Source organism: Gymnogyps californianus, chromosome 4 (assembly GCF_018139145.2).
Source record: "Gymnogyps californianus isolate 813 chromosome 4, ASM1813914v2, whole genome shotgun sequence".
Classification (NCBI taxonomy): domain Eukaryota; kingdom Metazoa; phylum Chordata; class Aves; order Accipitriformes; family Cathartidae; genus Gymnogyps; species Gymnogyps californianus.
The window spans coordinates 66,030,597-66,172,038 of NC_059474.1; the positions used below are offsets into that span (position 1 = coordinate 66,030,597).

The 141,442-nt window shown below is 42.8% G+C and overlaps 7 protein-coding genes across 16 annotated transcripts; 3 read left to right on the plus strand and 4 right to left on the minus strand.

Moving 5' to 3' along the window:
* Positions 1-9,391: 9,391 nt before the first annotated feature.
* On the minus strand, positions 9,392-19,411 carry COQ2 (coenzyme Q2, polyprenyltransferase). Its single transcript, XM_050896547.1, has 7 exons — positions 19,201-19,411; positions 18,657-18,823; positions 15,911-16,032; positions 15,596-15,681; positions 14,586-14,719; positions 12,976-13,164; positions 9,392-10,224 (listed from the first exon to the last, which is right to left on the minus strand). The coding sequence occupies exons 1-7, from the start codon at positions 19,409-19,411 to the stop codon at positions 10,069-10,071; spliced, it is 1,065 nt and encodes a 354-aa protein (XP_050752504.1). The 3' UTR covers positions 9,392-10,068.
* Positions 19,412-22,306: 2,895 nt separating this feature from the next.
* HPSE (heparanase) lies at positions 22,307-37,381 on the minus strand. Its single transcript, XM_050896606.1, has 12 exons — positions 37,212-37,381; positions 35,313-35,458; positions 33,802-33,927; positions 33,246-33,419; positions 32,602-32,773; positions 31,934-31,981; positions 29,811-29,904; positions 29,090-29,196; positions 28,021-28,135; positions 25,468-25,586; positions 25,167-25,313; positions 22,307-24,445 (listed from the first exon to the last, which is right to left on the minus strand). Exons 1-12 carry the CDS (start codon positions 37,379-37,381, stop codon positions 24,286-24,288), a joined length of 1,578 nt encoding a protein of 525 aa, XP_050752563.1. The 3' UTR covers positions 22,307-24,285.
* A 4,500-nt stretch (positions 37,382-41,881) lies between these two features.
* On the minus strand, positions 41,882-61,200 carry HELQ (helicase, POLQ like). Of its 3 annotated transcripts, none has more exons than XM_050896047.1 (18): positions 60,868-61,200; positions 59,721-60,459; positions 59,194-59,372; positions 57,813-58,013; positions 56,680-56,752; positions 56,107-56,204; positions 55,421-55,519; positions 54,558-54,703; positions 53,901-54,140; positions 52,873-53,014; positions 52,484-52,588; positions 51,746-51,965; positions 50,777-50,934; positions 49,764-49,862; positions 49,304-49,477; positions 48,531-48,644; positions 46,184-46,318; positions 41,882-43,813 (listed from the first exon to the last, which is right to left on the minus strand). In XM_050896047.1, exons 1-18 carry the CDS (start codon positions 61,006-61,008, stop codon positions 43,727-43,729), a joined length of 3,150 nt encoding a protein of 1,049 aa, XP_050752004.1. In that variant the 5' UTR covers positions 61,009-61,200; the 3' UTR covers positions 41,882-43,726. The 3 variants fall into 3 exon arrangements, with proteins under 3 accessions (XP_050752004.1, XP_050752002.1, XP_050752003.1); XM_050896045.1 differs by having other exon boundaries at positions 60,856-61,200; XM_050896046.1 differs by having other exon boundaries at positions 57,813-58,008; positions 59,183-59,372; positions 60,856-61,200.
* Positions 61,201-61,350: 150 nt separating this feature from the next.
* Positions 61,351-63,465, plus strand: MRPS18C (mitochondrial ribosomal protein S18C). The gene is made up of 6 exons (XM_050896093.1): positions 61,351-61,451; positions 61,598-61,659; positions 62,271-62,354; positions 62,799-62,856; positions 63,187-63,246; positions 63,328-63,465. Exons 1-6 carry the CDS (start codon positions 61,400-61,402, stop codon positions 63,402-63,404), a joined length of 393 nt encoding a protein of 130 aa, XP_050752050.1. The 5' UTR covers positions 61,351-61,399; the 3' UTR covers positions 63,405-63,465.
* ABRAXAS1 (abraxas 1, BRCA1 A complex subunit) lies at positions 63,450-69,464 on the minus strand. The gene is made up of 9 exons (XM_050896092.1): positions 69,378-69,464; positions 68,522-68,612; positions 68,295-68,331; positions 67,378-67,444; positions 66,505-66,698; positions 65,728-65,847; positions 65,322-65,406; positions 64,707-64,815; positions 63,450-64,560 (listed from the first exon to the last, which is right to left on the minus strand). The coding sequence occupies exons 1-9, from the start codon at positions 69,462-69,464 to the stop codon at positions 64,136-64,138; spliced, it is 1,215 nt and encodes a 404-aa protein (XP_050752049.1). The 3' UTR covers positions 63,450-64,135.
* A 324-nt stretch (positions 69,465-69,788) lies between these two features.
* On the plus strand, positions 69,789-98,505 carry LOC127015638 (glycerol-3-phosphate acyltransferase 3-like). Of its 8 annotated transcripts, none has more exons than XM_050895695.1 (13): positions 77,418-77,673; positions 84,147-84,219; positions 85,866-86,136; positions 87,304-87,378; positions 88,055-88,144; positions 89,070-89,163; positions 89,448-89,563; positions 90,976-91,031; positions 91,379-91,464; positions 92,851-92,979; positions 94,117-94,196; positions 94,648-94,765; positions 98,435-98,505. In XM_050895695.1, exons 1-12 carry the CDS (start codon positions 77,506-77,508, stop codon positions 94,760-94,762), a joined length of 1,353 nt encoding a protein of 450 aa, XP_050751652.1. In that variant the 5' UTR covers positions 77,418-77,505; the 3' UTR covers positions 94,763-94,765; positions 98,435-98,505. The 8 variants fall into 8 exon arrangements, with proteins under 8 accessions (XP_050751657.1, XP_050751658.1, XP_050751652.1 ...); XM_050895694.1 differs by lacking the exon at positions 98,435-98,505 and adding an exon at positions 95,108-95,523; XM_050895697.1 differs by lacking the exon at positions 98,435-98,505 and having other exon boundaries at positions 85,848-86,136; positions 94,648-95,523.
* Positions 98,506-106,862: 8,357 nt separating this feature from the next.
* LOC127015871 (glycerol-3-phosphate acyltransferase 3-like) lies at positions 106,863-129,732 on the plus strand. The gene is given in 13 exon segments (XM_050896070.1): positions 106,863-107,006; positions 116,745-116,817; positions 122,085-122,355; positions 122,890-122,964; positions 123,473-123,562; positions 123,765-123,858; positions 124,273-124,388; positions 125,867-125,922; positions 126,407-126,492; positions 127,039-127,078; positions 127,081-127,166; positions 127,635-127,714; positions 128,532-129,732. Coding segments are annotated over 13 exon segments (1,338 nt in total). The 3' UTR covers positions 128,659-129,732.
* The last annotated feature ends 11,710 nt before the right edge of the window (positions 129,733-141,442 follow it).

The following is a 141,442-nucleotide window of genomic DNA, read 5'->3' on the forward strand; positions in this document are numbered from 1 at the left end:
AGTTGAAATGCACAGACAGTATGGGAAATAGCACATTAAAAAAAAAGCTCATCAGCAACATTTTAAGCATTTTAACAGTCTGTCCTCTATTCAGAGCTGGGGTGACACTGACTGAGCAACCAGGCCCTGCAAGTGCTTTTCTTCTACAGAAAAGTAGCCCACTTCTACCTGCAATCCTGGTGCATTCAAGTGTAACTGCCCTTTGTCACTCTGAGAGAACACCAGCATAAACACCTACCTCAGCTCATTCCCTTCACCTGGCATTTAAGTCGAACAAAAAACCCCTGCAAAAATCTCACCAGTGAAATCAAAACACAAACTCCTGAAACTCGCAGCAAGGGCATCACCCTTGCCCGGCGCCGGCCAGGAGCGGCCGTTGCCTCCCGTCGCAGCTGCCATGGTTTCTGGCTGGAGCTCACCACAGGGCCTGCGGTCCCCTTCATGTGTGGCTTCTCCAGGTCCGTGAAGTGGCACTGCGGGAAGACAGGCAGTCGGCTGCAAAGCACGCCTCTCTTAGCCACAGCAAGACAACAGAGAGCAAAACATCTCAATAGCTAGGAAGAAAGGAAACATGCTAACAAAACCAAACCTGTAATGCCTTTTTCCACGTGGTAAGAATAAAAGATTATTTCCAAGAAGACAATGGAAAAATTCAGCTGAAATCAGTATTCACCAATTTAACGTGTATTACAGTAAATGCAATTTCGATAAAGATTCAGGAGTACAGATTAAAAAAACCTCCCTGAACACATTTTTGCTTTCTCTGCAAAGAACAAAAGGTAAGTTACACGGTCTACCATTGTATTTTACAGAGAAGTGGCAACCAGAAACTAGTTTATTCCATTTTACGCCAACGCCATCCACATGCAAACATTCCCACTTGTTCTCCATACCATTTGAAACAACTCCATCAAGCAACTTAAAACACTACCACAAATGAGCAAAGCCACCTTCCCGTGTATGCTGCTTCATGCTCCTAGTTACACAAACTCTGGTGTCTTGAGTGGCGAGAAGTGGGTTTGTTTACAGAGGGTCTGCTGTAAGCCCACTGGTGTGCAGGTCAGGGGGGCTGCCTGGCGGAGGAGGGTGCCTGGGGGCCTCTCTCCAAAGCTCTGGTCTCACCAGCCCTTTCAAGAGGCAGAGTAACAACCTCAAGGTTTCAACAGGGTTTTGTTTCAGACACAGAGAAGGGCTTCTGCATCTGAAACTTTTTTTCCAGATGTCTCAGCTGGTTAAATGGAAGAGCAGCTCTCCCCCAAACCTTGCCTCCTTCCCACAACTTGGAATGACTCAGGCGAAAGGAAAATCCCTGCAACTATAAAAGCCAGAGGAGAAAGGAGCTGAGCAAGTGCTAGGGGAAATGTTCACAGCCCTTAGAAATACGGCTAAGGTATTTCATGAGATGAAATACCTCATGAGATTTCATTCATTACGAGATGTGTCAGGTTCACATCTCACCGAAACCGAAGCGACTGTAGTTGGTACAAGGGGAGAGCTGTTCCCTGCCCACGCCTGCGTGTCCCTCGTCCCTCCCATGCCAGGGACACCGCACACGGTGGAGTGGGTCCGCTCAGCTGGCTGATCAGACAGAAAATGGCGCTGGGGTTATGGCTGGGGGGGTGCATTGCCACCTGGGCAAGCTGCCTGAATCCCTCATGCCACAGACACCCAAACATGAGGTCCAGCGCACAGCGGGGAGCTCACAGCTGGGGCCAAGGGCATCAGCTGCTTTGCAGCAGCTCACAGCCACAGCACGTCAGACCCAAAGGAAAGTAGTGGGAGAAGTGGTTTCACATCCATCTGCAGTCGCATGCTGGTTTGGGCAAAGGTTTGTCACAAGATGCTTCACGCAGCCTGGCTGACCTTCTGCTTCCTCCGCTCGTCGTGTTATTTCTCACCATCCTTTCAGTGGTGCCACTCTTCCTCCGGGTCACTCAGATTTACAGGACAATGCCCTCTGGGAATCAAACTTCATCTCAGGAGCTCACGAGGTAAAAAACAACTAAGGTAAAAATCAACAATCAAATCAACCCCCTTGTAACAGACTAGTCCAATTCGTTAATTTTGTAATCTGCTACTTCATTAATTCCCTAACTCACAAATTCACTGACTTGCACCCGCACACAAGCAGAAGAGCTACAGAGGGTGCGAGCACAGGTCCTCCTGTCCCCATCCCTGTCCCCACACAGTGGTGGGAAGCAGGAGAACCTCAGCAGTCCGGCTGCTCTTGGACCAGCTCCGGAGGCTTTTTTGGGTAAGCTGACCTGTGTCTACTTTCCAGCTTGGACGTGTGCTCTGTGTCATTTCTAAGGCCTCCCAAGAGTTTTATCCCAAGCTGCCAGCTGCTGCCACCACGCTGCAGGGGACGATGGACCTTACCTTCTCCTGTCCCTTCTGTCCGGCATACATGATGCCCTTGCTTTAACCTGACAGCGCTGCTCCCAGCGTACATGAGGAGAGGCGTGTTAGCCCAACATCTGAGCAGGAGCTGAGTGATTGTCGTGGTTTAACCCCAGTCAGCAACTAAGCACCACGCAGCCGCTTCCCCCTCCCCCCTCCCAGTGGGGTGAGGAGGAGGAAAGGGAAAAAAAAAAAGTAAAACTCGTGGGTTGAGATAAGAACAGTTTAATAACTAAAGAAAAATATAATACTAACGATTGTAATAATGAAATATAATAATAATAGTAATGAAAAGGAATACAACAAAAAAAAAGGAAGGGAGGGGAAGAAAAAAAAAAACAGTGATGCACAATGCAATTGCTCACCACCCGCTGACCGATGCCCAGTTAGTTCCCGAGCCACGATCCGTGCTCCCGGCCAACTCCCCCCTGTTTATATACTGGGCATGACGTTCCATGGTATGGAATATCCCTTTGGCTAGTTCAGGTCAGCTGCCCCGGCTATGCTCCCTCCCAGCTTCTTGCACACCTGCTTGCTGGCAGAGCATGGGAAACTGAAAAGTCCTTGGCTTAAGAGAAGCGCTACTTAGCAACAACTAAAACATCAGAGTGTTATCAACATCATTCTCACACTAAATCCAAAACACAGCACTGTACCAGCTACTAAGAAGAGAGTTAACTCTGTCCCAGCTGAAACCAGGACAGTGATGCATCACAAAGTTAATCCAACATTAACCAAGGTATTGGCAGAATGACATCCAACACACTTTGCAACAGAATTTGACATGCAACAAGTACTTTTTAAATGTGTTGATGTTACTTAGTAGAATAAGTTGTACTGTTGATTAAAAAGGGCCTTTACTACTTAATAACAAAGATGCTTTTTAAGACAGATGGGAGGAGGCAATCTGAGAGAGAGTTGGCAGTCTCGTTTCTCCCCTCTGCGTGCATGTGTACATGTGTACAACGGGATTTCTTCTGTGTGACTTCATCCACCCGGCACCCAACACGCTCACCCCGATAGCCTCTCATGGTAGATCCCTATGTGTAACCTCCAGTTTTCTGAAGGACCTTCTGACTTACCTTGGCCTAAAGGAATCAGCACTGAGCAGCTCGAACTCTTGAAGGCAACTTTTTGGTCCGCCCCTGCATTGCCACTGATTTCTTGAGCAAGGCCTGAAGACAGCAGATACAACAGCTGCCGCCTTTGCACCCGCTCCATAGCGGATGGCTTCCTTGTACAGATGTCCCAAGATCTCAGAGGACCCTTGACAGCACAGCAGCTCATGACTGGGTTGAGGGACACAGGAAGGAGTGAGAGGACACTCTCCCCATCCTACCCAGCATATGAGAAAAACCAGGCAACTGGTCCACTGTGCAGTGCATTACTGCATCCACTGTGCGGTGTCATGCATGCAGAAGTGGGGGGGAAAAAAAGCATCATGCCAACACTAAGCAAATAAATTCTTCAAGGTCCCTTCCAACCAATGCTTAAATAAAGCACAATGGTAACGCAGGTATTGCCAAAAAATACATCATGGTGTACATAAAGTCTGTGCTTTCCCTCATTTTTCTCTCAAGTACGTTTATTTCCATTTATATATTTCCTGAAAAAGTGGTTAATAGCATGACAGCATTTGGGGGAAAATAAGAGCTCTGATGAAGCTGGAAAATCTGTTTGACAAATATTTGGCCATCTTACAGCATGACAGCCAACACAAAATGCACACAGGTCTTTCTATCAAGCAGCCACGTAACACTGTTGAAGTTTCTCCTCAAAACAGTCCCCTCATGCTATGCATGTGCTGTTGCTTGCAGGGTTAACTTGGAGATAAAACTGTTTCCCTTCAATATGCTTTTCATTCAGAGCTGAACAACACTTTAACAACAGTCCAGGAAAAGAAACAAGGTACTGTGGAAGGGGCATGCAGTTGCTTCCCCCACCCCGCCCTCATAGCTTGTTACAGGCTTGGTTCTGTTATTTATGCAGTTAAAGCAACATATTTTATATTAGATATTTCTCCTTGCTACTCTACCTGTCATAGCCAAGAAGCTCTGCAATTTGGAGGAATGGAGGAATTGTGTTCTGCTGGTGTAAACATTCAGGAGTGGGTTTTGTTTGTTTGTTTTTTTCATTAGGGCAGGGATTTCCGCTCACTCTTCCAGAAATTAAAGCTGTATTTCTAAAAGTTTTGAGCTTGGCATTTGAACAGTTTTTGTCATTGGTTTTGTTTTGGTTTAATTGTATTAGACCTCTTCCTGTTTAGCTCAGACAAAACCATGTGTGCACAGCTGCCTTGCTGGGGGTAGAGGGGTGGTGTTTTTTAACCACCATCATCCAGGAAAAGAAAAGTGCTGTAAAACCAATGAGATTTTTTGCAATTTCTTTTGTCATTCTGGTACTGTTTCTAGCACGCACTGTGTTAAAATTTGCTCTGCGCTTTTGCCTCCATCACAAACTACAAGGAAGCATTGCAGGAAACTCACCTCTCCAGTATGCCAGGAGCCTTCAGCTAGTACCAGAAGTTCACATTATGCATGGCCCATTAACATCCACATTTTTTCTTGTCAGCTTTGTTTTGAAGCTTAAATGGATCTTCTCTCGCCAGTATTTGCACTGTGATGCATTTAGAAACAAATTAATGGCCCTTTCCCTGCTTTTGCCAAAAGGAAAAAACAAAGAAACGCCCACAAAATACATTCTCCAGCGTCTGTTTACCACACCAGTCCTTCACCACAACGGTTGTGCTTTCAGTGTCTTCGCTGAATACTAGCTAACCACAATGCTGATGCCTGTAAATGTGGAATTTTCCACTTACTAGAATTGTTGTGGCTGGACCAAATTGGATTTTTACTGTTTTGGGGAAGTCAGGAAGGCTCTAAGATAAGAGGCTCCTAAATAATGTCACTAGGACAGTTCGACCTTAGAGAAAATAGTTACGCAGAACCGTAAAGCAATTTTAAAACAAGCGCCTCAACCAAAACAGACTGCCCTTGAACGACATGATATACATGATCCCAGAACTGAGTATGCACAAAAGCAGAGGTCAGCCAGCGGACACAGTGAGGAAGAGTATATCCTTCATCTAGAGACCCCTGACGACCACCCGGAGACATAAACAGACATGCGCAACAGACATTTGCATATGATAATGAGTTCCTGGAAATCTGATGAATATGTATGTAGAGCTTGCATATAAACTATGCAATTAACCTGACTGGACACACACAATAGGAGGAGATATCCCCTGTGTGTCCAGCGCTGCAATAAAGAATACCTACTTAATAGTCCCTAGACTATTGAGTCTTTGATTTCAGCCTTTCACGGCAACAATGCCATGCTGGTACACGTGATGGGTTACCTTAATTTTCAGCCAGCTTTTTAGTGACTTCAGCACACAGGATGCTTTGATCTTTCCACATGCCGACACACCTTTCTGACTTTGAGTCGTGCCACCTTTTCATTCCCATGTTATGCTACCAGTGGCTGGTGCTACGCCTGACCTACTGACCTGGTGACCCCCCGCGGCCGGACTGCCTTCCAGCCACGCTGGCTGGCCCATGTCCTCCCACCCATGCTGTTTGCACACCACAGTTCTGAGCTAGGTGCCTGCAGCACATACTTTCCCGAAATTAGAGGGAGGGAAAAATCTGACCCCCTTGCATTAACGATACCATATTTACCAGGAAATACACGAATAGCAAAATCCAGGCACAATTCGCTTTGGATGACCCTATGGCGAGTCCCTCCCCCTGGTGTCACCGAAATCGGGAATAAACCTCTTAACACGGATGTAGCATTAAGAAGCAGGCATTCTTTTATTATAGCGCTGGATGCACAGGGGATCATTCCACCTAACGTGCATACCTGGTTAACACACAGTAAAGCATTTTATACCTTTCGAGCAACAGTTATCAATATTTTTACAGTTTTGCTTAGTTATCCTCGTTCCTATTGGTTCTCGCAAGCCTCATCTCCACTTAAAGTTGCAGTGTCCTCAATGAGTGATCCGCATGCGCAGTTGACTCTTGAGGTGGTCTCTGGGGGTCCTCTGGTGGTCTTCGATAGTCTTCCTCACGATGTCCCTTGTTTGAACTCTGCTTCTGCGCAGGCTCAGTTAACTTCTGCATACTTTGCATTTCTTGTGAATACCCAAAACTGATAAAGACCTACTGAAGCCTACCTACTTTCTAATTACAAGGACATCCTGACCATATATCCTTTCTCTTATCTACTGAATAGGAAAATGCATGCCATAATTGGCAGCTAATTGGTAGCCTAGCCTAATATTTAGCAGCTAACACTTAATTACTAAATAGTTTTATTATGGTATCAATCCCTCCTTTTCTTTTGAGGGTTGTAGCTCTTTGGAGCTCAAACCTCAGTTATATATTTAAATTAACTCTGCTTCTCCGGGTTTGGCTCATTTTGTAACTCAGTCAGCAGAGCCAGGGGGTACAATACCGACGTCGAGGAACATCTGACCCTCTTATCACATACTGTTACTTGCTAATCTTTGGTATGTAGGCCTACTTGTCCTTGGTATGCAGACTTGCTCATCTCTGGTACGCAAGCCTGCTTGTTTTATCTGTACAAAATTTACACAAAGGGGCTCTTCATCAAATTGTCTTAAGTCTTTGGTAACACTGGCAAAAGTGAGTGTGAAAGCCCCCATGTGCCACTGTCCCAAGCGGGCTTCGGAGTCACGGATCCAGCCCCACCAAGAAGGGCTGCCGATGCCTTGGCAACCCCTCCCCGTATCCCCGCAGGAACTAGCACCCCTACGTTCATACGGCTACTCCTGCACAAAGAGCTGGTGTTCCTCTGATACACCTTTCTACAAAGTACAATGGAAGCGCACAAAGGCAAGCGTTCTGTTGGTTACAGAGTTTTCTGTTTCGCTGGGCAACGGCCAGCGTTTCACATTTGCCTTTGCAAGGCACACTTGACCTTCCTGCTGTCTCCAAAAGCATTGTTATCTCAACGTCCTGTGGAGGAACATTTGGAAAAGGAAGGGGAGGAGAAATGCAACTTTCGAAACTGGAGGAGAAACTTCCAGAGGACACTGTTTATTTGTGCAAAAGCACACTAGCTAATAATGAAGCTGCTGCTTAGGGATAGGTATATTTGACAATTTTGTAACAGACTGTATCTAAATACAGCGGAGAGTGTCTTTGGAGAGATTCGGAAAGGAATAGCTTGGGAATGGAAGGAGAAGATAAGATATGCACATATACGTGCCAGCAGATACAAACAGGGTTTTAGCCAGGAAGTAGTTCAGCCTTTGCCTCTTTTGCACTTAAAAAGTTATTTCTTATTTCTGTGTATTAATCATAAAATGCTCACGCAAATAACACTCTCAGTATTATAGCCTAGAACCTAAACCTTTCTTCATTTTTCAGGCAATGAACCTAAAATACAGCTATGGCTTATCCTTGTAAAATGCATTTTGAGATGAATTTGGAAAACCCCCACAGAAAACATGCAATAATTTTCAAGTTTAGGACATGAGGACTGTTTTGAAACTTGAATTTTTACTCTATCTAGCTACCCCTTCTTCCTCCTCTCATTACAAGACAAACACTTGCTTGTGACAAGTTGTCATCGGACAAAGGACACCAGTAGGTTCAAAGGCACTACAAAATGTGAGCTCTTCCCAAATCTAAGCTACTTAAAGACACTTTAATATGTTAAAAACAGATGAATAACTTTTGCCACAATCTCTAAGGTAATATTACAAGTATGAAGAAACTGATCGATACTAATTACATCACAAGACTTTTTTATTACTAGTAAATGCCTTATAACCAAAGTTCAACATAAAGTTGGATGCGTCCAATTCTCCCTCTACAAAATGCAACTTTGTCACGTAATTGTTCAGAAACTTACTACTCTTCATTTTTAAACTGCTTTTCTTCAACTTAATACTTCCTCCACCCCAAAATTATAAACCCTATTTAAGAACAATTTCTGTGTAAGGACCAAGGAGGCCCTAAAAGCAGTTACGCTTCCTAACATTTTCACATATTTCTATCGTATATGCAGTCAGGCTGAAAAATTTACTCTTTCTAATTTGCTCAAAATATATTTGACATCCCTTGTTTAAATAGTAAAAGAAAAAACAACTTTACAAGGTGTACATTAAAAACAAGTGTTCAGAACCCAGAGAAGTCTGTTCCAGCCCCAAAAAGGATCTTCCGTAACCAAAGCCACTGACTTATTATATGCTTTCTCATTTCCCTGCAACAGGAACTTCTTTGCCTGTTCACCATCATCGGTAATGCAAAACCACAGTTAGTAAACCCTGAACGCATGGCTCTGGACTGCAATGTCTCTTAGACATATCAGTTCCAATAACCTTAAAATATGATACCTATCTTCACAGCTAGAGCAGTACGCACCCTTATTTTTGGTGCGACTGCACGCACAGTTGTGCCCCACGACTCAAGGAGCAGAGCAGGCATCAGGAAACGTTGGAATACCGCAATGAGCTTGGCAACCAAACGCTCTGCATCACCCAACCACAGCCCTGCAGGCAGGCATATGCAAAGCGTCCTGTGGAGAAAAGCTTGCTTGCATTGCCTACCAGTATGTAAACTGAGGTAAACTCCACCCTATCATTTTCCTAGAACAGGCGTGTCCGTTGCTCCTTCCACAGAAATTAATTCCAGAATGCGCCATACAAGCTCTTTAACACCATGAGCTGAAGAAAAGATTAACTACCATGCAAATCATGTAGCTGAGAGAGCATAAACCAGTTGAGAACATAAATGGTTTGGAGCAATGTAATTGTTAGCCAGCAGTTGCTGGTTTTATTGTTTATGGGCAACCTCCTATAAACAAGTTCTTCCTGTAAGACTACAAATAAAACCAGAAGGCATAAGTCAAAATGAATAGAATTAAAAAATAAAAAAAAAAGAGGATCACTTTGCATGATGAATTCATAGCTCAGGGTCAATGACCAGTCACACACACTTGCAAATAGCTCTGGGCTGCTCTGTTTTTATTTTAAGTCAGTAGTCTGTGTTCAAATCATTCTTGATAAACGAGCTCAGCTCACTCTGTGCAGGCAACTTTGCAGAAGCCTGTTCTTTTCATGTGAAAAGGAACCACTGCCAGCAATCACAGCAAGAGCAAAAGGTAATTTTAATTACTTCTCTATTGACTTCTTATTCTGGACCTCACACACTCACTGCTTCCAGACATCTCAGGATAAAAATTGTTACTGCAATTCTTTCACGCCACAAGCTCCAACTCAAACTGAAAATTAGTCATGTAATAAATCAGAACACCAAACATGTACAGCCAGATTTTATTTACATCCTGAAATCACTTTGCATTTTCCCACGTGCTGTCACTAAGAGACATCTGTTTCGTATAAAATCTTGGGCTCACAGTCTTGAGAGCTTGACAGAAGTTTGCTTGTACTACACAGGACCAGCAGAGCTTCACTTGTTGAAGCTTCTATGGAGGCTGAAGTCATTTAAGGATAATCAAAACTTACATTGTAGGACAGTCTCATTTGCACGTTTTTAGAAACAAGAATGTTTTCACCAGCTTTTATACATAAACAGTATAAAGCCTCTATAGTTATGTTAAAAGTGTTTTCCTTCTTATAGTACTTACATTTTAGCTGGACTAAAATATCAGTATTTACAGTAATTTCAACTACCTGTTTGCTACAGGCTCTTCTACATTTTTTAAGTCTTTTCGTTTCCACAAATTTCCAAGCACAATCCCTATGAAGAGCAGAACTCCTACAGTGCGATTTGAAGCAAATTTCTTCCAACAGTCTTCAGGTTTGTCTATGTCCAAAGTGTAAATCTGCAAAAGCACAGTGTAACATTCTAGTATTATTATTCTACAGACTCATAAATATTTGACACATCACAAAAAGACACAAAAAGGTCTGTAACTTCAAAACCTGAATCTCAAATTCTAAAGTCTACACATACCTCCACAAGAAACACGAACACTCTGTGCTTACAAAGGATTTTTTGCATAACTGGCATCTATGTTTACTTGACAGATTCATTCAACATACAGCAGAAAAGTCAAGGATCACATATGAACACGATTCCTGGACCCTCTCAATGAAGGATCATACAAACAGCCTGCATACTGGTGTGTCTGGTTTGATATTTAAAAATGTAAAAATATCTGGGCATGTAAGTAAGTCTTTTTGAGATTTTCCTCAGTAGGTAGCCACCTAATTCTTCAATGGGAACTTTAAATAAAAATAAAACCCCCCAAACCTGCCTGCACCTTTAAATCTCTGCTGCAAGGTGTTGCTCCTTGTTTCAGTAGAGATAAGGCACTGGAGAGCCAGCAGTGAACCAGGCTAACTGGAATGCACAGGAAGGTGCCCAGCCCTGCCTGGCCACACAGGGCTGGTTTAGTCCACTCGCTCTTAGCCACGTTCGTTCAACTCTCTTGCAAAAAAGAACCAGGACACCTGTAACAACAGCTAGAAGCAAGCCTTGCCCAGCTTGGCAGCTGTCTGCTGTGAGTCACAACTAAAGGTGAAAAAACCCACGCAGTGCAACAAGAGCAAAGTTACTGAAAAATATTCCCGGAAACAAAACTTGGTGCAAAAGTCTTGAGAAGGATGACAAGAGGAATGTTAAGCAACACAAGTGAAAGGATTAATAGAAAAGTACCCCCCAAAACCTCAAACCTTGCAATTCAGCCTCTGAAGAAGTCAAAACAGAACGTATCTGACTAAAAGAAGTGAAACCTTCCCTGGGAAACCTGTTCCTCTGCCATTTGCAGTCGTACAGAGGCGACAGGGCTGGGTTCTGATCAAATAATCTGAAACGCTGTTCACAGGCTTCTAAGACACGATGTTATCCACACCCTTGAAAACCTGTCAGGCCCTCAAGCACAGGGAACTGAAAACACTGAACTGACAAATAAAACCCAACAGCAGCCAAGCCATGAGATACACCTTCAGAAATGCAAAGCAAATAAAAGATGTTATTTTTCTATCAGTGAACTTCTTGAGTGGGATAGAAATTTGACACCTTCATGACCCAAATTCCTCTGTCTCGGGCACAAATTCAATGAATTGCGGAAAACCTACCCCTCATGCGTCTTACTCAGCTTTCTAAACTCAGTTAGTTAAGCACACGTTCAGAAATCTTGAACAAGAAGATAAGCATGAGAATGTTTAGGCAGAACTAATATTAAAATAATCACTCAAAAAGAAGCTACTCTGTGGTACACAGAACAATGCTGCTCTTGTGACTTTGGCAACTTACACAATTGTTGTGCACTCTTCACCACTTACATTCAATAGGTCTGAATTCTCATTTATAAAAACCCTCCCTGCAGGAAAGTAATTTCCATTTGTGCCAAAACTACAATGTAAGGCCTCTCTGACAATTCAAACTGTAAATGATTATGCAGCAGAACGTAGTATTCTTTCCCTCATAGATTTCCAAGCACAATTGCTATGAAAAGCAGTGGCTGACAAGTACCAGACTACATCATCCCAAGAATTCTCTTACTCAGAGGTATGTTTAATATCCATCACCTGCATGAGCTCCCCTCATTAAAGTGTAACGTAAGTCTAATGTGCTTTAAAAAGTTTCATGTTAATCACAGACTTAACTTCTCAGACTGTCGACAATTTTACCACTTGCAACGCACAAACCTCTTTGCTATCACTCACCTATCAAGACCAGCAATTAATTTTCATATAAACTGATTTGTCACTACAAGACTGGGCAACACAGTTGTTAGGATTCAGAAAGAACAGGGTAACAAGGTCCTATCTGCTTCCTTGACTGACAAAGCTAATTTCTTTCTTTCTGTTACTCATTAAAATTTCTAAACTAATACAACTACAAGACTGAACTAGCTTGTTCTCTGTTATAAAAAGAACTGAATTAGAACTGTCAATTACCGTAAAATTATAATATTAACATCTGCTACAGGTGAACAAGCCACAGAAAATTTTGTTATACTGTCAGATCCCAGACTGAAGCTCCAGACCACAGTACAGAATAATTATTTAGATGTAAAATTGACCATCTCTGAGAGACAGAACACGCATCATTCATTTTCATATAGCTACTGTACAGCATGTTATTAAAAAAAAAGCCTGCATGTGTCCTTGATACTGTAGACCATATAATCTTTTAAAGAAAGTGAATGATCATAATATACATCAATTGCAGTCTCAGATCATATTTGCCAGACATAGCAAGAGCTGTATCAGAACAGTAAAAGCTGCACAATCTTGCAGGATATTGAGGTGGATCTAGCTGCAGCTGCTACTGGAAGCAAGAAGAAAACCATTCCCTTGAGATCACAGCTTCATGCGAGGCAGTTATTTTGGTTAGGAACAGACTGAAAACCAGTGCTCTACAGTCTGTGGACCACTGGATGTCTCTTCAAACAAAAGGCCTGCAAAAGGTACTTAAGAGAAGCAACCTTATTGTGAGAAGACTTCAGATCTCTTTACAGGAAGTGGGTTTTTTAGGTAGTTGGCGAATTGATGGGGGTTGAAAAGCACTCTGATTTCTTATCAAGAACTTCCACGTGGAAAAAATATAAATAAATCCATCAAACCTGGTGCGCTAGGTGAGCCCCTATGGCAGCCACAGCTGAGTAATACGGGAATGTCTGGTTACAATTCATTCCTGCCATGCACAAACTCAGGAGCATTGCAAGGCTGAAGCCACTGAGCCACTGCTTTGTATCCTCCTTGAACTGTAATGCTGTTGACTTCACACCGATAATGATGTCGTCCCTCTTATCCTAGAATGAAAGGATGAATTAGTAAAAAATCCACAATCCAACTGCCACTTCACTAAGGAAAATAAGAAGGAGGGCCTTGCTTAAGATTCCAACGCTTCTTATTAGGAACCCAATTTAAGTGCATTTGTAGGTCTCCACATTAAAATTTAAATTAGAAGGTTGGTCCTTAGAGCTGCTTTAGCAGCGTGTTGGGTTTGTGTAGCGGGGGAGGGGCTACCGGGGTGGCTCCTGTGAGAAGCTGCTAGAAGCTTCCCCGGCTCCAAACTCGGACCCGCCTCTGGCAGAGGCCGAGCCCATCAGCAATGGTGGTAGCGCCTCTGTGACAGCATATTTAAGAAGGTGAAAAAACCAAAAGACTGGAGAGAGAGTAAGATGGAGGAGGAAGAAGAAGAAGAGCAAGAAGAAGAAGAGCTACAGTAAAAAAAGAGGAGAGGAAAAAGAAGATGGGAGAAGAAGAGGAGCTACAGTGAGGAGAGGAGTGGGATGTGAGAGAAACAACCACGCAGACACCGAGGTCAGTGAAGAAGGAGAGGGAGGAGGTGTGCCGGAGCAGAGATTCCCCTGCAGCCTGTGGAGGACCCCATGGTGGAGCAGGTGGCTGGGCCCAGAAAAGGCCGCCACTCTGTAGGAAAGCCCACACTGGAGCAGTTCATGGAGGACTGCACCCCGTGGAAAGGACTTGAGTTGGAAAAACTCATGGAGGGCTGACCCCCGTGGGAGGGACCCCATGCTGGAGCAGGGGAAGAGTGTGAGGAGTCCTCCTCCTGAGGAGGAAGAAGCGGCAGAGACAACGTGTGATGAACTGACCGCAACCCCCATTCCCGCCCCCTGTGCTGCTGGGGGGAGGAGGTAGAGGTATCAGGAGCAAAGCTGAGCCCGGGAAGAAAGGAGGGGCAGGGGGAAGGTGTGTTTTTAAGATACGGTTCTATTTCTCATCATCCTACTCTGATTTGGTTAACAAATTAAATTGGTTTATTTTTCCCCAAAATTGAGTCTGTTTTGCCTGTGACCATAAGTGGTGAGTGATCCGTCCCTGTCCTTGTCTCAACCCACGAGCTTTTTGTTGTATTTTCTCTTCCCCATCCCGCTGGGGGGAGGACTGAGCGAGCAGCTGCGTGGTGCTTTGTGGCTGGCTGGGCTTAAACCACGACAAGCAGCCAAGAGCTAATACCAACGTCAAAGTTACTTACACAATGCAAATGCGTAAGCACACAAAGTGCATTATACTTCCAGCTTTCTACCTGATATGTAAAACATTGGCAAACAGCAATAAAAGGTGCAAGGGCTGGGGTTTCTTTGGTGCTGTTTTAGCTCAGCTGAGGGTGAAGAACTGCAACATGTTAGTACTGCTGTTTGACAACAAAGTTGTAAATTAAACACACAAACATACAGATACCTAAAATTTCCCACTGTTACTTTACCTGATGTGCGTAAATGGTATCGTATACCAGCGTCCACATTACTCCAGCGAAGTACAAAGGCAAACACACAGACCACTCACATGACCCTTTGATGGCAGACCAGCCAAGAAGGGCTCCCCAATTAAATGTAAGCCCTAAAAACAGAGTGGAAAAAAAAGAAAAAAGTTAAAAGGTTGCAAGGAGCAACCTAAATTACATGTATAAAATTAAATATTATTTGTTCAAGCGTATATCATATCAGCAGCTTTTTGTACAATACTGGCATCTCTCTTTTTCTACCACTTATTTTCAGGCAGGTAATAAATACAAGTAATTTGACATTAAATACTCTGGACATACAAGGAGAAATACATGTAGCCATGCATTTTTCCCCAATTTAAATTTGACTTTATTAGCATAGGGAAACATTTGCAGAGAACCATTCCATTGTACTCAAACAATGGGTCTCAAGTTAAAATGCTTAGATGTCAGTATAACAAAAGATGTCAGTATAACTGACTGCAAAAGAGTGCACAGCAGCCAACTACGGCACTTCAAGGCTGAAAATGACAATTTTGGTTGAAATGCTGAAGGCAGCTGGAATGTGAAGGCTGAGATACAAAGATATGTTTTAGTAGCTCAGCCTGAAATACAAGCACCATCAGTTTCTGCACAGGAGTTATTTTAGAGGCTAAAGACTGAAACACAGGACAAACGCATGTTTAAGAAAGGTTTCAAGATAACCCCGAAACTAAAGCTGATTCTCAAATGACAAATATTTATTTTCTCTCTCCCGTCACTCTGTCAAAACAAGGAACTGATTTTAACAAAAGAACTCCAAACCCAAACATCAACTCTTATATGTGTTATAAATTGTTTAAGAAGCTTCTGGCACAACAGAACTTTGTCAATAAGGTATTTTTAATATAAAGTTATAAAAAATCAGATTGCTGAAGTTCAATTACTAATTTGTAAAACACCTCAAAAACTACATCTGAAGAAAAAAAATAGTAAAAATATTTCCAGCTCACCCAAAACTAACTGTGGCCAATATGTTATTCTCTTCATCAGAGGGTAGGTTATCACAAGAGACAAAGAGGCTGCTCCCAGAACGATACTGTAAAAGTACTAAGAGATTTATTGTTTGCCAGTCTAAAGATCGCAAGATATAGTGCAGCATTACAGGAGCTGTACATAGTACTCAACTAATTCTTTTACTTCCAAATACAATTCCACAACTAATAACCTCCTCCCTCCGTCTCAACCTTTTCTGCTGAAAATCTCTGTGCTTAACTCTGGACCCAGAATCAAATTTAAAAAACCCCAAAAGATAACTTATACGTCACCTATAGTAATTCAGACACAGAAGCACACAAAGCGCCAAGCTAAGCTGTCCCCCAAGAAAAATGAAGGACTGAAAAGTGGAAATATCTCCAGCTGCCAGAGGCCTACTTGCTGTCCTCACAACCTAAACATGGAAAGAATAATGTTAATACCAGATCCAACATAACACATTCCAATGTATCTTAAAACTAAAAGTCACACCATTGGCATATAAGTGGAAAAATAAACAGAAACAGGTCACAGAAGATATGAGACGGGGTTCCTTCAATGATAAAAACCTAGCATATCATCACGGACATGAGCTGTATTTCTAAGCAGCAGCACTTATAATAGAAGCATGCAGGCTTTAAAAACTAGAGCAGAAATAAAGTGCAACTTGTGTGTAAGGAGGCTGATTAGAAACACTGTAGACATCTTGTATATGAATTTTATTACCTTAGAAAAAAAAAATCAGACTTAAAAAGTTGTGAGCTAACTATCACAATTTCGAGCAGCACTTCTGTGCTTAAACGCTTTAAAGTGATTACCATGTAAAATATCGCAAAGATGCAGGGCTCCTCTAGCACACATAACCATTGTTAGTAACTGTGAAAGAGCAATGAATTTAATCCTAGTCAGGATACAATGGAGTTTAGAAACTATGTCTGCAACAAGAAATCATACAAGGCAAACTGAAGGAAGAAACAAATATCAGAAAAAAGTTAAACTGAAATCTATGGTGAGTTACTTGCCGAAGGTGACCATTGCCAAAAGAAAAAAAAAAAGACAAAAGTTTTGCATGTTGATGAAAATGGTGTAACGTCTATTCAAAGAGGTTCGAAAGCCAACTTTTTACAGAATACTATATATGTATAAAGTGTTCTGCATATGCTCTAATAATGTGAATTTAAATAAACTCTTTTAGTTTGTTCTCCCCCACCCAATCAGGTTACGTTAAACGTCAGATAATGCTTTTGCAGTTTAAACATGCACTGAACATGTGAATTTGTGACCAATTCCACTGCACATTGTAACCAAACATGGGATGTTGCATTTAAAGAAAAGAACAGAAAACATTTACCAAATAATCAGTAACAGAAAATCTAAAACCCCAAACCACCACCCACAAGCCAACATCCTGCTATTGACCCGGCCTCTATCGCACTTGTTTTGAAGATATCCTTTTAAGGGATATGAGAAAGAGCTGCGATGGGAATTCTTAAAACTTTACATCTAACCACATCACATTAATGCATAAAAGAATTCATTATATTGAAAATTCCATCTTACTAATCACACACCCCACCTTGTCAAATATTTTTAGCATACATAGTTGTTAATAACCTCTGAACCCTAAACCATCCAAAGCTGCCACAAAACCTGTACTGATTCATTGCCTTCCCAACAGCACAAATACAACAATGCTGTAAGAAGAACTTCACCTATCGGATTGGCTCACTATCCTGTCTCTTGCCAGTGCCGAAACCCAAAACCCAAAACCAGAGGAACAATAAAGGGACAGAAAATAGCTGTGACACATCACCAGGATACTCCCCTCCAGCCTGTACCTGTGCACATTTCAACATCTGACACTGGGCACTGCCTTTTGCTTACTTCCCTCTTCTGAACAAAAGGGAGATGAAAAAGACAATATAATAGAAGAGGATTAGCTCAGGGTTGGGCATGTGTCCTGGTTTCGGCTGGGACAGAGTTAACTTTCTTTTTAGTAGCTGGTACAGTGCTGTGTTTTGGATTTAGTGTGAGAATGATGTTGATAACACTCTGATGTTTTAGTTGTTGCTAAGTAGCGCTTCTCTTAAGCCAAGGACTTTTCAGTTTCCCATGCTCTGCCAGCAAGCAGGTGTGCAAGAAGCTGGGAGGGAGCAGAGCCGGGGCAGCTGACCCGAACCAGCCAAAGGGGTATTCCATACCATGGAACGTCATGCCCAGTATATAAACAGGGGGGAGTTGGCCGGGAGGCGCGGATCGCGGCTTGGGAACTAACTGGGCATCGGTCAGCGGGTGGTGAGCAATTGCATTGTGCATCACTGGTTTTTTTTCCTTCCCCCCCTTCCTTTTTTTGTTGTATTCCTTTTCATTACTATTATTATATTTCATTATTACTATTGTTAGTATTATATTTTACTTCAGTTATTAAACTGTTCTTATCTCAACCCATGAGTTTTACTTGTTTTCCTTTCCTTTCCTCCTCCTTACCCCACTGGGAGGGGGAGGGGGAAGCGACTGCGTGGTGCTTAGTTGCTGACTGGGGTTAAACCACGACAGCATGATACTCTTAACAGCCATTCTCATGAAGAAATTAACAACATCAAGGAAACCCTGCTTCTGAAAATTAAAAAAAAAAAAAAAAAAAGTGGTTCTTGGGTAGATCGTAACTAGCAAGTGTAGCAAAAAAGTGTTATTTATTTTGTTGTCGTGCAAAACAAAGTTGAAAAATAAACTTGTTCAAGTACTACCTACAGCTGACAACAACATATATTTTATCTTACAGAGGTAAGTACTCTAGAAGACTTACTACAGTCCTAGTCAGAGAAGTGTTATACAAAATAGAATGATTACTACTATTCTAGGAGGAAACGAAGACAAATTAATTGCACGCATCTCAGATAGAAACAGAGGAATTTCTGAACCTGGAGCCCTATGCCTGCACTCAGCAAGGCAATGTTGGAGATGAGCGGACATGTACGTGATTAATTAACCAGCAATTCACTTCCCTAGGTCTTTGCAAGCCCACGGGGGTTTCTCTACCTTTTTGTCAAAGTCGCTATCCCACATGTCATTGATCGTGCAGCCGGCTCCGCGCATGAGCACCGCTCCGATGCCGAAGAGGGACAGCATGTGCCAGTCCGGGAGGCAGCCCGGCTCGGCCGCCAAGCCGATGCTCCAGGTGCACGGCAGGTACAGCAGCCACGTCCCTGAGGGAAGGCAAAATCCGCGGGTGGGGTGAGGAGGGAAACGGGGAGCCGGGGGCCGCGGGGCAGGACGGCAGCTCGCTGCCGAGTAACGGCACGGCCGAGCAGACGCGCGCTTCTTTGGCAAAACCCTCCGCCCGACGCGAGGGCGCCTGTGGCCGGGGAGGGGTGCTACGGCCACCGGCACAGGACCCGCCACACCGCCGCTCCCCGGCCGCCCGTCGGGGCCGGCATCAGCGGCGCGCCCCGACCCGCCGCAGCCCCACGCGTCGCCATGGTTACCGCGTCACTATGGGTGCGGCGTCACCATGGCTACCGCGCCCCCAAGGCTGCCGCGTCGCCATGGCTACGGCGCCGCCCGCCCCCCCCGCCCCGCTCACCGGTGGGCTGGTGCAGCCGCATGAGGCGCAGGTAGGGCCGCAGCGGGCCCGGCGCGGCGCGCACCAGCTCGGCCGCCGAAAAGCTGAGCGGCCGCGGGGGTGCCGGCGGCGCGGAGGGGCGGCGCAGCGGCGGGCCGGCGGCGGCGAGGGGCAGGCGGGCGGCGCGGACGCCCGGGGCGCCCCGACAGAGGCGCGCCAGGAGCGCCGCCATCTTGCCGCCGCGCCGCCGCCGCGCTTCCGGTGTCACGCGGCGCCGCGCATACGCAGCGCCCCCGTCCTCCCCGTCCGGGGGAGCGGGGCCGGGGCCGGGCGTCCCCGGGAATCGGAACTGCGGGTCAGGCCGGGCGGAGCCCGCCCCGGCGGCACTGAAGCAGCCGTTACCCGTAGGCCGCGAGGCCCGGCAGGTGTCAGCAGGAATCGGTCTGCCGTGGTCCTGGTACGGGGGACGGCAGCCAGGTCTCCTGGCACGGGGTGTGAGGGAGGCTGGAGCTTCGCCTGCCGTCGGCTTCGAGCAGCAAATACTGACAGAGCGCCCGAGGGGGACCGATGGCAAAACGAGAGGATGCACAGATGTAATAAGTTCTGTAATCTTTAGTTACTGTACCTCAGCACCTCACTAAAAGCATGTGTGCTGTTTTTACTACTAAATTTCTTCAAAGTCTTCCATGGTATTTTTTGAAATCCCATAGGTGGCTGTATATCATCAAACATATCAAGACACACATGTTCATGCATCAGCGTATGTCTCATCTCCCAAACCTTTCCAGACTGTAGTTAATAAAAATTTCTGATTTCATACATGGCTTTTGGATCTCTGTCCTTCATTCACTCAGTTCTCTCACCATCTTACGTGAGTTATTGCATAAACCGGGGAGGCAGGGGAGCTTTCGACAGAGCCATAAAAACTTTGTCTTGCATAGCGTGGTTTCAGTGAGAAAATGTCCCCAGATTTGCTGCTGAAAGATTTCTTGGAGAATTCAGTGTCCCTGTAGTGTATAACTTCTGTCTCATTCCACACTTCCTTCAGCTTGAACGACTGACATATACTGACAAAAACCAAGGGAAACCATTTTGAACTTGTAATTTCCCAAAATCTTGACTACCAGGAGGAAATAAAAAACCAATATGATGGAGAAATGACTTTCACATTTTTCTGTTCGCTGTTTTGATGAACATTACGCCACAGCAGTAAAACGATTTGCACAGGACCATAAAAGAAACAGTTGCTCAACTCTGATGAACTGTAAATAATACTTCTTTTTGTGACCTTGGCTCTGTCTCATGCTAACGAGGTCAGTCATTGTGGGCTTTCTTCAGGTACAGAGGAGTGTCAGAGGCGTGTTTGAACGCTGCATCCTGGAGGACAACGAGCAAGTCCTGGCAATGCGTGCCCACAGCCTTTCTGCCTGCTGTGTCCATAGGAACTCCAATACTCCGATTTTCACTGGGTGGGTGTTCCTGTGCAGACACTGTGGGTGTTTTTTTTTATTCTGTGTGATGTGGTGAGCAAACCCTGGACCGTCTGCAGACAATTTTTAAGGAGCTCATGAAAGTAAAGCAGAAAAGCAGACTTCACTGTCACTAGATTTATATTCACTATAAGGTGGCCTGGCCCCTCACTGAAAAATATCTAGGGAATAGCGTATTTCAGACTTTGAAAAATCACTAAAAGCTATTAAGGCCTGTCATGGTTTAACCCCAGCCAGCAACTAAGCACCACGCAGCCACTTCCCCCTCCCAGTGGTGTGGGGAGGAAGAAAAAAAAAGTAAAACTTGTGGGTTGAGATAAGAGCAGTTTAATAACTAAAGTAAAATAAAATACACTACTAACTAAGAATAATAATATAATAATAATAATAGTAATGAAAAGCAATATAACAAAAAAAAGAGAAATAAAATGCAAGAAAAGACAAGTGATGCACAATGCAATTGCTCACCGCCCGCTGACTGATGCCCGAGCGGCGATCTGCGCCCCCCCGGCCAACTCCCCCCTGTTTATATACTGGGCATGACGTTCCATGGTATGGAATATCCCTTTGGCTGGTTCGGGTCAGCTGTCCTGGCTGTGCTCCCTCCCAGCTTCTTGCACACCTGCTTGCTGGCAGAGCATGGGAAACTGAAAAATCCTTAACTTAAGAGAAGCGCTACTTAGCAACAACTAAAACATCAGAGTGTTATCAACATCATTCTCACACTAAATCCAAAACACAGCACTGTACCAGCTACTAAGAAAAAAAATTAACTCTGTCCCAGCCGAAACCAGGACAAGGCCCCATTGTCTTGTTTGACTCAAATCTGAGTTGATGGTCAAATTGCCCCTGATTCTAAGATTATCAGTTTCCTTATTTTCACATACATTAAATGATCCCCTATACAAAGGCCTCATGACACAACTTACTCCACCTTCCAGGAACTGATTTACAGTAAATCCAAGGTGAGTAATCCAAGCTCCAGAGTCAAAAATGCAAAAGTAAATTGGAACTTGTGCGAGATACAATCGTTGTTCCTGGTCTTAGATAAGCGTGTGTGTATATAAATATATATATTGACATTCAAGGCCCAGACCCCAAGGTTTACAACATACACAGAGAAAAAAAAGCCCTTGAGATAAGGTGCCCATGGGGCAGGCGTTGCTGCTGCAGACGGGTCCTGCGAGGGTGATGTTCGCCTCCAGTTCTGACCGTACCTGTCTTGGTGTGCTGGGATCCAGCGTCTCGTTCCCTATGCTCCCCTCCCTCCTGCTTTGTTTGTACAGAGCTAAAAGTAACTATCAGCTTAATATATAACACTTTGTAAAAAGAAGTCATCTGGGTGTGTGTAGAGCTTTTTAAGTTGAAAGCGGTTATGTGAGCTGTAAATCATACCTCTCGCCACCCCGCCTTATGAAGAACCAGCTTGTGTGCTCAGAGAAGGAGACGTGGCTGGGAGGTGAAGCCAGAGCAGCTGTCATTTGCACACCCAGACATCCCTGTACCCCTCCTAGTAGTTCCTGCGTGCCGACCATCAGCCCGTGTATCGTGTCCAAGTCAGACAGCGGGGTGGAGGGCTTCTGAACTGGTGGTCAACTACAGTTGAAACACACCAACCTGGATATGGTTTCTTTCATTTTTATTTACTTGGGTACTCTTGTTGGGAATCATACAAAGCGCAGACAATGTATGACCAAAAGAAATGTAGGGAGTTTCGCGGTATCCATATGCCAAAAAGGAATCTTAAAAAAAAGGAAGATTGCCAAAAGCTGCTATAAATCACTTTAAAAATCTTCAAATATAAAAGTCACAAGCATTAGAATAAACAAAACTGTTAGAAAAGTTCTAAAAAGAAGCTACCAGGCAAACAGTAACTTTGATGTCTTAGTTGTAACTTATATTATTATAATCATAATATATTAACTTTATGTTGACTGTATGTAAGACTTTACACTCCGTTTTACACTCTTTTTACTTCTTTTATTGAACTTGGACAACGTAAACAAACTAGCCTTCCTTATTCTCATTTCTGATCTATATTACCCCGTGATACATAACCCTTCACAGAATGCATTTGTGTTGTGGATGCAAACACTCCTTTGACACACTGAACTTAAATATAACCTTTTTATTGTGCAATTTTTCATCACAGCTTCAAAAGTACATCTGTTTTTAAAGTCTCATTAAAAAAGGTCACCTCCCCCCCTGCCCTGTGTTGAAACCCCATGTAGCTGGTAGCATCCTTTTAAAGCTTAAAAGGGGAAATACAGTGGTGTGTTGCTGTTTTCCCCTGCTGTGGTTAAAATATGATAAAGCATTGACAGTGGCATGGGTTATGTATCTTCAAGAAATAAACACATGCGGGATACCACAGGTATTCTCTGAGGCATTTGGCTACCCTGCAGACCAGCATCCCACGTGCCAGAGGAAAGTGGCCAGCGGCACACTGAACCGCAGCAGGGCGTGCACGGGGAAGGCACAGCCAGGGAGAAAAGCCACCACCAGCACAGATTTCTGGCCAAAATGGCTGTTTGCCCAGCGGGAGGGATGTCAGCCTGGCCAGGCAGGTTTGTCCCCAGGATGCTCTAAGGCCACTGACGTCCCTCCGATGGTCAAGGGGTGGGTGGTTTGCTCAGTCTCTTTACTCTCCCGTTTCCTCAAGGACAGAAGAGACCTGAGCAAGTTAGGGAGTATAAAGCAGAGCTTCACCTGCAGATAGGTTCAGGGAAGTCCTTTCCAGCTGAACTACCTGCAGGGTGGTGAATGTTGAGGAGTCGCAAGCCCTCACTGTGCAGCCCACTGACCACAGAGGGTTTGCCGGGGTGCTGGTGGGCTCCTCCATTCCTCCCGGGGATGAAGTGCGTGAGGGCAGAGGTAGACCACCCTGCAGGAACAGCCTGCATTTGGTGTGTCACAAACTTGCCTTTGGAAAGCACGTGGCCACAGCTCCATCTTGTGACTGAACTCTCCTAGCTTGGGAAAAACGTGTGCTGCCGCAAACCCATGGAGGACCTGGTTTCTCGTCAAGGCGTTTTCCCCTGCAGGCACCCTGACCTCGGTTTGCTTTGTGTGTCCCCTCTTTCCACTCCGAGATGCCCTCAGCAACCACAACCCCTCCTTGGGCTTCCCCACATGGTGCAGGCAAAATCACAGCTGTACAGCTAAAATAAAAACCCTGCTCATCCTTTCTGAAGGCAAGCTTTTGAAGGAACTGCTTTAAGAGCTGTGCTCGCAGAAACGAGAGGGAGAGGGGAGGCTGCAGTTCCCGGCTGGCAGAGCCCCAAGCGCAGCGTGAGAAGCTGATGCAGCTCCGCGCGTGGTGTGGAGAAGGGACCCCTGCTCGAGCGCAGCGACCCAGGCTGGACCGAGAGCAAAACCAGCCCCTGCCTGGGCTTGCTTTATCTGGATAATTCTCCCAGGAGCTTAACGAGCATCTGTCACGTACAAATTACCCAGCGGGACCTCATGTCTTCCCCAGCCCACAGATCGTACCAGTGCCGCCACATTTGCATCCCTTGCCAGAATCAAATCTCACGGTAGAAATGTGAATTTCTAGGATTAAACTTCCCTACTAGCCAAGTGCTTTACATTTATCCTGCGTGTGTGTATTAACCATTTAAATGCAAGCAATAGCTTTGGCGTTTTTGATAACATAAAAGCCGTAAGAAAAGGCTGGAAGGCCGAGCATGCTGCCGGGACCAAGGGGTTTTTCGATAAGCTCTGGCAGCGTTTTGTCATCCACCATCCGTAGCACACGGCTGTTCAGCTCAATAGACCTGGAGAGGGACAGAGAGACTGTTTGGACAGCTGTGCTCTGTTTGCCATTGAGCACAAACAACTCTGGACCTGAGTGTAAACAAACTCAGCCCAAAGCCAAACTAAACTTCCCTTGAGGGTTTATGTGTGCACACACACAGAGCATCTGCTGCACTCCCTCTGCAAGGACTCCTTTAGAATACTAGCACAAGCAAGTTGAAAAGTACGTTTCTTACTCTTCTAGTGAGGTTAACAGCAGAATAGGCTTTGAAAAGTACAAATTTTCATTGGTTTTTCTCCTGCAAATATTAAGATATCTTTTATGCCTGCAGAGCAGATCCTTCCCGTGCCAATGCATTAGCAGTAACAACAAAAGAAACCATACAAAGCCTGAACATGTTGCTGTAAATCAGGAGCCAGCACTTGGGAAAGCAATATACCTGTGCTTGTGCAGAAGAAAAAGGACCTTAGCAGCTGGTCCAGAGCCCTGAAGCCTTTTAGGAAAAAGCTTTCCAATTAACATCAAACAGGTGTCCTTGTACCTTAGCAAGCTTTCAGCAGCCTGATTTTAGGAGACCTGATTTAACACAAGTCAGACCTTACTGAAAAAAAACACAGATGACTGAATGGTAACCTCTTCCCCCTGTCCCCTCCTTGCAAATTGAACAAGGTGAGGTTTTAGAGGCCATCTAACTCGACTCACAATCCTTTCTACAGAGACAGGAGGAATTGCACCCTTACCTGGAAAGTATATTCTCTTTGCCATGAGGCAGTAAGAGGTACTGATCCACATGCTTGCTCGATAAGTAAGTCGGTAGCTGCAAATGTTGAGTAACATTGTAGAGGTTTAAGGCAAACAGCGTCACGTCCCCTTCTTTGTACTTTGGGCTGTAAGGCAAGAGAAGATGATGGTGGGGATCAGGAGAGAAAGAGGTTTCACAGAAATAACGTGCGTCCTCGCGCTGTCCCAGGTTGCTTTTGTTGGCCTGGGAGTGGCCGTGGGCTCAGTTTCTGGGATATTTCACCCTTTTTGGAGGCTTACTGGAGGGCGTTCGTGCAGTGGAGGTAGACGCGGAGCTTCCTCTTGTCGGCTCCCGCCAGGCTGACCTGCAGCACCTTGGTACCCACCAGCTTCTTGTAGAGCAGTGAGAGCCAGTAGTCCTGGGAGGCACAAAAACACACGTAAGCACTTGTGTATGTGCCAAGTACTCCACACAGTGCTTAATGTAACGTTCATTTTGCTGGTAATTTCAGGTTTTTTTTCCCCTGTAATTTTTTGCTTTATCAAAGTTTTTCACATATCTATTCAAATTCCCACAAACGGCATAGCTAAAGAGAAAACACTGCCTCCAAGTTGCAGAGCAGCTGTGTTTACAAGGTACCTTTGAGTAATTTTCCCCTTCATATGCAAGTCTCAGAGCTCTTTCTGTGGAGGAGAGACTGTTTACATTTTGAAAACACCCTTCTGCAGGGTACAGAGCACCTCAGGGCTGAACCTGTGGGGGATGAGCTGCCCTTCCACAGGCGCAACGCCAGGAAGAAGCCCCCGACAACTTTTATGCCTTTCACTCACATAGTGCTTTTGAACAGGTCTCAGGATTAATTTCTGAACACCAGTCGAGTAAATCCTCTGACACCCCAGGACCATGCCCAAGAGCAGGGTGATGCCCAGCGCAGACTCATTTTTTTCCAGGTTTGCTTTTTCTGGCATCTGACCACTACTTTTCCCCTATGAAGTTGTCTTGGTTTTGGCTGGGATAGAGTTAATTTTCTTCTTAGTAGCTGTACAGTGTGTTTTGGATTTAGTGTAAGGATAATGTTGATAACACGCTGATGTTTTGTTGCTAAGTAGTGCTTATCTTAAGTTAAGGATTTTTCAGTTTCCCATGCTCTGCCAGCAAGCAGGCGTACAAGAAGCTGGGAGGGAGCATAGCCAGGACAGCTGACCCGAACCAGCCAAAGGGATATTCCATACCATGGAATGTCATGCCCAGTATATAACAGGGGGAGTTGGCCGGGGGGCACAGATCGCTGCTTGGGCATCGGTCAGTGGGTGGTGAGCAATTGCATTGTGCCTCACTTGTCTTTTCTTGCATTTTATTTCTCTTTTTTTTGCTATATTCCCTTTCATTACAATTATTATTATTATAATATTATTATTCTTAGTTAGTAGTGTATTTTATTTTACTTTAGTTATTAAACTGCTCTTATCTCAACCCACAAGTTTTACCTTTTTTTTTCCTGATCCTCCTCCCCACCCCACTGGGAGTGGGGAGGGGGAAGCGGCTGCATGGTGCTTAGTTGCTGGCTGGGGCTAAACCACGACAGAAGTCTGTGACCATACCAAAGAGAGCGTGTGGTTTGTGCAGATGTGTTTTGGGACTAGGAGGCCGCAGGCAGGCTGCATTTAGCAGCATTGCTTCTTTGAGCACAGCCCCAGGGGAGGATGTGCTCCAGCTGATGGATTTCAGAGAGCTTCTCCCAGCTCATCTGTCTGTCTGTCTTTGAGGTTTTCCTAGAAGGAAAACCATCGTGTTTCTCTCCTGACTCACCACGAGCCCAGGGAAGTGACTTTTCCTATCAGCCTGCATGCTCAGCCCCTCTGCAAGGAGATGCAGTCTTCTGACACTGCTGTGCTTCTTCATTTCCATGCTAACTAAAACTGATGGACCTGGGTTTGGATTTCCCTGCCTCTAAAGCATTATTAGCATTAGCATCTGTACTGCCTGTAGGTGAGGAACAAGGCACATCCTTTCAGTCCAAATTAAATCTATTTTAAGTGAAGGAATAAAAAGTCCAAAGCGACAAGCCTGACAACGCAGCCCCTGGCATAGGGACCAGCTGAACAGGCAGGACAGAAAAATCCCATATGCTGGGTTTCCTCTCAGGTGGTCTCTATGAGCCTGTAAAAATCACAACTTGGAAGCAGAAAAATGAGAGGAAAGCTAAAAAGAAAGATGCTATCCTCTCAACCCCAAGGTAAGTGCTACTAGCACAAAGAAACATGCTGTACATGCAAGAACAACATATAGTTCAAATAATGATGTTTCATCACAGCAGAATGTTATTTCCTAATAAATCCAACTCTACTAAATGAATGTTTTCATTTAATTATCCTTCAGCCACTACTGAAGGCTAAATATGCTCATGACCTAAGAAATGCTTGAGTCTTGACTTCATGTTGGTTTGGTTTTCACTTGAGATATAATTTATTATAATACCTCGTATCACTTCTGTTTAAAAGCTACTCATCATTCAGCTGAGGAGTACTCAAACCAAAACAGTCCATCCAGAAAAGCTTTGTGAACTCCAGAAGTGTCTGCATACAAATCAGAGCATCATGATCCAGAAATCAGTCTCTGCTGTGCTGAAGACTAGCTGCATCCCTGCAGTTGCAGTAAATATCATGTATCTGTATATATATAATACATGAACCCATAATGAAACATGAGCTAACTTTGGGTACAAGGATAACTGCGACTATCCTACAAAAAAAGGTGTTATTAAAATAGCTGACTTGTATCGCTAAATCCAGTCTTGCCTGTGCAGAAATACAGACAGCATTCAGATGGTGTTAGTGGGGCTGCATACATACCGGCAAAGGCTCAAAGTTGGCATCCACCAGGTGATAGGTCCCTGCCCCGAAGAAAACCTGTCTCATCACCACGTCAATCCCCTGCCTAGCTGAAAGCCCAAGTTTGTCCAACCACCTGCCAAAAAATGAGGCAAACAACATGCAGATGAAATTGCTGACCTCAACTGTACGCTGTTGCCCCTCTCCAACCAGCTCGGGAAGTAGGAAAGAAAGAATTAGGGCATGATGCTGACTTCCTTAAAATCACACAACTAATTTCAATTCAAGTCTTGCATTGATTACCTTAAAAAAATAATTTCAGACCACCTCTGGAGGTCCGAGTTGGTGGGAACGGTTGCTCCACTCCCCTGTTTGCAGGCAGTGGAAACTGGGAGCGGCAGCAGATGCTCCTGAACTGGCCAAGGGCCTGAAGGCTGAGAGAAATCATCACACCAATGACAAGGTTGCCTGCCATTACCACGCTTTGACTTGCTGACCCACCAGGCCCTGATGAAAAGATCATCATGCCTTGTAGGAGGGATAAAAAATACATTGCAACCATGGTTTTGGTTCCTTTTCAAAGTGTGAACCACACATTCCCATGCAATTCTATCTCCCTGAATCTACAAACTGATCGAAGTGCTAAGAAAAGCCTGAATTCTTTTATTTCAACAAAATGCTACAACTGGAGTCCTTGGAGAAAATTATTTTCATGACTAAATTTCCCTTTGGTTAGTTATTTCACGGTGGTCAAAAGTTGACATCAGAAAAGGACACCCACCCCATGAATGACTTTCCGTCCTCACAAAAGGATGGACTTAGCATTGCAGATTCAAGGGCAGAAACACAACTTTCTCATGCTTCTCACCCCCCATTTCCCATAGGAATCTGCTATTACCTGGGCCTACATCGAACCTCAGGCAGGGGGGGAAGCACACAGGGAGCGGTGGGAGGGTTACAATCCTCAACCCACCCATTGCCTGCGCTCCCCGGGAAGCCTGGGGGAGATGTTCCTCCCGCAGGGCATGTACGCAACCCCCTTCAGCTGGTAAAATGTGTAATTTCCCCACACCTGTGACATGGTACTCACATAAAGCCAGCAATGTAAGTGTTGGACAGCCTGGGAGCTCCCCCTCCATAGGCAGAGCTCGTCTCTCCTAGCCAGACCTTCTTGTCGGGCACGGTCCCACCAACAATCTGGCCGGTGTGGCATAGGGAAGAAGAGAAAGAGACAACAGTTAAGTTTTTTGGCTGCTGAAATAACGGGCAACCAGAATTTTGTGCTTTAGCCAAATTGCCTACATATGACGTTTGCGTTTAAGCGATAACACCAACTGAGGTGGGATGTCACAGAAATTTTGATCAAAAGGACTAGAAGCAGATTTACTTCCCACCCCTCCAAAAAATCACATCTACACATGTAGAACGAGGCAAACATCACTAAAAGCCAGGTCCTGTAAGTCTTCTCATCCTGAATAGTGGTATACTCTACATTATACTGTTCTCAGGATCTCAAAAGACAAAGAAATTGGGGGATATGACCGTAAATTAGATCCCTGAGTAACGACTACATCGATAAATGAGAATGTTGTAGGTTTGTGATGTATCTGGCACCATGCTTGCTGCATGGCAAACTATTGGAGCTCATTTATTATTAGTATTGTTAATTTTTTTTTTTTAATTTACAATGACAGCAGCACCCAAGCTTTGAGGATCTCTGTTTATTGCTAGTGAGAAATTGTACTTTATTCCAGGTTCTCTGCTAAACCCCTGGGAACTGAACATGGGAATGATTGAACAGGACAAGGCACCTCCAGGACTTCGCGTACAGCTGTGGCAAAGGTATCCAGCACTTCAGGGCTCAAGAAATCCTCCCTCGTTGCACTTCGTCCGTTCACGTAGTAACTGGAAATGGAAAAAAACCCATAGCCAAAATTAAGCCAAAATATCACCACTGGTACAAAACACCACCGAAAGTACTCAGTTGCTTGATACATTTATCCACAGCACTATTTTTCTGTCCAGTTCTTTTTCTTTTTTTGTTTTCCAAATGTGTAGGTATGTTGTTTGTATTTAAGGGACTATCAGGTAGGAGGCAGGATATCACAGAAATTTTGATCAACAGAATTAGTAGAGGTTTTTTGCATCTGCTCATTTAGAACAAGGAAAACATCACTGAATAAGAGGCAGCTTCTGTAAATCTTCTCTTGCTGAGGAATCTGACACTCCTATGTGATTACGTGCTTTACTGTATCAAGTTATATATTAAAAACATCAGACCCCAGCTTCTGTCCTTCTGTTGGAGTATTTTGGCCATCTGGAGGGGAACGGGATGGAGCCATCCCTATGGGATGAAGGTTGCCCTCCACCATGAGAAGAAAAGCTTTTAAGTCTGGTTTGTCCGAATAAAGAATGGGAAGTTGGGGTCCCTGTGGTTTTTGCATTTCATCACGCTATCGCTCAGTCCTACCAGAAGTAGCTGAAGTCTTCCAGCCACAAGAGGAAGCTAAAACCCGATAATCCTAAATTAGTAAAGAAAATAATGCATGCCCATTTAAAGCAAAGGCAGCCACAGGGCAAGAACAGCTCAGGAAGGGGAGAGGACATGTTTTACGCCTTGCTAGCAGCTCAAAATACATAGATAAGTCATATATGTATACATATATATAATATAAGCATGTACATCTTTTCCCACTGTTACCTGGCTGCTGCATGTCACTGTGCTGCATTCAACTCCGGAAAGAAAACCACCTTCACATGGAAATCACTTTCAAACCTGTGGAGTTCATGGCAGGTGCCCTGGGGCCAACTTACCCACTGCTCACCTGAGCACTTTAAAACTGCATCTCTAAGCCACAGCACAGGAGCCAAGGGCTGGGACTGTGCCGGTGCTGTTTGCACTGTGGGTGGGATCTGAGGGCGAGTTACCCACACACAGCCCAAACTGACGTGGAGAGCAAATGTAAGGGAGCAGGAGAAGCTGCTAGCGCTTCTCTATGGGTAAGGGTCAGCCAGACCTGCAGGGCTTTTCATTTATATGAAATAGACATAAATAGAGAAAAAAGGCAGCATGTAATACATCAGCTAACAAGGCTTCTGCTGCATTTTTTACAAGGAGTTGGGTGCATTTGCCAGCAGGGTCATCAGTGACTCCCTGAATTTGCTTTTAGGGAGCGAAGCTTTCACTCAAGCAGATTCAGCCTTTCTAATGCCAAGGAGAGCACCAATGTCAGGGGTACTGACTCCATTTCAAAGCTCAGCCACCCATGGATCGTTTAAAACCTTACGTTAAAAACCTTCTGCTCTTGCAGAAGTTCAGCAGAGGCATCTCCGCTGAGTAAGTCTGAGCTACCTTCTTTTCCTTTTATACAACATCCTCTTCTTCCCATGGGAAAGTGCATTTTATTTGCAAGGGTTGGCAACTTGGAGCTTTGAGACAACTGGGACTGCTGCTCAGATCTCACTAGCTTTTGGTACAAGATAAACATGGCATATGCAAAAAGGCTCAACCGCTGCAGAAACTCTTCTCCTGCGGGGGAGAGCCATGACCTACCCCCTCATGCTCTTCTGAAAAATAAAGCTGCCGTGCCATCTTTTTCTCCACATCCCCCTTCTGTTTTTCTCAGTGCACGTATTTAGCAAGCAAAATGACAGTCTTGCACATGTTGCATTCCCCGTTGCTGTGCCCACATTACAAACCCCCACCACTGCTTTTGGGTCTCTGCACCAAGTAGCCTCTTTGGAGACCTGCATTTCTGTAACGTGCTCCCTCAATTCCTCTCTTATTCTGAGCAGAGCAGTTTGCGGAGAGGCACCCGAGGAACTACTGAAAGGAGTATTTCACCCCCTCCTTCCTGTTGAGATGTTCAAATTGCCATTTTGTAAAGAAAACAGGCGATAAGCAGAGTGACGATGGTATCTGAGCAGTACTTACTGGTGCCATGTGACAGAGTCGATCACCTTCCCTCCCGATTTCAGGAAGCTGCAACCAGAGGGGATGCGGTGGAGAGCGGGGGGTTAGCAGGTACCGGTAATGGGTCACGGCCCCCACGAGCGAGCTGCCACGCACAGTCCTGCCCTCTTCCCTGGCTGGCAGTAGTGATGGTGAACTGCTTTGGGGCCATGCTTGCGATGGCTTTTAAGCGGGCTTTGGGCAGCCCGGCTGCCTCAGCGGGTTGCTGGGTGGATGAATTAAAGCTTGTGTAACATGCAGGGATTTCTAGGGTGAAAAGCCCTTGTTAACGCAGCGCTAGAGCCAGTGCTGAATTGAGATGTGTGAGGATCACTGAAGTACTGCTAGTATCTTAGTTTCAACTGGCTGAGTATTTAAGCCTTGAGGTCATGCATGCAGGTAAGATTTCAGTCATCCCCAGTCAAGGAAAAAAAAATTCCATGTTTCTAATTTAAGGAAAAATGCAGGAAATTAGTTCTCAAATAGACTGGATGTATCCATTTGTACATCCTTACTATTGGTTTGGAGCAGAAAATCCTTAAAACCCTGCCCAGATGCCTCCTCATGCCCCCTGCATCTGGGTGCAGATGAGACACCGCTATCGACACCTGCCCACCCCGGGGGGTGCTGCCGGGGCCCCACACCCCTACCTCCTCAGCAGTCTCTGCGTGTGCTTTCGGGGCTGCCCGACGTCAGGACCGTAGAGCTTCGCATGCTGGTAGAGGGTATAGTTACTCAGAAGCTGGCGTAAGTGAATAAAATCTTGCCCCAGCTGGAAGCCGTCGATGTAGATGCCAGATTTCTTCCTGAAGCTATTGGGCTCTGGGGAAGACACGCGCACATCGGCACCCTGCTCTAGTTCTGAGGCACAAAATAGGGCAGCTTGTTCCATGTGGGGAGTACCAACCCCCTATAGCTTCACGTGATCTGGCATGGTGCGCGTGAGATATTTGAAGGCGATGAGCATGAAATCGAAAGCCCAGGTGAGGCAGCGTGCTGCTCTCCAGCACTCTGTCCCAGCCAGTCCCCATAGGTGGCATCCTGCACCTCGTGGGGCATCATTCACCTCATCTCAGAATCTTGGTACGAGCGGCAAAATCATCTCAATTAGCTCATTCGTTGGGCCTTCTGTGAAATCCCTCCCCGCAAATTAAGACCTTAATGTTTCCCAATAAAACATCACCTTGCCTTTATGGGCCGTTATACAAAACATCCAAAATTACCAGCCCATACGCTGTGGTGGTACCTTCCCAGGTGACTGCTGGCCTGGCCCACAAGCAGGCTTCGCACTTACCGTTCCCAAGCTCCCAGGAGATGTTGTACCGCCGCGAGGCGCAGTAATCCAGCAGTGCCTGGGCATTCGAGCTGTCCCACTGCAAGCCATCTTTCCGCAGCAAGGCATTGAGCCCAAAGATCAGGTGAAACCCTGAGCAGCTTGCAAAGCTGTAGAGAATATCCAGCGTATTTCCTGCACGGAGGACAAAGGGGGGATGTTTATCTCAAGGTTACAGCATGCTAGTTGAGCTCTGGCCAAGCGACAATCTTTACTGCCTGTATTTATTTAGCCTGGTGCTGCAGATGCTCCCCCAGCCGGACAAAAGAGCCCAGACCGTGCTACACACCATCCTGCAAGGTGTTGAGATCCTCCCAACTCCTGCAACAGCGGAATACTACTAAATATGAAGTGGCAGACAGTAGAAAAAGATTTCTTTGAATATTTTTCTAAATGGGTGAAACATTTCTTTTTCAGTGCTTTCAGCTAATAACAGCCTACGACCCTTTTACTGCGGGGCAGAGATTTGCAGCCCCCTGGTTATAAACCCTAGCAGAAAAATCCATCGAAGTCTTACTTGTAATGGTGGTGTTTTTGTGCTTTTTCCAGTTATGCTCTGTAAGAATCAGCTTCTCCTGGCTGGGCCACTGGGCCAGCAGCAGCTTCTCAACAGCAGCAAACTCAGGCCTTGAGCCACAAGCCTCTGTAGGGCAGAAGAAGGTTGATAGCAATTAAGTCCTCGTCTTCACGGCCAGGGTCCAGCATGCAAAGGGCTACGTCCCTCAGGAGGAAGCACAACTCCTTGGGGCCAGGCTGAGATCCACTCACGCACTTCTGTGAAACGCACCCCTACTTTCACAATGTTAACCACATAGAAAAAAAGGACTGGCTTGATGCATAAATATATATAAATATATAATGTATATATCCCAGTTTAAGGTGATGGAGATGGAGGGGTGGGGAAGACTGAGCTGTACTTCTGGAGGCTGGTATTGTGCCAGTCACACTCCAATAAACTATTTTAGCTGGAGCACCATCCGGAAACCCTCGTTCCAGCAAGCTGACAAAGCGCAGGCTGCGGGGCCCGAGGAGCAGATAAGCCACCCCGGTGTGCAGCGGTACAGCAGGGTTCGTGGCCTGCCTTGCTGTGGGCAGATATGGGGCAATGCTTCCTGCGCTGCTCATCTCATGCAGGGGAAAGCGCCAACTGCCCTGCGCAGCTCCAACAGCAACATAGGCAGGAGTCATAAGACGCTTTTTCTTCAAAGCTCATGTTTTTTCTTGGCATGCAAACCAGGAACAAGCCATAACCAGAGAGGAAGGCACGAGCTGGAGTCGCAGTTACCCCGAGAGGAGGTGGTCACTCAGCAAAGCGGTACGGGGGGGAAAGTACCACTTGACTTCAAAACTGAGCGTCACCGGTTGTACAGTGATGTACGATTGCACTGTTGTGCTGTGTATCACAGGAATAGATGGGAATTTTTTCATCTGAAACACCTCTAGAAGGGTTTATGTGTTTTTGCTGAGTTTAAAGAGGAAACAGACTTTAATGCAGTGGGAAACCTCGCACACCAGGACCAAGCTCAAGCAGTTGGCAGTGGTCCAGTGGGTTTGCACTTGCCCTGTCGAAGTGACAGAAGGGCAAGGCTGCACCCCCAGCCTAGCTCTGGCTTTGACCAAGAGAGAGAAAACGGACGCTCTGTTCTGATCAGATTACTTCTTCCTTCCATTACTTAATTTTCATAATGAAACCACAACTTTTGAGCTGACCTTGACTGCCTCCCAGGCAGCGAGGGAGCTCCCAAGGCTGCTGCGAGGAGCATGGGGCAGCAAAGGGAGAGTCCTGGCAGATGCCAGGGTGGACATGAGGTCCCCCGCACCCTTCCTTGCTTTCCCACAGCTAGCACAGCTCCTCCCACAGACCCTGCTGAAGGTCCATGGATCTCTTCTCCATGAAGGAGAGCAATGCTGACCCCAAGGAGGACCCCCAGCGCTGCTGCCATGCCCTTGTAGCATCCCCAGCCTGCATCAAAGCCACCTCCTAAACCCAGGATGATTTTGAGTCTAACACATTGATGCCCATTTTACCTTGCTGGGCCTGAAGTTTCCAGAGGATTTTTTCTTCCGAAGTTGAATCCTTGTTGGGATCAAAGATGAGAAAATCTGTCTCAGTGCCGCCAAACCTCAGGAAGCCTGGAGACAGGGCCGTCGCCAGGGCACGCAGTTTAGGATTGCTGAAGAAGGGATGTCAGGAAACAGAAGAAACACTATATTCATGCAGACTATGGCTTCGGTGTAGAGGCTAAACATGGCAAGTGCTTGGAGGGACGCACTGCAGTAGGTGACCTGAGGCCACCCAGTAGTCTCAGGACACTCCTGACCCATTGCTGGACCTGCGCCCCAGCTCTCTGCACTGTGTAACAGAGAAGCTGCTGGCCGAGTGGGCCAGGAGAGCATCAGTGAGGGGGAGACGTGCCCCAGGGAACACACTCACGGACAGGGAGTCAAATCCTGGGGGCAAAGTAAGGCAATACTTTAAAACAGGTATTTTTTTGTCCTAAGCATCCTTCTCCCCTAGATTTTTTAGGGTTTTTTTTTTATACAAAACTAACATACCAGTCCCGTGAGAAGGTGGACATAAAACTGACTTCACACCATCAATCCCAATTTCCAATCAACGACAGCCAAAGTGATCGCTTTTGTACCCAGGAGAGATTAAGAGTCCATGCTGGGACAAGCATTAGCTTTAGCGAAGCAGGTTTATAAAATAACATAAGCTCTACCTCTGCGACTTGCGCACATGCTGCACAGGATGTGCAGCACCGACACCCAGCCTTCGCTGGGGGAAACTGCAAGGCGTCGGAGGATGCCGGGCGCACAAGCACTATCTGCTCGGTGGTGACACACAGCAGATTAGAGGCCACCAAGTACTTCCCGCTCCTCGTGGTGGCAGGGCTGGCCCCAGACTGAACCCCAAGGTGTGTGGTTGGGGCTGGAGGTTGGAGACCTGAGAACTTTCCAATAAAGCTGGTGTCACCTTTCTCCCCACCTTGGTGAGGAGGAAAAGATGAAGATGGTGGGAGGAGGGAAATCAGGACTGGAGAAATACCGTGGGGCTGAAAAATGGGATCAGACAGAGGAAAAGGAAAGAATTAAGATAGCTTGCAAAAAAGGTAGAATCAAAAGGAATAGAGTACAAAAAACCAGAGCAAAAGCAGGGAAGAAAAGGCAAGAGGTCAGAGCCAAATGAACAGGCAGGGAACACCATCACTCGGCAGTCCAGAGTTGTTCAGTGTTATCCAAGGGGAAAAAAGGCTTCATTTTTAGGATCTCTCGATTCAGCTTTGATGGTGACAGACCTTCCTCACCATTTATTTGACTTTATGTTGACAGTGCCCCGGCAAATGTCTGCAAAGTTGCCCGAGGTCTCAGACGATTTTTATCTCGCAGAGTGGCAGGGCTAGCAGCCCCCAGCCCTGTCACACATAAACCCTCTGCTCGGCAGTTTCCTTCTCCCTTTCTTCTGCTCGCAAAGTAGCTGCTCTCCCAAGTTTATCCCCGTGCTGCTTCCAGCGAGTACCACCCGAGCTGCGCCTTCCCTCCATCCACCCAGCCCTGCCACTCATTCCCCGAGCGCAAGCGAAACGGTGCAGCTCGCACCCACGGCAGGTACCGCCTCGCTGCCCTGGGAGGATGAAATGAGTGAATCCCGAAGCAGAGGGGATCCAGCAGCCTCCCCCAGCCCCAGCTCCAGGGATGGGGTCTCCCCGTTCCCCCCAGCTCGCTCCCCTGCCCTGCCCCTCCGGGAGCACGCCGGGCAGCAGCGCCTTTGCCGGCTCCCCGCCGGGATGCCGGGGCTCCCCTCCCCGCGGCTGCGGACCTCTCTGCCTGCCGGGGACCTCTCCCCCCCGCTCTGAGGGACCCCTCTGCCACCCCACCCCCCAGGGCCCTTTTTCCTTTGCCTAAAAGGGGAGGGAAGCGGCTCACCTGAGCAAGGCGACATAGCGCGGGTTCCGGGCCAGGCTAGCGTCTAGGGTGAGGGAGAGAAAAGCTGGGCTCACCTCCCCGCGGGGGCTGCTCCGCAGGTCCAGCAGCAGCACGGCCACCCGCCGCCCCTCCGCCAGCGCCAGCAGCAGCGGCAGCAGCGGCAGCAGCATCCTCCGCTCCGGGCTCGCCGCGCCGCCGGCGGCACCACCCCCGCGGAAGGCGGGCCCGGCCCGGGGGCGGGGGTGCAGCCCTCCGCCACCCGCCGGGTAGGACGGGGGTGTCGTGAGCAGCCAGCGCCGAGACCCTCCTCACCCTCTGAAAGGGGCTTCGGGCTGCAATAGCGTCCTTGGAGTGCGGCCCTGCTCTTCGCGCCTCACCACTGTGCGGTTTTTGAAACCAGCGCTAAGACACCTGAAGCCCAGGGTTACTCTCCCAACAGCCTCAACCATTGCAAAACGAACCCGGGTTTCAAGCTGGTGCCTCACCTGCTCAGACCTTGCCAGCGTCGCAGCACGCTGCGGCCGACCAGCCGACTTCTACGGCTTTCCGCCTTGCCCGTGCCACCCTGGGCACCCGCGCGCAAAAACAGCGGGAAAATCGCCACACGCTGAACGCTGCTACCGCTGCTGCTCAAGGGGCAAGATGTCGGCCTGACATCCCAGCCACGGGCCTCCACTGCGCCAAACCGAGTCACAGCAGCACGCAGCGAGCCTGTGACAAGTGCCACTCGGCGAGCCTGCCGCTTCAGGCCGAAACCCACCTTCGCCGCTCTGCAACGTTGTTGCAACAAGGGTATTTCTTAATTACAGCCAACGTGCAGCTTGGAATTGCTGTTACAAAAAAGACTCCAGCACGCTCTGGGTCTGCCCCCCGGGTGCTCCCTGCAGAGTCCAGCCTGTGCTGAAACTCCTTCTTTGGCAACAGCTAGCCTTGCCAGGGAACCCTGTCGGGAAACAGCCAGCTGCAGCCACGGGGCGGGTATTGCTTAACATGCACACTATTGAAACATTTGCAGGTTTTTTGAGCAATTACACTTAACATCACCATTACATTTCCCATCTGTATCAGTTCATCCTGAAGCATCCATGCTTCTTACTAAGTTTTCAAAATGGTTGCCTGCTGGAACACATTGCAAATTGTCCAGTCCTTATCTGTTACTTTGTTTGGGTGCAGCACTTCCCACACTCCCACGCCCACCGAAGTTGGGGCATTAAGTCAGTGTGGCTCAAGCGCTCGCCTGCCTGGCCCTTCCTGTTTCTGCTTGCTCCACGTTTTTGTACTATTAAGTAACTCACCACCAGAACAAGAAGAACTAGACCAAATGAACTCTGTTTTTGATAAACATATCCATGGCTCCACGAGAAAGGAAACATCAGTGACGCTCCTGACTGTCTCAGTATCTTAGTCATTGTAATGCTTCCCATTTCAGGAGTACGCCACCAATTATACACCTACGCCCGCAGGAAGAGCTGGGGTGACTATCTGCCAGAGGAGTAATTCATCTATCAGCAGATGACTGGAGCACCACATGAACTACCCAGCCCCACGACTGAACCAAGGATTTAAGAATGCAGCTCAGTGCATGACAAATCATTGCTGCAAACCAGGCTAAGGTCATTACTACAGGTACAGGAAATGCTAATAGCTGTCAGGTGAGATGCAGCCTGCACATGATCTTTTTCTGTTGGAATTCACTACTTCTCCCTTAATTTCCTCAACGTGCTTCTTTGGAGAGAGGCGCTTTGAGTCACTTGCCACTGCGCTGTATTTCTCACGGCAGAGACACAAGGTATGTATTTCAAACCGTCAGTGCTACCTTTTGGATTCAATCGCTATGTGCAGATGTGGGTACAAAAGGTCTAACACATTATGCTTTTTAGCAGCCCGCAAAACCTTGTAGCTGGAAAATAATGCCTTCCAGCATTACTACCTAGAAGAGCTACAGGTATTAAATGGGAATTGGTAGCTTTTGCCTGGGCATTTTTCACATTGTATTATACCCATTTTTAAATATTGCAAAGTAGGGGAGATCAATACAGAGGTATTTGGACTCTCATGGAAATTAGGGCAGAATTTGAGTGATGCCCTGTGAGCTACAAGGGGAGGGTTTAAGAACCAGGACTAGGCTTAAACTCACTTGCATGTTGTTTGAAGCCAGCTCCATACCAGCACCCCATCCTGCTTCCTCACTCCTAGCCCTTGCCTTGTGGTATTCAAATGCTTTGGTCATGCAGCTCCTACCAGGCAGTTCTGCTTCTCCCACACCAGCAATGCCGTTAGCAGACACACTGTGCCAACTAGGTTTTTACAACTAGGAAGAACTAAAAATAAAACTTTCCAGGAATTTCAACCGTCCAACAGCAGCAGCACCACCATGCTTTTGCTAACAGTGACCCCACTGCTGTTCCTGGGCAAGAGCCAAGAACTGATATATATATATATATATATCTACACCTATCTTAGTGCTTTACCTGTGCATATTAGGGGAATTCAGAAGTGAAGAGCTGTCCATACAAAAGGCAAACAATTCTGACATAGCTGTGTTTGGGCAGATGAACAAAGCTGACCCGTGTCAGAGTAGCACTTAATCTATGTTTCTATATAAGAAGCCTCAGGAAGATGAAACTAAGACTAAGCTGATGCCAAGAAAGCCTGGAAACTGTAAAAACACAGAGATGCCTATCAAGGTGTTTTTGTAAGCTATCCTTACTCCCCGCCTCCAAACCCCCAGCCAGACCTTGTCCTGACACAGCACACAGCTCTCAGCACTCCCAGCTGGTTTTCTGAACGCAGCTGGTTATGAGACTCTCAGATGGCACACACTCTGTTTCTTCAGAGATGGAAATGACACTGTGGGTCTAGTTTTTAGCAGTTCTCTTTGAAGTGCATGCAGCTTTATAGATATCGCTACAAGCCTTTGTTTCCACTGAGTCTGCAGCTGACAAATTCAGGTACTGCGGGAGCTGCTGAGCTCCAGCACACCAAACAGAGCACCGCAGAATCACTCAGCCTCCCTTCTAATCAAAACAAAGCTTTTAAGTGATAATATTTGGCTCTCATTACAACTGATACTCAGTGCTGGACCACCATGCTGAAAGAGATGAAATGAAGCTTTAAAAGGAAGGACAAAGCGAGAGCTGCCTAGGCAGGACTAGCTCACGTGGAAGTGGCTTTCCAGAACACAGGAACACAATAGGTCTTGTTCACACAAAGAAAATTAACAGCTAAACGTTAACCTAAGCCTGACCCTCTTACCAGTCCTTCCAGAGAGATGGTTTTCAGTAAATTATCTACAGGGATTCCTGAAAGTACAGAATTATGGACTCAGGGGAAGGAAGGTAAGGGAATCACACAAACACAAGAACTGGTCTATGCGGGCAAGTTGGAAAGTGGAGTGAATAGGCATAAAGATTAAGAAACATGCTCCAAGGTTTTTGGTCAGAACACTTTCTCTGCACTAGTTGCAACCTGAAGAGACTTACACACACCATAGCTCTGATTCTATTCACTGTGGGTTATGAAGAAATTGGCAGGAACATCCTATAGTGCATATTTCTACGACCTACCTTAGCTTTGAAGCGTCTATCATTATTTCACATAGATAAGCTAATCATTGTTGCTTCTTTCCCTTTAACACAGGCTTTAGGATATAAACATCCCATTGAAGCAAGTGGGAAATCTTTGCCTTCCAAACATCCTGAACCCATCCTTAGCACAAGCTTTCCCATAGCACAACCACCCGTAACAGATGTTCAAACCAATGTATACCCATTCTGACACCTGCACATTACACTGCATTTTGAGCCCAGTACTGTACTTGACATGGAAGCACCTCAGCATCATCCAGCAGTGCAAAAATACTGTGACCAGCATCTGTTGTATACTTTTTTCCCCTCTCCCATCTCCACCCAGGGGAAAAGCCCAGGTAAAATAGCCTTCTGCGAAAAGCATTTAATCATACATTAATATGTACTGTAGAAAGAAAAAGCAATGTGAAAGATGTGTACTGCCTTGCTTGGTAAGTTTGATTTCAGAAGAATAAGACAAGCTACATATAGCAAAGTTTTAGTGCAAATCACTGCAGTTTCATTCATTTCACTTCTGATACCAAAGGTCACAGAGAAAGCCTTGGGGGAGTTGCACTCATCCATCTGGCAAAGCACAGCCTGTATAAACAGAGCAGCAGAGACAACAATTGTTAACCTCATTTTCTTTCCAGACCAGCTTCACGCAGACCTGAAACCACCCACTTGTTTCAAACCAGCTTTTGCTACCGTTTTCAAAGGGGCTCCAGCGTTTGTAGGTAATACTTGACTTCATTCCTAAACATGCATCTCATCAAAACCTGATCTTGCAACAGTGCTGGTTGTTACGGTGACATACAAGTGTGAGGGTGGGCAGTTAGCGACCCAACAACGGACAAATAATTTTTTCCTGCTGTTCCCCTCCACAATATTAAAAAAAGTGTACATTTTTATTAGCATACAAGTACAAATATCATGGACAGTATTGTGACAGAGGTTAATGGCTCATTAACTACTCCTGTAGTTAATGGATTTTTTTTGGATGCAATTAATGGATTATTTCCACAACATCAGTTGTTTCAATAACTCAGTACTCAGAGTGAATAATTTTACAGTAATTTGCTGTTTTCCCCCCCCCCCCCAAATCCATGCAAGACTGTTTCAAACTTTGGAGGAACACCATCAAGCACCAATAAACCTTTAGAGCACAACTGGTTAGGCCTTACAGGCATCACTAAAATTTTCCTATGTGCATGCTACATCAAGCCCTTAGACATGTACTCACATCTATGCTGGAGTGAGCATCATCTGTCTTTTGAAGATAATGCAAATAAACCAATAGAGAATTTCGTATTACCTATCATTTGGTCAAAAATATATCTCAATTAAAAGGGCAAGGCATTAAGAGACAGACTTCGATAACCTCAAGTCACGGCAAATATTGCTTCTGCACTTGAGAGCAAGTTATACCATATTGTTAGAGCCAACTTAACATGTTCTCATGTTTCCAAAACCACTTGTGCCTTAGGCATTTAAGTACCAGTAAGAGGATTCCCCTGCGGGCACTGAATCTAGCAGTGGAAATGAATCATGCTGCCTCTGAAAAGTGCTGGTTTTAAATTCTTGACCTGGTTTTAATACTGAATGCACTGAAATATTTCACTTATCCAAACTCCATACGCCACTGTGAAGTATCATAATTATGGTCTTAGAGGCATGTTTCTACTAAATGAAGGCTTATAAAGCATTTATTCGATTGCTACCTATGATTTCTCTAATGCAACAACAAAACGAGCAGTAAAATACCAGCCTTTTCATCAGTTTTTCACCATAACCCCTTTCAATCAAGTGTTAAACCTCTAACAACCCCACTAGATTTAAAAACATTCCTGTTTAGAATCCCAACACAATTAACCTAAGTTGAATAAAAAAGACAGTTTAACTAAGATTTATCTTTTCCTTTACTGAGAAGGGATACCTGATTTTACATAGAAATGCCATATTTAAGTGTGCCAGTATACTGACTACCATGATTTAACCCAGCAGTCTGTCACAGCTTTCAAGTCTTTCTTTATGTGCAGTGCTCTAACATTGTGATGTACTACTTTGAAAAGTATTATTACAGCTTTGAAAAGGAGTTTACTGTATCACAACTGAAGAAGTTTCAGGCATCTTCACAACTACTTTCATGAAGTTTAATTTTTTGCTGGAACAAATATGGTTCAGATACCTTTAAAAATCCTAACTAGCGTGACTTGACACATGCCCATGGAGTCTGAGAACTTGATATGGCTTCTCAAAAATCAGTTCTTTAAGGCTTTGTCTTTATTAGTCTTCATATTTAAGCAAGAAATTTAAAAACATTCAAAAAAAGTAAACTTTCTGTTTGGAAGACTGCTACAGAAACATCCTGAAAGAATTCTCTCTCAGGGAATTGCCAGAGGCTGAATACGAATTTGATATTCACATCTTTTAAACAAGGCTTAGACTAGGCATCATTTACAATCTTACACAACTCTGGGACAACTTTGTTATGAATTGCAACTCTATTTCTCTCCTTTCATTAGCTACACCTACAGTACAGAGATCCTGCAAGTAGGAACTTTGGAGTAGCTCACACAAGCACGTGTCCTAAAGGGAATATCCCATGTAAAGGCATTATTTAAGCCAGCTATGAACCAAAGCTCTAGGCAGAAGTACACAGCAGGCAGTTAGTCCAGTCCCCAAAGCACTCCTAGGGCTACGTCTAAAAACAGGAATGAATTAAGATCACATCTTTTGATTCTAGCCTATTGCTCAAGAGGTTCATAATCAAAACCTTCAAATGAAGTCAACTTTCCCAGAAACATTCTGAACTCAGAACTCACACAAAATTGAGGTATATAAAAGACATTAAATATTTACTATAATTACAGCAGCTTTACACAGGAAAGTTAAAAATTTAAAAATATCCCAATTTTTGGATTCATGATTTTTCTTCATGACAGTTGGTCAGTAGGTCCCTGGGATATCTGTAGGCACCTTTAAGAGTTCTTCAACTTCTTCTTGTAAAGCCTCAGCTTTTTCACTCAGCAGCATCTATAATGGAAAAAAAAAACATTAGAAAACGAATACAAGCATTAGCTATAACTGTTAGACAGGTTAAAACACCAATGTTTCTTTCCAAACTTGCATCTGGGCTGTAAAAAACTTCTGCTGCTGCTCATAGGACTGCAGTACCTTTGCCTCAAAGGACTAACATTTTCACAAGTACTACTATCAACATTTTTTACTGTTTAGTGTATACCCATATGAAAAACACTAACACAAAAATTCATACAGTACACAGCTGGTTTTCTCAGTTCTGCCATCACATAATACACAAAATTTAACAGAACATAAACAATTTTGTCTAGAACTGTTAACAAGAGCATTTTTAACCTTAAACATTTATTTTCCATGTTGGAATAAACATTTGTAAGTTGTGCCTGCCAAGTTGCCAATTTCTTGCTTTATACAAAATTTCTTACTACAGCATTTTACATCAGACATATAGGACCCCTGACATTAGCAACTGCTTAAGCTACTGCCCTGAACTGTTTGTTGCTGGCAGTTGGAGTATAACAGTCCCCCAGTAGCATGTGTAGCGTAACACATGCAAGCACTCTCCTAACTTCCCAGTTAGAGAAAATTCCATCAGTTTAATATCTGAGCATGAGAGTAAGCTAGGTTGCTGGATTTGGCACTGATGTAGATGAGGAATCTGCATATATCCCTTTCTTTTGGCTCACACAGCAGCAAAAAAGGCAGTAAGGAGCCTACAACAACACTGAATGGCCATGACCTTTTTTTAAGCGCATAAGCCCCAAAGTTAGTACTTTTACTCTGTGAGAATATACAAACCAAGACTTTGTTATTGACTGCATCATTTTTACACCTGTCATGGTTTAACCCCAGTCAGCGACTAAGCCCCACACAGCTGCTTCCCCCTCCCCCCTCCCAGTGGGGTGAGGAGGAGGAAAGGAAAAAAAACCGCGTGGGTTGAGATAAGAACAGTTTAATAACTAAAGTAAAATATAACACTAACAATAGTAATAATGAAATATTATAATAATAGTAATGAAAAGGAATATAACAAAAAAAGGAAAGGGGGAAAATAAAAAAACCAGTGATGCACAATGCAATTGCTCACCACCTGCTGACCGATGCCAGAGCCGCAATCCGCACCTTCTGGCCAACTCCCCCAGTCTATATACTGGAAATCTGGGGATCAAACCCACGACCTTTTTGCATTATTAGCACCACGCTCTAACCAACTGAGCTAACCACTGGGCATGACGTTCCCTGGTATGGAATACCCCTTTGGCTAGTTCAGGTCAGCTGCCCCGGCTATGCTCCCTCCCAGCTTCTTGCACACCTGCTTGCTGGCAGAGCATGGGAAACTGAAAAGTCCTTGGCTTAAGAGAAGCGCTACTTAGCAACAACTAAAACATCAGTGTGTTATCAACATCATTCTCACACTAAATCCAAAACACAGCACTGTACCAGCTACTAAGAAGGGAGTTCACTCTGTCCCAACCAAAACCAGGACAACACCAACCACCCATTCATTTATTCTAAGCATCCCCTTACTTTACTGAAAGCTTGCTATTTTAGCAGAATCAAACATGAAGCTGATGCGATTGCAACAGCAAATGAATAATGGAGATTGAGGAGAGAAATACTACCACTTGATAAATAAAATACTTCCTGTATTTTTTGTTTAGGCACAACTCAATGTTTGTTACAGATCCTTTCCCTTGGATTATTTGTGTGTGCCTAAGGCACTAAGTGTGCCTTAAAGGCATATATTAAGTGAAGGCCCTTGTCATGACACATATTCAAAATGGAAAACAATTAGAAAGGAAAGAATAGCAGGGCATGGCAAAAGCAACCTAAATAGGTGAGGTTAACCCCATACCTTGTTGGTTTCCATTTCTACAGTCCTGAAAATCCTGTTCTTTTATCACAACTACCACTAGAATTTCTGTAAGGTAAGTCCTGAGGTATCGGCAGAATCAAGCATTTTCAGTTATGATGACTCAAGCACAGAGATCAAGGTAGTCATTTAATTCCCACATTTCATTAGACAAGCTATCAAACATTTTTGCCCTTTGCTTCGCCTCTGAAAAAGAGCACAACTTTCCACTATCCTGTAAATAACAAATTGTTTTAAGAAAAGTTTGCCTATCATTCAGGAGCATGAAGGCCAGCAATTGCTCCATTCATTACTCTTAACCATCTTAGATAAATGATATTGTCAAGAAACTATTTCAATATATTCTTAACACATATCAGTATTTGGATTACAAATATCCACTAATACCTCTACTAGTAAACTGAGTCCTTCACTTCTAATGTCATTCAAACATCTACTTTTGACATATTGAAGTTCTGAAGCAGGTTTTTGTAACTTTGTTTCTAACTTACCTTTGCAGATGAAACAATTTGTCTGGCTTGACGTCGTGACAAGTGCTCAATCATCTTGACCAGAGTTTCTGGATTTGCATTAGCCAAGTGTGCTAAAGTTTTGTACCCCGCATTATAAAGCTGTTTTGCTCGTGCCTGCAAGTTCAAAATTGTGTTAGATTATTAGAACAGGCAATAAGAATTACCATTAAGTGTCAATCTCTGCACCAACCTCAAACATTTATTCTTTGCATACCAATTCTCTTTGATTTATCTTTCCATACCAATTCTTTGATTTATCTTTCCAAGAACATGAATATTCACTGAGAATCTTCACTCCCCAAAAACACAGCTTTACCACTAAGATTTACCTCCCCATGCAATCTTATCCAGCTCTTAGGAACCCATTCATCATTATTTTCTCCGAGCCTAGATGATACTGACTCTGCCATCCTCTCATATCTTGTTTCCTGCATTCACTGTCACTGACAGGAATGACTGTCTCGCATTCTTTGGAGGTGTCTAAGTGAAAGGAGGGCTGATTTTATCCAAATTTTTTTTTCCCCACAGAATTTCCACAGAACAGAGCTTTCACAAAATTCCAGAAAAGACTATACTTTCCTGTTTCAAGCTTATAAATTTTTCCTTTAGTATCACAGTATCTTTTTTATTTCTCTAGTTTTGTGCGTAGCTGTGAGCTCACATATATGGGAGAAATACACATCACAGGAGAGATTCTCTGGAATTTGATTATCACCAGTGTAAGGGAGTGTGCATTATCTGCTTCTCTTAACTTGGTTTGATCCTGTTGCTATGTAAGGTAGCCAAGCAGTATTTGCTTAACAGAGGGTCTCTGGGCAAACATTTATTTTGCAAAACAAATACTGCTAGAACTTTACAAAGTTTAAATTAAAATGCATTTCTATGCTAGTAGTGGAGTAATTTAGTATACCCTAGGCTTTAGTATCCTGAGTTATGAAATAATACCCATTGATGAACAAGTGTTACACCTCCAAACATTTGGTCAATTACCTTTTGGTTTTTTCCCCTCACCTCTTTTAAAGACAAGGAATAGAAAGACATTTATTTGATGGCATATGTGGGGTTTTTTAGCATCCAGCAGGTAACAGCTTACAATATATTATCTTCCTCCATGGTAACTGAGGACTATGCATGTTCATTGATGTAGGTGTCATTAATTTCACCAAAAATAACCACTAATTGCCAGCAAATATTTTCTGTGCTCTATTTGGCTGTTATATGCACAGTATGACCGATGACACAGAATCTTTCCCAACTAATGACTCAAATCTCATGAAAAGGTTTTAGATTGCTCTTTGAAAACTATGCAAGTAAATGTGCAGAAAATAATTTTCTCTTTCACTACAGTAACCTTAAGATTGATTTTTATCATTTCCTCCACAGAAATCTAAGCAAATCACATCTGTTCAAGACGACAGTCTACCTGCTACAAATATCAGCTGTTGGTATAGTTTTAACTCCAGTGCAGAAATACCCTGGTTATAGCAATAATGTTGAAGAGTCATCTTTAAAATACAACTTCAGCAGAATCATGCTGTCCAGGCTGTTTTTGCCCTTACACAGAAATGCTCCCATATGGAGTGAGCCATGAAAAAAAGACTACTTACCTTTTGCATCCAATTCAGAAAATTTGATATATACAAAAAAACCATTAGACTCTAAGTCTTCATCATAGTTTAGCTTCTCAGAATAAAACCTTACTGCCACTAAATTCAATGGTTTGCTGACAAACTGATTCTACAATAGGCTGGACAGGCAAGTTAGATCATTTTGCAAAGAGGTCCAGTGATTACTTATAACCTTGCACTGAAGCCCAAAAAGATTTTCTACTTTAATAGGAGTCTTCAATTCAGAGGCTGATTAAGTTTCTTATTTAAAATACCTACAGCGCTGCAAGTAATTGTAAAAGCCTAAGTTCCCAATAGGACTTCACATATTTCTGTGAGGATCTTAACTAAATATGTAAATTCTTATTCCTCTTTACTCCCATGAGGGAGTAAGAAGAATCCAGAATACTGAAGAATCCTTACCACAAAAGAAACTTGGACTCTGTCTTCCAACTGAGTATACAGCTAAATTATTGTCCAAATACAGCATTTTCACTCTTGCTGTGGTAGCAACCAGAAGAAAAACACTACTGGCTCCAGCTCACATTTCCTCAACAGACTACTTTTTCCCCAACCTCCAGGACTGTTGTGGGATATCTGCACTATGCCAAATACTCAATAAAAAAACTAGCTTGGTCTTCCAGATATACTTGAAAGGCACGGTAACATTTAGCATACAAGTTTACATTGAAAAATCTCACAAAGCCAGGTCTACTAACCTCTAGAACCCCTGCTACCTCCATCAGAGGGATGAGTTCTGTCTTAACACAGTATGTCAACTGCTTGGTAAGTTCTGTCAGCAAGGCTTTATAAACCCAGAATTCTTCCAATTCCTGCAGAGATAAAGATCATTAAAAATCAGATCCTAAGTTCTGTATTTGGGAGGTATGATAAGAGCTCTGCTACGGCAACAAGCATATATTTGGCTTTTAGACAGGGGAAGCACTATTATTTCTAGTTATCCTTTCAGCTAGTTGCACAGTTGTATTCAGCACTCTTAAGTTGAACATCCAAAAGTTGAGGCAGTTCTGAAGGATAAGCAATGCATTATTTCAATAGACAAAAAACAAGAGAACAAGCCAAGTCATCTGTTTTCCTGAGACAACATTCCACAACCAGGTGGTCTTATTTCCAAGAGAAAGGTAAAATTGTTAATTATTTCACCAACAGCGCTGACACTGATAAATGCCCTGTACAGTTTGTATATTTTCATATTCTCAGTGCATAAAGCTTACTTTTAATATAAGAAATATCACTGTACGAGCATGCTTTTTGGAACAGGAAAAATAGTTTTGCACAGGAAAGGTGAAAAAACACAGTTTTGCACAGGAAAGGTGAAAAAACACAGTTTTGCACAGGAAAGGTGAAAAAACACAGTTTTGCACAGGAAAGGTGAAATACAACACCTGTGTTCAGTTCTAACATAAGAGAAAACTCCAGGTTTTGCAAAACCAATCCCAAAGAATTTATTGGAATTAATTTAATACACTACCTCACAGAAATGTAGAACACAGGAGGCGAATGAGGCAGCAGAATTAAGGAGATTTTGCACATATCCTCGGGACATATTAAATTTCTCTGAAACAGTCCATATATTGGTCTCTTTCAGTAGGGTATAAAGGACAAACGACAGGTAGAGCCTGTTTACCACAGCACTGTCCACATTCTAGGAATAAAGCAAGTTAGAATTCAGAGCCAATATCACATTCAAGATATTCTGTTAGTGCTACAAGGAAATTCTTTTCATCTGTACTCCTTCACATCTCTAAAGCATGTCTATATTATACCCAAAGACATTAAACAACATTAAGAAAACCAACCAATGAGGTTAAAAGAACCTTAATAAGTAGAACAGTACTAAAGAACACTAGCAGAAAAATAATCTAGAATTTGTAAATAATCAAATGAAATGACTAAACTGTCATCTTAGGTATGAAAAATCTCCAGCCTACCTTTCTGATGGCTTGACCAGAAGCCTTTTTTGTAATAAAGCTTTCAGGTACTCCCACAATATCCACTACTTTTTGCTCTGCTGCACTTAGCTGGTTGAACTAAAATAAGATTTTATAAAGAATTTTCAGATATTTAGTTATCTTAATATTATAGAAAACACAAGTCTATTAGTCAAAATGAAACAATGTTTTTCAATATCTCTATATAGTACTTAGTCACTAAACTAGTAATATAGTCAGACAGTCAGATCTGCAGCTTCTTTGCCTACTTGTTTGAATTATCTAACTGTCCATCTCAGAATGCCTCATTTTAACAAAATTAAATAGATTTTAGTGCTACCCCTAGTATACAACACTTTACAGAAAAGGGAGTAGTTGAATTATGGGTCAGCCTTACAGAGTATGCAAGACTAAGACAAGGGCTGTGCTGGTAAGGCTGACATAAGCATAGTAGTCTGTAGGAAGGTATTGGTCACAGGGTAATAGTTGCAATCATGGCTGGAGTTAAGCATTAGACTCAGATATCAAACAAAGACTAAGACTTAACATTCTCTAGTGGATTTCAGTCCCTGAACTACAGATTAAATGAGTGAGCATCAGAAGGTAAATATAGCTCTTGATTAATTTAATAGTGGTTTTCTTGCAAGATTACAATGATGTGGTTACATACAACTAGTTTACAGGAAAGTCTTGTTTAAGATTAACCAGACCCTGGTGATGGCAAGGCTAGCACCAAGGTTAGAGTCAGGATATGGAGTACTGGCAACTCAAGAGATGTGTTTCATGCCACTGTTTCCACCAAACAGGGTCAAATATTATAGATGCAAACAAGAACTTAGGTTTTTATGCAATACAGGAAAGAACTTCTGCCCTGTGACTGGAAATAAAATAGCATATCTCAACTTTTCATCAAATTGGTACCCCACTACCTACATTTCCTATGTGTATAAACTTAAAATTTAATAAGCAGGATTACTATATGCCCCAATGCATGTTTGCTAGTAAATTCTCACCTGTCTCAAGTATATCATCCAATCTGGGCTACAGTTAGAAGTCATATCATATGGAGTTGCCAGATATAGAAGATGAAGATTGCTCTCAAGAATCAGCCCTTCCAAACCTTTCTTCAATTCTCTGTAAAGAAGATTGCAGTATGCCAAGTCTACAGATCCTATAATAAGCACACAATGTATTGCAATTTTAAACAGGCATAGAGTGAAGTGTAATAGATTTTAACATAGAGTCAATATTTCCTTTGTCTTCCACAAAAGCTTGTTATGCCATCTGAACTGAAGAGAAATAACTGTAACCTGAATAATTGTTCTAACCTAACATGAGCAGTGAAACAGAACTGAAAAAAGGCAGTCACCTATTTCCATGTATGTCCATTCTTTGTGTGGTTTTGGAGTGCTTGTGACTTGCCTTGGCTTTAATGAAATCCTGGAACAATCTTGTAGATTGAAGGAATCTTTCAGAGATTCATCCTATTCCAATTCCGTTCCATACCCTGTATCTTTACACTATGACAGGAAAACAGAACTTCCTGATATACTCTTTTCTTTATTACAATTGGTCTACATGTCATATGCTTCCTTTCCCTCTTAAGTTTCCCTCTAGGTCAGGAAAACCCCTGGTTCACAATACCTGTTCATAACAATGAATTATAAAATGAGGTCACATGAGCCACTTTGAATACAAACACTAAATCAAATCTTTAAATCATTTTTGGGGGGTACAGTTCTGGTTTTACTCCCATTGTGACCAATGTTATTACACTTCATTCTCATCATGTTCAGTCATGCACTACTTGTTCATTCCCATTTGCAGTCCAGCACATCATTTAGTAATCAAAACTATCTCTCTACAACTTATTTTTCATTGCAGTTTCAGACTGAAGATGTGAAAACATATCAAATTGAGATAAGTCTGAGATGAAAGGGTTTGTTGAAATAAAGGTTATAATAAGAATAAAAAAGTCTTACCTTTGTATGTAGCTTTACCCAATGGTGTGATTGTTAGCGTACATTTGGAATTGTGGTCCTTCTCAGATATTCTTCCTTTCAGGAGTCCTTTTTCTACTAGATTTTCTAGCCCAGCTTTAATTACCTCTGAGAGGCTCTTCTCTTTAGACAGCAGCTGCTGTTGAACACCCAGCAATGTACTGCACATAAAATTGTCGACTTCCTCATAGGTAACTGCTATCTGCATCAGTTTTGCAAGTGATTAGTATGTTTAAAGGTGTCATTTCACATAACACATTTCATAAGCTATATGAAAAAATTTACTGAATGGAGAAGCAGTTTGGTATCCTGTTAATGTGTTTCTATAGAAATACATGACAAATAGAATGACAGACAGTCTATGATAGATCTGATGGGACTGCTCTCCATCTGTTCTGTTATTCTAGCTACTGCATCATGTTAATTTGTTTCCACTGTTTCTATTTGTATTTTGAATCAAGTATCAGAAATTGAAATATTATTAATACTGTAATGTGTCATAAGGCAGATATAATTTTGACTTTTACACATAAGGAAATTGTCATGTTATGCGATTACTTGGTGAGTTAAATAAATAGACTAATCAAATCTTTGTCCTTCTTATGTGGTTAGAAGCTGTTCAGAACTTGTAAGCCAATCTGTTGAAAAAGTCTGTTTTTTCTACAGAATCAATGCATTCCCAAGCACTTAAGTTACTCACAGAGAAGAGTTAACTGATACCTTCAGCCCAACCAAAGACAACAACAGGCTCTGCATTCCCTTGGTCAACTCCAGCAGAAGATTGCTGTAACAATTCTCCAAAGGACTGTTAACTAAATCCTGAACCTAAAAAGACCAAGAAATATTCAGGGAAAATATTTGTGCATTAGTTTTACACTTTTAAAAATACTGATATGCATGATTCAGTTTATAAAGAAAGTGTAGACATCTAAAGTTTACAGTTCATGTCTGAAAACAAACCACATAAAGGTAGTTTATAGCTATTATTACATAAGTCAAATACTTGCAATGTTAAGTGAACAAAAATTAAGCTAGACAGCTCAACTCCACCTGTTATCCCACCAGCTCAATCCAACAATTTAAATTACCAAAAGCTTTGTAAAAATTACCAAGTGTTTGTCTTTTTCTTGCACTATGAGAATACTTTCTCCAGCACTGTCAATACCAGCTCGACCAGCTCTGCCAATCATTTGTTTATACTGGTTCTTCTTCAGGAAGTCATTAGCAACATAAGGAGCTCTGAGAATAACCCTGTAAAGAAGTCTTTAGTAAGTTATACTTTATATTAAAATTACTAAAGCAGCAATAAAATTTTACAAATGCACTCTTTATACATGCCCCTTGCTTAGTAACTAATAAAAATCAAATGCATTTGTTTGAACAGATGTGTAAATTAACCAGGAAAACATTTAACAATTTAAGGTTTATTGAATGATAAGCCATGTTTATTATGTTTTGCAGAATCTTGGGAACTAGTCTTTACACCTACTCAAAGGCCTGAGTTTAAGAGCGAAAATCAGTGAGATATAAAATAAACCCTACTAAAAAACATAAGCAACACCGACCACACATCAGTTATGCTAGAAAGACAACACTTGTCTGTATGAATTTTTTTTCTCCCCTCAGATGCATTATTTCAACATACATGCACACAAAACTGGATTCTTAGCAAACAGTCCTTGGTCATACAGAGTACGGCAGCCAATATCATCAGCACTTGTATAAGAAAAGATAACACATTTTTGTGTTAAAGCATATTCAAACTATATCTCCTTAGAAAAGATTTATTTAACAATTTAAACACTGTTCAACATCTAAAGAAACCACCATGAATTCCTTATTCTTCTGGATAACATTACTAAAATACTGAAGCATTTCCTCTACTTATTAAAATTTCCTTAATCCATTTAGACAAGTGCTCTTCAGCTCTGCATTCTGAGGGACTTGCTACTGATTTACATTTCCTACATAAAAACTTTGCAGTCTTGTGTCCTGACTTGAACACAAAATCCCTTACACTTCCAATTTGCTAGTAAAAGCAGAAACATACTTTAAATAGCACCAATATTTCCAATTAAAGCAATTTTTTTACAAAGCAAAAATCAATGCAACAATGAAATATGTTTCAGTTACTAACCTTCTAGCCGGCAGGTTGACTCCAGCAGCTAAAGTAGCTGTGCAAGCAAGTAGACACAGGACACCTGTAGAATATGCTTCCTCTATACTTTTTCTTTCATCATTTGTAAGGCCACTATGGTGATAGGCAATACCAAAAGGGATTGTTTGCTTCAGAACAGGACAGACACTTCCATTTCCAATATTCTTCAGGTTCTTGATGAGATCTTGTTTCTCTTTCGCCCTGTGAGCTCTAAATTCTCTTGCAGGAGGAAAACATTTCTTGAGACTTTGATCAATCATTAACTACTTAAAAAAAAAAAAAAATCAAGAGACACGCTTATTGTCTATTTCTGTTCGTTACCCATTCCTCTAACATCTAGGTTGGAGAAATAGTTATTTCCAGTAACTTTGAAATAGCAATACACAGGAGACTAAGTTGCAATAGAACTCCTTTTTTCAACTAGTTTGTTTAAAAAATAAGAATTTTTTTGGTAAAACATGTTTAATGAGCCTTCAACAGTTTGCTATCATTTATGCAGTTAGCAACTTTACATGATTCCATATTCAAAGTATTTACTTCTGATCACCAGGGAAAGTCACTTGCAAACTAGAAGATAAATCCTGTGTTCTGACCAATTATTCCATATATAATTAAAAAATCATGACAGAAACTTACTTCTTGAGGTACTTGCACACCATTGAAGAAACATTTTCACAGTTCTTTTTAGTGGGACAAAAAATTAGGCAGGAATATTTAGGAATAACTTCAGTAACCAGTGCAATGATGTGGTCAGGATCTGCTTTCTCCAGATTACTAGAATACTATCATAAACACAGATGGACAAACATTTAAACTTAGAAATTAAGTCATAAACTAAGTATTCAATATTTGTTCTCAACCTTCGCTAGTATACTCCCATTTGCTTTAACATGACATAATTGCAAGAAGTTGTAGAATAAGCTTTTCTCCCAGTCCTCACTTGAAAGAATTTATTAACACATCTAGCTTGAACTGAGGGATACACGGATGCAAGAATTAAATGCTTTGCTTTTTCCCTGTAATACTTCGATTTCTTTTAGCGACACCATAGTGATGTTACTTGTGCTACTGGCAGTCTACCGTAACACGCATTTTTCTTTAAAGGCTGAAATGAATCCCTACAAGGCAGTAATAAGCTGACAAAACCCAGAAAAGATGTTTTATTTCAGTATCGTCTAAGAGTGATCAACTGTTGAGAAAATCTACCCAAAACCATAAAGCATTGAGTATCTGGAATACTCAAACCCATTGCTCTTCACACGTCAAAATACTGAAGAAACCTCTACCTTAAAGAGTGGTAAAGAAGTGAAAATCAAGTTAAGCGTTCAGTATTTTAAAAGCCTTTTTCCTCCCCAAAGCCTACCATTTTCTTTCTCACAGGTATTACAAATGAACTATCATGGTTAAGTAATTTCTTTGGTAAAAGCTCTGTAAACAAATCAGTGTAAAATACGTTTCATAACTATAGTTCAAAGAAACTATAAGCACTTCGGTTTTACCTTGAAATTAAGGAGACGTGAAAAAGTAAAGCCATTTTCTGTTTTGCTGTCAACTGCATAAATGGTGTCTCGTATCTTTACGTATTCCTTTAATTCTACCTAGGAAGATAGAAACCATAAACAGAAACTTTAGTTAAATTACCGAGTCTTCTCTAAAGATTAAGCTATTACTGATGTACAGCTAATGTTTTTTTCTAAGCATCACATTTCATATACATACATACTTGCATGTACACAAGCACACATTCCACCCCATCAAGAATTTTTTTTAGAAGTTGTTTTAATTATCTGCCTTGAGAAAGTGTCTAATTATAACAAAGAATGACAAATTTTGTATCCCATGAACTATTCATAAACCATTGTCATGATAGCATTCAAGCACCAGTAGTACAGATTCTAGTTACATCAAATGAACTGTAATGATTTTTCACATTTAGCTGTAATTTAGAAATTTCTTTAGTTAAAATGACACAAATGGCTTAACACAACAATATAAAGGTACTTGCATTTGTACATTTACAAGTGCATAGTGCTATTTATTGTATTGGTACAATTGCAAACAGTAGCAGGCATTACATTACACTGTGAAATTAAGCACAAAAGCTGTGACATGATCCTAAACAGATTTGCTATAATTTTAAAGCCAAATATCTTCTTTACTAGTTTATGGTATCTTGTATACAGACCGGTCTAAAATTATTAGTATAGTACTCCGCTTGCAGGAACTTCTGCAGGTCTCCAACATTATTTAAAGTTGCGCTCATTCCAATGATTTGCGTGTTTTCTGTAAAACAGAAGTTGAGATGAATTTATTGCCACGTTCACAATTTTTAACACTTCTGCTCAGCATTTAATTCATAAGCCTGCTTCTTCATCGTTAGTCTTTTTAAATGCCAAAGTAGCAGGTTTGAAGGGGATAAAGCTAAGAAGTATTACCTGAGACAAACATAAAAAAGGAATCCTTCTCTATAAAAGCATTTAATTGGAATGACTAAGGGGCTCCTATGAAGAAATGGAAGACATTTGACAATACTTAGGATTTCTCAGAGAAGTATCAAAAAAGCTTCAAAAACACCCAGCCCCTCATTACACAGTCAACTGACTAACACTTAAACAAGTAAACACTGTTACTGCATGGAGTCATGCCATGTTTTTCAAAAGCAGCCAGAACACCACAAATCCAGAATGCAGAAGTATGACCTCTCTAGAGATGCCATCACTACAATAATTTAATAACATTAACTGCAGCCATGACTTACTACTAGTGTAAAGAATTTTTGCAAGAGTAATTTCCAGCGTTGCTCCACGACTTCCCTCACCGAGCATATGCAACTGTGCACAAAAGGGAAAAAGAAAATGCAAAAATATTAGTGAGTTAAGAGTATTTCTACAAAAAACAGATTATGTGGTCCTAAACAAGTATTACAGGAATCTCTTTGTTGGACTTCCTCATGATATCCCTCTGGTAAATTTTGACTGCTAAGCTCTTTCCAGAAGTATAGCCTCACTGAAACAACATTTAAGAATCATGGAAAAACAGACCCAAGAGCAAACGTAGATAACAAGATTTACCTTCCATTTAACTAGACCATAACTGACACAAACAGTTAACTCCTGACAGTAAACAGTCAATGTGGAGATCTTTGTATTCACCAGCCTAAAGCAATTTTAAACAAACTGTGTTTTAAGCAGTGAAAGTTAATATAAAAAAAACTTTCTAGCAGCCAGCTAATTCCAGAAAAAGTAAAAGTTAATTCTTAAGATGCCTTCTGTTTAGAAGCTACTGTGTTAAAGTAAGGTCAGTGAGCCTGAAGCATTCCATGAATTAAACATCCCTGTTAGATGTTATGCATGTGATTCAACCCCACAATCAAACCTTAGTAGCACATCTCAGCCACACCACTAAAAAGCAGAATAAGGGGTAATTCTCAGAGTCAAATGTTATTTGATCTTTTTCTTTTTTTTTTAATGTTTCATTTAATTATTATTAATACCAGACACAAAGTTTCATGGTTTCACATTTAGGAGTTCAGTTCTGGGATTCATAAAATACACTCCATATGATTAAAATGATTTATGTTTTTTCTAATCCATTAGAGATGTCTAATTGACAAGTAGTTACTAAGTAATTCACCATCAAGCAGTAACACCGTAGATCTCTCAAAATAGAATCTATTGTCCCGATACAGCAACAAATGCTTCAGTTAAAGAAAAATAACTTTCAGTATTACAGAATTATGTACCAATGCAGAAAAAACTTAAGTAGTAATAATTTCATGATAAACACTCAAAGCAAAACCAAGTAATCAAAAACTTGCTCTTTGCCAATAATTGCATGTTACAAATATTAAAAAATTGCATATTATAAACATGAGTAAATCTTGTAGCATACCTCATCTACTACAACCAGACCAAGGTCATCAATTCTTTCTGTTTCAATTAAGGAATTCACTAGAGCATGTCCTTTTTCTATAGTAGCAATATAAAGAGACTTTTTTATTCTCCTCTTGATTGGTGGAAATCTTCCTTTACTTCCTGCGTATTCTTCAACCAGGAAACCCAATTCTATCCCAAAACTCGATAAACCTCTAACCTGTAAAAAAAAAGATCAATTGGAGAACAAACTCATGCTCAGTTTGGATTTCAGAGCTGCCTCAAGAACTCAACATGCATATAACCAACCTACACCACAATCAACTGTTTGAACCAGTGAAAACATATTAGCTATGACTACCTTTTTCAATCGCAAAGCTGAAGAGTTTACAAATATTATCAAGCTTGGGTTATATCTGTTCTCTAAAATCAACTTTTCCTTTTGTCGTGGTTTAACCCCAGCCAGCAACTAAGCACCACACAGCCGCTTCCCCCTTCCCCCTCCCAGTGGGGTGAGGAGGAGGAAAGAGGGGAAAAAAAAAGTAAAACTCATGGGTTGAGATAAGAACAGTTTAATAACTAAAGTAAAATATAATACTAACAATAGTAATAATGAAATACAATAATAATAATAGTAATGAAAAGGAATATAACAAAAAGGAGGGGGAGGAAGGGAAAAAAACCCCAAACAAACAACAACAAAAGAAAAAAAACCACCGGTGATGCACAATGCAATTGCTCACCACCTGCTGACCGATGCCCAGTTAGCTCCCGAGCCACGATCCCCCCTCCCAGTTAACTCTCCCCAGTTTATATACTGGGCATGATGTCATATGGTATGGAATAGCTCTTTGGCCAGTTTGGGTCAGCTGTCTTGATGGTGTCCCCTCCCAGCTTCTTGTGCCCCTCCAGCCTTCTTGCTGGCTAGGCACGAGAAGCTGAGAAATCCTTGACTTAGTATAAACACTACTTAGCAACAACTAAAAACATCAGTGTGTTATCAACATTCTTTTCCTTCTAAATCCAAAACACAGCACTATACCAGCTACTAGGAAGAAAATTAACTCTGTCCTAGCCGAAACCAGGACACCTTTATATAAAAAAATATTTTTATTTCAAGACCATTTCTTTAGCAAGTTGGGCAGTACAGCTCTAAGACTGCAGAAAAGCTATTATTTCAAAATTCAGCACACTTTATAACTCAGCATCTTCAACTCATAATTTAAGTCTGTTTTATTACAAAATTACTGACCCTCAGAGCAGCATTTAGGAGAGAAGTCACTCACTTCCCACCATATATTCATGAAAATCATGTAGTCTGCTAAAACTAGTGTTAAAACCAGCCAAGTAACAAGGTATATCAGAAAAGATAAGCAGTATCAGAAACACTGTATCCAGACCTTTTCTTGGACAATAGCAACGTATGGCAGGATCATCAGAACATCTTTCTGCCTACATAGTAATTCTTGGAGAATTACTATTTCAGCTACAAGTGTTTTTCCACCACTGGTTGGCAATGAGTATATTAAATTCTTTCTTTGCTGTAGAGATTCTAACATTAAGCAATCATGCTGCCATTCTGTAAAATTAAAAAAGAATTATTAGCAACCCCCAGGAGCACAGTAACCAATATCAAAATGCCTATATTTCATATAGAATACTTTAAGCCTAGTGTTTGAGTTTTTCTTCAATAAACTGCTAAAAGCTTTCAGCAATCGAGTCTTCCAAAGTATTCTATAAACCATATCAACCTTTCCCACCCATCCAAAAACCAAAAAAACCAATTAATAAAACAAAACAACCACTTTCCAACATGGTTTACATTAAATATTATCTTAACTTAAATATTTTTACAGTGTAATGGGTAAAACAGGCAACACTTCACTAGCAATTTTTTTTTTTTTCAACAAACCATTAGTTACATTACCATAAAGTGTTTCAATCCCTCGAAATTGTCTGAATAGATCTTTAACTTTGCTAGGTAATCCATAAAAAGGGCCTATATCAACAGAAGAAGATTCAATAGTTTTCCTTGCAACACAAATCTCTTCAGATAAAACAGTTTCTTTAAGCTGCTTGGTCTTAGAGACCTGCAGAGTCTGGGCTTTGGCATTGCCAGTCATAGCACTTTTCAGATGATCTTTAAGACTCTCAGTTTTAAATAAATCACATTTAGAGTCTGAGGAAAAGTCAGTAGGTCTGTTCCTGTGTTCAGCATCAGGACAAAAAGATGACAGACTCCTGATTTTGTCCAAGGAAGAATTCACACATTTATTCCTCCTTTCTGAGATGGGAGATATTCTAGAACCAGAAGAAAGTTCATCCATTTTCTCAAAATACAAAAGTTGTGATGATGGCAAGTCATCTAAAATAGATTCAGTCAGTTCTTGATTGCTATCTACTGGGTCATTTACATTCATTTGGAAAGCATCCTCTTCGTCAGCTTTAAGGACAACCATATTTTCTGAAGTAGAAAAATTGTCTTGTTTTTTCTGGTGAATTCCTGACTGAAGATTCCCAAGTTTGATTTCTCCACCTGCTTTAATATCCATATTTTTATCCTGCAGGTATTTGTGCTCTGTATCATCAACTTGAGCTAGCAAAGAACTATTTCCATAAAAGCTGTCATAGTCGCCAAACATATCTTCTTCACTATCATTACTACACTGTAAAAACATAACAATGAGTATTAATACCCCAAAGTAACACCAAAGAAGGCAGCATAACTTGTACAGGACACACATCAGATGCAAGTCATTTAAGTCTTCCCCAACTTAACAAGAAAATTAAGTGTTTTTCTGATGTTGTTTGTGACGAAAACCTAGCTTGACTTCTAAAGAAATGCACGCTTTAACAAGTAGGCATGATGCCTGCATAGCTACCTGGTAGAGACGAATTTTTTTAAAGTTCAAGCCCAAATGCATGCCCTCTCATACAAAGCAAGGCCCTCCCCGATCAACATCACGCAGGCGCAGTCTGGGCCAAGCCACCCTCCCAGACTGAGTCCCCCCGCCTCGATACCCAGGCCCTAGAAGCCTGCCCGCACCCCGCCATCCCCGTACCGGGGTCTCCGCCGGGGGCCCCTCGCCACCGGAGCTCGGTCTCTTGCGAGCCACCGGCGAGCAGACGGCGCTAGGCTGCGCCGGGGCCCGGCCCCGCTTGCAGACAGCGCCGGGGCGGCTCTTCCTCCGCACCGCGAGACTGGGCTCAGCCATCACCGCCGCCCTGTGGAGCTGGGGGGGAATCAGCCTCCGCCCTGAGACCGGGGCTGCGAGAAAGCGGTGCGGAGACCGTCACGGCCACAGCAGGGCACGGCGGGGGACGGCCGAACCGCCGGAGGAAGATGGCACCGCCATGAGACCAACCAACGGCTTACCCCAGCCCAACCGTTACCAACATCACTTCCGTCAACGAGCTACTGAAATAAAGGGACCGTAACCTAGCAGCGACCAATCGCCTGCCTCAAGTAGGGCAGGCCGCGACCCCATTGGCCAGCGAATCGCGTTTGTACAGGCGGTAGGGTCAGGGGGACAGCTGCCGTCGGAAGACAATGACGCGCAGACGGAAGTGGCGTTGTTTGTGGGCTGGTGCGCGGTAGAGAGCAATATGGCGGTGTGGGCTGTGGCGGTGAGGAGGCCCCGGTGGAGGCTGGTGCCTGGTGCGTTCCCTCCGCTTCCTTGCTTCCCCCCTTCCGAGTGAGGTGGCTGTGCCCGAGCGGGAGCGGCTGTGGGGGTGTGTGGGGCGTTCGGGCGGCCGGCCTCTCCCGCCGTGCCGCCGCTAATCCTGTCGCTCTTTCCTTTCCAGCGGCGCTGTGGGAGCGGCCGCGCCGCCTGCAGCACGAGCGGCAGCCCGCCCAGTCCGACCAGGTGAGGCTCCCCCTGAGCGCAGCCCGTGGCGAGCTCCTCGTTTCCTGCCGGGGCTCAGGCCGCTGCCGCCCTCACCAGGAAGGGCTCCGGTCAGGCAGCAGCGGCGTCTGAAAACGCTTTGCTTTGGTCTTCCTGTACCTCGGGCTCCCGAAAAAAACTGGATTCAGTGACTTGGTGTGTTACAGAGCAGGAACCCAGCGCTGAGGGAGGTCGCCAGGTGTTGAAGTTAAGGCACCACTGATCTATAGTCCAATGTCTTAACTGTGGTCACTTAAGCCAGATGTCTCAGTAACTCGAATGTGGAGCAAAACCTTTGGCAGCACTGATGTCCTGTGTATTGCTGAGAAAAAGATTTAAGAGAATGCACTGGGTGTGGTGGTTATGTCATAAAAATGTGTTGTCACATATAAAAGGCTGTGTAGCTGTGAGAAGTCTTTTAGATTGCTAGGTTCAAATCAGTGTGTTAGAGATAAGACAGTTATTGAAAAATTTCAATGATGCACTAAATACCTCCTTTGGTTTCAAGGCACATTTTGCCCAAAGGATGAAAATAACAAATGTTCCTTATTTTCTTGTGAAGCTTACAGATGTTAATAATGCTCTAATTTCAGCCCATACAAATGGAGAACCCCTATAAAGAGCCTCCTAAAAAATGTGTCTTATGTGGAATAAATGTGGACTACAAGAATGTGCAGGTGAGTTTGAAAATTCCTGTCCTTAGATGAAGGTAACTGGTTTCCTATTTTTAAATGTGTGTGTAGGAAGTCCACAATGATGATAAATGAAAAATTCATTCATATGTGTTAGGGGTTTAAAACTTAAGAGTAAGAATGTGTGCAGATAAGGGTCAAATAATGTAGTTGTGATAAGCTGTTCAATCTACTAGTCCTATGTGCAGGTGTTACAACTTTGTTATTTGCCAAATAAGAGTCCTCAATTCTAATTCCACTGCTATATAGCTTAAATATTATGGCATATAAAATACTCTAACTCCAAGCTATACTTTTTCTCATCTCCAGGTAGAACTGAATTTTGTAAAAATAGATCAAAAAATGAAGGATAGAATGCAAGTAGTAAAATAAACTAAAGCTCTCTAAAAAAGGTCTTAAACTGACTTTGGATTTCTTAATTTTAAATAGCTTCTTTCCCAGTTTGTTTCTCCACATACTGGCTGCATTTATGGCAGGCATATAACAGGTATGTAAAGTATTAAACTAAATCATTTACTGGTTAATATTAATGTTCTTGTGAGTCCAAGTAACTGTGTATCAGCTATCTTTCCAAAAGTAACTACTGCCAACTCTATATATTTTGTAATAGTATTCCTCTGACTTAGTAGCCTTCATCAACGAATGAAAATATCCTTTAATTGTATAGATTTTTGTATTTAACAGTATAAGCACACATGCATTTTTCTAGGAAGGCTTAGACAAAGCTAGAGGGAATTGTCAGTAATCGCTTTCACCCTTTAAACTAATGGTTTGGTTATTGTTGATTTAAGAGGCTGAAAATGATTTCTCTCTGTAGGCTTGTGCAACAAGAAGCAGAAGGAAGTTACAAAAGCCATTAAAAGAGCTCATGTATTTGGTAAGTATGATTATGCTTTTGAGTTTTGTAAGTCAAGCCTACTTTCCTATTAAAAAACCACTTCATCTTATCTTTTTACAGGTTTTATGCCAGTTATGTTTAAGAACCCATCATTTCTCACAGACCCCAAGATATGTAATGTCAAGTATCCAGAGTAATATACTATAAAGAAATAAACAATAAAACTACTTTTCATGTTTATATACTTGTTTACTGGAAATGTGGTTGGCTAGCATAATGCATCACTGACTGAAGGGTGGATGTCAGTTGCTTTTTTATGAAGTGTCAAGTCTAAAATTGTCTGAAGGAAGTATGACGGATGAAAGCAATAGTAGAAATTGGCAACTGTATGGATCACTTCCTCTGCTCACAGGTCTTGCTAAAGTTCAGGTGGCTGGTTTCCCTTGCTGGATTGCAAGGGGGGAAAAAATACACAAGTAGTGGATAGCTAAGGATAAATCAAAGTATTTAAATTGTGGCAATTTATGTAGACAGCTAATTGTGTTAAGCATATGTTCATTTGATGCTCCCTACCTCATCATCTGCTGAGAGAACGGTAGTACTGCTTCTTCAACAGCAGCTTGAAGCTGTATTACTCTGAGACAGTATGTGACATGGTTATATGACTGCTAACATCCTGCTAGCATAGTCTTTAAACCCTGAGAGAGCAAATACAGATTTAACCCTGGAAGGCAAAATGAGGGAATGTCATCTGGACTTGTCTCTATGCCAAACAGGATTTGTGCACTGGGGAAAAAAAGAACCCAAACCTGTATGTCTTACAAAAATGCACTGTTTTTTATTCCTGCAGTGCTATAAATCGATATGTCACTTGAATATGCTGGCAGTAGCTTTTGGTGCAAAGTCATCTGGACAAATCATTAACGGATCAGAAAGTAGGAGAGTGTGGGTATTCATTTGTGTCTCTAATTTTTTCCAACACGTCCTCATCTGTTTCAGTGCTACTCAGCGTAAGCTTCCTTTCGTGGTCACTGTCCTCTTGGTCTCGAAGTAATTTTTGGTGAAGCTGCAGTGATCTGGATTTCTTGAATGACTTTGATCCTGTTGTGGTCCCTCTGACTTTACGCTTGGTTAGGTGTCTTGTTTCAGCTTCAGTGAAGTCTCTTTCCTCTACCATGAGAGTCAGTTTGTCCATGACATTAATATCATGGTCTATGTTACAGCAGTTCTTGAATATCTGATGGCCTTTGAAGGAAACGATACACGTCTGAAGTCCAGAATTGGGGAAAAATGTTTGCAGTGCCTGACAAAGGAGAACATTCTCCTTTGGCTCTCCTGGGTAGTCTCTGTCTTCTGGGGAAAAAAAAAAGCTAGAGTTGCAGTCTCTCTTGCACACTTGTACCACTAGCTGCCTCAAGTTCAGAAGTGTTTTGTGCTTCTGCCAACTGAATCAACTTTGGAAGTCTTACTAAGACTGGCATTGCATTTATTTACCTTACCTGAACAACTCTGTTGCTTTTTCCTCTTTATTTCTTCTCTTAATTGGCTCACCTCTGCTAGGAGTTTCTCTACAGATCGTTCACTGGCTTCTACTGTAGAGCATATTTTCTGCAAAGAAAAGAGCATTTGATGGAATTAACAATATTCACAGAAGCTGACTTTAACCTTGTTGCAAAATCCTTAAAGGTACTCATGATTTTAAAAGTTGGATGCAAAGTATGAAAAAGCTTAAGTAATGAGCTTGAGGTGGATTTGCAAGATGGTAACTTAAACCTTGTGTTAAATGAGGTGCAAGATGTTTTACTTGTTCCCATCTAAGCAAAGGTTCTCTGACAAACTACAGATAGTGCTCCTTCAAAATAATCCTCTTGTGAGAATTTGTCAGTGGACTTGAGCATTTATTAGTGTACTTTTGATAAAATGGAAACCTAATTCGTCAACTTTGAGAACTTAGTGTACAGCTACTAACAGTAAATGCAATTCCCTGATCTTTCAATATGTGCTTCCAAGACACAGCTTTGTTTCTCATTTAGTGCAAGATGGTGTACCCTTTGCTTGACTTGGTTTTGTAGTACTGCTGGAAGTAACCGTATCGGCAGGTATGCCTGACTTACCTTCAGTTCCTCCTGCAAGGTGGCATACATCTCATTTATCTTATGAACCTCTTGTAAGGATCCATCTTCGTAAAAGAATTCTGACCTGTGGACCAAGAATATGATTGTATAATTGCAAGTTAATGATCCTAGTGCTTACTTAGTAGGAGCTATAACGAATAAAGAACCATTTTGAGCTTCAACACTAGGTGCCTATGTTGAGAGACAGCTGCTCTCATGGTAAAGTATGGGACTTAACTAATTTTCAAGTACCTTGGAAAGGTAAATAATTGCAGGAAACGGGTTAACAAGTGAGCAGGGTATGGCTCTAGCATTTGCAAAAGCACTTAAATACTTCTATAGAAAGATAACTATATTTATCTTAACAGAAAGCTACAGCTATCAGTAAATATGGCATGTATTGTACCTGTGTTGTCTTACTGCTCTCACAAAGCCAGAAGATACGCAGGAACCAGACACTGTTCTGTAACCTTGCTGTTCTGCCATACCCAAGTTGGTAACCACCAAAGGAACTTTCTGGAAAAGACTTAAAAAGCAGAAGTATGAGAACATGATTTATTAACATCCAAAGGCCTCTCTTTGATAGTTAAAGATTCTTGACCATTAAGCATCCCAGATGGAGGTTTACAGTATAGTTAGTTTTTGCTAAATGTATCACATCACACAGATGACTATGTATGGCTAAAGGCAAACTGCAAGAGCAACAAGACTCTGAGCAATGCCTCTAGTTTTTTCCTGTTTCTGGGTACGAGTCACACAATAACACAATACTTGCTTGTTAAGTGTAGCCTATGGGCAGCATGTCTCTGAAGATAACTGAAAATTACCACCAATTTAAATATTTCAGTGATATGTGAAGATGAACACCATGCATAGTTGAAGTCCTATACACAAACAAATTGATCAAGAACAGCTTATGTGCATAAATGAACTGACAATGTCTGCCTGTTGACACTGGCACTACAGATAATTATAAAGGCAAATCCCTGGACAGAACTCCATGGTAAGACTTCAACCGGACTCTAGCAATATAAGGAATAATCTTACTTAATGTGTAAGTTTCAAGGGTAAAATAAACAGTGTTAACAATAATTCAGTTGCAATAAAGAAAAAAACAAACTGTTCCAAGTTATAGCACATGCTGTGCTACTGCTTTATTAAAACTAGAGAACAAACCAGTTACCCTTCTTGTGGCCGATGTAAGGCATGTTCCAGTCTGTAAGTAGAACAACTTTCTGTCATCACGCTAGAGGTTAATAAAAGGAATACAAGGCCCTGATTTGATAGGTGTGACTGTAAATTCTTATGAAGAAGTCTTTCCCGGAATGTCATGGTCTGGTCTGTGTTACGTCTGAATTTGTACCATCCTATTACACTCTGCAGGCAGAAGAAAATTCATTATTACTGTTGAATCATGCTCCCCCTGTGTGTCACACTGAAGCAAGTTAGAGGATTCAGTAAAGTCATGAATCTGAATTGTTCAGTGATGTGGACGTATTCAAGCAGTTAGTTAACTTGAAACCCTTAAAACATCTAAGTCTAATTCCAGTATGAAAACTTTTCTCTTTCCTTCAAAACCATGTGTTGAACTGGCCTGTGTTGTGAGCTTGTGCTCAAGGTGAAACTCTGCAAACTTGGTTCTGCTATTTTGCTGTTTGTCTCTTTCCAGCTTCTACTTCCCCTTGTGAAACTTCTGTGGAGAAGACTGTAAATTTTTTTGGTCAATTGGCACTTAACCACTTGAATGAGCTGACCTCAACTGATCTTAAGCTAGAAATCAGTAGAATTCCTTTGGGATATTTGAACTGTTTGCTTGAGAAATGAATAAGAAAAGATAAAGTTGTGACATATGTAAGCAAACCCTAGTCAAAAATAACCTAAACTGTTCTTTGAGGGAGAAAAGATGATGGAGATGCCTTGACCAGCAGTGTGAGGGACTAGATACAAGATTTAAAAAAAGAGAAGAGGAAAAAAAGCTTGATACAAGACGTATCCAGAACAGCCCCCAAAATCTGAGTGAGCTCCTTGGTATGGTTTAGGTTTGAAAATAAAATACCTTCTTACAGCCTGATAGTATTTTCTTCAGGGCAAGATCATTCAGTTCTCCTGCAGAATTATAAAAGCTAGAAGAAAATTAGGACAATTAGAGGAAAAAAAAATGCTACTGTAGAAATAATTATTCCCTAGCAGTTTGGCAGTCATCTCACTTTAATAGCTTTTTCCCCTGGTAAGCATAAAGATATGGTGACACAGCTTCTCTGCTAGGACAGTGCAGTTAATTTCATTACTCAAATAGCTAGGTAGGTGGTCTTGTACAGCCCAGATGCTGTTCTCGCATCAGTGCTACTGGGACACAAGTTAAAGGTAGCGCCTATGTTCTCTCAACTACAAAATAGTAAGATGCCTTCAATTTGATATGAAATGCCTTTCTAATAACATCTGGATTTATTAATTTTCAGAAAGATTTGAGAAGGAAATTGTATTGTGATTCTCCCCTTATAGGGGTGCAAACCTGCACAGCTGTGTTCCCATCTAAATATTAGTCCTTGAAACTACTCCTGCCATGGGGCTAACAAGTGTTTCTTTATCTGACCCACTTAGAAGCCTATGGCTGATGCTACCTTTTTATTTTTTCTTTTTTGAGGGTGAGGGGTTGGGATGTATGCTTTTAGAAAAGCAACGTTGTTTTTTCAGTATGTTGACATTATTCTGTAGTTTATATTGTATCATAGCTCACCAGAAGGTGCATTATGCCATATCTCTATATGCACAGACAAACACCAAAAAAGGACATGAAGAACCAAAATAGGAATAACATAAGGCATTTTGCATCTGTAATTCCAAGGGGTTGATATGGCTACTGTAGTTACAGCTGGGTGATTTTCTTAGTAATGTAATATAAGTTGAACTCTCGAAGAGTTCAAGTTAGGGTTAGTTTTAACTTCTTCGTATCTGTTTACTTAAGATTCTTACCTAAATAACTGGTAGCATGGAATATGCTTCTGTATATCTGGAAAGAGAAGGTAATATTACTCTGGGTTCATCAGTTCAAGGTGTATATTCTTCTGTATGCTATCATCAGAATGAAACTGGTAGAACCAAGAAAGAATTCTATAGTGTTGACTGCTCTCATTCAAAACTGTAAGCAGTCGTATATTGCCTGAAACTAAGCATGGTATTAAAAATGTGGACAGACTAACCAATTGTATAAACAACTTCAACATCGTCCATTTGTGAGTCAGTAATGCTGTTCTTGGCTTCACCTTTCACATCTCCAAGGAGAAAACCTTCCTTTATAGGGGGAGAGAAAAAAAAAGTTCACATTAACAGTAGCATTGAATGGGACTTTGTCTAATATTAACAGTGTAAACGCTTTCTTCAGGAGAGGAAAAAAGCTGTCAAAACGAACTCTTTTTTCTTCAAACAGAGTAGGTTCTCACTAATTTTTCAATATGTGCCTGTATTTAAGAAAAAAAAAGTTGGAATGTGTATTCAGCTGTTTTCCATTCCTCCTGTTTTCATGCACAAGTGAAGAGTTTGTGGCTATACAGGTGATGCCCACCTCCGAGGCTAAGGCCAGAAGGCCTGACCAGCATTTCAGCCAGTCCTTGGCAGACGCGGTGCTGCTGCCGCCACACCCGGCCTTCGGTGGCCCACGCCTCCTCGTTTTAAAAGAAAAAAACCACAATTTCCCGCCATTAGTCAGCACGGAAAGCAACCTCCATTGCAGCAGGGTGCTGCGAGGAGGGAATACACTGCAAAACCGTGTTCCAGCACAGCACGCAGCGAGGCCCTGGATGTCCGTGGGGCCCTCCCCGGCAGCGGGGTCCCGGCGGGCCTGCGGCGGGAGGCAGCACACCCTCCTGACCGGGACGGGGAGGCGGGGGTCCGGCGGCGGGCTCCGCCATGGCGGCGGCGGGCTGTCCCCGCAACCAACGGCCGCCCCTCCCTCCCTCCCTCCGCTTCCCCCCGTCCTCCGGCCCGCGATGTCCGCCCCTGCCCCGCGCCGTCCCGGCACCTCCCGCCCCTCCCGGCGGCGGGGCCCGCGGCACCCACCGTGTCCGAGTCGGTGCTGAGGTGCTGGAAGGCGAGGGCGCCGAAGACGAAGCCCGAGAGCAGGGCCGACGTGCTCTCGCCCTCCATGCCCCCGACAATGGCGGGCCGCGCCGCTGCGGCGGGAGCCCCCAGCGGCCGCCGGTGGCAGGGCAGCGCAGGGCAGGGCCCGGTGGGGCACATCTCGTCCCGTGAGGGAGCAGCGGGGGAGAGAGGAGGAGGCGTGCGGGGCCCGGGCAGCGGCCTGTCGCGGGCCGCCCCGGCGGCGGGGCGCCGGCTCTCCTCAGCGGCCTGCCTCCCCGCGCTGCGTCAGCCCTCGCTTCCTCCGTGCCCGCTTCAGTCCGCCCTCGCTCTCCCGGCCTCTTCCTGCCTCTTGCCCGGCGAGGCTCACTGCAAAACCAGTGCTTTCGGTTTGCCGTAAATGGTGTAATTCTTAAGTCTAAATTCCTGTTTTGTTTTTACCCTTAAGGTGAAACAATGCTCCGATTTAGGAAGGCTGTTCAGTCCCCCTGCATCTCACGGGTGACTTCTGGAGCGAAGTGCGGCAGGTGCAGCAGCAAGGAAGGGCTTGTTCCGGAGAGCAAGGTGAGGTGTCCTGGCCTCAGTGATGCCTGCCAGTCACCTGCCTGCAAGCCCCGGGACCTGACATAGCTCCAGGCCGAAAGTCAGGATCTGCGCTTATAGAAGCGCCTCATTGATCTGTACTAAGAGCTTTAGTAAAGCATCAAAACAGCATTTAAACCGAGCTGCCTGGCCCACATCATCCCGCTGGGAGTGTGGGTGGAGCGAGCTGTATTCATGTCTTCAGATTGTGTCATGCCAGCCTGCAATATGAAAAGGCACAGCACTGGCTGAGCTCCTATCTGTAACAAGGTTGTGCCTTCTGAAACAGGACATACAGCTGTATGTCTGGAGGTGCACTGTGCTGTTTAGGATCGTGGTGAGAATCTTCTGAGTTAATAACCTAATAAATTGTGATAAGGAAGTAATAAAATGATAATGCTAAAAAATGATCTGACAGCAGTAAATTGTACCACTTCTTCCTAAGCTATAGACTGAGTTTGCAGAATGTGTTTTGTCTTTTTTCAGTAGCCACATTTTACTTCTTTTTAATATTTGTAGTAACATATTTTTTCACATTCTAGCAGGTGTTCCTGACCATATCAGCCAGAAGAAAGCTCTAGAAAAAAATTTCAGGAAGGGAGAGTTAAAAGTGACAGCATTCTTTGAAACATGATCAGAGATCTGGTCTAAAGGCCGCAAGAGTTTTTCCCCTTCACTTCAGGAGAGCAAATGTTTGATTTCATCCCTCACCAGGACTATAGGTAAGCATATTCTTAGCCTTAGACATTAATTTCCTGACTCTTGAAATAGGATGTATGCTCCTGTGGTCTTTCAAGAGGTGTTTCCACGATTTTGGGGTCTCATGGATGTATTTTTAGGTTGCGTATAAAATTAACCGTAGTATGATTTCTTTTCCCTTGAAACTTGTTGGCAAGATTTAGAAGGAGAATGGTTAGTTCTGGCATATTTACATTTAAATAAAATTCCTTAAGTATTACTTAAAATATATGTGAATGGTGCCAATTTTTAGAAGAGGAAAATTGTTGTGATTCTTACCTGTTGTCACAGTGGAGAGAGGGACCAGCTAAGACTTTTATTTCTCAATACACTCATAAATGATCTAGATCTCTGAATAAGGGGGTGATGAGTCTCCAGATGATACAGAATGATTGACAAGATTAATGGGAAAGAGCTAGTACGCATTTCTTGCAATGCAGGCCACGTGGTATTAAATGAATGGGTAATAAGTACTACACAACTGAAGTGACACATTGCAACAAATGACTCCATTATGGACCATGTTGCCATGGTGGAGGCAAGAAGAACAGATGGATATGACCAGCTTCCATAGCCGTTTGTGGAGAAAATGATGAAAGTGGACATGAATGCTGACATCTTTCAGAAATTGCCCCAAAGGACCCTGTGCTGTGATTGCAGTCACTCCTAGGCCAGCGCTGTGAGAAAATTTTATGCATTTAATCAATGCAATAAATGTTGGGCATTGACAAATTATTCTGTTGCATTCAGCATCGATGATACGCAAACCATATACAAGATTTATATTGACAATATATGAGATATGTATTGACAGCCATGTAATGCCTACACATCTGATGGGTATCTATACATTGCTGAGGCAAACAGATGTAGTCAGAACATGTAGTGAACTTCCTGCTTTTGTGATACCAAGACACAAGCCTGTTGTAAGCCACAGGATATAATAAATAAGGTTCTGTAATTGTTGCATTTATCTTGTGTGGAAACAATAATGCTTGTGTGGTCAGAGCTAATGTGTTATGGTTATCCTAATGAGTGATACAATACTTAAACATACTTCTTCAATGTTTTCATAATTCAACTGTTGATGGCCAAAGATAAACAATAAATAGCACAATCTTAGTGCGGTCAGATATAAACACAGATCTGTTCAGTGCCATAAATGGGATCCACGCAGACCTAAAGAGCAGCAGACGTAGATCAGTTAGTATGAATGCAGAGGAGTGGATATTTGCACTTTGGTGCGTGAAGACAGTGCGGTTTCCATAAATAAATATTGCACCTGACATTGCTTACCATGCAATAGGTGATCTTTAAGGTTATTCTGGCCTTTTGGAGGATTTTTCACAAGTGAAGCATGAACCTCAGTCTTGATAAAAATCAAAACAAAACTACCAGAGATTATTTCACCCTTGAGTAGCAATCAGGTGAGGTGTTTGCTGAATGTGAGGTTGAAACATTGAGAAGATATAAGCAAAAACTAAAAGGGCCTTTTTTTTGTTATAGCTGGTAAAAGTTTAATCGAAAAAGAGGTATTCTTAGTAGTTCTCATGTGTGAGTACACACATCAGAATTACTGGAGTGCAGAATGCTCTGGTCAGTCCTGTTTGAAAGACTTTCTTATCCTGCAAAACATAATCCTGGTACCCCTGGATGTTAAGAGATGCTGGGAAATCAGCCCAGGTTTGCTCTCTTGACTTTGTGTCATTGACTTACGGGGCTTTTCTAAGTAGATCAGTCTGCTTTGCTGTCGTTGTAGCATGGCAAAACTTGCATAGAAATACCAGTGAGCCCTACAACTGGAGTCAGAGGAACAATTTTAGCAATAGTAACACCTTCATGTGCCTAATGACAATGCTAGGGTGTACTTCTAGATGTAAGCAGCTTTTGATCATGTTGCAGCTCAAAACAGGTAAACAATATACCCTGTATATTTACTGTAAAAAAGAAGATCAGCTGATAGAAGATTGACCACAATTGATAGTCATGGAGCCTACTGTCATTTGCCTCAGGTAGAAATATCTCTTTGTTAACCTGTAGGGAATGTATTACTTCAACATCTGAAGCACCACCTGGCTGAAGTTGATGTGTCAGTGCTCTTTTGGAACAGCATCTGCTAGGGAAATATGATGTTCTGGTAGTCTGATAAGAAAGACGTGACAAGAAAAGCAGGCTGGTATCTGCTGCAAACTCTCCTCTATGACATCCCTCCAGGCATCTTTTGGAGTCACTGCAATAGTTAGCATTGGACAGGAAGGAGGCATACCTGGAAAGAGCAGTTCCCAACATTTCTGTGTGATTCCTTCTCTTTAGAGGCCACGCTGAGTGTTCTTTCTAGTCTGTGTCCGCAGTAGGTAACGTATCAGAGGGAAGGCAAAACCATAGTGGCGGTCCTTGAAAGCTGTTATGCCCTATTGCAGTTTTTATCTGTTCACAGTGTATATGCACCTGCTTGAAAGATGACTGCTGTCTAGCCACTCCTGTGCAGGAAAAGGCTGTTTATACCTGATTTAACCCTTCCATATAAGGTGCTACAGATAGGCAGAGGTCAGTGCTGTGTTTGCTTCTCCTTGCAGTGAAAAAATAAATGGGCCATAATTCCGGTTCCCTCAGACAATTGCAAAACATTGCCTAATAATAAGGAATTAGTAGAATGACCTCAAGGATCGAGAGCCAAGAGTAGGCAGCTGGCACCCACTCCATCTCCTTCTCATTCCCCTAGGAGACCAGGAATATCTTCATTGTTTCAAGTTAATTTCTTATACTTGTAGGTGTCAATTTGAGTTTCGTTAAATTAAAGAGAGTTTTGCTCTTGAATTCCTCCTGTGTCACCAGCATCCCTTTCTTCTAAGCTGGATTTCATTCTTCCAAATGAACAGAGAGTTTTGCACATTAAGTCTCTTGTGACTTTTCCTGACATATAGGGTACTTCGTCATAAAGAATTGCTTGTAGTTATTTGGTATAAATTCATCAGCTGTTATTTACTGGACCTTACAAATGAGCAAAATTACATTATGTTGCTGCACGTTTATTTGAATTATTTGCAATACCTGCAAACTTCTGGATAAAGTATCTCTTCCAGCTTCAAAATGGACATGATTGCGGCAGGCTGGCTATTGGTAAGAGGGATAAATGCCAGAAGGGCAGAGGAGTGACATGCAGAAGCTCTGTTTAGTCAGTGGATGGCAGAGCTAATTCTTAAAGAAATTATTGTGCCGAGGAATTTTGTGTAGCCCCATCACGAACTGTAGTTATTCAGCTCATGGTGTTGGATGCATGGCTATTCATACTGGAATTTGACAAACATGTACATTTCAGTGGTTCTTTTGAAATAATAAAAAAAAATCAATGATTGTGATGTGGGTGTAATAAGCTATGCTGACTTCCTGACTGGAAAATAGGAAGCTGTGTTATGAATTGCCTGGAGAAATAAAGAATTTCCTTTCTTCTTCACATCACGAGCAAGTGCATCATCTTCATACAGGGCAGAGATACAATTCAAGTCCAGATTTACTTCTATAGCAATCCCAAGTGCTTTGGAGTTAAGAAGTAGACCTGCTTTGACCACCATGTCTCAGTTGTTTCCATGCTCATGATCCCAAGAGCAGAAAGATGCCTTAGAAGCTTTGCCAGCCACTTTTGGCAGAAAATTAACCAAGACTGAACTCCTTGGTTGTGATTGGACCAATTCCAGTACTCAAGCTCATTCTTTAGTGCTTTTTCGGACAATTTTCCATTGCATTAGAATTTTTATTCCATACTGTTAATAGGTAGATGTAGAGGCTCTTCTTGATTTCGGTGTTGTTCCCAGTTTGGGTGTTTTTGGTGTTTGGTTTTTGGTTTTGGTTTTTTTTACTCTCCAACCATGTGACATTAAAGGTTTGCAATAGAACAGTAAGAACACTGAAATGTTTTGCATGATTTCAGGAGGTACAAAGAGGATAAAGCAAAGAATAAAGACAAGAAGAGACCTGGCCATATGGATCTTGTAGTGCCTTTGGGCTAGACAGTTTGACCTCTTCAGTAGAGAGACGACTAGCAACTCTTCCTCTTCTTTCACTTTATGTGGGAATGCCATCCCTATGGCCTCCCCTGTTACAGCCCTGCAAGGGGCTGGGGCTCCCAGGCTGGCCCACGAATTCAAGGTGATGCTTTCACCACAGTGGGTTGTTGCAGTCCTGCGTGTCCAGGAGCAAACTGAGTGGAATGGGTGTAGTAATTGTCTTTTGCTGTGTGGCAGATGTGACGTGTTGGGTGAAAAGCAATAGACTGCCAAAGCCTCTCTGTTTTATTTGTTCCCCCTCCAAACCTGTTCCGCTTTTTTTGGGATATGCCTGTGATAGCTGTCTCAGCAGCCCCCAGAAAACCTCAGATGTCTTGGACTGAGTGGTTTGCCAGGGAAAATTATAGCTCACAAAGGGCTGAAGTCCCATCATTCAGCATGATGGAGGGGTTTGCTTGCTCTCTGTCTCTTTGGAAGGTGGCAGGGAAGAATTACAGTGTCTGTGCTCCTGGTGTGGCAGGGAATATAACTTTGTAAGGGTTAGAGAGGCAGTGCAAATGATAAGGTCTTGCAGGATGGAAAACAATTCTCCCTTATTCAGCAGAGGAAACCTCTTCTTCCTCCCGCCAGGGTAGGGAAGTCCGTCTTTCCTTCTCTTCTTTTAAGAAAGGATCCCTCTTATGTGCCTAGGCTTATTGCTGAGGCATCCCATTAAGAGAGTCACCACACCTTCCTGTCACTTCCTGGTGTACTATCAATACTTCATTTGGCCCACCTTTCCTGCCACAGATCAGGTCCCAGAAACTACCTCCACCCTCCCGCCCACAAGGTTTTTAGCACCCAGATGACATGCATACTGATCCCCTGTGCCAGGGCTGAAGGTAGCTATTCAGAGATGTGCTGCTTTGTGCCAGAGGATCAACGCCCGCTCATCTAGCTCTCTGCCCTATGCCACCCTAGGGAATGTGTGTTAGCAGGCCAAGCCACTTGAGGAGGAGACCAGAAATGAGAATGTAAGGAATGGTAGCTAAATAGAAATGGGCGAGCAAAGCTGTTTTACAAACAATGAAACATTGTTCCTAGAGAAGCCTAGAACTAGAGCCTTTTGGTGAGGCAGGTGAGAAATAGTGGGTAATGGTGTGCCTGGCAGCAGCAGTGTAATGAGAGAGCGAGGGGCTTGAGGCTGCCATTGAGAGAAAGAGCAATGGGAAGGCAGAAACAATTAAAAACCAAACCAGCGAGGTTTTGTAGAAGACACAGAAGGCTCAGGAAGAGGTCAGCAAGGGGAGAGAAGGTAAAACAGTTAAATAATGAAAAGAAGGTGCAAAAGAGAAGTTACATTGAGGAAGATGTGATAGAGTTACAAAGACCTGAGGGATGGCATTCAGCAGTATATCTGAAGATACAAAAGCTACTTGACTCATTATATGGCACAAGAAGCATGTTATGTTATCATGTGAGCTTGTAACATGTCAAGAGCCTGCTTGTTGGGTGCATAGTATAAACTGGAGGATTCAGTGGTGGTGCCGCCTACTCTGATATCTGTGCTTCTGTTACTGACTGGAGAGTATTGGGTGCACTTTCTACAGAGGATCTTTGGGTCTGCTTTCATTTCTAAGGAATCTGGTTTGTGTGTACCAGGGCTGCTCCACAACACAAACAAAACAACAGTGGATGGGGATATTTTAAAAGGACAGCCCTAGCTTTAGACACACACGCTTGTGCAAAGATCTTTTGTGGACCAGCATATCACTGTCTTGGAAGTTATGCCCTAAATGCTCATTCCACCAAGATTAGTTAATTTATTCTGTGATAAGGTTGTAAATGAGCAGCTGGTGGGCTCTTCTTAGGTTCTAGTGATACAGTTATTCACCTTTGTTTCTTCTGTGATGCATACAAAAAGGCAGGAGAGGGGTCAGTGTAAGGGGCTGAACTGGGTCTTTCCTAAAAATTACTGAATTAAATTATGGGTGTTTGATAGCATAGAAGGAGAAACCTGCTATCTGTTGTATGTAAATTCTGTAGTCAAATAGATGCAAAGATAGGTGACTTGTTACTTCACCACAGTGCATTTTGTAACCCTGTAATACAGTTTGGCTCATTTCTTGTAGAGCAGTGGAGGGAGCAGGTTTTATTGTACTGTCAGTTCCTGCTTGCTGAAATTTGCATCTCTGTTTCACAGGTGTTACTATAAAATAAAAAAGCCTGACTTGCACCTCAAGCTTCAGTTTGGTTCCTTTGGTCAAATACCAAAATAAGGCAGTCATTTCACCATGAAGTAGAAAGTCTGACCAAATAAGTCACTAATTTGAGCAAATGTCAGTTGGAGTTGTGTATTAAATGAGTTTTGGAAGAGAAGATTTTAGGCAGTCTGAAAAGCACACCTACTTGGTTCTGTATTGTAATTTATTAGTGGGATGCCTTGTGAAAACTAGTTGACACATTGACAAGTTTCCTTATTGGCAGCATCCTATTATCTAACATCTATTATTACTTATCATGTTTTTTCTTTCTTCTCCCCTGTATTATATCTGGTGAGTAAATGCTTATCAATTAAAAGGAAGTGGGTGGAGTTAGGGTGGGACAAGGGGTAGAAATTACATTATCATTGAGAGCATCTGTGGTGTCAGGCTTCAGAGGGAAGCAGCCTTCTCCTAGAAATAGCTTTGGCTCTTAGAATGTGTAATTTTTATTTGCCTCTGTCTCTTGAAGCTTGCTGGATTCTCCACTACAGATGAGCATATATTCTCAGAAAGACAGCGGGTTGGCACTTTGAAGGAGCAAGCATGGAAGAAAATAGAGAGGGCTATGGTCTTGCAGAGGGCTATGGTCTTGCAGAGGGCAAGATTTTGTCTATCATCTGGATGATTTTGTTTGTGGTGTTAGTTTTGTTGCCTTCGATGTCACTGGGGATTTCTCATTTCTATGTGAAAATTTTAATAAAAACGTTAGAGGTAAGTTGAGAATTGGGTTAAAAAGGTATGTGTTTATTACAGGACATGCTTAATAACACAATAAAATTCTGCACATTTGATATAGATGCTATAAAAGTCAGTAGAAAGAATTCCATTAACTTGGATCTGTTGTTTGCAGCTTTAACTTACATGATAATTCTTTTGAATGGTGTCTTTAATGATATCTAGTTATGTGCTGGGTTATAATCTGGTACCAGTTTGAGGTTTTCTTGGGTTAAAGTAGAGATTCCATGATACATTGCTTCTAGTTCAAGCTGGTTAGAATACTTCATGCTATACTTGTGACAAGTCAAATACAAATAAAAAGATGTATTAGTTTATGGGAGTTGGTAAGTAACAAGAACATGTATTTTAGATGTACATAAGTTTGAATGGCTTTATTGGGATTGTTTTAATTGTATTAATGAGTACTGTTCTAGGTAAGAATACTGGCTGTGTGCATTTGCTTCTTCCACTTATAAATCTGGAGGAATCCCTGCAACCTTCTAAAAGTGTAATTTTTCTAGAGATGAACAGGTCATGGTTAAGATCCTGATTCTGCTGATATCGGTAAAAGTTTTCTGGGGCTTTTAATAAGCCAGAATTGCATTTAATTTTTCAAGTCTGACTTTTCATATTCATCAGTGGCCAAAAGTAGGTGCTGTGAATTCATTGTATTGAACAGTGAAGCATTTCTGTTTTCCAGTAGATTAACTTTGTCTTTCTGGCATAAACCTGCTTTTCATTAATATACTTTCTTCTTGTGGCAGAAAACTTATTGCTGGTATTGTTACTATTGTTATTATTAAGCTGTTAGAGCCATCTATTTGTGCAGTAGCACATGTCTGTAACAATGTGATACAGTTAATATGACCATCTTACCTTGCCAATTTTGTCTTATATCTGTCTAATGATTCTTCTCTCTCTCTCTCTCTCTCAAAGTACTGATTAAGAGCTCTTGGGCAGGGACTGTCTTCAGCTGTATGAACATCATTTAGCATAGTGGACATGACTGCAAACTTGAGGGTTTACTTGTTTTTTCAGATACTGATGTCAATGGGAAATGACTGCCTGCAGTGCCTATATGTAATATTGGCTTTTATATGTGATACTTTTTTTTATCAGCCAGTGGTATGCTAATTAAATTCTTATTGGTACCCTGAGTAAGATGCTTGTGGCATTTGTATGTGGAATTGATTTCATCAGGCTCTCTCATATCAAACACAAACCTGAGGAGGTCTTTGGACAGCTTTGCTGCTGCAGTTGGCAGACATTAAAATAATTTCTGTATTTTTTTCCCCTGTGCATTTCCCAACTTTGAAGGACATTTGACCCACTCGGTGGGTGCTTAATATAGGAAGGCACTTCTCTTTGGAAAAGCATGTTAAATGTTTTTCTTCCCGCAGTTTTCGTAACAGGTTATGAGTATGATAGTTTTGTGTTCACAATATGGAGGATCAATTTATCAAAAAAGAAGTAATTAATTGTTATGCAATCAGATATAGCCTTTTATGTCTAGTTCCCCATTGCTGCAGTAGCTACTAACAGGAAGAGCGCAGCTTCATGTACTGAAGTTCAGGCTGGCTTGTTTTGTTCTTTAGTTGAAAGTTGTTCCCTAACTGTCCTGTGGGCAAAAAAGGAGTTTCCTCTGTTTTCATCTTATGATTAATTTCAGCTGTTTTCTTTGAAGTATTGTTCAAATGCTTCTCATCATGCCGAAAGAGTAACTAAGAGCTATCTTGGTGGGAAATGGGAGGGAGAGAGGATGGAAGGAATGCTAGGTTCCCTTTGCTTGTGCTATGGTCCACTTGGCTCTTTGGAAGTAAGGGTAGGGCTGGGAAATGCGGGGTTAAAGCTTGTGCATGCAATTGCTGGGCCCTTCTGGGAGTCCTGGGGCTCATTCACCAGAATATGGCTGAAATTGCTGCTTGGGATACAGTTAGCCTTAAAGCAGGCTTATATGTGCCCTTCGTTCAAAAAATGAACAACTTGACATTGATAGCCTAGTAAAGTGTCGACTTGTTTCTAGCTGTGATGTTATCTACCTGAGATCTTGCTAAGAGGGTAATGCACAAAGACCATCCTTGGTTCCTGTTGCTAGCCTGAATGGTGAAAGAGGGTGCCTTACCAGATAGCTACGCTGAAAATGTGGACGTGTTTTTGTTTGTGGGTTTTTGGTTTTGTGGGTTTTTTCTTGTTTTGGTGGGTTGGGTTTTTTTGAGGACATATGGATAGTATAATAGTAAAAGATCTCCAAGACAGTAATTTCTCAGTTGCATAACTGTTAGCCCATAATTACTATTATTACCATTCATTTATCCTTAAAATATTTCTGGAAATGATAAAGATGAATTTGGTTTGGTTTCCGATAGGGTTATTCTTTCCCATATGCTTGTAAGCTTTTATTTATGAAATAACGTGTTTTTTCTAAGCTTTGTATTTGCTTGTCTGTAATGGGGTTTAGTGGAAATGACGATGCTAGCAAAGCTGCGCTAGGGACATTATTCCAGCTCTTCAGTGTTGTAGCTGCAAAAGAAAATGCATTTGCTAGAATGAAATCTACACCATGCTCTCACAGTCCTGTGGAGAGTCAAATAAACATGTTAAATAGCTGTAGCTCCATTTGCCAAGAATCTTCTGGATTTCTATGAGATCTGAGCTTCTGTATGAAATTGGAATATTGTTGTTTCTTGAGAAATACTCACGTGTAGGAAAGAGGTCAGCCAGCTAATAACTGGATATTCTTTGAATTGATAGCTTACTTGTACATTGAGGTAGCTAATACGCTGTAAACTCCCACTGGAGTATGCGCAGATATTGCAGACACTTAAGCTAGTGGAAGAAGCTCACTGCTGTGCTTTCAAATACATGGTTATCCTAAGCTAGCCACTGCATCAAAAACCAAAGAAATGATACTTGTGCTTTTATCCCAAACAAATGTTTGGGACCCTTCTCAACCTATTTCATCTGTCCTCACTAGAGCAGCCAGGAGATCTGTGAGTGCTTTTCACCGTCCGATTGTGGACAGTCACTGCTTGCACATTCTCTCAGACATGCGATACAATATACAGATCATTTGATCTGGGTTCTTGTTTGGGACCTGAAAGGAGAAATGAGGCCAGACAGAAAGGACTGTTGGATGAAAAGGTCCTAAGTGCTTAATCTTAGATGGTGATTTTAGCTTGCACTAAAAACCTACCGACCTTCTCTTTGTAATTGTATCGGAAGACTTTACATGGAGTAATTGCCCCAAGGCCTTTGTCACACATGGGAACAAAGCCAAGAAGAGGACTGAAAAAAAGCCAGTGTAATGAGTGATTAGGAAAAGCTTTTGTGAGAACATGGGAGAAGAGGTAGTAAAATATGGGAACGCAGAGGCAGAGAGGCAAAAAAGAATTATTACATAGTACTGAACAACACACAGAGCTGTACTTAAAAGGAAAAAGGGAGGAAAAACCAGAAGTGAGATTTTAAAAAATTAACATTCCATATTGTATAGCTTTTCATGTCATGTACTGTGAGGAAAGTAATTAATGTAATGAAGTATTAGGCACCCTTATTTTGTTCAGAGTGTAATTATAGGAAGCCTCAAACAAATAGGCTGTTGAAGTTAAGCTGTCAAATCTTCAGTATTCTGGATGGGATGACCCGCTGGATGTTTGGAGTCCTTGTGTCCTCATCACTTCAGAAATGGGAGGGAGGAAAGCACAGCACCTGAGTTCTCATTCGGCCAGCAAACTTAGGAATGAAGTTGCTCCATTTAACACTTAAATTCTGTGTTAGTTGCAACATCTGTGTTTTTGTGAGGTATTTAAAACATCCTTTCATTACTGTTTTGTAACAAAGACCAGCATGACAGCTCTGTCTCAATACTGTGTAAAACAAAGGTGCTCACAAAGCCTTATTTCGTATTTTAAAAACAAATTAAACATACAGATGCCACCAAATGCAGAACAACATAGAAACTACTCCGCTGGGCCAGTCTAGAGTTTGACCCAGACAGATAGCCTGGCTTTGACAGGCGTCAACTCAATTGCTTGATGAAAAGCCTAAGAGCTGGGTGATTGCATGGCTGTATTGCGAGGAGTATCCTCCCAGCTGCTTGTTGCTTCAGCCTCCTGTGCTGATTCATGAGTTAGGAGAGTTTTGTGTCCCATGATGATTTTCATCCATGTTTTTATCTAACTGCTCCCATTTCAGTTGATCTCTGGCAATATGCCCTGGACAATGAACTCCACAACTACCCTGCCCAATACCTTCATATGATGCTCCCCAGTTCTTGTATTAAAAGAGAAAACGGGTAACTGTTCCTTATGCACCTGCTCTGTGCCAGTGCAGACTTTGTAGACCTCTGTCATACGCTGTCTCAGCCAGCTCTTTTCCAAGCTAACAAGCCCTGTGCAACCATTCACCTATTGAAAGCTCTTCCTCATCTGCCTTGTCCTCTGCCTTTGTAGCCTTGGCTGACGATTTAATTACAGGCTGCCACTTTTGTCCCACTGTTTCTCTGTGCTATGAGGCACGAGGTAATAGCCTGGCAGGACTTTACTAGCCAACTTTATAAATTTTTGTTTGGTTTTGACTTGTCTTGCTCATTTAAATTAGTTAACATATTTTTGTGAGTCAGCTTGGTCAGTGGTTATCACCCTTTTTCTACCTGGGATTCCAAAGCCAGCCTCCTTGAGGTATTCCAAATCCTTCAAGACAGTATAAGCAAGCTCATTTCTGGCAGTGCATGCCAACTGGCAGGTGCCTGTTCATGTAGGAGGACTGTGATGGGCAAGATAAGGGTGGTAGACAGGAAAGCAGAGAGTAGGGCAAAGGGCTTTATTTGCCAAGCTAGGTGATGTTTATTTTTTTCCTCCCTCATGCCATATAGCTATCGTAAAGGATATCGGGGAAGGAGTGAGGACCAGCAGTACATTATAAAGAGGTTAAGTTTGCCACATGTTTGCCTTTACTCTCTTTTGCAATGTTCTTGTTCCTGTGCCGTATAGTCTTTCATTTCTCAGTGTGTGGGCTGCTGTTTTCATGATATCCCCTGGCTCACCATTTCTGAATGACTCTCCATGTATTGCAAAAGATTGAGACAGGTGATGTACCAATTTACCTTTCCTAGGGAATAACTGGAAAGCATAGACAAGGTGAAGGTCTGTATTTTTTTTTTTTATGGCATTATAACAGATGGTTTGCATGGAGTTTAAAATATCACATCACTGCCCATTCTGCTTTCTCTTTTTTCTTTTCTTTTAAGATGACTGGTAAAAAAAGTCAACTAAGGGTAACTAAAACATCCTGACTATGCTGTGATAAAGTGTCCCTTTTTTGTTACTGACTTAAACTTCAATAGCTACAGAAGAAGCTGGTAGAGAGCACGCAAAACTTAAGGATGGCAAAAAGCTAGTCGACGTTGTTGGCACGTGCAACACTTTGTAATGTGGTGAAGAATATTTGAGATCGAGCTTCATGGTGACTTAAATGGCTGCGCGTGTCAGTAAGAGGGAAGTAAACTGTTCAGCAAGAGTTTATGCTGAAGCAGAAGGATGTATCCTTATCTGTTGTAGGTGGGAAGCCTTAATAGCAGGTGAGGACATAAGTTGAGTGGGTCATTGATTCCTTAATAATGAGCAGAGCCTACACGCAAGCATCCTGTGTCCTTTGTTAGGGCAGATACCTTGCCATAAATATGGGAAGATCTAGTCCTCATAAGAGCTACTATTTATATGTCTATATATGTATGATGAAAACATTCAAAAACATGAAAACTTCAAAAATTAGGCATATTGATGTATTTGATTTTTGCTAATGGAGGAGTTTTGTGCTGCTCTGCACAGGGAGGAGAACCTTGGTTTAGCTCAAAAAGGTAAAGATGGGAAGGGTGAAAGCTCATTACCAAAACTACTACTTCCAAAGTACTATGGATATGAAATGGTCCCTCCTCTGTCTTCTTTGAACAAAAACTGCATGAATGCCCTAAAGCTGAGGTAATCTTTTATTCTTTAAAATCCATTTTAGATCTATTTTTTCCAGCATGTCTCTAATGTCAGTGATAGTATTTTGCATCATTCTGTTGCCTGAAGCTAACTGGGGAACAGAGAGTTTTGGATCCATGGACCTCATAGAGTCTCTTTAGTAGCTCTGTAATTTGTGGGGTTTGGGGTTTTTTTTGTTTGTTTGTTTTAAACAAACAAACAAAAACAAAGCAACAAAAAGCCCCAGGAAAAAAACAACTGCCTGTGTCCTGAAAAGAAGTTTGAGCCAAACTATTTTTCCTGACAATGGCAAAAGGTAATCTATGTAACAAATGAAGCAGGAGGCATGCAGGACAGCCTTCAGGCTGAATTTGAAAAATGAAAATCTAAGACCTGGCTTCAATAAAAGAGGCTCAGACAGTTCACCTACGATGATTACAGAATGCCTGGAAATGACGAAATGAAAACCATCAACATCTACTTTTCTTGTTTTGGGAACAGTGGGCCGCCCTGCAGATTGAGGAGGGAGTAAAAAAGCAGAAGGCGTTGGCACTTGAAAATTTAATCTCCACTGGTAAGATCTCTGAATGAAGGTGACACAGCACTATTCCTCTTGTAAAAAGGCAACTATTTTAGTATTTTATCTAGAAAAGAGTAAATGGAAACATAAATTGCATCTGATGTTAAGTAAGAAAACTGGAATGGCCAAAATAGAGTTTGATGGGCAAATAACTGCTGAAGTTACAAACCTACAAAAGAGACCTTAAGTATGTTATAAGCAAGATAATCTGTGAATGATTCAGTCTTCTGAATAAAAGGTGTTAGAGACTAATGTGGGTAGAGGAAGGCATTGCTGATAAGCATTTGGGAAGCTGTCCTCGTTTTCATGAGTATTTTGTACTTTCTGACTCCATCAGCGCTCTCTTTACAAGATTAGGAGGAATGAGTATTCTTTGCCCTTGACATTGCTCTGTATGGATTCTGTCTTGCTTCTTGTAACTCCTAGCATGCAAACAGCCAGGGACTCTCAAGTAAAGGAGCTACGCAATCCCATGGATCAGAGTTACAATTTGCACTGTTCTCTAGGCATGGGGATAAAATGCGAGAGAGTAATTTTTTTTTTTTTCCTCTTCCCGACTATTTTTCCTTTCTTCTTTGACCAAAGGGAACTGGGTTAAGTTCTCATAATAATCCTTTTACTTGTAGTGCTATTTTTAGTCATTAGTCACATAGACTGTTTGGTTTGTCAGCTAATGAATTTCAGGTCTGATGATTTCCTGGATGTTGAAGGTTTGACTGAAGTGCCGCTGGAGGAAAGTTTTGTGATTCTGATCAGGGGGTAGTATGTTGATTAAGATAAATTAAATATATTTTGAATAATGCATATTTAATGTCATCCAATACCTGTTCCCCCTGTCCATTCCCCCCCCAAACCCAACAAAAACAAACAAAAAAACCCCCAAAACCAAACAAAAAAGCCAAGTGTTAGCTGGTATGAATCAATACAATTTTAGTCACTGTGACCAGCCAGATAAGAATCTGGTCTCAGAGTGACCTCAGCAAACATCACTGGGACTTGCTGCGTGGCCATCCTATGAGGTGTAATTTTACGGATATGGAGCATGAATGTGTTGTCATTCTTCCTGCACAATGCTTCTGTGTTACACTATGTATATCTCAGGGGAAAAATCTAGACACTTTGAAGTTTCTTGGTAGTGAAGTGACTCTTAAAGGAGAAGGGATGGGGGAAGAGAGAAGGCTCTGAGAAGAAATACCAGAGGAAGGTGTTTGTTACAGCTGGGAAAAAGTAAAACTAATCAACAGCAGCAAGAACAACAACTATCCAAACACTGCCTGAATTTGAGTCAAGGCACCAGGAGGGGTATGCAATTATGGCAGTGCACTGTTGACATTTCTAGGTGTATATACATCTGTTGTTTGGTAAATGGCAATGATGTAGGTTTTGTGCTCAAGGTTTTATTTGCAGCTTGCTCTGAATGCTTTTCTCCTTTCTTCAACAATTTAGTGGTGTTATATGGCATAGGATTAGAGAAGTAACTTGTGGAACTAAATGCCAGTATGTAAATGAGGCATAACAATGCAATTATGGTGCTTGGAGTAGGAGGAGGGCTATTTCTAAAAAGCACGTGTATTATACTCTTTTTGGAATCCATACTGTCCATTCCACTGTGTGGAAGGAAGACTTGTTTCCTTATGCAGGGATCATCCAAAGAGAGGAAACCTTCATGGAAGAGGAGATTGCTGGCCAGCACCGAGGACGTTTCAACCTTGCTGATGTTATGTACTTCTCCAAGAAGGGGTGTGAGGCAGTTGCAGAAGACGAAGTCACCCCACGGTTCTCCTCTGAGGAGCTAGTGTCCTGGAATCTCCTCAGCAGAACCAATGCCAACTTACACTATGTCAGCTGGCAACTGAGCGTTGTGTGGGTCATTGGGATCCTAATTCGGTATTGTCTCCTGGTGCCTTTTCGGTGAGCCAGATGTAATTTACTGGGATTGTTTTTTCATATTACTTTTTACAAAAGATGTGAAATAATATGCTATTGACTAGTGCAGAAAAGAGAACCTAGCATGACTTTGTTTTCCAAGATGCCATCGAAACTCAAATATCCCCAAAAGAAAAAAAAGGTGCTGAAGATGTACATTTCTCATGTTCTGTATGTTTTATTAGTAATTAATTTGTTTTTAAAATCCAGCAAAACTTTATAGAAATGATCTAGAGAGCTTTTTATTATGTAAAGTAACAACTGTTTCAACTGAAAGGGTCAGACTCTACCTGTCTGAATAAGAGACAGGGAGACTGTATGCTGAACACTTCAGATTTGAAGCAGAGCCAGTGTTCTGGGAGCACAAGGCTGGATGGAAAAAGAGACATCCACTTGGAATGTATTAAATTTTTCAGACTTTTAAACTTTTCTTTTAAGCAAAACCAGCCTTTTATCATATTGACCAAACAGTTACGAATATTCATGTGTTCTTGTAAAGAGCAGGAGCTTTTAAAATTTCTTATTCCCGTGATGGGAGGACAGTATATTCAAAACATAGCTGCAGTGCATAGAAGGATTTCATACCAGTCAATCACATAGCAGAGCACATATGCCTGTGTATAAACTTAGATATGCAGCTTACGAAGACAACATTTATGTAGAAATGGCTTCAATATTGGTTTTACTCAGCCATTAGTAACCAATGACATTTAATTTTCATGAGTATATAGTAGCTTACTGCTTGGGGTGGAAATATGTACTGAAATTTCCGGATAGGTTTTTAAAAATGAAATGATGAGTCCCTTTTGGCACTGAGAAATCTCACCTGCATTAAAGAACACTAGCCACTACTGGCCATCCTCTTTGAACACGATGGCTTCTTTACCATGTGATAGCTTCAGATCAAGGCATGGTGCTTTTTGGAAGATAGGCTCCAGGCAGCACAAGGTTTTGTACTCAGTGCAGGATTAATGGAGTGAAAATGTGCTCATATTATCCTGTTGGCCTTAACTGGTTTGTATTGCTAGTTAGATGCTATTAATGGTGAAAGGAAGCATTGTGAAATGGATCAAAGGGTTAAATAAAAGATTTTCTTGCTAGCTCTTCCAGTTTTGCTTTTTAGCATTTAATTAAGATTATTTTACTTTGTAGTATCTGCTTGGCTGTTTTCAGCATCCTCTTGCTGGTCTTGGCCACTACAGTAGTAGGACAGTTTCCAAATGGCAGGTAGGTGTTTGCTGAGGGCTCTTTCCATTTCTTTTTTTATTTCTTTAAGGATTTGAATTAGTGTGTTTGGAATATAAATCTGCTTGAGTCTGGAGGATTAATGTGAACTATTGTGGGGTGATTTTTTTCCTCTACTGCTCTCATAGAGCACTATGAGAGAGAGTATGGTAATGGCATCTGAAAGTGGACATGCAATACTGATGGAAGCGTGTCTTAGAGTAGAAAATAAAGAGTATGCTCTACTTGTGTCAGAATAGGGCAAGTAAATCATCGGTCCTGAGCAATTCCATATTAATACTGTAAGATAGTTATGTCCTGTTAGCGCAAACAAACCTCAAACGTGATTCACCAGCTAAATATTTTTGTATTTAATTGATGTTAATGAGTGAGTCAATAGCAGTTGCTTCCAGAGAAAATCTATAAAACAAAACCCTGACTATTATCTTCTCTGCTTTGAATTTGGTGGGTTTAGAATGGATTACAGTAGAAGAATGGACCAAGAGTATCTTTGATACCCGATAAGCTCCTCCTGTGTGGCATTGTTGGTGCAATTGCTTCTTCTTAGTATAGTCTTTGTAACAACAACTATTGGGAATAATTTGGAGAGTTTACATTACGTTGTTCTATGAGTGACTACGTAGAACTGGAAATGTATGTATGGCTTCATTTCTTTTAGAGTTAAATGCTGGCTGAGCAACCAGGTTCAGATGATATGTGCCACATTAGGTGTCCGATGTCTGGGTGGTCTTGTTAGTTTCCACAACAGGTGAGTGGTGCCACCCTGCTCTCGTTGGTTTGGTATTGATTTCTTACAGTACTCAATGTCTCAAGTTTTAGAGCGGGATTCTTATTCCATTACTGCACAGATACTATGATGGTGCAATTTGATTCAAGAAGCTGTTCAGATCATCTAGACTCTGTCAAGATGTTTGCATGCCCTACTGTGTTTTCTGTTGTGTATTGGCAGGGTATGCAAAGGTGGAGTAGTACTGTGTTCTTGATTAAATACACGCTTAGACGTTTTTCTCAATGTTTGCCATAAACATGTTATAATCACACGCAAGAACATCACCATAAAATGTTCGACTGTTCTATTAGCCAATTTGTTTGGTAACTAATTCTTCACTATCTCTCCTAAAGTAAGTTAGGGATGGTATTTCAGTAAGTTTTTGTACTATCTTGCTTACTTGGTGGTGGATTTATGTAATGGAGGTTTCTGAAATATTTTTTTGTTTGTGCTTTAGAAAACAAGCAAAATCATTCTCTACTGTCTTTGCTTTTAGAGTTTTAGTGTCTGAGTAGTCTTTGATATATACCTCTATGAATGGTAATGTATGCAGCTAAAATGCCTACTCCAATGAAGTCTTGTATTCTCAGCTAAAAGGAAACTGGTTTTGGTGAAATGCCAAAACTACTGAAATGTGAAGGGTCTCTTGAAAGTATGAGGAATGATGACTTATCTGCTGTAATATACTGCTAGAAGTTTTAACGTATATCATAGTAATATTAGTATTTTAAAATGTTTTGTGTTCTTCTACTTTCTATGGATCTGCAGATGAGCTGTGTGCCTGAAATGCTTTTGTTGCTGAGAGTCTCAGTTTTGGATGTATGCTCACTGGATGGGTCACCTGACGGGACCTGTGGTCTGGAGAATAAACATTAAGTAATTACTTTTACGGTTGTCACTGCAGGGAAAACAGACCGCAGGAAGGAGGCATCTGTGTAGCCAACCACACGTCTCCATTAGATGTTCTAATCCTGGCCAGTGATGGATGCTATTCCTTGGTATGAACAAGAGAGTCAGTAAATATTGGTGATGTTGAGATGCCCGTAGATGTAGTGTTGGGTAAGAGGATAAACTTACTGGTAGAAAGAGGGGGATTTGATAGCATTCAAACTCACATTTGGGACTGCAAAATAATAGACACAGGCAGGTGTGTGCACACTTTTGACCAAGAGGATTGGTATAATTTGTGAACGAGCTTAGAAACTGATGCATCTGTGTTCAGAATTTTATCATTTAAGTGTGTGTGTGTTTGCATAGTAACCGGTTTCTTTTGGGCTTGCAGGTTGGCCAGGCACATGGAGGGCTTTTGGGGCTTATTCAAAAATCTTGCATGAAAACCACTCAGCATGTTTTGTTTGAACGCTCAGAAATGAAAGACCGTCATCTGGTGAGGAAAAAGTAAGGTGGTGAGGTGTTTGCTTAATTGTCCCGTCAGGTCTAGTAATTGTGAGGTCCAAGTGTGAGTTGAGACTGTTCTCACCCTGCATTCCTCTTTGGTGGGCAGCTGTAGGCTGTCATCAGTGTAAGGTTTGGAGCTGCTCCAGCAATGAAGGTGCAGGGTGCAGCAATCATCTACTGAACTTCTGATCACTTGCCCTGTAACCTCTGGGAATTTCCACATTGCCACAATCGCCCTGCCTGCCACAGGCAGGAGCCTGTTCATTCAGTTTCAAGGCTGATGATTTGGGGTGTCAGGACAGAAACTGGAGTTCTGTCCAGCACATCTGCTTTTCAGTTCATGCCTTCCCCTGGTACATTTTTCATCAGCTCCGAGCATCGAAGCTGGTTATATCTGCTGTGAGTACAGGATAAAAAGAGGCTGATCATAGGGGAGGAAAAAAAAAACCCACACCCCCCCCCCCCCCCCAAGGTACCACCTAGCTGCTGGAAGAGTATCCTGGAGAAGTGTCATAGTAAGTTTGCTTAATGCCTATACTGCTCTCCAGGCCTGCAGTATTGATTCCTGGCAGAGACAGCATGTTGGACTTTTAAGGACGTGAACAGGATTGACTCAGTATGGCAGTTCTTATATTCTCAGGTGTTTACACAGACTGTTCTTAGTCATCTTAAATCTTAGTGAAATAGGGTGCAACGCAGCTAACATTAAGTAAGTGTCTATGACAGTTTGTCCTTAGAAAAATGGAGAAGGTCTCCCCATGCTGGATCATTCTTTCCTTTTTTTGATATCTGATGTTTTGTTTTTGTTCTTTAATGCAGACTGGAGAGGAACTGCATGCTCTTGAGTCATAGGACAGACAGGTGTCTCAGAAAACAGATTTTGTGTGTCAGTAATCTGCTTAGTGGTAATACATTTGTTTTTAAGTGATGCAGCAAATGTAGTAAAATAGTGGCCTATCTCAACTAGATGTGGAGAATCATTAGATCCATATAAAACTGATGCTATGAACCTAGAAGGCATGACAACTTGAAATATGGAATACGTTTCAGTCAAAAGAAAAGTTTGACTGTGTTCATAGCTGGAACCTGTCAAAGATAAATGGGAAGCGATTTTTACGTGCTTCAAGTACCACTGTTCTGGCTTCCTGTTAATTGGGTTAGAATGATGAAATAAAACTGTATACAGTTTTGTAGAAAACCTACTTTTGCAACGAGCAAGAGAGAGCCTCTGAGATAAAGGCCTGAAACTAGCACACATCCCGGCTGAGGCTACTGACTGGCAAAGGGCAATTGGGCAAGGGCTTTTCTTGTCCTATGTAAGAGGTAATGGATGTTTAGATTCTTGGCCAAATACAAATATGAGTCTTCTATGAAAATGAAGTATACACTGAAATTTTATTTTCTCTCCACAGAATTAGAGAACACATTGCAGATAAGGCCAAATTACCCATTTTAATTTTCCCGGAAGGTAGGAAATAACTATATTGATTTTATTGCTCTTCTCACTTCTTGCCATTGAGTGCAGTTTATTATACCCAGTCTTTACAAGTGAGGTGTTTGTTTTTAGTCTGTAGAATTAATTAGGTCTTGTGAAATATTAAAAGTCAGATTCTAATATTTTGTAACAGTTTTATGGCAGTCTGTTTGCTTTAGTGTGTAGCATAATAGAAGAGAACAGGCTCTGGGATTATGTTTCGGAACCAAAGCTCACTTTTTCCTCTAGCAACCTGTGTCTCCTTAAGACAGTTTAGGATTCATTTGGTGATACTTTTCTTAGAGTGGATTAAACTCTTCCTCTGTCTTAATTCTGGCCAGGTACCTGCATAAACAACACATCAGTAATGATGTTTAAGAAGGGAAGCTTTGAGGTAGGAGGGACCATCCATCCGGTAGCAATCAAGGTAAGGTATCCACAGTTTTCCTAACATGGAAGGATTATTTGCAGAAGCTTCTCATGTCAGAGAAACTGTTCATGTGTAAACCTTAAAAAGGGGTTTGTTCTGTGTGAATAAAGTACTGAATAAGCCCTGAGAAAATGGAATCTTTTCATGGTGCGCAATGTCTTGCAGTTCAGTGCAGTATGGGAAATGTTTCACTGAGTGTCTTTACAACTGGTTAGGAGCAACCTGAAAAGCACAGTTGGCAATTGCTGTGCTGCCTGTTCAGTTCTGCCTACTCTTTCTGTCCTAGGGCTCCTGGCTCTTGTGTGCTCTGGGGATAAAGGCACTTTTCTTGGCACTTGCAAGGCTTTCTGAGTAGCTTTAGCCAAGTCACCCTAGCTCTAGATATGCTAGTACTTGTTCTGGAACTATAATGTTGCCTAATCTTATGGAAATTGTTAAAACTGGTGTGAGCGTTTGCTGGTTTTGGCTGCGATAGTTAATTTTCTTCATGGTAACTGGTATGGGGCTATGTTTGGGATTTTTGCTGAGGACAGTGTTGATAATACAGGGATGTTTTGGTTGCTGCTGAGCAGTGCTTGCACAGCATCAGGACCTTTTCTGCTTCTCACCCCACCCCACCAGCGAGTAGGCTGGGGGTGCACAAGAAGCTGGGAGGGGACACAGCTGGGACAGCTGATCCCAACTGACCAAAGGGATATTTTATACCATATGACATCATGCTTAGCATATGAGGCTGGGGGAAGAAGAGGGAAGGGAGGGATGTTCGGAGTTACGGTGTTTGTCTTCCCAAGTAACTGTTATGCATGATGGAGCCCTGCTTTCCTGGATATGGCTGAACAGCTGCCTGCCAATGGGAAGTAGTGAATGAATTCCTTGTTTTGCTTTGCTTGTGTGCGTGGCTTTTGCTTTACTTATTAAACTGTCTTTATCTCAAGCCATGAGTTTTCTCACTTTTACCCTTCCGATTCTCTCGCCCATCCCACTGTGGGGAGAGTGGGCGAGTGGCTGTGTGGTGCTTGGTTGCTGGCTGGGGTTAAACCACAACAGTGTTTTCAAGGAAACCGTTGTAGTCAACATATCTGTAGATGACAAGTCTTTACATTTTGAGTAGATCTATCTGGTTATAGTTGAGATGTGTTTCAATGGGTCTGTCGCAGTTTGGGGTCCTGCATTGCTTGTAAAGGTTAACTGTTACAAACTTGTAATAAATGTTGAAATGTGGAGCTTTACTCTTGAGTTTACTGCTGCTTTTAGGAGGTGTGATTAGATTTGTGCCTGATTTAACAAGTTGAACTGTGACTTTGTGGCCAAAAAGGAGCAGCTTACGTGATTTAAACTAAGGTAGCAGATCATGCCCTTTCGCTTATTATTCTTGTCTTCCAGTATGACCCCCGCTTTGGAGATGCATTCTGGAACAGCACAAAGTATTCCGTGATGACCTATGCTTTTAATATGATGACCAGCTGGGCTATTGTCTGTAATGTGTGGTACCTGCCACCAATGGTCAAAGAGGTACTTATGCTTTCGTATGTTTTGCAAATGCTTGTAAAATGTTGTCTGGGAGGAAGTCTGCATTACTACGCATAGTATGTTGGCATTATGTTTGCGAATCTTTATTGACAAGTTAATGGACAAAGGCCAGAAAGCAACACTGTAGCCTTAAAATGAAGTGAGCGTGGATTTATGTGGGTTAGTTATCTTCAAGTAAAAACTACTCTTGCAGAGATTCAGACATTTCTGCACATGCTCCCTATCGCTCCCAAATAGCTCCTTTACTTGGGTGCAGCTGCCTTGTTTTCCTCTGCTCCCAGAGACTAGAAGAGATGTTAAAATGTGGTTTTATGCTGCAGGAGTCCTGCCCCTCAGCCTGGCACAGACCTCCCTTTTTTACTCCAGAAGTGATGTATAGATTCCTTCTCTTCACTCCATACTGGGATGCTTCTGCCTTCTGTGTCGCCCTTCTACCTCCATCTGCACAGCTTCCTCCTGCTTCCTTGTTTCTCAGCCCTGCAGAATATCCAGCTAATCCTTTGCCCAGCAGCTTTACCCCACAACTTGGCACAGCCTCTCGGCCCACTGCCCCTGGATACCTACCTGACACTGACAAAGTGGTCAAGGCCTTTGCTCCAGCAATGCCCCAGTTTGGTACTGCCTACCCTGGTCTTTGCTCAGCCCTAGTCTTGGCAGGGAAGCTGCTGTAATGCATGTATCTTCAGTCCTCTGGAGTTTGGGCAAACAGACTCCTGTGAATCCACAATAATTCACTGATCCTGAATGCCTCAGGCCCCAACCCTGTTCAAGGCACCCCATCTCCTCCAAGGTGATACTGTTGGTCTGTTCCCAGCTTCAGACTGATACTGAAGTACTGGGAGCAGATGCATCCCCTGCTCTGGCCAGACCTGTGACCTCACGCTGTGTGTTGTTGGAGATTGCCCCAGAAACCGCAGAGCCTCCCACTTAGTTCTTTTGGCACCGAATGGTGGCAAACTAGGCGGTGTTCCCCAGGACCAGCTGGAACTGCCCTGCAGGTCACATTTGACCTGTGGGCCTGGCATAAACCCAATGCTGTCTGACAAAAAGCATCTCTTTAAGTGAGACATGGAGAAAATGTTTAAGTTGCAAAGCAAATAATTCATATATTTTTTTCAGGAAGAAGAAGATGCTGTTCACTTTGCCAACAGAGTCAAGGCTGTCATTGCTGCTCGGGGAGGAATGTCTGTGCTTCCTTGGTAAGAAGCAACACCTTTGAGGTTGAGTTTAAAGCATGTTTAGGTGTTCTGTATTCTGAAATATTAGCCTGGAATCTTTCAAAACTTCTTCCAGATTTGCTTTGCTTGGGCTGTAGTCCATCACCCTTACTGACTCTGAGTCAGAAAATATTACTTCATTCCTTGAACAGTTCCACTAGAATAAATAGACTAATATAGTATAAAAAGAGAAACGAATCTAGCCAGCAGGTAGTATTTGGTGAAAATTAATTATTTGCCTGTTAAATGCTGGATGAAAGGAAAGGCACTGTTTGTGTGTGTGGTAAGTCTTGGCAGTACAGATCATTTAGCATTGTATTGCAAAAGCCAACATTTAGGGTGAAAACTGCTTTGACTACGTAGTCTAAATATTGTAACCTTCTGCCTTGACCCTGAAGTGAGCTCAAGGCTGTTTCTTTTCTGTATCTTTCAGGGACGGGGGACTGAAAAGGAAAAAGGTCAAAGAGTCTTTCAAGGAAGAGCAACAGAAAAAATATTGCCAGATAGTAATAGAAGATGGATCTGTGGGAAACGGAAATGTTTGTTAAATGGTATTTATTTTATCTCATTTTTCCATGACTTATCTCCACCAGAAAATGGGCTATTTTTTCTACTAAAAGTCACATATTTTCCTTCTGTCCCTGTAAGATATCTTGCATATGACACAGCAGGGAAGCCATAAAGAAATACTATTTTGTATTAAATAAGGATATCATTTTATAAATAGGAAGATTTACAATACACTAGTAAAATTCTCTCTGATGTTGAGTGAGAAGAATCTGCAATAAAATTACTTAGGTTCATTAAAACACCATTTTTTTAAATCTTTGAGTTACCCTGAAGACTTAAATGGTAACTTCTTAACTTGTAATAAAACACTTCTGTACTCCTAGCCTCTATCAATGACTTGGACTAGCAGTTTTCCTGTGAGCCACAGTCACTGTGTTGCTGTAGAGATAGATCTCCTGATGTCAGAAGATATTAAGCAGTTCACCAAAATACGTTTTCCGAATTGCAAGTTGGAGAGGAATTGTTGGATGTCAGAGGGAAAGATGCAGTCACTGACTTTCCCCTCCATGTCACAAGACCAGGGATGGCAATGTAGGAAGTTTTCCAGGGTCCCACTGAAACAGCAGCAAAGCGTCCAGGCAGCATGTCCCTGATGCCTGGGTGTGTGACACTGGGATAAATTAGTCACAGCCAAGGACAATGTCATAGAAAAATATATTGTATTTTAAAATTATATTGTGTCTTCTGATTTTGCTAGATCCCTTTCTGTATCTGTTTGTATGTGTTACACAATTAAAGAAAACCTATGACATGACGTCTGTTATCCTCTGTTGTAATTATTTCTGGATAGCCACCTGCTTGTGTTACTGCTTGATATGAAGGCTACTGATTTGCCCTCTGACAAGCCCACCATGCAGGAATAAATAGAGCAAGTGCACTTAAGGAAGCTGAGATGGAAATATTTCCATCACCTATAGTATTTCTTTGTATAAAATATTTGCTCTCCTGTTAAGTAGTGCCCATGTGGAAGAATCTGGCTTCTTCAATGATCTGAACGTCACTAATGAAGCACACACGAGTAGGTGTTATTTTGCCCAGGTTGCTTTAAGACAGATAAGTTGGTAAGGACAGTTAATAAGGTTTACATGACAGCAGTCCATTGACTGAGGTCTCAGCAGAGATGGAGGACCTGTTGTGATGAGCACAAATACACCCTGCAGAAAGACGTGCACAGATATAACCCTGCCCAGTCCTGGAGAGTGTAGAAAACTAATATTCAGGGGAGGGCCTAACAGAGGTGATGACTGCCCTGAGGCTGCATGGCACAGAAGTAGCACAGAACTGAGCTCTCCTCTTCTGTGGCCTGGCCTGGCGTATCATCCCTTGATTTATTGCTACAGGTATGTGAATTCTCTTGGTGGTCAGTCCAAATTTTTATGTCATAGGTAAGCAGTAGGAGAAACTGCCCTTTTAAAAAGCTGTTAGCCACCCAGGTAGGGAGAGTGCTAGCAGTATGTCTACAGAAGAAAATTGCTTCAGGCTCTCCTATTGTGAAAGAGGTCTGCTTGCTCCTGACTGTAGTAAGCTGTGCTTCCATGTCTGTTGAAGCTGTTGATTTAGTTTCTCAGTATAAAAATCTGAAGAAATGTGGCAGACTATCCTGATAACTGTTAAATCTTTTCAGTGTGCCAAAGTTTAAAATTGGGAGTTTTTCCTTCTGTGTGACTGTCTGAGAATCGCTAACAGAGACTGCAGTTGTATGCAAGGGGTTAAGACAAGTGTTGGGAGCATCCTTCCCACACTACTGTGTACCTTCTTTCTGCTCAGAGGTAAAAGGGGAGACAGAACAGGCAAAAAGAGGGGCCAGAGACAGGAAAAGATGGGGAGATAAAGAAGAACTTTTGGAACAGAAATTTTCTAATTGGGCTCTGCTTCTGTAAGACATTAGGAGATGATGTGCCTTTTTTCCTGTCCTGCAACACTTCCCCAGCACTCCAAGAGGAGAAGAGCCTTGGATGCGTGATCCTTATTATGGTTATGACTCCAAGTCTTGTAAAAGTATAGCTTAGACCTCAGAATGCACGAGTATTACGTGTCACCTGTTGAGCTGTGGGAGGAGTGGTGTGGTTGTCTATTTTATCTGCCATTTTTTGGCTGTCTTGACAAAAGCTAAAAACTCTGTGAAGGAGGTACTTACATATAGAATAGGGATACTTAAAGCAAATGATGAACCCAAGAACTTGTCAATGACAAGAGTGAAGTGTGCTTTGTTAGCTGCCAGTAAAAATGCCAACCTGACTTCAAAGAGAGACTACTTTGTCTTGCCCTGCTTTGAAGAAATGTTTCTCGGTTTTGGTGGTGCTTTCTTTACCTACTTTCCATCTCCCCCTTTCCTTTCTCTTGATATTCTGTATTTCATTTGCATTTATTAGCAGTGGCCTTGACAATTGCTTTTAACTGAAATTGTATGCTGCCCTTAGAGTGCTGAGGTTGTGGAGGAATTGATTGTTTTCCAAAAGGACACCACAGATAAGTGTGTCTTCCTCCTCCACCAGGAGGGCATGGTAACAATAAAAAGAACATGTTCTCATGATAATACGTGAGTGAGAAGCTGGTAAACTGCAGCTTATTTTTCACAATCAAAGAACTCACACTTGTGTTACTCCTTCTCTTTCCTTATCTTCCACTGGTCTTGCAGGAACCAGGCTTCTAAACTGTTTGAGCTCCCTTTTTTACTCCGTACGTTTGCAGGATCAAATGTAGCATGGTCTTGTGCTAATTTGTGCCAACTGGTAGGCTTACATGGAAGAGAAGGAATATTTCGGTGGATCCGGCACTCGAGGAAAAAAAAAACAACAAAAAACCAAAACGCCAATCAAAAAAAACCAAACAAACAAACCCTCCCCCCAAAAAAACCCCAAAAGCCAAACAAACAAAAACTTAAACAAAAATCTGTCAGTGTAAGTAATGGTTTTTTTTCCTTTTTTTTTATTTGCTAGCTGTGCAAGCTACATAGACAAGATGTATCATCATTTTGGAGAAGCTGTGCTCGGTCTTCCTCAAGAGCATAAACTTCCTCTATTGTTTACCATTTAATCTATTTGCCCCTCAGCTCCTTACACAATGAGCCTTGCACTTTTAATTGACTGGGTGGCCTCTTCTCCAAATAAAATATCAGGGCCTTCTGATACAGCTCATCAGTGTAGGGAAGACCTACATTGTAAAACATAGCCAGCAGCACCAAATTACAAAGCAAGGCTAATACGTACATATGAAGCATCTAAGTGATGCTAACTGTTGCTGTGGGACTAATGCGTCATGTTGATGAAACTGAAACAAACCAAAGTGGTCCTAGGTGCATTCATCCCAAACTTCTGAGATGCCTAAGACAGTGGGCCATGAGTTGAAAATAAATGTGTGTTGGAATGAGTGAATAAAATCAGGCCCTCTCTCTGTGTGGGTGAGTCACTTTGGTATGTGTATATAATACAATTAGGAGCATAGTGCGGACATGAGGAACAATAGAAATGTTACAGATTATTAGAAGACGTAGTGATAAGCAACTTAGTGACCTCTTGTACTCTGTGAGAACTGAATCGGAGTTTGCTAAGATGTCTAATAATCTTTCACTGTAATGTACCTGCATGTTAAGACTGACTGATGTAGCTAGAGTCCTTTATTCTCTTGACTCCAGATGTCTTTTTCTACAGCTGTGTCTTATCTTTGGGAACGTCTGAAATGCTCTTCTCTCTCCGACTTCTGCTGACCTGCTCTACGTTATTGGGAGACACCTCTTTTTCCTGACTCGCTGTTGTTCCAAGATGCATTTCAGTAATTGCACATCCAGGTATTGTAAGAAATGTGCAAAGGATACCATCTAGTGGTGCCTGGCTGGTGGTAGCACACTCTCCCTTGCACAGACTTCTCAACATTTCATTTAAAGCAGAGTTGCCCTAAATCCCGATTAATGAGCCTGTTCTTTCTCCTACATTTCCAGGAAACCATGAAAACGTAGAAATTACTCTGCATACCCCAAACACCGGATCTTTGATCATCGGTCACGGTGTACTTACCAACAGAGCTTGCGCTTGTTCTAAGTTTCAGCAGCCTGTGTTGTGTAGGGTTTCCCCAGGCTGCCTCTTCCTGGTGACAAACCAAAATCAGAAATACTCCTGTCCTTTAGTTGCTTCAAAATGAGGTATGGGTCTAAACCCTGAGCTTTTATTTGTATTTTAAAATTCAGTAGAGGCAGCAAGCCTGGGATGTTCCTGAAAGGCAGTATGATACTTGCATTTGCTGTGATGAGTTTCTTCAGTACCTTGATACTCTTTGCTCCTGATCTGGGACTGGGAACACTTTCAGAAGAAAACATGTTTTCAGAATAATCAGGGAGATGTTCTGAACTTGTTTCCTATCAGCACACGTTTCCTTGAGCCGTAGTGAGAACAGCGAGCAGCTAGTGCCAAATTCGATGGCTCAGCGTTTTACTCAAACTCTTCCTTGTGCAGCCTGCCCTGAATGAAAGCGAGGAAAGCAGCCTGGGCAGCTCTTCACCTGGTGTTTGTTAGCCTCAAGGCACTCTAAGGAGCGTATTTTGGTTATGTGTGCAGTTTGAGGCCTGATTCCAAGTAGGCCAATGGAGATAGGTCACAGGTGCGTTACAGATGGGACCTCTGGGTTTTCTAGCCTCTCTGCGGGATTTGCTTTTGGAAATGTTTGTGCTGAGGTGAAATACCCGTTGCTCAGGCTCTTTTGAGCGTGTTTCCCAGCTGTGGCACAGATTGTGGAGATGACCTGCAAGGGGTTCGCAGGTTCATTTGGTTTTGGAAAAGTAGGCTTAGAAGTTAGTGGACATACAGTAAAGATAGGGGCCTTCCGGCTCTTTGCTTTTTTTATTGTTGTTGTTGTACAGACACGAAGGACTTCAGGTTTGTAGCCATTTCTCCTCTCCCCTCCTCCTCCTCTATTTATTATTCTATTTAACGATGGCTCCTCAATTAGTGTACCAGACTCCTTTGTGAGCAGGGTTCATCGTGATCAATTGTCATCAAGGCTAGCGTTTAGTACATCCAATCAATGATGTTATATATAATGGCTGTGGTATTGACTGATTTCTAATTTTACAGTATGTTGAGCCCTGTTGAACTCTTTTAATATGATAATTGCTTTACTAATCAGTAGTCATGATTTGTGTGCCATTGCGGATTATTGACATCAGTTGATATCCCTAGGTATTTGTATTTGACTATACGAAAGATGCATGTGGTGAAACACATTTAATATCTACATGGTAGACATTAAATAGAATAATATTGGGGAAAATACTATATCCTTGCATATTGGACTTTTAAGAAATAGGTTATTAGATAATTTAGAAAGGTATATGTCTTCTTTTTATATAGGATAGCTATTAATGACTACCTTTTAAGTTTATACAGACATCTATTAAACAGCTTATTTTGTAACTACGTCATAAGCATTAATTTGTTCATACATTAAATACTGTGTTTATCAATTATATAATAGATTTGTAAAAAAAAATGGTCATCATATATGGCTACGGGCAGCCTCCTTTACTCATATAATTTATAACTTTACGTAAGATGTAAGTATGTACACACGTTCAAATAAACTGTACATTTCAAATAACTGCTCCATTTGTCTTGTTTTTTATTAATATAATTTTATAAAATACACCTACAAGGGATTATAAGGAGAGATATCTATATAAAAAACACATTTATGTTAGATTTGAGCTGAGGCTGATTTCTATCCAGATGCTGTCTAACACATTTGGGCTTTTAAGTTATTCTTTGCATGTCGCACCCTCACCTTTCGCATTGTACGTGTGACACGGGAATCTGGTGGGTGCATCAAGCGCATACATTACACTGCACAGTCTGCTTCATGTGTCAAACGCGGACGGGTTGCTCTTGCTGTGGGACCAGGAGGTGGCAGCGCTGTATGCGTGTCTAACGCTGCCATGAGGACTAGAACCTTATTAATGCTCTTTTGGGAAGTACAAGCCTTAATATCACTTAAGGAAAAAAAAGATGAAAAGGTAATTTAATTTACTGGACAACAGCATGTTTTGTCCTTCCTTAAAATACTGGCATGAACAGAAAAGTACAGTATCATTTTAAGTGGTAATTTTGTTATACTGGAAGCTTAAGTCATTAAAGAGATCATGAAGTTCTGGAGTAATACATATATATTTTTTCTTCACCGTTTCTCCTCTCCAAGTGCAGCAGAAAGCCAGGCTGCCAGGCCTCAGGTCATGGTGGACAGTAAAAGGAGGTGCTATCCTTGTGGCGTGCTCCTTGTGTTGATGCTGCAGATTCTCGCATGTCTGCTGGGTGGTCTGTTTGTAGCATTTTTGCTCTGAAGATGGTGTCTGCATCTCCTCCTGTGCTGATGCATAGAACCACTCAGATACTCACAAAACCCCTTCCACGTTAACACAGTGAAGGTTTCTAGGTGGTTTGGTCAATTGAGCGCAGATGGTTTTAAGGTCATGAAGGGAAGACCATTGCTGAATTGCCTTCTGATACTCCTCTACGCTATAGAGCTTTAAGTATGCACTTAAATATTTTGTTGTATAAAGGCCAGCATATTTAGCAACTTACTGGAACAAGCACTGAGACATCTCACTGAAAAATGTGCAAGTGTATGGCTTGCTAGAAAGGTTTCAAGGTCCTGTTTCCAAGACTAACAGGGAGTCTCAGCTGTTATGCTCCAAGTGATAAAATCCTGCTGTAGATGGGAGGCCAAATGACCACAAAGCCTGTATCCAAATGAAAAGCACTGGATGCTGAGCACCTGGGAACCTTTGCCCCTGGGATTTATTCATGTGCCTGTTGCAGTAGAGACGATCCCTCTCCTCCCTCTTCCCCCTCCAGCATTAAAGACTCAGTTTCTCACTGAGTCACATCAGCATAGGCACCTCTGAGACACTCAAGGTTGTGTGGGAAGTGTGGACTTTCTGTGGCCTGCAGTTGTCTCTACCGCAGTGTGTTTCCTGTTAGCTCTTCTAGCTGGAATCCCCTCTGTTTCTGCTTGCTTCTGTTAACGTCCTTCTCGGGTGTTCACATTTTCCCACTCATAAGGAGAAAGCAAGCTCAGGGCTTTTAACAGGGTTTTAATTGTAGCTGGATTGCTGAACTCCTAGAAACCTAAATTTCTAAATTATGGAAGTTAATTTTTTTGAGGTGGGGCATGCCTGGGAGCTGTGTTAGGAAGCGCACAGTGCTTATGAGCCCTCATTCTTGCTGGAGACAACACACAAGGCTGCAGTTCCATTGGTACACACTGCTAGGCTTAAAGGGTATGTAGAAGCCAGGGTACTTCTATTTATTTTCGGTGTAATACGAATTGGAGGTCCCTCATAGTAGAAGGTAAAACTCCACTTAGGCTCCCGGGTACAAAGCGAAGCTGAAAACACCTGACTCCTTGTATAAAGGGTATCAATTTTTACAGTGAGTTATAACAAATACAGTGGTGGAGAGAAAGCATGACCTGCCAGCAGCCAGAAGACAGACGAGAGAGTGCAGGATTCCCCCGAGTGGTTTGCTGGCTACCTGCCATTCCTCAACGGCAGAAGATAAAAGAGAGTACTAGGATAACTACCCTGACCCTATTTATTTCCAATAAAATACATATATTTACATGAGATGAAACTGTTTGATATTCTGAAGCTGCCTGACTCCAGTGACAGGAGACAAATGAAAAGCTACTTTTTATTAGATCTGACCTACCAGAAGCCAATAACACATGCAATAACTTAGCAAAGGGAGAGTGTGACTGCCACATCAGGTGACACTGTCCGGGCTCTCTTCCCGAGTCGGTTCAACAAGATTTCCCTCATCCTGGAAACCAAGTTTGCAGCCATGCTCCACACCGCCAAAACTTGATAGGCTCTGATAATTAAGTGGGATAAAATAAGTATAGCCAAAGGAACGTAAAAATAAATTGTTCAGAAAAGCAGTGTGGTAAGACTGATAAGAATTTTAGATGTGCTTTTTCTCAGTCTTTGATTCAATCCAAGCTCCTGTTAAAATCATGCATTACATTACATAGCTGTGCATATTAAGGCAATAAATGTAAATGTGTTCTGACTACAAACATAAAAATACATTATTACTAGTGTTTCTAGAACAAAAATTAAGAATCTTGATAACTTCTCACAAAGTTAAAAAACAAACCAAAACTTCTTGGATCTATTTGGAGCATCTGGTTTAGATAAACTTGAAGCATATAATTTCAACTGAAGCTTTTTTGTATGCACTGTACTTTGTGAAATAAATTGAAAAAGAAGGATATATGAAAATGTTTTCTTCCAAGTTAATCAACTCTGATATATTCTCATGGGATGTTTCTTTCTCATGGTTTGCACTTTTTACGGGAAAATTCTCTACTAGAAAGCATGACTACATGTAGCGTTTGTACATAAAATAGACCTTCAAAAAATGAAAGCATGGAAAATTGTTAAAACTAGCACTCTTTCTGTGTCTTCGGTGGAATCATGCTGTCTTACCTGTGCTGAAAGTATGGTCCTAGTGCTTGAAAGAAAAAAGTCCTCCTCTCTTAGGAAAACAGGCTCACTGGTAAAAATGAGGCAGAGAAATTGTATGTTCTCACAGGCTACAGAGCAAACAAATAAAATGTAATGATGAAATTAATTTGAAACTAATTTATCAGTAAATAGGTAATCAGTGGTTTATAACAGCTATATCTTTTAAAAAGACAAAGGCCACTTGGCAAAGAGAGCAAGCTGTTTGGTTTTATTTTTAAATAAGTCAACAGTTTTTGCAGTTAACAGCCAGATATTCTTTGATGGGAGTGCAAGATACATGCAAAGGATGAACTTCGGCACGTTCATGATAGGACTTTGCCAGCAGCTCTATCACTAGGAGGAGGCTGTCAGGTTAGCAGGCATGTTTCCTCCCTGCTGTCCCAGGCAGAAGAGGTGGTTCTTCAAGCAACTTAAGAACAGAATTGATTTTTTTCCAATTTAACATTAATGGCTTTGTGAATTATTCATGCAAGCATGGAGGGGAAACCTGGATGCAATAAAATAAGAGTTTCTGTTTACGTGTGAGTCTTGCCTCTGTCCTGCTTCTGTTCAGCTTCCACAGAATGGCTGTCCGTGCCTAAAACTGCCTCCCGTCAAAATACCTTTTTGCCAGCGTTTTTTCCCCACTGGTGTGTAATGACAGCACGGATCAAACCAGTCACCTTCACCTGCTCTAAAACACAAATGTTGGTAGAGACTGTTCATTTCCTACTCTTTGTTTATGGAGCCTGCGGACAGCAGCAGTAGGCCAAATAGCCAGGCTATTGCAGCAGAAAAGTGATGCCTTATTTCCACATGATTAATGTTACAAGTAGAGGTCTCCAGAATTTTCTTTTGATGTTTCAAGGACACTGATGGATTTCAGCCCTCTGAGACTCAGGAATTTGCTATATGGCACCAAATTTGACATACATTGTGCTGAGTCAAGAATTTTTTGCATTTTACTAAAGCAGAGGTTAACAAGCATGTGGACTAAGTCAAACAAATTCTTTATTTTCGGTTTTCAAGGTTTTGTCAACAAACACAAAAAGCTTTGCCTTGCACAGGATTATCTGTGTTGCAATTCTTGCTTCAGATGGCAATTTTAGATGTTACTATCTAAATGAAGATATTGAAATGTAATGGAGAGGAAATCTGTATGACACATTACTGTGAACACCGTATTGTTTTCCTCAGGAGCTAGACAGTGTCCACTGTTGCTACCTGGGCTACATCTGTCCTTTGGATGGAGACTTCCGCTCCTTAATGCCAGGTAAAAACAAACAAACCAACCAAGCCTTTGGCCTCTGCCATTTGCACCCCAGATGAAAATTCATGAGCAAGTACTAAATGCCCTGTATCACTTTCTGCTTGTGAAGCAATGGACAAAATACAAATTTAAAATAAGCTACCCACGGGTGTATGTGTTGTGAATATCACCCAGTTAGGAAAGTAATGTTCTTTTGATTTGTTTCTGTTCCAGACTTCGGGCACTCTTAATTGACTTGGATCTACACACCCCTGTAACATTTGAAAACCACTTGTAGTACAGCTCTTTGGAGTAGGGACTCTTGCATTAATGTGTGTATGGCACTGACAGGCTACTGCCTTCAGTCCTAACTGGGCCTTTCGGGCATGATCACAACTAAACACTTAGAGGGATGAAAACACTGAAGTGCTGTGTTGGCAATCATCTCAGATCTAGCTGGATGATTGTTTCTGTGGTTGTTGTGCCCAGAGCTTCATCAGGGATCATCTCTCTCCGCCTCAAAGAAATTATCTAACTAGATGAGGCAAAGAGTGGGAGGAGAGGTGAGACACTGAGAGCAGAGAAGACTTGTCCAAGATGACAGAGCCAAAAATAGGAGCCAGAATGCAATGCCCTTGTCCACATGACTCTCCTGGAAATACTTCTTAAGGCCTTGGAGTCTAATTCAGGCTTTTCCTTGGATCCTAAGCACTTGGGTCGTAGATATATTTCTGACCTCTCAAATACGGAGAGGGAAATCAAATATCCCTTTTCTAGGAAATGCCTATGAAAGACGCATGCGGACATCAAGTTGAAGGCCTTTTTCCTGGAGGAAAATGTTCTTCCCTTCCCCCGGGATGCTTTGGCAAGGCTGCCATCCCTCTTTTACTTCAGCCTCTTTCTGGTAACGCTGCTTTCTTGGTATAGATTGGGTCATGCTAAGTGCTGTATGACTGCCATATACAGGCCCGGGCAGATAAACCATCCTCTAGCCGTTTTCCACAAAGTTTCATTTCTCTTGGCGTTTGCCTACTGCCTGGTTGGGTACCCTTGGGGCGGTCCCTCAGTGAATCCCTCTTCCCAGCTCAAGGCACGAGATACAACACAGAAGAACCAGGTGTGCTGCTGGCTGAAGTGCAGACCTTGTTCCCTTTCGCTTTTTTAGCTGTCCTTATCTACCTCACTATTCATAGATCCAGGAGCCTTCCCCAATTTTCTTTTTCTCTTTTACTTCCCGAGCTGCTATTTTTGGGCTTCCTATGGCTTTCCTGCCCATTGTGCTGGTTTTGGCTGGCACAGAGTTAATTCTCTTCATAGTAGCTAGTATGGGGCTATGTTTTGGATTTGTGCTGAAAACAGTGTTGATAATATAGAGATGTTTTCGTTATTGCTGAGCAGTGCTTACACAGAGTCAAGGCCTTTTCTGCTTCTCACCCCACCCCACCAGCAAGTAGGCTGGGGGTGCACAAGAAGTTGGGAGGGGACACAGCTGGGACAGCTGACCCCAACTGACCAAAGGGATATTCCATACCATATGATGTCATGCTCAGGATATAAAGCTGGGGGAAGAAGGAGGAAGGGAGGGATGTTCGGAGTGATGGCGTTTGTCTTCCCAAGTAACCGTCATGCGTGATGGAGCCCTGCTTTCCTGGAGATGGCTGAGCACCTGCCTGCCAACGGGAAGCAGTGAATGAACTCTTTGTTTTACTTTGCTTGTGTGCATGGCTTTTGCTTTACTTATTAAACTGTCTTTATCTCAAGCCATGAGTTTTCTCACTTTTACCCTTCCGACTCTCCCCCATCCCACTGTGGAGGAGTGAGCGAGCGGCTGTGTGGTGCTTAGTTGCCAGCTCAGGTTAAACCACGACACCCATGCACCTACCATGAAGCACAACAGCACGCTGCGGCAGCACTGCCGCCCTCCCGTCCAGCTCCGTTGGAGCCGTTTTTCCTACACGAGAAGTTTTTAGTGTGGACGTGGCCTGTTTTTAGCTGGTTTCCGTCCCCCAAGCATCACCTCCTAAGGCGAAGCCCCATCTCCCTAGCCCTGCGCTTCCAAAAGGATGTGTTCGGTAAGGAGCACCCTCTGTTCCCCTTTATAAGAAGACACTCGCTGTAGAAACAGCTACTTAAATAAAATGCCTACAGCCCCGTCCAACTTCATGCAGCGCCGCGGCGCTGCTGCAACCCCGCCGCTGCCCTTGCCCGGCCCCGGGCGGGCGGAGCGGGGCGGGCCGGGGGCGGGCCGGGGGCGGTCGTGGGGTTTTAGGGCGGCGGGTGGCGGGGCTCGCCCTCTCCGTGGCGTCGTCGTCCGTGGCCGCGTCGGGCGCTGTGCGCGATGGAGGACCTGGGGTCGGCGGCGGCGCGGGTGGGCGCGGTGTGGCTAGCGCTGGTGCTCGCTCTCATCGTGCTGCCCTCGGCGCTGGGCATCTCGCTGGGCATCTCCGAGGCCTACATGTGGGTCCTGGTGAAGACGCTGGAGGTAGGCGGGGGCCGCCGTCCCTCAGCCCGGGGCCCTCCTTCACACGCCGGGTCGCGCCGCGCGGGGAGTGGCGGCGGCCCGCGGGGCCTGTCCCGCTGCTCCGGGGGACTCCAAAATGGCGCCCCCGGTGAGGCGTCGCCCGGGGCCGGCGTGAGGCGGGGGCACCCCGGGGCGGCTGGGCTTGTCTCCCCTTCCCCCGGCCCGGGCTGCTTCTCTCCGGCGGCGCCCCTTCGCCCAGTGGCGCCGGCGCATTTGTGCCGCGTCCTGAGGAGACCTGGAGGGCTCCGCTGGCCGGGCACGGCTCCCTCCGGACGGAGGAAGCGTACCTGCTCCGCCGCCGCCTCCAGCCGCGCCCTGGGTGGTGGCGGGCCCCCGACGCGGGCGGGAAGGCCCCGCGGGCAGGTGTGAGGGGATGGGGACGGCCTTTCCCGCCCGTGAGGTCCTGCCCAGGGCTGGGGAACCTAGAGAAGCGTCGGTCCCCCCGATCTGCCTTGGGGAGCAAGGGCTGCGGAGGGGAGGGGGTAGGTTATGTCCTGTCTGGCATCATCTGTGTCCATTTGTAGTTTTGGAGTTCAAGCGCTTAGGCAGAAACCTAAATCTGTGTGAATTTAGTGGTTGCGCAGACTCTGGTGTGCACTCCTTGAATCTGCAGGAGCGCAAAATAAACCTTGTTACCTAAGGCTGTACCATGTCCTGGGTGCGGTTGCCTCTGCTTGGTGTCAGCTGTTCCTCACCTGAGAGAAACAGTGCTGGGTCGTGCTCTTGGAGGGTATAAATATCTGGCAGCATGCCTTGTGCCTGCGACGGCAAGTGCCAGGAGTGCTGATGCTCAGAGATGCAGACTCCCATCCGAGTCGAGCATGTCCAGCACCTCAGGCGCCATCTTCCCCCAGACTCTCTGGGAAAGCGAGTTTCTTGCAGAGGAACAGCTGTCTGGATGGGGCATAGTTCATATGTGTGTGAAAATGCTCCCTCTGAAGCTCGTAGCGGTGGTGAGGAAGAGTGTTGTAAAATGGCTGGTGGAAATGATCTGGTTTAAATCTTTATTATGCTTTTTCCAGGGAGAAGGGGAACCCAAACCAACAAAACAGTTGTAAGGAGGAAAAGTAAAATGATGCAAGGCACAGTCTGTGGCAATGCAATATACGTCAGTATGTGACTGTGGCAAGCAGGTTTTGTCTAATTTCATCTTGTTCTATAAGGTTTTCATTCAAACCTTGCTCATGTACTTCAATGCCTTGAAGATACTTGGTGCTTGGCTTAAAAAACCACCAGCCACCTAATAAAAATAGCATCTGTTAAATGCATCTTAAGTTAAAATGTTTTAAGACTTTTGGTGAGAATGAATCTGCTTGAAGTACTTTCTGGGGCTCTGAATGGTATAAGGATAATTGTTAAGGGTAGAAGATGCAGTTTACTGGAAAAAAATTTTTGGATAGCAGAAGCTGAGGAGGTGAAGGTCACACTGGCCTGAGGGAGCAATCCAGATGGCCTAGTAAGATAGTCTTGTTTAGATGACTCACCTTCACCTGTGATTAACCACAATTTACGTTCTTCATTCTTAGATCATTAATCATTATTTTTTAGTGTCATCAAATGTTGTAAGAAGAATTGACTCAAAATGTCTTGGGCAGAACTATGGAGAAGCAGTTGAAGGCGTATTGATGATGGTGACTTGTAAGGGCCTTCTGATGCCTAAGGGAGGACATAATGACTTGAGAGTTGCCATTACTTTTGCATGAGATACTTTCTGGAATTACGTGCTATTCATTATATTAAAATATATGATATTAATACATAATTGTACATAAATATTATATATATATAAAAGAAAAGCCAATGACAAATTAGGAAGTGTTCTGAGGAGGAAGGTCTGGTACGTTGGACTTGCTGCACGAGAGTGAAGAAGCTCAATCCACCTAGGTAATCCACTTATCTCAAGTTGGCCTTGCTTTGCCTGTGAATTCTTTATGCCCTCAGAATACCTGCATGGGGGGAATCCCTGAAAGAAAGTGTTCTGTTGTGAAATGTCTCCAGTTTCTTGGCTTACAAGTCTGTCTTGATTAGCAGCCTGACAGAGACAGGCTGATAGTCTGCCAGCCAGTTCCAAGCAGCGCCTGCAAGAGCCCCTGAAGATATGTGTTGTCACACCTGACTCTTCCATGCCGAAAATCATGTTAACAATGGAAAGTGTTAAATACATAGCTGCTAGCCTTGTGCAGTTGCCCGAGTGTCTGAAACTTCCTGTGCTTTTGAGTTGAGTATGCAGGCTTTCTCCTGAGAAGTAGTAGTCTGTTTTGTGGCTATGTTGTGTCATAGGATGCTGCAGTCTCTGATGGCTGAGACCTTTTTCAGCACAGTGGTTAACTTAATAGCTTCCTTAAGGTTCCTCTTTGGCTTCCAGCCCTGGATCTCCCAGGCAGTCCCTTGTCTCTTTGCAGGAGGGTGGGCTCTTGGGCCTGCAGAGCACTCAGGATGGTGCTGCTGCTGCCTTTGTGCTCTTTGATGACTAGTCACAGAACTGTCTGCAAAGTGGTGGCTGTTTGTGCACCCCAGCTGAGTATCAAGTTGCTCTCTGGCTTTGCTGTTATATCCACATGTTGGCAGAGTGGGAGGACACAGTGACTATGCAGTTTGTTTCCTACACAGCATATGTTGTCAGGTAACAACATGAGCTTTATTAAAGCTAGTCTGTTGGGAGGGTCCAAGTCTATCAACTTGGGCACCATGGTCCAGGGACTAAGTAGATGGAGAGTCTACAGTTTGCTGTGGTACTACGTCTGCTGGTCCACTGTCATGTCAGATGAAACAAAGGATATAAAAATGAGTCTGTGGTGTTCAGTTGTTGTCTAGGCTGTGGTATGGAGCAAGTTGAGGATGATACTGGACTTGTGCTTGAATTTTTTCCTACCAATAGAAATAAATCTGTTCCCGCTTGTTTCAGGAGGGCAGAAGCTTGTTCCCAGTGCTGCAAGCACGGTCAAGAAAAGGGAGGGGAAAGCTCTATTTAGGAACAAAGTGTTCTTGTACTTTGACTATCTGACATTACTGACAAGGGAGATCAGTTGGTGCACAATAGCTTTTTCTCTATGCTGGGCTGCCTCAGCAAGGCACATGCTTCTAAGCAAAATGCAGCATGTACAGACAGCAGTGTCGAGAGGATGTGCTTCTGTTGCGTTGCATTGTGGGTTGCATTTGACCCTTAAGTACTGCACTAGGGACGACCAGCTTTATATGGAGTATATATTTTTTTCCTATGTGATAAGGGGAAAAAGAGCGAAGAGTATGACCAGCTATGCTAATACCAGAGGAATGCAGTACAGCAGGCAGACTACCTGCTTTTAGAAAACCTGCTTCCCCCATCATGTAGATATTAAGTACGTTAACTTGCTTCTGAATTGCCTTACCAAACTAAGCAAAATTTTAGGAAACTGCTCACTTCTGCCTGTGGCTTCCCTTTCAGTGTTAGTAGAAGGATCTCTGGCACCATGTTAGCATGTTTTTTTTAAAAGGTTGGATTACTGCTACAAAAGCATCTCCAGCAGCTGTTTCCTCCTACGAGGAGCTAGTCTGGGCTAGTCACCTGCCGTGCTGATGCTTGTGAAATCACTTGCCAGAGAAATCTTTCCTATAGCTGAAATGCTGGGGACTGCCTCTTGCAATCATCACAACGTGCTGCATTTCTCCCTGTTTGTTTTTGAACATCATCAGATAGCTTCCAATTTTAAATTTAGTGCATTTTTACCTCTTGTTCTCACTTTTCCTCTTAGTCCGTTGCCTCTTTTATAAGCTCTACTATGAGTTGGGGCTCATGAGGCCCCTGCAAGCATGCCATTTGAGCTCTCTTGCCAAGCAGTGGAGAAATCCAGCCTTTCAGAAGGTGATTTGTCTTTCATTAAGGCCCATAGAGCAGCTGCAATGGTTTGTTGATGGCTGCAAGCACTTTGAATGCCCGTGCCCGCCCCCGCCCCCGCCCCCGATCTCTCGAGGCTCTTTGATTGTGGGGCTTGCAGTTAGCAGAGAAAGCATTTCTTGGGTGGTTGGTTTTGCCGGTTGTGCTGTAATGCACAACAGATGCTTGAAGTCATAGGTGTTTTTTCATATCCTGTAACTGATCCATCTGCGTTTAATAGCGGCCCCTTGTAATGGAAGCAATTTCTAATAGCTTATTTTGCTGCCCTGCAGGGAATGTGCTTTTGCTACACAAGGGTGTAACATTATTCAGTAGCTAGGAGGTGAAGCCAAAGTTACTTGTGTTGCTGGTGACCCTGGCAATGTGAATGGACCTAAACTTGAGAATAATATACCTGTGGGGGAAAAAGGACCTTTCAGTGCCTGTGGTCAAACTGTAGGTCGTGGGTGTGCAGGGTAGGTGGGGTGGGCTGTTACGTCCTGTCCCAAGTATGCCAGGCTGCAGCTTCTTCCCATGAACCAGCATCAGGATTGCATGTGGTGCTGGGTATAAGGGCGGGGAAGGGAAAAGGAGACTGTGAATCATTGTGGGTTTTTGACTGTTTCCTCTTTAACTCACTGCCTCTGAAGCAAGCTTTGCTGACTAATGTCGTTGCGCAGTGTCAATGAAGGGCTCTGTCTGTGTAATTGGTATCCTTCAAGGACTGCTGGGCAGAGGAGAAACTGAGAGCTCTGAAGTGAGAGTAACTCTGAAGGCTGCCAGCTCCGATGTTAACAAGAAGCATGTCTTGGAGATGTGCCTGATGTGAATGACGCACCCTTGTTTACAAGGCTTGGACTGACTTTCGGAATAGTATTTTAGCAAATCTGCTGCATAATCTTGAAGTAAATCCCTTGGCTGTATTAACCTAGACCCCAGTCCTATGAAGGCCATTATGTATGTTTTCCACAGATTTAATAATCGAGGGTCCTTGCACATAAGTAAGGTTGGCAGAGCTGGGGGTTACCCTCTGCTGGGGTTGCATCACAAATTAATGCAGCATCTTTCTGGGCAACAACTCTGATCTGAAACTGCTCTCAATTTCACAGCATGTGAACACTGGGATTTCTGATACTGTTGGTAAGCAAATGCTGTTAAAATAACAGCAGCTGTATTCAGAGCTTGCCTTAAAGTAACAGTTTGTGAAGCTCGTGTAAAAGAAGGTGCTTGACATTTCTGTTGCTGATGCCCTTGGTGTTTTCCTGTAAAGGTGGACTCTCTGTTGTTCTTTGGATACCGGTCCACCAGGAAGGACTTGCTATACAACTCGTGTGTCAGGTGAATTTGGAAAGCTGCTTGGAGGCAATGACAAGGATGTCCCATCAGAATGAGGAAAAGATGACATGGGAGACCACAGAGGACCTTTTGCCCTCACTCGGAAATGGTTGCTCCTCTTGGTGGTGGCATTTCTTCCTCACACAGAACAACTCAACAATTGGCATGCAGATTTTTCTGCGTTAAACAATGTAGCATTGTGTGGGAGGTGCTATGAAATCTTTCTGTTGTTACTGAGGTTTGGAGAGCCTCAAAGGAGGGAGCACTCACCTAAACTAGCATATAAACTTTTGCTCTGACCATGACCTGGCAGTGCCTTTAAATAGGGGAACACCAGTGATCTAACTCCATATGACTGCACATTTCAGTCATTGTTGGTAATTCTCTCCTCTTCTGAGTAATCGTCAAGCATTGCTATTAAGCCAGAGGTGATGTAAAGGTGATAAATGAGGTCAAAGGCAAAGCTCCATCTAGTAGGGAAATGGGAAGTCCTTGAAGTGTTCCTAATAACTTGACTCGTGATTGATCCTAACAAAGTATCTCTAGATGTGCTTTCATGAAACAACATGTCAAGCTTGGCTTTAGAGATGGTTGCCTATCTGGCAACTATCTTATCTGGAGATAAGAAGTTCTTTTGACATCTCTTGTAAATAATACGTGATTTTTGCCTCTGAGGTCTAACTGGATAAGTGGAATTGATCTTTTGGCATTTTGTATAGGCTGTTGACTTGCTGTGTGTTTGGTTTTTTTAAGATGATGATAAATTAGAAGCCTTTCCTATGAGGAGGGAAACCTTCTCAGGGAAAAGTTGATATGTTTTCCTTGCCAAGTGAGGTGTGGTATCTTCAGACTGTGCCTTGTGTGATTAAAGCATCCAATTTACTTTGTCCTGAGCAGTTGGAATACCAAAATTTCAAAATCAGACCTGTGGTGGTGTTTGTGCAGTTTCTGTGATCATGCTGCTTTCTAACTTTACTCCTTTACTTTTAACTATTTTTGATCTGTTCAGGAGCCTGGTATTTTATACTCATTCCCCAAAACTGCTTCAGGAATCCCTGCTAAAGACTTAGGTCTGCACCAAGGTACTCAAGACTGACTGCTCAGTACCAGCTTGCAAGCTGGGAGAAGCCACTTAAATTTGTGTCAATGTTACTGGTAAGTGATAAATCCAAAAGACCTGCCAGTCTGCTTTTTGTTCTTCTCCTGAGTAGAACAGAGGCTGTGGCTTATAATTTTGTCTCATGCTTTTTGATCTCTAATACACAAACACATTATTTTCCCTCTGTGGGATGGATCAGCTTACATTGTGATAGCTCTTTGTAGCATAAAGCTGTTCTTTAGCATAGGAACCAGCTGAAACGGCAATGGGTGGTGCAAATCCCTAGCTAGCAGGAAGGAAGGGAAATTACATTGCTGCATATGATGTCTCTTTTTGTTTTCCAAACTGGATATAAAGAAGCTTTTCACTTGATCAAAGTTCAAATTTTGGATTTGATGAGAGTGCCTTTATTTCAGGTACCTGAGAATAAGTTGAAGGATTAGATTAAGTAAAGTTAAGTAAAAATGTCTTGCTGCTTGGTTGCTGGAACATGCATAGTTTTTGGAAATATGATGGATTGAGGGAAGAAGAAAGCTGACATACAGGACTTAAAACTGGTTTGCTGTAGCATCTGGTAGATGTGGGCCCTTTTCAATACCCGAAGGCTCCTGGCCAAGAGGGGAGCAAGAGGGGGAGCTGGTCTCATCCTTGCTGGTTTTATGAAGCATGCTTAAAGCCCCTGGGACATCTGGCACCAAAAGTAAAACTGCCTCAACTATCGACTTGTGGAGCACAAGTCAGCTGTCCCCTGGAACATTCTGTGCAACCTTTGTACAAGATGCCACTCTGGTGTCAAGCTTGTGGCGGTGCTCCCATCTCCTGGGAAGGCATGAGTAGGGGGCAAAGGGAACTATCCAGTCTCTCTCTTTGCCCCTGTCCCCCCCATCCCCCAGGTGGGGTACTGCAGCTTTCTAGAGTTAGATGAACCTGTGAACCAAAGGTCAGACTACTTTGGAAGCAGGAATGTACTGTTCTGAATAGGGTAGATAGATGCATCTAAGCAGTAGAAACTTACTTGGTTACATGACCCTGCAATTCCTGTGTGCTTTGGGAAGAGTCCACTGCCTCCGTTGCATAGTAAAGTGTCAAAAGATACTGCGGTACAGTAGGATGTTGCAAGCTTTTGAGTATTACAAAGGCATGTCTCGATAGCCTGTGTCCTCATGGCTTGTGCTGAGGCTCAAACTTTGTGACACTGTCTAGCATGAACTTGTGCAGGATTTCTGTAGTAAGAGCATTGTGAAGGAAGTGTTGCATGCTCTCTCTGAGCACCAAACAGAAACTGTTCTTCCAGGTTTTGCAAAGCAAAAGGTGGCAACGCTAGGTTTTTGATTGCCCGTTTGAGAGGATTTGGAAGATGAAGACTTATTTTCTCAGCTAGTGTATATAGCTGAGACCATTAGCCAAGTATGTTCTTAGTCTTCTATGTAATAAGTGACTTACTTGCTTACAGAGATTTTAATTTGTTGAATACAGTGGTTCAAGTCTGGTCAGAGAATGATTGTGTCAATGCATTTGCTGGTCTGCCTGAACCCCCAAATCCATTTAGTAGAAGAAATGTAGAAATGGAGGTATTGTGAAAAGTTTCTTCCTTGAACAATGTTTCATTTTGGTATTTCCCAGAACTTTTATGATCATAGCACTGCCGAGGATGATGCGTAGCCAGAAAGTACTGAGTTACTCCTACAGGTAAAATTAGTTCCTGGAACAGCTATTGCCTTAGCAGCAGCAGAACTGAGAAAACAAGTGAATATATTGATAGGGTAGGTTGTGATTCAGCAAGACCTGATATAGTAAGCAGTCCTGGCTGTTTGTGGGAAGTTATGTGGTGGAGATAATGCCATGAGTCAGGATACTGACCGTTCAAAAGGGAACTGCATCCCCAAAGGCCCCACAGCTCTGTTGGAGGGGAGAGGTGGAAACTGCATGGTTTAGCATTGGTCTGGGTCCTTTCAGTGCAGACCAGGGAGGATCATTTGTATGCTGTTAAAACAAAGTATGCCTTTGTTACTGCTTAAGTTGTTGAAGTTTGAACAGGATAATATCCTAATCTTTTGATATGAGCTCATTTCTGCCAGGTCACCTGTCTGTCTTGTAAATGCCTATTATAACAGTATTCCTAGAAACAGGATGAAGTCTTGTGGGGGAGGAATTAATGTGCATAACGGGGAGCCACATGTCAGTCCTCTGGCTGAGCTTTCCATCCCTTCACAAAGCTGCCACATAGGGAAAGGAAGGGTCCAGGCTAGAAGGGCTACTCTGTTATCACGAGCAGGCTTTGGGGCAGCAAAGGCATTGTAATTGTTAACCCAGTAAAAATGAAGCCTGACGTAGGAGGTAGAAGGGCTATTTAAAAGCACTGTGTGGAACTGAGTCAGCTGAAGGTCAAGAAAGCCTTTTGGCCCGAGAACAGGTTAAACTGGCTCCAGCCCCATCAGGGCTGGAAAAGATAGGAAGTCTCCTGACACCCATGTGGTTCTGCCATGGGGGTTTGCAGGGAGCAGAGCTGCTGGGAAGCTTTGACGCTTGTTGGAGAGCAGAGCTTACTTTATGACCTATTTCACTCTCATTCTCCCAGCCCACCCACTAGAAAAGAGCAGGTTAACCCCAGTGAGCTGGCGGCCCTTCCCAAGGGCATGGGAAGGGCTCTCTGCAGCTGTACACTAGAGCCAGTGATTTGGCCTGTTTCTCTGCTGCTCAGAGCTCTAAAATACCAAGAAATGAGCAGTTGCAGAGTCAAGGGAAACTTCAGTTTTGTTCAGCTTGGAAAAATCTTGGGTGCAGTCCTCTTTGGACTGAGACTGAACTTAAATGAGACTTCCCATGTCTGCAAATGCCACTTTGGTTTTTAGCGGAGTTAGCTGTGTGCAGGCCTCAGTTTGACTTAACCCAGTTAGGACTTTTTTTTTTCTTCAGTATGGTGAAACGACTCTGAAAGAAGACAAGCTGAGTTGTGATGTGTCTGTCAGCTCTGTGAATATGTGCCATGTGCTCAGGGGCTCTTGTCTAGCTCAGCTCCTGGAGCTTCCCATGCGGCCACGACTTGGTGCCTGGTGTGCATGTATCAAGGCTGACGGAGGCCTATCAGGCTCTTGGTGGCTGTGTATCTGAATTGGAACTGAAACATCTGTGAAGGACCAAGTTGGCTCTCTGAAGACTGGCAAGCAGAGTTAGGAAGTACTGACTAGCACTGAGTGGTTTTTTGATTATTATATACACTGAGGCAGTGTTTCTTCAGAAGAACTGTGTACGGGTTTGTGGACACATCTGAGGAAGATGGGTGATGATTACCTGGTGAAGATATTCCTTGAAAGTCACAACCTGTCTTTGATTAACTGTTGCTTTTTTAGGTGACTTTTTTCTTAAGTGAGTACTACATTTGTGAAATTAATGTTTTCTTTCTCTTCAACAGTGGGCCACTATAAGGATAGAAAAAGGTGTCAAAAAGCCAGAGCCACAGATGGTAAAGACTCCTGCTGCTAATGGTAAGAGCTTGGGGTAAAGTCAAATTGATAAGACTAATGTTCTGACATAGGAGAATTGAGTCCTCTTCAAATGGAGAAGTTAGATGTGTGCATGAGAGAACTGGAGAAGAGGTGGCGTGATTACAAGCCAACTGTTACATCTAATTGTTTTGCAATGCTACTGGCACAAGAGCTGTTCCTGCAGAATGACATGCTTCTTTTACTGGGTTGTACTGAATGGTTGAAAAATCAGGGGATGAGGAAATGAAGGGCATGAAATAACATTAAGTTTAACAAAACAAAGTAGAGCTTAAGGTGGAGACTGTCCTCAGTTGAGGGAAATTTTTGAGTTACAATATGAGCTTGATTTTTGTCTTGAAATCTGTCTTTAGGTCACTGCTTGCAGGGCTGCTGGCCAGCTATCTCAGTCCTAAAAGCATCAGAGTACACTTAATCTCTGAGGAGATCTGAATGTTTAGTGGACAGCACTTTCTTTCCCAGGCTCAGTGCTTTTTCTGTTGTAGGACTGCTGGATGGAAGTGTGTGGTGTTATACTTGTTCCCTTTTTTCAGTCTGCTGCTATTCACCTTTTGCCCCCTGGAGTTACCTCAGTGTTTGCCAGATGAACTTCTTACACTCATTATGTGTAGAAAGATGGCTGAAGGGTTGCTTCATATTTCTTCCTTTAGCCTAATTTTGAAATTAGTTCTTTTACTATGTCTTAACCCATACTGTGCGTGTGTCATGATAAGCTGTACTAGGTCAGAGTTGGCTGTAAGACTTTGGAGCTGTAAGCGTAGTGAGAGCAGTCTGAGTTTGCCCAGGAAATAGGAGAAAGCTGAACAAGGCATTGCAGCCAGTGCTTGATTTTCTCCTGGTTCCTGACTGCCTCAGGCATTGCTGTTGATTTGCTCGTTTTTGACAGCATTTGACAGCAGTGTCAGCATTTTCTGTGTGCTCCCTCATTAGGCAGCACAGCTGGAAACAGGACCAGCTTGCCAGTTAGTAGACAATTCAATTGTTACCTGATTCTAAGAATTAGCTCCTGCGAACATGATACAGTAATGAGGACTGAACTGGTTGTGTGCATTTCATCTCCAAAAGAGTATCCTTATCAATACTGTAAACACTGGTATTGTACTATCTGCAGGCCACGCATGAAACAGGCTCCGATGGTAGCAGATCCAACTATCAGTTAGCACCTGTAATAATAAACTGGAGGTACTGCACAGCAGTTCTTAAAACAGGTTAAAATTTGTCTTATTTAATTGCAGACTGTAAAGTGGCTGAGAAAAAGTAAGCCCCTATTATTCACCAGTGTTCTGGAAGTTGTGGGGTTTTTTTTGCGGTGGGGGGAAGGCAAGGTGAGTGATCCTTCCAAATAATGTCAGTGCCCTGCTATCTATGTTTCACAGGTTGTCAGTGAAGCAGCAAGATATCCTTTTTCTTCCTGTAAGGGTGATAGTGTCCCATTCCGTCATGGGTCAGTGAGAGGGCAGGAGATCCAACTGTGCTGCTTTAGCTGCACAGTAGGAGCTCTTGTCTTCCTAGACATCTGATCATTCTGGCACATGTTTTTTTTCTTCTCTAGAAAAGAAAGGTAAAGGGAGAGAGGACCCAGCTAGCAGATTATGTTCTGTGAGCTATCTTTCCATAAAACTACAAGTACCTCTCCCCCCTGTATGTGTGACTGAGGGGTGTATACTGCTAGTATGTGCTGTAGTTCAGAACCTGGACTAATGTGAGTGCACTCCACTGTCTGGAGCATTAGTGATAGTTAGTAAAAATGGCCTGAGGTAATTCATATAGATGATTGCATGCAGGCTATGTTCAAGTGGTCTTATGGATGGGGATACACAATCGCAATGGGGCCTGAAGCACACTTTTTAATGTCCTTTTTATATTTGAAATTAAAATTAAAACCTTTCCCCACTGTAGGTGGCTCTTACTGCAGTAAGTCTAACTATTCCTTACTTGAGAAGGTATGGGGAACAAGGGAGGTGTGGCGTCTGCAGTGCCAAGCTGTGCTCTGTACATTGCTTTTGGGAGCTTTTTAAGCATAGGACTAACTGACTTGTGATTAGGAGTCTGGGTTCCTGTATGTGGATGAAAGTACTTGTGGGCCAGGGCAGGTGTAGGTCTAACAGTGCAGTATATAAGTTGGCATCCCCTGAGGTGACAGAACATGAGCAGGTGGAGAGGCTCAATTGCATTACACAATGTTTACTGAGGGAGGAGAAATTCCTGGTGATAATGAATTGCGGAGTAGCTGATTAAAACAGGGTAAAGGTAAGTGTCTATGTGTGTGTGTATGCATACACATGTTAAGTGCTGAAGGGGAATGTGTAGCACTTCTTCCATCTTTCCTGACCACCCAGTCCTCACTGGGAGGTGGGTCAGGGTAGGAGGGAGCATTGCAGATGCATGTGCAAGGGCAAGTTTTCCTGTTCCCAGGCAGAGCAAAAATGGTCCTCCCCAAAGACCTTAAAATCCAGTGTCCCTCAATATGAAAGACAAGAGAGAGCATGACTGAGGAGACACCACCTTTCTCTGCAGTACCAAATCCAGTGTATTTAACATCTGTTGGCAGAAATGGCAGCCAGTGCCCCTGTGTTGGTGGTGTGATAAGGAATAGTCCCAAGAAAAATGTTGGCTGGTGTAGTTGCTGTGTGGGGAAATACCTGGTGCTGTCACCTCAAGGTCCCGCTGTGTTTATGTACTGGGCTGAATGGTAGCTCTTGGCTGAGAGGCTAGATGTCTGTCTCATTGCAGCTGAGTAACCACCTCCCAGCTGTTGGTGTGGGTGTTGGCTGTGTCAAAAGGCAGTCCTCTTCAAGTTGGTGGGTTTAAAAAACACAAAAATGCTGTTAAGTCAGAGTTTTGAAAGTGACATCCACTAAAAGAAAAGCTTATGCAAATAATGTGACTGTAAGTAGATAGTGTCAAATTTCAGCCTGGTGTAATTAGTTGACTAGAGTATATGAGCTCAAAGGCTTGGGGCTTGTGCTGTGACACTGAGTAAAGCAGTGGCTGTGGCTTTTTTTGGTTGAGAGTGATGTTTGCTGTACTCCTGCATAATGCTGCCTTTTAGCTGTCTTTGGCAAACTGAGCTCTGCCCATGGCCAAGGGATTAAAGGCCATTAAATGTTACTTCTGATTACAAGAAGGCTAAGTACATCACCTGAGCAGCATGTGTTTTAATTCTGTCCATAATACCTTCAGGTGCTGCTGAGATCTTGGCTTGGAGTAGCTTGTCCCAAGGCTGCAAGGCAGCTTGCGCATGGGGGTATCGTGTGACAGTGACAGTGCAGCTATGCTATCTTGGCTGTGCCAACAGTGTGTTAAACTTGAACCCTAGGCTGGTTTCAGCCAAGGAGTAGGAGCCAGGGGAGCCAACTGCTTGGCTGATGCTGAACGGGCAACTGGATGAGGAGAAAGTGTTCCCAGTTCCCCTGGGAACTGGAGAGAAGAGTAGTTCTTGTGTGATGGGTGCTGGAGAGTTCCCCTGGCCAGTTTCTTGGCTATGACCTGTCTCCCACCCCAGCAGCAGTATGGAGCAGACAGATTGGGCTGACTCGCCTACAGTCCTGGATGCTTCACAGCTTAGAGGTTTAAGGGGCTGACTGAGAGAAAAATTGAACCACAAACTAGAGCTCTGGTCTGGGTTTAAAATATGACACAAGTGTAGTCCATCCTGCTAAATGTTTGATGTGATGTATGTTTGTATAATTTAGATCCTGAAGGGCATGTGGGTGTCTGGGTGTGCCATATTAACGATTTATATTTATGGGCTAGTGATAGGACAATGCACTGAGATGGTCTGCTGGTGGAATTGCAAGTCATGGCTGCGAAGTTCAGAGCTGAAGGTGCTAATAGATTTTATTGTAGTGTGACATCTCTCTTGCATGTTGTTCTTTAGTGTTTACCTCAGTGATTTGTGGGACTGGTATCCTGGAGCTTCTTGTGTTATCCCATATGTATGCTACAGTGCAATACAAAAGTTTTCCCTGTCACTTGTCATTTAAATGTTGCGTGTGATTTGCACAGCAAATATATTCAGAGTTTTTCTGCTGTCAAGACTTCCTTGGGATGCAGATTTTCACATTGTGGGATGTGTATTTGTGGGAAAGTGCCTAGTAGCTTGAAACAGTTGGGTGCTTCCTCCTTTCTCATTTTTTTTATCTCAACATGGAAGCACAGAGATCATGCAGTTTGTCAGAGGGTGTCTGACAGAGTGGCAACCTGAACTTGGACCTCTGTGATCCTAGTTGAGTGTCTCAGGGGATGGTTGTACTGGTTAAAAGTTATTCTAGATTTCTTCAGTCATCAATTTCTGGAGCCAGACTTGCTTACCAGAAAGCAGTTATTTGATCTTTATATTTAGCTTACACAATTTGTCCTTGCCTTTGAAAGCTCTAGTGAGAAATTGGTGCTTATCAGACCATAAGTATAAAAAACAAAAAGGGGGGAGGAGAGGGAATACTTGCTATTTGTACTGCAATTCTGAACTGTCCAGGTTTCTCTTCTATTGCCAGGCATTATGTGAGCAGAGTTCAACTGAAACACAACTGTTAGTGCCAAAATAAATTATATCAAGGCACCTCTAGGCACAACTTTCTTTGACTTTGTTTTTTGGAGGGTTTGTTTTTGTTTGATTTAAACTAAAATAAAAAATAGTATTGTCCTGTCTGTGCTTATAGAAAAGACTTGTGCTGTGAAGGGAGGGAGGTGCGTTTGGTTCAAAGCTGGTCCGTGCACAGATGTCAGGTAGCTGTTGTGGTCTGGGGCTTTGGCAGGTAGCAGTAGAGCATGTCTCAGCTGAATGTGGCTGTGGGATGACAGAATGTCTGACAAGAGACAAGCCTAGGTAACAGGGAAACCTCCATGGAGGAGACTGAATGCCCTTAAATACACAGAGCACCAGGAGAAGGGAATGGAAAGGCCAAGGTCTCACTTGGTTTCCTCTGGAAGCATAAGATGGTGTTGGATAAAGTTGCTGAGTTGGGGACTTGTCAGATGGTAGGAAAAGGTTTCTCTTCTTGCTTCACCTTCAGTAGGCAACAGAACTTGATGTATTTGCTGCTCAGGGTGTTTATGTGAGGAAAGGGAGCTGGAACTGGCCTACTGAAGAGTATGTTGTGTTCAACTATCCATTTGATCGTGCTATGATAGGAGGGACTCTGACAGTAAATTTGTCTCCTTGAGTAATGCAGAGCGGCGAGTGATTTGGAGGATGACTGTTACTGTATAGAATTATTTCCTCATACGGTTACCCTTTCCTTCCCAAGGTATCATTGAAAGAGATGAAACGCCTATGGAGAAAGAAATTGCACGTCTGCATAAAGTGGACTTCGAATTCTCTGACATATTCTACTTCTGCAGAAAGGGGTTTGAGGCCATTGTGGAAGATGAAGTCACTCAAAGGTTTTCCTCTGAAGAGCTGGTCTCCTGGAATCTCCTCACAAGGACTAATGTCAACTTCCACTACATCAGCCTGAGGCTGACTGTTGTGTGGGTCATTGGGGTTATAGTGCGGTACTGCTTCCTGCTGCCCCTCCGGTAAGCTCAGGGGTGCTGAGGGATTTTGTCAGTCTGGGAACACGTAATTGTGTGGTTTTTTGGGAAACGTCATCTCAGCTTTTTAACCCAAAAGCAGCATTAGGAAATACAGAAGATGAACCTGCTTAAACTCTCTGGTTGATTAAGAAGCTGAACCATTCAGGTTAACTCTGAATGGTTAAGAAGCCATTCAGAACACTTTTATCTTGCCATTTACTGTGGAGAGTAGATTAGGGCTAGTGGACATCTTTTCTGTGAATATTTTCCCTAAGTTATGTCTGTTGACATCATAAGTGTAAGTTGGGCGAGCTCTAAAACTCCGACACTATATGCATTGGGGTATCTGAATCTGCTGCCTTTGCTAGACAGTGATTTTGAGCAATGTGTCAGGGAATTACTGAGTTAGAGAACTGGATATGTCACGTATCTGAGGAATAACGGAATTCCTGCAATCCCTTTCCATTTTAAAGGGGAAAGTGATATTAAAATGAGCAAAGCTACTTATTTTGATTTAATGTCTTATTTTGTCTGTAGCTTTACCCTCGCTGCCATTGGCATTACCTCAATGATTGTGGGGACAACAGTGGTAGGACAACTGCCAAACAGCAGGTAGGTACTCCATGTGGTGTGTGAGGGATGAATTTGCCAAGTTTGCATCACTTCAAACAGCTCAATATTCAGACTGGATAGATTTTACAAGTGATAAACTACTGATAGTCCACTCCACCAACAAACTTGTGGCCTTGCTTTTAGTGGCATTTTGAACTTGGGCTGAGGTTGGCTTCTTGCCAGGCTTGGCACTGAGGTTGGTGATTTCTGATGGGCTCCTCTTGCTGTCATGAGAGACTCAAAGGGAGCGTTGTAGGTGAGATAAAGGTGCTGGGATAAAAAATAGCCAGTGAGGAGGTGACAGCCTTGCCTGGGTAAGTGAGACCAAGGGTATGACGTGTCTTGGCTGAGCTGCTGTAGCAAGTGAGTGGTAGAGCTGGGAATATCCCTCTGTGCTGCAGAGTACCAGGAGAATTTCAGCCCAGAGTTGTGTTGAGTAGGCTGGAGAATATTGTGTCTGTTTCTAGCTGCTTTCCAGGATGCTCCAGATGCCTGTGATTCCTTTCAGTGTGAAAAACTATCTGAGTGAAGTGGTCCACCTCACGTGCTCCCGCATCCTTGTCAGAGCTCTGTCTGGTACTATCCATTACCACAACAAGTGAGTGAACTGACGTTACGATAGCAAAAGCGTGTGTATACTTCTATGTGTGTGAGTATCCCATTTGAAATGGGGCAGCCCTTTCCTGACCTGCAAATTGATGTCACGCTAGATGCTGACTCACCTGACAGCTTCATGGAACTGTTGTGTGTGTAACGTGGTGCTTAATGCACTAGTCTAACAAAAAATTATGTAATTGCAGGGAAAACAAACCTCAGAAAGGAGGAATTTGTGTTGCCAACCACACATCACCGATAGATGCGATCATTTTGACAAATGATGGATGCTATGCAATGGTATGAGGACATCCATGATGACCACAGCAGAGGGAGAGAGACCAGGGAAGGGAAAGATTGTGGGGTATTGGTTGTGGAGTTCAGTACTCTGCTTTCACAGTAGAGATGTTAACTTGAGCACTAGTCGGTGGGCAAAAGTATAGATTGTGTTGAAGTTGGTCTACAAGTTAAGTGCTGATGAAGTTGTCCTGGCAGTGTCAATGCTAGGCTCTTCATCTGGTGAAATATTTGAGATACACTTCCATGCATGTGTTTAGATCCTTTCAAGTGAATGCATTTTAATAGTTTTTGTGGGCACTGCCCAATCCTGGTTTGCAGTCTCCGGTGTGTTTGGTTTTTTTTGAGCGGGATGCAGAAGAGGAAGTTCTGCTTTTTGGGTGTCTCATATGCTGATGTGCCTTATTGGGCTTGCAGGTTGGCCAGGTTCACGGTGGACTAATGGGAGTTATTCAGAGAGCCACAGTCAAGGCCTGTCCTCACGTCTGGTTTGAACGCTCGGAGATCAAAGACCGCCATCTAGTGACAAAAAGGTGAGGTGTGGGTTGGAGCAGGGGATTGCAGTGCTAGTGAACTCCAGTACTCCTGAGAGGCCATGCCTGGGTATGTAATCCCTGAAGAGTCAGATGAGGACTTAAAAAGACCCAGATGAGGAATTAAAGCTTTGGAAAGACAGAAGACCAAGAAGCTGATAAGGTTGCAGTGGGAAACAGGGAACTTGGAACCTCAGGATCTCAAGAGGGCAAAAGGCTGACTTGCGAAAGCATCTTCTTTTAGCAGGAGGCGTATCTAGTTGTCTTATTCCAAATGATGACTGCTGCTTATAACTTGTATCCCTGTGATTAGCATTTATCTGTAGTTCCACATTACTGTAGGCTGGAATGGTGCAGGGTATTGTAAATCGGTAGATGTAGGTAGGAGTGGAAACAGTTGGTATACTAGTGGCTCAACAGCAGTTCTTGGAGTGAGCTGGAGGGGTGTTATGCAGCAAACTGGATCATTCAGAACGACCTGAATATGCTTGCTTGTGTGGGCTTTGGTACAATAGACTGCGGTCAAAATGTCAGGTTCCCAGCTCACCAAGGATGACTTGAAAAGTTTATACAGGGTGAAATGGTTCAGATCAAAGGTTCTGGTAACGTCTGGATTACAGCAGACTGTCACAAAACATCTCATTTGGGTAGCCCTCAGCATAATAACTAATGTCTGATGAATTCAGATATACATTTTGAGAGGATGTGAAGATACTTCAAATTCTGGGACTTTCTGTTGAAGAACAAAAATGGACTTTCTGTGACACGAACTGTCTCGACTTCATTCGAAATTGTGAGCCACTAGAAATAACAAGCTTTGCTTGTTTGTGTGAGGGGCAAAAATGTGTCTAGTTATGAAACTGAGCTGCTTACGAAGGCAGTTTTCTGCAGAATGTCACCAAAGGCATACCCATGAACACTGTAGTACAGTGATAGAGATTCTTCCTAATTTTTAAGAAACTTTTAGGTTAGTTTTGACAGGTTAACTTCTTTACCACCTCGTTGGCCTCTGCGCAGCAGGACAGCTTTGCCAAGTCATCCAAGTAGTAGTCAAGTAGTGTGAGCTGTAGGCATTTAGGAGTCCTCTTTTCAAGAAATCTGCTGTTAAGTAAGGAGAGCCTGGATGGACCACTGCACAAGACTTTTTTCCTTCTGTAGGCAACTTCTTGCAGGTTGAGTTGATCAGAGTTAATTGGACGGACTTAATGGCATACATTTCTTAGCTTCCCTGACAGCCATTAATAAAATAATATGGAGGAAAGAAAACAGGATGTTGTCTCAGTGCAACAGGGGCCTAAGGGATGGCTTGCACAAAGCTTTGGGTTTGTCAGAAACAGAAAAGAAAGTACAAATTAGTGTCCAGTAAAAGGCTTTGGTTTCAAACAAATGTGTTATACATAAAGATATTTTAATGCACCTGCCTGGGGAAAGAAAAGTGGAAAGGAGCTGTTTTTTAAGCTTTCCTTCTGCTTCCACAGACTGAGGGAACATGTGGCGGATAAAAGCAAGCTCCCTATCTTAATTTTTCCAGAAGGTAAGAAGCTGAACTGCTCCTTGTCTCCATTCAGTGTAAATGTCATCCCTGTTCTCTTTTCATGGCTTCTGGTGCTCAAATGTATCTTCACCTCTGGCTTAGATTTTATTAGGGCATTCCTATTTTTCATCTTTAACATATTACATGAAGACTACACAATATTGTCCCTGGCTGTTGGGTCGGTCTCCTGGTAGAAGCTGTAGGCAGAAAAATGGGAAGATTCTTTTGCCCTGTGAATATCAATTCACTGTCCTACAGGTCTAACCTCAGTCTTGTGCTTTTTGTGTCCCACATGTTCTGGCTTCATTCAGGAAGTCAGTCACAAGACAAAGAATGAAAGCAAGCAGGGGAGAGATGCTTAACTCACCCATAAAGGGCCTGCATTTGCTCCTCAGTGAGTGTAAGACCTGTATGTTGATGTAGTGTTGCTACTGAAATGTGGTAGGCTGTGTGAAGTAATCACTTTAGTTTCTCTTCTGGACAGGCACCTGCATAAACAATACATCTGTGATGATGTTCAAGAAGGGGAGCTTTGAAATAGGAGGGACAATCTATCCTGTTGCAATCAAAGTAAGTGGAAATAGGTGGCTGCTGAATTTCAAAGTTTGGGATCTGTCTTTTGTCAGAGTGGTAGGAAGCTGTCTCAGTACAGCTGCTAATGAAAGCATAGTAGCTCTGGCAATTGGCTACGTGCTGTGGGTGACTCCTAGAGTATAAGTGGCTGAAATGAGAAAGTGAAGCCCTTCAGCCTATGGAGCCTGGCTGATAGGACCTAGTGGGGTCAGCTTCTTCCTCCAGAAAGCTGGAAGGAAGGGAGATCCAGCTAGTCCTTCCTAGTGCTAAAGGGAAGAAGAGCATGCAGCTCACAGCAGACTTAGCTCTTTTGGCTGTTCGGGCAAATGGGTGACAACTGCTGCTGGTTCTGTCATGTAATCACAAGCAGCACTGATAAGCACAGGCTAATTTTTCTAAAGCTTCATTCTAAGCAAACATGTCAGTTGTGAATTTTCTCTTCCTCTGGCATGTGACTGAAAGCATCCCCCTCAGATCTGAGACAGGCTGTGATGGTGTGTGGGGAAAGGGTTTTATAATTTGTTTTTTTGTGGTCCCTTACAGTATGATCCTCAGTTTGGAGACGCATTCTGGAACAGCAGCAAATAAACATCGTGAGCTATCTGCTGCGAATAATGACCAGCTGGGCCATTGTTTGCAACGTGTGGTACATGCCACCAATGGTTAGAAAGGTAATCTAGCATCTGGTCGACTGATCACTATTTAAGAACCTGACTGTGTCTGCAAGTGTCTCTTTAGTCTTTTTTCCCCACCCACCCTATGTCTCCAAATCAGAGTTTTATACTGGACTTTTGTTAATGTTGACTTTGTATGATTGGACTTAGCTTTTCCTGATGCAGCTTGGTACATCAACAGTGCATCAAATATGCAAAAGATAGCAGTAAATATAGTGCTATTCACAGTAGCAATGCTGTTAATGTTCCATCCTGTTGAAGCAAAATTTTCCCCTAATTTCAACACGTTAGGGGAAAAATGAGCTAAATTATATCACATTGGAAAATCAGATTGTGCTGGCATGATAAGGGACGGATCATTTGGCAGTGAGCTAATTTGATGAGGCAGCAGATGAAAAGTGTTATGGAAGTCTCTTCAATTCACTTCTCTCTGCTTTGATTGTGTTGAATTTATGACCCTTGAAGGAAGGCGAAGATGCTGTTCAGTTTGCCAACAGAGTGAAGTCAGCCATTGCTCATCAAGGAGGACTGACTGAACTTCCCTGGTGAGTGATGCCATCCTTGTTAGACTTCATGGACTATCTGTTAGTTTGATTGAGAGGTGCTTCCCCCCTTAGCTTTGTGACAGATAACATTCAACATAACTTTATTCCACTCAGGAGAAAACAAGGGAGTAACTTCACATGCACATATGTGTATGTGAAAGTAAAAATAAAGATGCATAAAGTCTTCAGAGCATGTAGCTCTCATGCAGTGAGTTTCACCTAAAGGCTTGATGCTTTTGAAGAGGGCGCCTTCACAGTTGTTTCTTACGCTGAGATTAAGGAGCAGAAGTGAAGTTACTTGGCAAAACTGACGAACAAAAAAATTAAAACACAGGGCTTGAGGCTTTCTGCTCCCACTTTCTCATGTCCTACCTCAGTAAGTGCCTAGATTTCATAGGACTGTCTGAAACAAACTTGAGAGCAAGATTCTGATGAAGAGAATGGGCAAACAGATTCAGCTGAGGCCCAGCTGGCCCTCTGAGTGATGTAAGGCGAGAGACAACTGGTGTTGCACAAGATTGACTGCCTCTACAGTCTAGGGAAGTAGCATCCCAGATTGGCAAAGATTTCTATGGTAGGTGCAACCTGTTACCAACATGAGTAGGCTGCTTTAATGGGCTAAACTCAAAATTTGGACTGCATAAGCATTATGGCTTAAGGTAAATGTTTTAATAAATGTTCTAGAAGTTCTGAAGAAAAGCCTTCTTAATAATCTTTTAGGTTAAGACTCTAGAGTTGACTAAATTAATATACATAGTTTGATAACAATAGTGGTAACAATCATGATGGGTTACTTTTCTCTCTTGCTCTGTTCCAGGGATGGAGGTCTGAAACGAGCGAAAGTCAAAGATAGTTTCAAAGAAGAACAGCAGAAAAACTACAGCAAGATGCTAGTGAGGAATGGATCGATAGGAAGTCTGTCTACAGGAACAGAGTCAGACTGAACGGTGGTTCTTGAAAACTAATTTTGCACAACCAGCCTTAGCAGGAATAATGTTTTTTAATTAAAAAAAAACCAAACACAAAAACTGGAGCAACAAAATCCCTCGTCACGTGTATGCATATTCTCTGTATGGCTGGTGCAGAGCCTACCAAGGGCAGTGTCTCTGTATTTCTCCCTCCCTTTTCACTCTTCTCACTCCCTGCCCCTCCCCATCTTCATGTGATGATGCACTGCAGCTCCTGGTATTCTTGAGCTGAGTGTGTGGAGAGTTGAGAGACAAAGGGAAAAAGCCCAGTTTTTCTGAGTTTGTAAGGATGAAGGGAAGTACATTGAACAGATGCTGTCAGGACACTGGTTGTGAAGATACCTCTTGTTCATGGTACTTTGAAGCTTTAAACATAACAAAATTTTGTCTTTTTCTGTTGCTCACAGACTTTTAGTTGTAGATGACTTAACATGTTTTAGGATGTTGTCAGAACTGTAAGATTGACTCTCTTGCTTAGCTTGCACCTGGATGTGCAAGGGGGGAAGGGAAGCAAGGGCTGCAGACCCTAAAGGATGGGAAAGGAGCTGCCCTGCCAAAAGCACAGTTCACAGACCATGAGGAATTTGGTGGCCTTATAACATGGTATTGCCTTTATTGAGAACTGCTACCTGAGGGAAGATAAGGGGCAAGTCCTCAATCTCCCTGTCCAGTGCTGCTGTCGAAATTGCTTTCTTGAGATCCAGAGCTGTAAAGGTAAGATACAGTAAGCAGCTGGATAACGTAGGCTATGACAGATGAATTTTTATGAAGTGGGTTTTCAAGACTACCCTTCTGCAAAAATTGCTGCTAATGGCTTAAAGATCTCAAGAGCGCCACTCTAGAAACACATTTTGTGTTGATCTGGGCTAGCAATAGCTATCACAACTATAAACATAGGATCTGTAAGTCACCTCTGATACAAGATGTGGCATGTTCAAATCTGCAATATATTGCTGTCTGAATGTAAAGAGAAATAAATTCTATATTTCTAAGGGGTCTTGTGTGGCATTTATACTCTTCTCTAGATGTGTGTAAATAAAAGTTATACTTCCTGAAAACTTAGGATTAGGGTCATGGGAACTTCAGTCACTGTGACATAAAGGACCAATTGTAGTGGAGCTCTTACCTTATTTCTAACCTGACTTTTTTCCTTTTTTTCCCCCTCCTCGGACTCTAAGGAACATATATGGCTTAGTGGTTATACTTTCTAGAGTAGGAGTGACTCATCATGCAGACTGAACGTGAAATTACAACATGAAGTCACATCAGGGAGACTCAACTAATGAATCTATAATTAACTGGGAAACAACTATGAGGTTCTAAATTTGTAAAAAAACTGAGTTCATTTGTAAGTAGTCTTTTCCTGTAGCAAAGAGATTTTCAATTTAATGCTGAAAAAAAAATTATTGTCCCACAGCTGATAACCAAGTTTAAAAATCTGTTAGAACATAGTCTCCCAAAAAAGGGTTCCTGATCTGTTTTCCATTATCCCTCAGTCCATGCACTTACACAAGGACAAATATATTTATTCATTGAATATTATATAGGCATGCAGCATATCGTAGTTTGTCTTGGAAATCTGGTCGTGAAGCCTGTTGGAGGTATGTGACCTTGGAAGAAAACAATGGGAAGGGGCTCTTAGAGAAATGTTTTCAGGTTTAGCATGGCAGGCCTTTAAGAACAAGATTGTTTATATTAAAGGGGTTAGAGTGGTAAGACAAGTGAGACACAGCAAAGGTTTTTTGCTTAATGTGAACCTAGTTCAACTTTGAACCGAGTTATATATTGCTATTAAGATGAACTGGTCATGCAAGCTTTGGGCTAACGAATGTTTGTCATAATTTATGAATATTGGCTGTGAGCTTGAGCTTTCCTGGATTCAGGAAAGCTGAATTCCTACTCATGGTAGGAAGCTTTGTAAGGACAACTTACCTTTTTAAAAACATGCCTGCATGTGTGCACATGCATACACACAAAATAAAATACAGTTCAGGTAACATTTAAACATCTATAATGTATAAATATTGGTGCATATATAGAATATTTCTTCTAAGGTATGGATTGTGATGTATTTCTCTGTACATGGAACAAGAATTGTTTTGGTGAAGGCTTAAATGTATGATTCCTAAGAGAAACTGACTGTGAAGATTATGGGCTGATGTCTGTCTGCTTTCTTCCTGCTTTTGGAGTTGATCATCAGTAATTGAACTGCAGTGGTTTTTGAAATCTTAACTGTGCTCACTGGGATGCCATTAGGTGCACATGTTTACAGCAACAGGATTATGAGTTTTGGGAAAAGTGCCAAAGACTGTAGTTTGCTTCTTGCTTAGGGCAAAACTGGATTTGAAGGCAAAAAGCCCTGCTAAGTCAAAGGACGATGACAATAAGGTAATACAATGACATTGTAATGAAATGTTTGGCAAGCCAAATGGAGTTTTGTGACTTTTTTTAGAATCCGTGACTTCAACAGATTTACAGATAGCCTCTACTGAACTCAAACAATCTGCCTGATTTTGGAGAGAATTTGTCAAGAAAATGTATGTTGGCTGTATGAGTGGCACTAAGGATTGCATGAGTGGAGTATATCTGTATGGCCATGAAAAGAGGCATCACTCACTTGGTTCTTAATTGCTGCATGGGTGGAGAAGATGTAGGCGAATGAATAAGCTGATGAGGTTTCTTGAACCTGCAGTTGCTCATACATCTATATGAAGCAAAATGTTGTCTTGCTTGTTCTTTGACAACATTCCTGGCAAGACTTGATAGGTTTTTGGCGTTGTATCCCTAGACTTCTCGTATATCTCTGAAAATGTTGTGTTCAGGGAGGCTGTGTGAGCAGTGGTGACTACTAATAGATGGTTCTGGACCATATCCCATATTTGTTACAGACATGAGATTCACATTCTTTGAGTGGTTTGGAAATGAGTCTATTAACTTTGGAGAGGTATTTTTATAGGGCAGCAATGTGTACCACAATGGCTAATAGCAGAAGGACAGTGAATAGAAGATACCAGTTGGCTCAATGCCAGTTAAGTTACTCTCTTCTTTCTACTGCCTTTGGAAAGCTTTTTGTACAATTTTTTCCTTTTCCCCTGACAGAGCTGGGAAATACTGCAGCTGAATTGGGTTGGATCAGTAGAGACAGCTCAAGAAATCCATGCAGCAGTTGAACTTGAAGTCTTAGTTCCTAGTGCTGGGCACATAGAGCATTGATCCTTTCTTAAGGACCTAAGTACATATTATTTTTGTTTAGATTTAGAGGAAGACCTTAGAGTTTAGAGAAGGGGTGGCCCCTTTCAAGCTCTGACAAAACATGTATGGTCCTCACTGGCTTTGGGCAAAAAAACAGGTGGTTTTAAAAATGGTGATGGAATCCAATTCAAGTGTCATTAATTCTTTTCCTCTTGCTGAAATCTACATGCTATTTCTACCTTGAGCACAGTGGGTATAGCCAAGGGTTCTGTTTGTATCCTGTTAAGTTACTCTGCCTCTACTATGTTAAACATATGCAGGCTGTCATTGCAGAAAATTCATGCTTGACGTGAAGGAGACTAATGAAAATACTCAAATCGAGAGTCCTTGGAAACTTGTTACGAAAAACTCAGTATTGGCTCTGGAAGCTCCTGGGCCAAAATCTAAATTGTGTTTTACCCCGAGATTTAAGGTACTTAAAAATGTCTGTCTTCTCCACTACTGAATAGATTGATAGAGGTTTCTGGTTAAGATTTAGGTCTCCCCCTCACCACCCCCCACCCCCCCAATATTTGTCTGATACAGCTTGTAGAAGACTTTAAGCACCAGGCTGGCAAATGTGATCTGTTCCTGCTCTTTGTTTTGACTATACTTCTCAAGAATTGGACAGTCCAGATATTATCCAATATGCAAATTCTCGCTTGAGGAATGGAAAGGATTTTAAGCAGTATTGAGGTATTTAAGGAAAGGGCCAAAGAACACCCTAAAGACACATAACTAAGATGAAAGCAGACTTCAGCTATGAAGCCTTTTCTAAGCCACTAGTACTAATGCCCTAGAAGGAGGTTCCTAGTTACTGATTTTTTGTGGATGTTGTACATGGTGTAGCTGTTGGATAAAAAAATTATCAGTACTAGCGCTAAGGAAGCCTGATTTTATATGCAGTTGTGCCTCAACTTAGACTGCAAGGTTTAATTGAAGTTGTGGTATAATATGGTGTTTTCATAGAATCATAGAATGGTTTGGGTTGTAAGGGACCTTTAAGGGCATCTAGTCCAACCTCACTGCAATGAGCAGGGACATCTTCAACTACATCAGGTCGCTCAGAGCCCTGTCCAACCTGACCTTGAATGTTTCCAGGGATGGGCACCTACTACCTGTCTGGGCAACCTGTTCCAGTGTTTCACCACCCTCATAAAAATTTTCTTCCTTATATCTAGTCTGAATCTACCTTTTAGTTTAAAACCATTACCCCTTGTCCTGTCACTACAGGCCCTACTAAAAAGTCTGTCCCCATCTTTCTTATAAGCCCCCTTTTATTGCAGCCTTTCAGTACTTAGATCTCCCAGAGCCTTCTCCAACCCCAACTTTCTCAGCCTGTCCTCAGAGGGATGGAACACCTCTCCTATGATAATTTTTGTGGCCCTCCTCTGGACCCGCTCCAACAGATGCGTGTCTTTCCTGTGCTGAGGACTCCAGAGCTGGACCCAGTACTCCAGGTACTTGGGGTCTTGCCAGAGTGGAGGAGAGGGGGCAGAAGCACCTCCCTTGACCTGCTGGCCATGCTTCTTTTGATGCAGCCCAGGATACGGCTGGCTTTCTGTCAGCTCACGTCCAGTTTTTCATCTACCAGTATCCCCAAGTCCTTCTCAGCAGGGCTGCTCTCAATCCCTTCATCCCCCAGCCTGTATTGATACTGGGGGTTGCTCCAACCCAGGTGCAGGACCTTGCACTTGGCCTTGTTGAACCGCATGAAGTTCACATGGGCCCACTTCTCGAGCTTGTCCAGGTCCCTCTGAATGGCATCCCATCTCTCTCATGTCAACAGCACCACTCAGCTTGGTGTCGTCTGCAAATTTGCTGAGGGTGCACTTGATCTCACTATGTCATTGATGAAGATATTAAACAGCACTGGTCCCAGTATGGCCCCCTGGGGGCCATCACTTGGAGCATGGATGTAGGCCAGTATGTGCTGCAAAACATGGATCTCGACTCAGCCATGTGTGAGCACATGCAGTTGGACTAGGAAGCCGCTGAAAAGTCTTGGGGATTTTCAATATTGATTTGGATGACAAACTAGCTGTTCAAGCCTAACAGTGAGGGTGAACTCTGATTTTGTCACAGCTGTACTTTTTGGCACTGCTGCTCCTGAAGAATGTGTCCATGCCATTAGCAGCTCTGATTTGTTCCCATCCAGAATGGTTTTTTTTGTTTCCCTGAAATGAACATAATAAAAAAGGCAGAAATGTGACCTCAAGAGTCAAGATACAGACTCCAATGATTGTTCACTGTCTCCATCTTTTTATTAGATTTTCTGAGGCTGTTTTTTCCCCTGATTTGCTGGATAAAATCCATACAAATGAAATACAAGCGCAGTCAGTAAATAATAATGAAAAGGTAAATTCATTTTACAGAGAAGCCAGTGCATGTAAGACATCATTTGGAAGGATGGTGGTGGTGTTTTTTTTTTTTTCCACAGATCACAAAGCTGTTAGTCTTTCAAAATTAATATCTGGCTTTTAGGGTCTATAACAGTTTGTGTGACCTCTTCTTACCCTTTGGCTAATAAGAAAAATGATAACTGTTTTTAAATACAAGACAGACACAAGATATGATAGTTCCATGGATAAGACCAATACTTCTGTTAAATAGCATGGAATAGGCAAGTGCTTGGCTCAGTTTTCCAAATTGCAGACTGGTGATGGGACCACCCTTGGGGCAGGGGGGTATGGAGTTGTCCGTATCCGAGCTTCAGTGGAGCTGCCCGCAACATGGTGAGGAGGCACAGAGAAATCTCCCTGCCAGCTTCCTACCTCTCCTCTGTAGGCCAGGCATGGCACAGAGGTGGAAACTCAGCTAGAGGCAGCCGGGTTGCAATTTGTGCATCTCTGTGGTGGGAAGGGCCACCTGGCCTGGACCTGGCCCCACTGAATTCCGGGATGTTTCCAGCACTCCCATCAGCGGCAGTGACTCTGTTGTGTCCTTATGCGATGGTAGTGTACAACTTGTGGGCTGGACTGTATCCAACTTTTTCCTTGCACACCAGATGACTTCTGTGTGCACAACATGTCTTGCAGACCTAACTTTGTAGGGATTTTAATTTCAGAGAGAGTGTGAGAGATTAATAACCCGTAACTTCTGTGAATTGCTCTGCCATGTGATGTCTTGACACTATTCCACCAGCGTAACTTGGTTCATTTTACTGGAGTCATGTCAGTTTAGGACAAGAATGGATCTCAGGAGTGAGGTTTTTAGCTATACCTTGAATACATGTCCTGTTTTAGTACTTAAGCTTTTAAGTCTTGATAATTCCAGAGTTGTCTCATGTAAAAGCAAGTTGCACAGAATGTAAAGGAAATTTGCTTTGGAACCTTGAGGCCGTTGCCTTAATCCAGCCACATACTGAATACGTTGCAGAAAAGAGACTTCCTTGCCAAGCAGTCCTGTCTTTCAGCTGACAACTGCATGAAGGTTTATTGGGTTTTGTGGGTTTTTTGTTCCCCCCCCCAAGTTACATCTTTGTGCAATGAATTGGCTGGGGAGTAACTTATAACCTTATCTTTCTCCAAAACAGTGGAAATGTTCTTGCTTTGGGTAGTGAAGAGGGCTTTTGGGATGAACTCGTGCTGAGTAGGATGGGAGCGGGGGACTCATGCCTTTTACGACTAAGTCTTCCTTGATGCTCTTGGAGTTCTCAAGTAAAGGGGATTGTTACCAGAGTACTGCCACCTACAGTTTGGGCCTGTTTCGGTGTTAGGCTAGACATGCCAAGACTTTCTGCCAATGAAGTGACTTGTTGACATGAGTCAGAGCTTTACTGAACAGCGGCGGGTTTTTATGCATGCTCTGCTCATCAGGACTTCCCACCTTTCCATATTTTTTGTCATGCGTTTGTTGTAACCTAGTTTTTATTTTTTAAATGTTCTCTGGCTGTGCAATTTCATGCCTGATATTTTTTTTTTTTTTCCTTCCAAAAGGAAGTGTCCTGGTTTCGGCTGGGACAGAGTTAACTCTCTTCTTAGTAGCTGGTACAGTGCTGTGTTTTGGATTTAGTGTGAGAATGATGTTGATAACACACTGATGTTTTAGTTGTTGCTAAGTAGCGCTTCTCTTAAGTCAAGGATTTTTTCAGTTTCCCATGGTCTGCCAGCAAGCAGGTGTGCAAGAAGCTGGGAGGGAGCACAGCCGGGGCAGCTGACCTGAACTAGCCAAAGGGGTATTCCATACCAGGGAACGTCATGCCCAGTATATAAACAGGGGGGAGTTGGCGGGAGGTGCGGATCGTGGCTCTGGCATCAGTCAGCAGGTGGTGAGCAATTGCATTGTGCATCACTGTTTTTTTTTCCTTCTCCCCCCTTCCTTTTTTTTGTTATATTCCTTTTCATTACTATTATTATTATTATTGTATTTCATTATTACTATTGTTAGTATTATATTTTACTTTAGTTATTAAACTGTTCTTATCTCAACCCACAAGTTTTATTTTTTTCCCTTTCCTCCTCCCCATCCCACTGGGAGGGGGGAAGCGGCTGCGTGGTGCTGAGTTGCTGACTGGGTTAAACCACGACAGGAAGGCACAAGTTTTGTCACTGAAAAATGTTGTCTGTATGTACTTTCAGTTTTGATTTTCTCATATTGCTTGCCTGTGGGCTTTGTGACTCTACCTCCATTCCCATACAATAGCAAGTCACTGTCTCCTGCAATTAGTTGCATAGAAGAACGATGAGATTGGCCCTGTGTTCTCCTCACTTCATCCTAGGATAATGGATTAGTCCAGATGCTTGACAGCATTGCATAAAGTGAGCGTGATGGAGTATAAACCCATGTGGGGACAGCTCTAGCACAAAACAACCCTTGCACAGCATACTCCAATTTTCTTCCTCATGCTTCATCTCGTGCAACGGTTCCACTTAATTATTGCACTGCGGAAGTTGGCTGCCTGGGCAGATATTAATCCTTTGCAACAATTGCAATCAAACTTCCAGTCGTGCGCTCGACTCCTAATGCTGGTTCGTGCTTAGGGGAAGGGATGGGAATTCAGAAGCATGATCTCTTGTCAGCAGCAGAAATTTCTTCCTTGTCTTGCTCAACAATAATAATGATGATACCTGGTGGGGAAGGAGAGGAAGAATCTTGTTTAGGAGGTAGTCAGTCTCCAAGTTAGCCATATGAAGAAACCAGTGATCAACTGAAGTCCCAAACCTACCTGTTTATTTAGCTGGGCTGGCTTAGGGTAAAAGTTAAACATTTTGTCTGATGTTTTGAGGAGGGGTTGGGGAGTGAGTGAGGGTACTTAGACTTCTAGGGTTGTTAAGTGCCTGGTGGGTATTAGATGCCGTCTTAGGATGCCTAAAAACCTTGTATCTTAATCTTCAGGTGCCAAAAGATTTTTGGAAATTGTCCCTGACACCTTGAGAAAGGTAGTGCCCAAAAGTAAGTCTTCAATCTTAGAAAGTTCAGAAGTAGCACAGGCTCAGACTAGTTCTGTGAAACTACAGATAACACATGAATTAAAAAGAAGACATGACTGGGGAGGGAGTGCAGTTATGGCTTTTGAAATAACTTGCTGCTCAGAAAAGGTAGTGCTCAAGCCAGACTGCATCCTTAGTTTATACTCATCTCAGTACCTTTTGGAGCTGTGCTGGGCAGTCTAATGACCACCTCTTCATGCACCAAAGGGGCAAAACCTTTGCTTGTGTTTGAGCTTGAGGTGTTGTACTCACAGTTTTGAATGTGTTCGTGTCAGGATTCACCTGTGCTCCTGCTTCGGTCAATACAGGATTTACTGTGTTTCAAAAGAGCTCAAAATGAACCTTGAGGATGGCAGTAGTGTCTTGCATCCCACTCGTCCCTTGAAATCACATGCACTCATTTATCTCTTTAAGAGAACTCATGGGGAGTTGACAATCAGTGCTATCTCAGGGCTAGGATTTCCAGTTTCCATAGACATGCTGATTTCTGGTCCTTAAGTTATTTGAACAGGGTGTTTACTCCTGTATTTGCAGAGGTTTTCAAAGCACACTGAGAGGGCTGGAGTGGTTTGGCAAAACGGCTAAGGTTTGTACTAAGGGCTAAGACTGAGAGTTAACTTTTACCCAGGGTGGCATCACTGTCATGTTACTATGTAGTGTAGAGAAAAGATTAAGGTGAGATGCATGTGTGCACTCACGAGCAAGTACTAACCAGCCTGTCTTATTTAATCACCACTATAGGTGCCATCTCCAGTTGCCAAAATTAAGGCATGCTGTTACTTTCTTTAAATTACTGTTACCATTTTTATACAATAATCAGCCTGTGGCATAACTACATTTCTGTCAAATGAATTTCACATCCTTTTAAACTGCATATACTCCTCATTTTAGGTTCTTTTCAGATACTGCATCTTCTAGCAGGACATTGGCAGTGAGTGTCTGGCATTTTTTTTTAAATATATGTATATGTATGTTTCAAGTGCCACTTATTGATCTCTATCTATTTCACACAGCCTAGAGTGGTTATGAACCCAAAATACTGCCAGAATCCATTGGCAAAATCTCAGACCATGAACTGTGTAGATAAGTTTTACTGCTTTGAAACCTCCATGTTTCATGAAAAATGAATATGCCTTTGACCTAAATACTGTCATGTGCATGGTGTAAAATGACCAGGCTCCATTTTCACATCTTGCCTGATTGCTTGGCAAAAAGCACCTGAAAATCTGCTTTACCTCATATTCTGATAGCACTCCTAGATAAAGAAAATTCCCAGGTCATTGGGACCATTGAGATTCATTAGCAGCTCTTCCTGCTCTTCAGATAGACAAGTTTTGGGGACTCAATTAATTGTAGATTTTCTTGAAAAAGAGTAAAACAATTGCATGTAATTTGGTAAAAACAGATCCACGTGCTTCCCGTGTGGCCTCAAGGTTTATGCCAATGACATTCAGATTCCTAATTTGCACTGGAATTTCCTGAGGCTTTAGAGTAACAAAAAAACCAACCAAACAAAAAAAACCCTGAAACACCAACCCCACCAATTATTGTGCACCAATAATTTAAAGATGACAAAGGTGCAAGTAATATTGTAGAGGATCATATACACAGGGAAATGGAGATTTTCATACTCTAAGGTTATTTGAATCTGTGTGTAGCAAATCAGACCTTGCTTCTCTGATGGGCTCTGCATGGAGTGTGGGAGTTCTACAGTCATGGCTGATGGCAGCACCAGGAACTGGTAACTGTGCTGCTTTGGGGATACTGCTGCTCTCACTTTGGGCTTTACTTTGTAGGAGCAAATAAGACTCCTGGAGCAAAAAGACTCCTGTAGGAGCAGATCAGACATTTGGCTCCTCCTGGCGGAAAGAGACACCAGCTTCTCGCACAGAGTTTGAATTTGATCTGGCTAAATCATAGCAAACTAGTATTGTAGAAATCCAGTTTAGGAAGCCAGCCAAGTACAGGCTTATTGTCAAAAAGATAAAATGATTTACTTAAACCTGTCCTGTCCAGCTTTGCAGAGTTGAAGTGGCTTAACAATTTGGGACCTTAAACTGGATTAGTCTTTACTTGAGATAGCTTTATTTGCTGTGCTACATCACCAGCTGAAATTAAATTATGGAATCCGTGTAAATGGGCCCATTGTTCAGGCTTGCATGGTGTTGCATTTTAGCCGCCTCTACATAGAGCTGCCTTCCTCACAGCAAGTTATGTTACTCCTGCCAATTCTCCAGGCTTGTTGCAGGCTTGTTGCTGTCCTCGGGATTTTCCATCAGTAAGGCAGCCTTCCTCATCTTGTCTGCTGTTATGTTTTGGCTGTTTGTGGAGCATCTTTTCCTGTAGGCTTAAAAAAGAGAGAGAGAGAGATCAGTAAATAGATAAAAGAATAAGGTTGCTTGTGTATGTCACTGTGGTTCTTTAAGATGATGGACTCTGTAGGGAGTAAAACTCTCAGCCATTAAGAAAATTGCTATTTGAATTGGTTGTGACCCAGAGAGAAAGCAGAAGAAATACATCCCAGGATGCGACAGGAGAAGTGCTGTCTTGAGAATGCCCTTGATAGCCCTGAAATTTTTTTCATGGGCACGTGATGACAATTCCAGCAGACCTCGTTACAGCTTACAGAATTCCTGTACTGCAGCGTCTCAGACAGCCTTCTAATTGTGTGCATTTGTGTGTGCGTCCTGAAATGAGAGTAGTTATTTCGCGCTATTCTCTTAGCAGAAAGGTAAAATAAACTCTTAAGGATACTGTTTCAAGGAGGCTATTATGCTGTTGAGCATCATGTTATTTTGCACAAGGGCTTGCTCATTGTTTTCAAAACTGTCTGAAGAGGATGCTTTTTATTGCATATAGCTGCTTATGAAGTAGTGAACAGGTTTTTTTCTCCAATTTTTGCTTTAAAGGTTTCAGTTCTAAAGCTTTCAGTTCTTGAAGTTAGAGATGTACAGTATTTAAATAGGAAGAATTTTTTTTAATGGCAAAAATGCTAATGTCCGGATTTAGCTTAGAAATCAGTTACCTGCAAATATGCAAAGGGAGTGAGGGTCAACTGTGTTTGGAGCAGCTGAACCCCCAGGTTTGGCTTCTCACATCTCTTAGGTACTTGTGTCAAGATTTAGTGTTAAAAGCAGTAATGGTTTGTCTTCCATACTTCAAATACAGCATAATTATGTTCCTTTTCAAGATGCTTCAAAAAAACCCTAGCTATAATATGACTAACATAAAAAAAATAAGAGGAAAAAAAACCCCAAACACAACCCCAAAACCCCAAACACACACAATCCAAAAGCCTGGGCTATGCTGTGACATCAGAGTTTCAACACCACAAACAAAATTGGAGGCACCCTGACCTTGCAAAAGTCGGATACTTCATTTTGAGTCCTTCTGTAGCTGCTGTTATGTAGTTTAGCGCAAGTCCTGGCAACACTGACAAGTGTGGCAGTAAAGTAAGTATTACATCATAATTTTTAGGTAACTAATGGAAAGATGAAGCTGTCTATCAAAGTTGTCTGTAAAGCCAAGGGTAGAGTCCCACTACATGGGCAGAAAGCCACTGTGCAGGAGGCTTTTTGCCAAAAATGTACTTGGGCTGTAGCCAGAGAACTGGGAAACTCAGTCCCTGCAGGTGACTCCTTGAAAGGAATAATCCTGTCTGTTGTGAGCAAACCATGGGAAAATCGGTCAGGATGAACAGGACCCAGGAAGGCCAGATTTTTGCGGGTGCATGAAATTGGATCTCACAGTCTGGCGGGCGCATGCCCACTGCATGCATGCTGCAAGGATGTGCGTACAGTCACCATCCACTATGTCAATACTCCCGTGTGGCTGGGGTATGCAGAGCTGTGGAGCATTGGCAGGAAAAAAAGGTTCAGCTCAAAGCAGTTCATTGTGCGGTAGCCTTGTGTCTCCAGACAGCTATGGAGCATACATTGCATGCATGAAAATTTTAGCAAACTTTTCCTTCCCATTTTGAATTTTCACAGGGAAAAGGACAAAGCTTCCTGAAATGCTACAACTGTGGTTTTGGTTTGGTGGGGGGAAAAGCAGGCTGAGATTAGAGTGGTGGCAGGGTGGATGTATACTACTGTCTA

Excerpts from the sequence above, each read along its gene's own strand:
- COQ2 (XM_050896547.1), bottom strand. The coding sequence starts at position 19,411 with ATGGCGGCGCTCCTGGCGCGCCTCTGTCGGGGCGCCCCGGGCGTCCGC. Across the intron at positions 16,033-18,656 it reads ATAGCGACTTTGACAAAAAG|GTTGTGAGGACAGCAAGTAG; the intron begins GTAGAGAAACCC and ends TTCCATGTTTAG. Across the intron at positions 13,165-14,585 it reads ATACCATTTACGCACATCAG|GATAAGAGGGACGACATCAT; the intron begins GTAAAGTAACAG and ends CTTTCATTCTAG.
- HPSE (XM_050896606.1), bottom strand. The coding sequence starts at position 37,381 with ATGCTGCTGCCGCTGCTGCCGCTGCTGCTGGCGCTGGCGGAGGGGCGG. Across the intron at positions 32,774-33,245 it reads CTCCTGGGAGCTTGGGAACG|AGCCCAATAGCTTCAGGAAG; the intron begins GTAAGTGCGAAG and ends TGTCTTCCCCAG. Across the intron at positions 29,197-29,810 it reads CTGTACGCGAAGTCCTGGAG|ATTGTTGGTGGGACCGTGCC; the intron begins GTGCCTTGTCCT and ends CACACCGGCCAG.
- HELQ (XM_050896046.1), bottom strand. The coding sequence starts at position 61,008 with ATGGCTGAGCCCAGTCTCGCGGTGCGGAGGAAGAGCCGCCCCGGCGCT. Across the intron at positions 55,520-56,106 it reads ATACTAATAATTTTAGACCG|GTAGAATTAAAGGAATACGT; the intron begins GTCTGTATACAA and ends CTATCTTCCTAG. Across the intron at positions 50,935-51,745 it reads GGGTAAAGCTACATACAAAG|GATCTGTAGACTTGGCATAC; the intron begins GTAAGACTTTTT and ends TGCTTATTATAG.
- MRPS18C (XM_050896093.1), top strand. The coding sequence starts at position 61,400 with ATGGCGGTGTGGGCTGTGGCGGTGAGGAGGCCCCGGTGGAGGCTGGTG. Across the intron at positions 62,355-62,798 it reads TGGACTACAAGAATGTGCAG|CTTCTTTCCCAGTTTGTTTC; the intron begins GTGAGTTTGAAA and ends AATTTTAAATAG. Across the intron at positions 63,247-63,327 it reads TAAAAGAGCTCATGTATTTG|GTTTTATGCCAGTTATGTTT; the intron begins GTAAGTATGATT and ends ATCTTTTTACAG.
- ABRAXAS1 (XM_050896092.1), bottom strand. The coding sequence starts at position 69,464 with ATGGAGGGCGAGAGCACGTCGGCCCTGCTCTCGGGCTTCGTCTTCGGC. Across the intron at positions 66,699-67,377 it reads TACTATCAGGCTGTAAGAAG|AGTGTAATAGGATGGTACAA; the intron begins GTATTTTATTTT and ends TTCTGCCTGCAG. Across the intron at positions 64,816-65,321 it reads CCTTGCAGGAGGAACTGAAG|AAAATATGCTCTACAGTAGA; the intron begins GTAAGTCAGGCA and ends TTTTCTTTGCAG.
- LOC127015638 (XM_050895697.1), top strand. The coding sequence starts at position 77,506 with ATGGAAGAAAATAGAGAGGGCTATGGTCTTGCAGAGGGCTATGGTCTT. Across the intron at positions 86,137-87,303 it reads TGTCTCCTGGTGCCTTTTCG|TATCTGCTTGGCTGTTTTCA; the intron begins GTGAGCCAGATG and ends TTTACTTTGTAG. Across the intron at positions 88,145-89,069 it reads CTTGTTAGTTTCCACAACAG|GGAAAACAGACCGCAGGAAG; the intron begins GTGAGTGGTGCC and ends TTGTCACTGCAG.